The 106,624-nt window shown below is 40.8% G+C and overlaps 2 protein-coding genes and 1 pseudogene across 6 annotated transcripts; 2 read left to right on the top strand and 1 right to left on the bottom strand.

The window, feature by feature from the left end:
• Positions 1-527: 527 nt before the first annotated feature.
• Positions 528-61,440, top strand: LOC123745638 (cytoplasmic aconitate hydratase). 2 transcript variants are annotated; one of them, XM_045726388.2, is made up of 21 exons: positions 528-643; positions 2,803-2,898; positions 3,417-3,481; positions 3,979-4,080; positions 11,940-12,085; positions 20,517-21,404; positions 28,805-28,937; positions 30,560-30,689; positions 31,228-31,358; positions 31,983-32,154; positions 33,867-33,967; positions 35,213-35,329; positions 51,102-51,261; positions 52,021-52,241; positions 52,941-53,097; positions 53,800-54,035; positions 55,165-55,301; positions 56,245-56,392; positions 56,991-57,113; positions 57,228-57,413; positions 60,796-61,440. In XM_045726388.2, the coding sequence occupies exons 1-21, from the start codon at positions 631-633 to the stop codon at positions 60,907-60,909; spliced, it is 3,576 nt and encodes a 1,191-aa protein (XP_045582344.2). In that variant the 5' UTR covers positions 528-630; the 3' UTR covers positions 60,910-61,440. The 2 variants fall into 2 exon arrangements, with proteins under 2 accessions (XP_045582344.2, XP_045582345.2); XM_045726389.2 differs by lacking the exon at positions 20,517-21,404 and having other exon boundaries at positions 534-643.
• Positions 58,130-58,248, bottom strand: LOC123745694 (5S ribosomal RNA; annotated as a pseudogene).
• Positions 61,441-70,382: 8,942 nt separating the features above from the next.
• Positions 70,383-91,492, top strand: RASSF8 (ras association domain-containing protein 8). 4 transcript variants are annotated; one of them, XM_045726391.2, is made up of 10 exons: positions 70,383-70,518; positions 74,477-74,572; positions 76,172-76,282; positions 77,814-79,481; positions 81,135-81,284; positions 83,817-83,933; positions 85,430-85,569; positions 86,858-87,023; positions 87,549-87,687; positions 91,256-91,492. In XM_045726391.2, the coding sequence occupies exons 2-10, from the start codon at positions 74,489-74,491 to the stop codon at positions 91,354-91,356; spliced, it is 2,676 nt and encodes an 891-aa protein (XP_045582347.1). In that variant the 5' UTR covers positions 70,383-70,518; positions 74,477-74,488; the 3' UTR covers positions 91,357-91,492. The 4 variants fall into 4 exon arrangements, with proteins under 4 accessions (XP_045582347.1, XP_045582349.1, XP_045582346.1 ...); XM_045726393.2 differs by having other exon boundaries at positions 85,430-85,578; positions 87,549-87,678; XM_045726390.2 differs by having other exon boundaries at positions 85,430-85,578.
• The last annotated feature ends 15,132 nt before the right edge of the window (positions 91,493-106,624 follow it).

Below are 106,624 nucleotides of genomic sequence, written 5' to 3'. Positions count from 1 at the left end.
ATACCCATCTTGTGGGCGGTAGAGGAAAGGCTTACAGAGGCACATAATGGGCTCAGGGACTGAACCTGAGCCCATTATGTGCCTCTGTAACCCTTTCCACTACCGCCCACAAGATGGGTATGAAGAGAGCTAGACATGCATCACATGGCTGAATGAGGCTGACTGATGGCTAAGTGGATCATGGGTGGCTAAGTGGATCATGGGTGGCTAGGTGGTTTATGGGTGGCTAGATGGATCATGGGTGGCTAGGTGGATCATGGGATCAAGTATTTATGTGTAATTCTGATACCATACTACTTGTGTAAAGGAGGAAATGTATACTATCTCTCAGAATGTTTGGCAATATGTATATTGCTTGTGATGTGTATCTACGTACATATTAACACGATGTACTGAACGAGGATTGAGAATAGCTTGAGCTATCTCATCCCTTTATGCGTATTTTACCTCCATAAACATATTCCAATATCAATTACATGGGTGGCCAGCCACCTGTGAGGGGACGATTTCTCCCTTCCTTACCCAGAGATGTCGCCACCATCACTCTCCCTCTCTCCCACCCCTTTCCCACCCTCTCTCCCACCTCCCCTCCCTCACTCACTCTCACACCAGGCCGCCTAACACGTAGAAATGGCTAGCGAAGGTGAGACCATATTACCCTCATGTTCAGGCCCCTAGAGGCGCCCTAGGGGCTCCACCAGGCAGGAGGTGCTGAAGGAGGCGTCCGGTCCCCTGATAGGAGGTCCTGAGGGCCTCCTGAAGAAGGTGTTAAGGAGGGGAAGGTTTAAGATGAGTGATTTGGACTACGTGATCATGGTTCAGTCAGCTGATTTGCACCTTTGGGCACCCTTGTGTCTCATATATTGGCATATATTGACGTATATACGCGTATATTTCTTGATTACCTGGGTGTACCTGCCTCCTATGGGCCTTCTGCAGTTACCTTTGTTCTTATGTTCTTAGGTTCTTAGCTGGTCAATGGTGACTGGGTCTGGTGTCTGATGTTACTGATATCTTCTCTATATTATAGGGCCAACGGGAGGTTTCTTGATATAATCTTGGCATCTTATAGTTAGCTCAAAGGATCTCGTTATTGTTTCATGTTTTAACGGGGGATAATGTCGTTTATGAGTACAGTATTAATTTTGGTCTGCGAGTAGGGAGGTTTAATGTTGGCCAGTTAGTTAGTTTAATTACATAGGTTACAATCATTCAGTTACTACCTACAGTTAGCAAACTGGGGATATTTGGCTAAAATTTCTGGTAGCAGATCATTTTGAATGAAATATTTACACATCGCTGGAACATTGGTTACAGTTTCTGAAAAGATTTATTGTGCACCATGGCACTTAGCCTGCCCAACTTCTTGGATACGTTAACTACCATGGTTCACTTCATTACAGCATATAAAAAGATGTTATTTATTCGTGCATAGTACCCAATATAACCCTTAAGAGCTTGCAATCTCGAACGAGTGTCCGTATTTCTGATTCACGGTTGACTTTTCCGTGGTACTGTATTTTCTGTTCTCTGGAAGTTTTTGTATACTGAACTGTAATGTTCAGTGTTATGAGTTTGGGGTTGAGTTTTCATTATTTTGTGACCTTTGTGCATATTCCCTTGCATTTATGCGACGTGTATTTCTGTATGTTCCCTGTAGGTGTATTGTTTTGTTATTTTACGAGTACATCCATAGGAGTCCTGATACATCATCACTTTGGAGACATACGATTCTACCACCCACGAAATAATTACAGCTTATAATAGATACAATTATATAATTATCAAAAGAAGGCACCAAGCCAAGGATATTATGTAGCATCTTGATAATGAATCAAGTACAGTCGGTACTAGAGCACAAAATTATCCCAGGAAGGTACATTCATCTAGTCTTTCCTCGAGTGATACACAAAATGTAATAGAAAGTTATGTTCTGGCTTACATAACTCATGCATGGGAAGATACGTGAATTTAGAGACAATTCTATAACCAATGTTCCAGCGATGTGTAAATATTTCATTCAAAATGATCTGCTACCAGAAATTTTAGCCAAATATCCTCAGTTTGCTAACTGTAGGTAGTAACTGAGTGATTGTAACCTATCCACCGCTGCCCACTGGATGGGGGCGGTGTGCAGGACAAACATATAAATTTTGACACTAGCTCTCCACATATGTCAGTTGCTTAATTTAGAACCTGTACTTGTGGTCGATCTCGAACCCAGTGTTGATGTGACGACTTATATTGAATTTTGTAACTAGCTCATCAAGATTGTAACTTGCTTAGCTAAATGAATTGTGGGGTTCAGTCCCTGAGCCCATTATGTGCCTCTGTAGCCCTTTCCACTACCGCCCACAAGATGGGTATGGGGTGCATAAAAATGAACTAAACTAACTAACTAGAAACTGTTAAGTTCTTATGGAGACTAATCCATGATATACCATTAATTTTAGAGGAGAGGTGATTATCATCATCTCTAATTTATGTAGAATTTTATTTTATGATATTTTAAATTAGTGATTGTTTTTATTATATCACTTCATAATTTTAATAATGACTATTAAATTACAGTACAATAGTTTAATTTAAATGGATATAACAATGTATTTAGTGAGTACAATAACTCATTGTATTTTTGTTTTGGAATTTATTTTATCTTTCATTGCCATTATGGTAAACTTTGCATAGTTGGGCAAGACTTTTTCGAGTATCATTACTCCTCAGTGTTGTTCTTATTCGGTACTTTTTCATTTATTTACCTACTCCTATGTTTTATTACATACTCCTATGTTTGTATTTCAGGGCCAAACCCCTTTTCTCACATCCTGTCTGAAATAAAGATTGGAGATGACAGCTTCAAGTACTACAATCTTCTTGGTCTTGAGGATTCTCGCTATGGTAAGGATGTTTGTGAGGCACTTTATTTTAAAGATCTATACAAGATATTACAGTACAGGGGAGCCGGTCGGCCGAGCGGACAGCACGCTGGACTTGTGATCCTGTGGTCCCGGGTTCGATCCCAGGCGCCGGCGAGAAACAATGGGCAGAGTTTCTTTCACCCTATGCCCCTGTTACCTAGCAGTAAAATAGGTACCTGGGTGTTAGTCAGCTGTCATGGGCTGCTTCCTGGGGGTGGAGGCCTGGTCGAGGACCGGGCCGCGGGGACACTAAAAAAAGCCCCGAAATCATCTCAAGATAACTCAAGATAACAGAGGCATCCCAATTATCTGAAACTACAGTACATTAGTACTAATGCAAGTCTGCATTAGCCAAAGGCCTTTTAATTTTTTTTTTTTAATTAAAATTTTGATGATTTTTAGTGCAAATGCAATTTTAACAGAATAAATAAGAAAAATAAAAAAGATATTATGACCTTGTAATTTACTTTTCTGAAATATTATCTTGTTTCCTCTCAGAACGGCTACCTTTCAGCATCAGGGTCTTGTTGGAATCTGCTGTTCGAAACTGTGATAACTTCCAGGTGAGACCGAGCTCAAGTGTTTTGTATTGTGCATTCACTGAAGTTTGTACAGTATTCAGGTTTTACTGGAGATTTGAAAGTAAATTGAGAACGATTTGTGCAAGTGTTAAAAAAGGTAGGAAGCATCATATAAATTTTTATGTACAGTGTTCCAGCTTTGAGTGTACACTACAGCAAAATATGAAAAACTTCTTAGCAATGCACTTCCTAAGGAGATGCCACTATCCTATGATTAAAATTTGCTGCAGGTTGATATCCACATTAGCACACTAGGCAACTTTGCAAACTACCACTTCTGGATCATAATGATGCTAGGAAGACATTAGACGATACTAAATACAGTCCAAAATTTAGATAAAATGCGCTTTACATAAAGTTGAGCCTTTCCAGGTACAGCTTGGTAAAGCAGAGATCACCATCTACATTCTGACTAATTACCAAACAATCTGCTAGATTTCTCCCTCAACATTTTACTAAGATATGTATATATTTTACAGGTGAAAAAAGAGGATGTTGACAATATTTTGGATTGGGAAAATAAACAGAATGATGCCAAAGGAGTTGAGGTACCTTTTCGGCCAGCCCGTGTTATTCTTCAGGTGAGTCATAGGTTAAACACCAATACAAATTTATTTTCATTTATTTAAACTAAGTTATGTAAATTAGTAAAAGATTTTCCAAGTAAAATCATTTTTCAGTCATTATTAAAGTGACAATATCTTACACAAGAGTCGACCATCTGCTGCTCTTTCTAAACTTGCTGAAAACTTTCTAAATTTGCTGCTGCAAATTGTGGTTTTTCTATTGATTATACTTTCTCCTGGCCTAATAACACATCCCCATTCCCCCTCCCCCCCCTCCTTTTTTTTTCACTTGCATGGGATGTGCTTGTAGGTCGAGAGGTTTATCTATACCAGCCTTCCTATTCACTTTTTCGGGTATCTTTTGCAAGCTACTTACACTTGTCTACAACTTCGTTTTATCTGCTTTTAAAGTCGTATGGACTGAGTTGACGTCAACTACTGTATACTTCCTTCAGGTCAGTCCATGTGGCAATCACTGCCTGTTCATTGACAGTGTACATCCTTACACTCCTGTGTTTCCAATTTGTGTATTTTAATCATACATCTCATCTTGAACAGTCTTGACTTCTCCACTTTTGTCTTTATTTCTCAGTGCGATGTCAAGTCTGAACCTTGTAAGCTTGTATGTTTCACTAGGTACGAGCCTAGGGAAACTTCTGAAGTACGCTGGTGCTGCAGACTTCAGAACTGGTTGTACAAAGGCCACCAATAGTATTATGAAGGATTTTAATTTAGGTAGTGTAATACTACTCTTATGTTTGCTAATTGTGTGCACTCTACTGACACTGAGTGTACTCCTGGCAGGAGACAGTTTGATGGCCACTTAGTTTATTTTTTTGCTGAGGCTTCTAGCTGCCTTCCTCTCAGTCAGTGTCTATTGCTTTTCTTGTCAATTGTCTTCCATACTTTCATTGAACTCTGTTAACTTATTAACCACTATTCTAGCCTATTTAGGTCATCTGTAATATTTTGTAGCTCTCGTTTGTTTTTATTCTCATTAACATAGCATGATCTACACATAATTACATAAATGAATCTGCTATTTGAGGTAAGTGGTAGTTGTTGATCAGGAACAAAAGAGGGGACCCATTACAGTTTTTGGATTCTGTATATTTCCTCTCTCCACTCTTGATTGTTCATCTCACACTATACTCTGTTTTCTTTACATCGGGTAATTTCATATCTATTCAAGTACAGTTTCAATTCTGCCAGCAAGTTCATATGCTCAACCATTTGGGGTGGAGGATAGAGTGACAGTCTAGCTTCATGCAGGTCAGCGTTCAATCCCTGTCCGTCCAAGTGGTTGGGCACCATTCCTTTTCCTCCCCGTCCCATCCCAAATCTTTATCCTGAGTCCCTTCCAAGTACAATATAGTCGTAATAGCTTGGCACTTTCCCCCTTACAATTCCCTCCCTCCCTTCCCCTCCCATTCATACTGTATATCATTCTTTTCTGGGGGGAGCCCCGTCGGCTCCCCGGAGCTTTACCGGCTGATATGCTAATGTCAGACTTTGGCATCAGTCATGTGTATGGAGTTCTAGGGCCTACCGGGGACCACGAGCCAGAACCTGGCCCCCTCAGAGAGGCAAGGGGAGCAATGGCCTATAGAAACCCCCGTGTGGTTGGAAGCATTCTATGTCTGCCATCGACCGGGTCAAGCATCCAGAAAGGTAAGCATTCCAAAACAAACCCCTATTCTGGTGAAAATTGCTACCTAAGCCGAACTAGTGAATAGAACTCTTCAACAGAAAACACGGAAACTAGTATGACGTCATACGTCACCGCGCCGCTGTCTGCGCAGCTCCCCCCTCCCCGGGAGGGGGAAGGGGGAGCCCCAGACCTCCCACGCCGGCTATCCACCCATCAGTTCTTCGGCTGATGCTATAGGCAATGGTTATGTGCTCCGGCTCCAGTGGTTGTTTCAGCACTGTACCTAGAGTGTGGTGTCTGTTTTCTAGGTGGTGCGTGAGCCGGGTGTGATTCTTCAGTACTCGGGCTGCATGCGCCTAGGGTTCCCTTCCCTAGGTGCCCTGTAAGTACTGCCCTTGGGGCTTGGGGCCACCTTCCACAAGTTCCTTGGGTCCTGCCCCTGCTTGGCCGTTTACCGCTTGGTTTTCGGCCGCTCTTTGTGTGCTCGGGTGTTCTGTCTCCCTTGTTCGCCTTAGAGTAAGGGGCGGTGTTTGCACTGGTGGGGCGCGGGGTACTGTGCAGCTTGTCTTTACCAATCATAGCGGCCGGCTCTGTTCCGCTTGGGTACGCTGTCCTCTTGCGGGGTTTTCTTTTTCTTTTGTTTATATACCTGGTGGGGGGGTCTGCCTTCGTTCTTGCCCCTTGTGTCCCTTGTGTTCTGAGTATTTCTGGTGGTACCCCCTGCTAGGTCCCCGTGAGTGTACACGTCCCGGGGGTTCAGCTCTTAGAAAGTTGTTTGGTAGCTTGGGTGCCGGTTAGCAGTACCCTGCCTGGGATTACCTGAGCGCGAGTCCTCTTAAAGTAAACGCTCGGGACCCTGGGAAACCCCTGGGGGCGCGCGGGTCCGATGGATGTGACCCCAGAGCCCCCCCCTCGCTTCCAGCGAGTTTGAGGGTTGCTCTCACCTTTTGTCTCTGGGTGACTCTCTGTTTTGCCTCCGTCTGCTACCTGTGGGGTCGGTGACACCTTCGACCCGGTGTCCTGCGAGTTTGGTTGCTCGTTGTGGCTCGGTTACCCAGTTGTGCTAACAAAGCGGGTGCGGGCAGCAGGGGCGTTGCACTTGAGCCTTGGTGGTGGCAACGTTCTCGTGGTTTCCTCCCCGGGAGCCCCGGGGCTGCCCCGTTGTATTTCGTTTTGGGACTTGGGGGTGTTGGTTGCATCCACGCCCCCTTGTCTTTCCCCTGGTTCACCCTTCCTGCCTGCATCCGGTTCCTTACCGTCTGTAGGTTCAGGGCGGGGTGTTTCGTGGTGTTGAGACTCGGGCAGTCTCGGGGAATTCCCCTTCCGGGGTAGTGACGAGGGCATTTGGGCCTGTTCCTCCAGCCGTGTTGTATGAGTCTGCCAGTGGGCTCCCTTCCTTAGTGTTTTCACGGCTGCCCCGGTTTTCTGGTACGGCCGGGGCTTTGGGGGAACGGCTCGGCCCCGGGGCCTGTCGTGTAGGTTCCCGGGGCTGGGGAGGGGCTGCCTTGGGGGGGGCCTTGGCCCCGTTAGACCCCGTGGGGGGTTTTATCCCCCTCTAGGCGGGGCTTGTGGTTACGCGGAGTGGGGTCTTTCCTCCCCACTCGCCGTACGTGCTGTTGGACGTCGGCCCCTCCCCGGGCTCGGTTCCTTGGCCTTTGAGTCGGTTGGTTCCGTCCTGTGGGTGGATGTTTCCTCCCCCGCTTTTTGGGACGGTGTTTTTGTCATGTTTCCCCGTTCGTTGGGGTTCTGCGTGACTTTTGATCTCGGGTGCGCCTGCGCCTTCGTGTGCCTTCGGGACTAGTGTTGGCTTCTGTGTTCTCGAGGGTACGGGAAGGTTTTTCGATACTTCCCGCATTATTGGAACGTCTGTCGGCTCCTAGTACTTGTCGCCCTGTTGGGCTACTTGTCGCCCTGTTGGGCTACTTGTCGCCCTGTTGGGCTACTTGTCGCCCTGTTGGGCTACTTGTCGCCCTGTTGGGCTACTTGTCGCCCTGTTGGGCTACTTGTCGCCCGGTTGGGCTACTTGTCGCCCGGTTGGGCTACTTGTCGCCCGGTTGGGCTACTTGTCGCCCGGTTGGGCTACTTGTCGCCCGTTTGGGCTACTTGTCGCCCGTTTGGGCTACTTGTCGCCCGTTTGGGTTCCCTTTTTTTTTTTGGGCTCTTTGCTTCTTTGGCCGGTTTTATTGTTCCTGCTTCCTCTTTTGGCTCCTTTTCTCGTGCAATAGTCCTGGCTGGCGCCTTCCCGCAGGGAGGGTGTGCGGTTCGGCCAGCGTGTTATGCGCATGCGCCGTGGAGTTTGTTTTGGTCTGGGCGATGGTTCAGTGCTGGGGTTTTGCGCCCTTTTTTGCTACAGTGCTTCGCCTCTCGTTCTTCTCCGTGGCTGCGGTATGTGCCTCTTTGCACCAGGGGTGTCCTGGTTCCCAGTTGTGGGGAGGACACCGCGGTTTTCTGTGTCATGGGTGTGGACCGCCTCCTTCGCCTCTCCCTGTTCTCCTGCGGGTCCGGCTCTGGCGTCTTCACCTGGCGGTGCTCCCAAGTTCTTCTGGGCACGGTTGAGTCGTGTCAAGTTCGAGCCACCATTCGCCAGGTGAGTTTCTGCGGTCTGGCGTCTTTTGGCCGGGCGCTGGATGCGGCGGTGTTCATATACCTGTTTTTATTTAGGTATAATTTTGTACGACTGAGACCGTTCGCACACCAGTGACTGTCCCTTTATCACCCCTTCCTGTCCCCCTCATGTGCATGTCCAACCCATGCTGGAGTCATTCAGGGGACCCTCCTTTTTTAATGTTGTGAGGTGTGGGGGTTGTAGGGTTGGTTGTGTACTCACCTGGTGAGGCTCCTGGCTGTGCTTGCAGGATTTGAGCTCTGGCTCTTGGGTCCCGCCTATCTGGTAGAACTTGCGGGATAGTACCAGTGGAGTGCAGTGGTGCTATTGGCACTTTTGGGGAACACTGTATTACCATCAGTGGTCTGTGCTTGTTACACGACCTACTTGCGAGCATAAGCCTTCTTGCTGGTTCGTCCGTGGACTTCCAGGGCGCACTGGCCTGTTTTCGTATGGCAGTTCCGGCCCGTCCTGGTTGTGGGGGTATGTGGGCCGGTGGACTGCTCCTAGCAGCTGCCTGGTGGGCCATCCTCTGGCCGGTCTGGCCTGACCTTGGGCCGGGCTTGAGGTGTAAAAGAGCTCCCAGTACCTCATCCAGCAGGTATCGAGCGGGGTTTTCTCCGCCGTCGGTCGCCTGGTGCAGGTTTCTGGGCCTGCAGGGTTTTGTCGTGTCTCCGTTGGCCCTGTCTGGGGTCTGCCTGCTCCGTTCTCTGCCTTTGCAGAGGGGAGTTGCTATTTACATGTTGCATGTTGCAGTGGTGCCTGTTGCTGCTGCTGCTGCACGTGAGCATTGGTACCGTGTTTCACGGTGGCGTGTCCTTGTTCCTGTGTCCGGTTGTGGAGTGGCGCTTTGCTGCCGTTTTGTGCCTGGGGATTGCGTGGGGTTTTTGTCCCTGCCTGATTGTCCACCCCTGGTTGTTCTCCTGGTTTTTTTTTTTTTTTGTGCTTCTGCTCTTTCTTCCTGCCTCTTCTGCAGCAGGTATGTTCTGCGTGTGTTCTTAGGCGTTGGTCAGCCTGTGTCCTGTGATGTGCTTCTTTGTCTCGGTCTGTTGCAGTTGTTCGTGCCCCTTGGTTCGGGTCCTGTTCTGGCGGCGACCCTTCCGCCTTCTTTGGTTTTCCTAGCTTGCCCTGCCGGTTGTTGTTGTTTTACTTTTTTTGGGGGGGTTCTTGCGATGTCTCGCGTCGGACCCGTCGTTTCTGAACTCCTGGCGGGCTTGCATGCTTCGGAGTTTTTCTGTTCGGCAGACGTTCCATCTCCTTGTGCCGCCTGGGTTTCGGTGGTCGCGCCCGAGATCTTCTCGCGGCTCCGCCTTTTTCCTGGGCTCGGGGGGGGCCTTGTCGGGGCTGCTTATGTTCTGCCTCGTGGTCTCGCCTCCGGTTGGTGGTCAGGTGGCTTCGTGGTAGGTGTCCCACCTGCGTGTTTTCTTGGCGGCAGTATGGGGTATTTTGGCGGTCCTTCCTTTTCCTGTCCCTTCTTCGGTGGGTCCTTCTTGTTGGCTTGGTTTACTCTCTGCTTGGTTTTCTAGTAGGGGTTGGGGGCCGTCGTCTTGCCACATACTGTCGCCTCTTTTCGTGCGGCGCAGGCGGAGCCGCTTCAGCTTGCTTTCGGTCTTGGTGTTGCTTCTGCACCGTTAGTCAGCTGTCTTGTGCGTCATTTCACCTCCGGCCTGTTCGTGCGCCGCTTGCACCATCCTGGTCTCTGGTCAGCGTGCTCTGTCTTCTCCTCGGTTGGTAGTGCCCCTTCGGTTCCGGTGTGTTTTTTCGTCGGCTCTTTCCTTTGGGCCTTTGCCTCTGGGGGTCGGTTCGCTGTGTTTTCTTGCTCCTTCAGTTTTAGCGTTTTGGTTGTTTGATGGCAGCAGTCTCCATCTTTTCTGGCGCGGGGTGGGGCTGCTGCATTCTGGAGGGGTCCAGGGTTTGTTGGTGCTTTGTTGGTCGGGCCGGGGGTGTGTCGTTTTTGTGTTCAGTGGCGGCCCTCTGCTGTTGTTTGCTTGCCATGGCGTTTGGGTCCGGAGCGCGTTTTGCGTTGATCCGGTTCTGTTCTTCCCGGTTCGCGGGTGATGGTGTCCCGGGTGGTCAGCCGTGTTCTTGCGGCTAAGCTGCCTGTGTTCTTCCCTCATGCCTGTGGCGTTCGTGGCTTCGCTGCTCTCGCTGCCGTCTGGGCGACGTGGCCTTGCAGTCTTCGGGCATGGATTTTTGGTGTTCGTGCAGGGGCCTTGCTGCTCGTGGTTCTCGTGTTGTTCCCGGGATTTTCGGGGCTGTGGCGCCTTGGGTTGGCGTTTGCTGCCGGATGTCTTGCCTCCTTGGGGGGTGCGTGGTGTCCGCCTCCCGGTTTTGTCCCTTTGACCTTCCTCTGTGGGTAGTTAGCTCCGGGGAGCCGACGGGGCTCCCCCCAGAAAACCAGCGTTGAATGTAATGAAACGCCATTTTCTGGGTGAGACCCTGAGGCTCCCCGGCAACCCTCCCTCCCTCCGGTCGGCGTTTTTCGCGTGTTTTGACATCCAGCCTCAGAACTGATGGGTGGATAGCCGGCGTGGGAGGTCTGGGGCTCCCCCTTCCCCCTCCCGGGGAGGGGGGAGCTGCGCAGACAGCGGCGCGGTGACGTATGACGTCATACTAGTTTCCGTGTTTTCTGTTGAAGAGTTCTATTCACTAGTTCGGCTTAGGTAGCAATTTTCACCAGAATAGGGGTTTGTTTTGGAATGCTTACCTTTCTGGATGCTTGACCCGGTCGATGGCAGACATAGAATGCTTCCAACCACACGGGGGTTTCTATAGGCCATTGCTCCCCTTGCCTCTCTGAGGGGGCCAGGTTCTGGCTCGTGGTCCCCGGTAGGCCCTAGAACTCCATACACATGACTGATGCCAAAGTCTGACATTAGCATATCAGCCGGTAAAGCTCCGGGGAGCCTCCGGGTCTCACCCAGAAAATGGCGTTTCATTACATTCAACGCTGGTTTTATGTAGCAGAATGTCAAAAGCCTTCTGACAACCGTGGAACGTTCAGTCCACTTATCCCTTTCTTTCTTGTTTGACTTGACTCAGTCTTTCATAGAATTCATTTAGGTTTGATAGACATGATTTATATTTTTGTTAATTTTTATTAATTAAACCCATTATTTCTCGGAAATAATTTTTTTCTCCAGACATTCGACTATTCTATATCCGATTGTTTTCTCTAGTACCTTGCAGGGAAAGGCTGCCAGGGATATTAGCCAGTAATAACACTTCTAGCCTGCTTCATTTCTTGAAAACTGACATAATATTTTCCATTTTTATATTTTTGAAACTCCTCTTCTTAAAATGTTCGTGTTAGTGGCCTATTTATATTTCAGTTAAGCCATCTCTTATTTACAGATAAGTTTATAAATGAATGCATATTAAGGTCGTGTGATGGAATTGAACCTACATCCCTGATCTCCTCGGCCACACAGTACCAGTAGTGCTTGCATCTGGGAAGGTCAGGGACGCTGGTCTGATTCCATCATATGGCCTCAATATTTATTCATCGATTCATTGCATTCTTATGATTTGATTGTGCAGGCTTATATTGTTTAATATGTATTGACTGTATTTGAATATATTCTTTTGCCATTTTTTATGCTATTGCTGACATTTCAGGATTTTACTGGAGTACCTGCAGTCGTGGATTTTGCAGCAATGCGGGATGCTGTTAAAGAATTGGGTGGAGACCCGAAGCACATTAACCCTATTTGCCCAGCTGACTTGGTTATTGATCATTCCGTCCAAGTTGAGTTCTCCAAAACGTTAGTATTGGTCAATTTCCTCTCGAGTATTATAGTGGATAGATAGTTGGCACTGAGCACTGCGATGTATTGACAGTTGTATATTACAATACTAAGCGCATTTCAAGCACAATAAAATAACTTCACTGTTTTTATTAAAGTTATTTTATGCTTCTATCTATCATATTTTCATGCTTTTATCTATCCATTTTCCTGTTAATATTCTGTAGGTTGATCATCTTTTCTGAGCTATCCCACTTGCTCATAAAGCAAGCTCCTACTGACCTCTGGTTAGGAGCTGACCAAGTCAGAGCTGGTCAATGTTCTTCACTCAAGAACTTTTCCAGCTGTTCCTGGGGGATCTTACTGACATTTGAAAGACACTGGAGAATATGTACTCTATTCAGTTTTCAATGTAGGCATAAATGGACATAACTTCAAATTAAAATCCTTTCCAGTTGTAATCTGGAATCTAAAAGATCTTCAAGTTGTACGCTAGCTAGCTTTGTAGGCTGTTGTACCAAACAGCCTACGAAGCTATTACTCTCTTCTGACACCTGGTGGTACCACCAACACCACAATAAAGTGCTAGCATCAACCTCCTCACATTCTGTCCTAAGTGGCCTCAGCTACACGTTATGTCCAGGGGAGACCAAAACTGAGAAAGTAGCTTGTATTATCCATGGGACGGGTGGGCTTATCCTACACTAGTGAACATGTCGCGTGTGTATGTAGACAGGCCCTTGTGTGTGTCTGAGCTCTTAACCAACCAGTGACCAGAGTTATTTTCTTTATGCTCAAGGTTTCATGCTTTTCAGCACTGGTGATTCGCCTCTGAGTTTACCCCACTCTCTTTGTAGTTCCTAAATACTTTTAATTAAGAATTATTACAAATTAATTGACCATCTGATTCCTTCATTTCTCAGTGTTACACTAGCACTGATTTTATCCTCTATTTTTTTTCCAATAAATTCACCATTTCTTAGCTTTGTGTCTGGTAATACATTGTGCTGAGAAGAGTGGAGCAATTTAGTAGTGTTTCACTATAGAAGAGTGGGGTGTTGATGTGCTCTGACTGTGGTAGTATATGCTAACTGGAGATGAGTGGGATCCTGCGTTATGTAACAACCAAGTTCACTGTTCAGAAAAGGGATTTTCGTATGCACTCAAAGCTCTATATTTTTTCACCTGAATGCCTCGCACCCTTTTAAATAAATGTAGACATATTCTGGCCCGTCCTCTCTACCATTATTGCTCTTTATACTATGACATATAAGTGCACTCTTCTCAATTCCAACTTTATTTCATTCCTTCATTTGACTCTCACATATTCTCTCTCCATTTCAATATTTTTTTAACATATTTTCCCATCTAACAGTTCTAACATAACTATATTTTCTTCTACCTCTCCACAATCTAGCTACTCTATGCAGCTGCATGCGGGGTTTGATTACAGTTGGGCCTCTATATATTTCACCTCCCTCGCATTTCTCATGAATCAACATAATCCAAAAAAATTCCTCTTTGCAAACCATCTATGTTTCCTTCCCAATACCTGGAAAGACAGTTGGGGAAATTGCTAATAGTTTATGGAAAATTGTGCATACAAAGTAACTTGTAATTTAATGAAATGCATGCATGTCATGACTAACAAATGGACTGTCTACAGTAATTGATTGTGCATGGTATGCTAAGATAAACATTTTATAGTAATATTAAAAAGCAACTAACTGAAGCTTCCTTCATTAAATTTAGCAGGTATTTGAAGGAATAATTTTTTACCGGATTGTGTATCAATTGGTCATTTATTCACATAAAATATATATTGGCATGGTTTTAACAAAATTATTGTAATTTTTTATGATTTCTATTTTGAAGTTTATTTGGCAATTCAAGAACATATAGGGCTGTACCCTACTCCCTAAATCAGGATGGTCGCTAAATGTGAAGTTATTAAATGTTGGTAATATTTCAAGTAATTTTCAGGGCCCCCCAAATACTTGATTAAAATGATGTAGCTCCCTCCCACACACATTCACTTATCGTTCCATCCCACTCATCAACATTCATCACTTCCCTCCCACCCACCAACACTAGTCTCTTAACATTTGTCCCCTAACTTGGGCACACTCATTTGCCCTCACACCCACACAGGCACCTGTCTCCTCCCACACACAACTGCAGAGAAAAACTGGTACACTCCCGCAGTCATTCCAGGGAAATGCTGGTACACTCCCACATGCATTCCAGGGAAACACTGGTACACTCCCACAGTCATTCCAGGGAAACACTGGTACACTCCCGCAGTCATTCCAGGGAAACACTGGTACACTCCCGCAGTCATTCCAGGGAAATGCTGGTACACTCCCACATTCATTCCAGGGAAACACTGGTACACTCCCACATTCATTCCAGGGGAAATGCTGGTACACTCCCACAATCATTCCAGGGGAACACTGGTACACTCCCACAATCACTCCAGAGGGAACACTGGTACATTCCCAGTCACTCTATAAAAACATTGCAGAAAGCATTGGCCCAGAAAGGGTGAAGTTGTGCCAGAATAAACCCAATAGCGGCTGCTTGTTTACCTAGAGGCAAGCTCGGTAAATTCAATATTGATCATAATTTGCCGTTACTTCATGTTACTCGGTAAAGGAGGATTCAAATATCGGTCTCGAAATTCTATGATCTAGGTGAATCATGTTGTATTGGTCCTCTTGGCGAGTCAAGGTGTATGATTTGGATGGTTCAGGGAGTTATCCTAGTTAGTCATAGAAAAAGGGTCAGTTGGTAATTGGGAGACATGTTGCATCCTGACTTTAGTTGTGACTTCTTTGGTCTTCATTTCCCATATCTGTATCCTGTCTATGGATATAATGGTTTACTACTATAACTACTATATAGTGGATGGACAATTATAAGACTGTGTCATTTTGAAATACAGTAGGTTCATCTGTTACCAAGTTCCAGGCAAAGAGGTGTATGTAAGAGGTTATCTTGACATTCTATCTCGAGATGATTTCGGGGCTTTTAGTGTCCCTGCGGCCCGGTCTTCGACCAGGCCTCCACCCCCAGGAAGCAGCCCGTGACAGCTGACTAACACCCAGGTACCTAATTTACTGCTAGATAACAGGGGCATAGTGTGAAAGAAACTCTGCCCATTGTTTCTCGCCGGCGCCCGGGATCGAACCCAGGACCACAGGATCACAAGACCCGCGTGCTGTCCTCTCGGCCGACCGGCTCCCTTGTGTATGTTGTGTGTGTAATTCTACACTGCTCTACTGGTGATTTAAATTGCATGCAAATTGTAGTTAAAATAAGTGTTGAATTTAAATTGAATTAAAGTATCTTGTGAATTTTTAAATTATTTTAATAGTTTAACCATAACATCTGTTGCTTCTGAAGACGAGTGTCTTAAGCTTGTATTCTTAAGTGCTGATTAATATTACTTAATGGAGTTAAATATTACTAAATACAAATTTGGCCAATCTAATCCTTTATTATATATACTGTACTTTCTTAACAAATTTCGTAAAGAGTTTCTAACTTTAAACACTTTCAATGACTTGATTACAAATTTTGTTCAAAACGATGATGATCATTTGTATTTTTAATGGAGCTAATTTTCAAGGGAATCAATTCACTTCATGTTAACAGTATCACATGAATGATTGTTCTCTTTAATTGCAAAAAAAACATTGTGTGCGCCCCACACTGCAGCTCACAGGAGCCACTCACACGAGCCACTCACACGAACCACTCACACGAGCCACTCACTGCAGCTCCTGTAAGAGGCTGCTGATAATTGGTCATTTGTGACCATATTATTGATGTTTACACAAAATTCAGAAAGATTTGGTTAGGTTTATTTTTTTATTCATACTTTATTTAGTGACTGACAATGAATATAATAATTTAAAGGCACTGATAATGCCTTATAAGTACTGTGCTGTGCTGTTGAGCTAGGGAAGTACAGTATTGTCAGCATTAAGGAAAATTTATTATATTTACAGTTTCTACGTTCATTGGCTGTTTCAGAGCTACATTACTTCGTTGCTCTCTAGGGCAAAATCTTTCTAGAGTCCACTGGAGAGGGTCATGAACAGTCAGGTTGGTGAACATTCTTAACTAGCACCAGAGAACCTTTCTGGTGTTCCTGTCACCTTAGGGTAATGGTGCTAGGGAGTCATTGGCAAACTCTAGAAGTGGGCAAACAAATGGTTGCTGGAATTAAATCCTAACAAGTGTAAGATAATGAAAATTAGAAAGGGAGAGGAAATTAGGTGGCATCTACACCATGAAGGGAAGGCAACTACAGGAATCAGAAAGGGAGAATGATTTGGGAGAGAATATAATTCCAACACTAATACTGGAGGCACACAAACAGGATAACTTCGGCAGCATGTAGGATCAGGACACCTTCAATGAAATCTATGTAACATTTGTTAGACCAATGCTGGAATATGCAGCACTTGCATGGAGTGAAGCATAAACCTAAAATTTAAAAAGAACAGAGGTTTGCAGCAAGAATAGTACCAGAGTTAAGAGGGGTTAAGTCATGAGGATAGGCTAATGGAACTGAATCTCTGAATCCTAGAAGTTAGAAGAAACAGAGGAGATATGATCACAACACACAAGGTACTGAGGGGAATACACAAAGTGGGCATGAATAGCCTCTACAAAATGAGACAATTTTTTAAATAATAATGGTTGCCCCATTTCCTCCCTTGTGGCCTGGCTTCTGCTGTGTGCAGTTTTTCTCTGCGTCAACATGTGGGACCAGGAGACCTGTTGTGGGTGGTCGTTGGGAAATGGCTAGGTAGTCTGACTGAAGATGTCGAGAGCACTTCATTGACAGTCACTCACGATGCCAAGGAAGGCTTGAAGGGGCATAGAATATTTATGAATGAACTAATTAACAGGCATACCAGGCTGTATAATGTGTTCTACAGTGCATTCCTTACGATATACCACGCAGGGCGACGGGTATGGGCAAGTCTCCTTAGACCCATAGCCTTTGTTCACCTAGCAGTGATTATGAACCTGGGTGATAGTTGACTGTTGTAGGTTGCATCCTGGGGGAATGGTCAAATGCTGCATATATCTGAGGTATACTCGAATATCCAACAAACGCCACAAGGCACAGCACGAGGAAAATAGCCAGAAGGTTACACATGGAAATATGCCACAAGGCCATTGCAACAAGTGGGCCGGAAGCTCCCAGTCTTAAAAAACGGGGCACACCGTAAGTCAAAGAGTGGGTTCACCCCCAAACAAGTTAATTAACTATGATAATAATCCTGCAGAACATTTGAAAGGTTCCCTGTGCTGGCATAAAGTGCCAGTCTTCCTGACTGTAAATGACCGTGTCCAGTGACCTCTGAAGGCTCTTGCCTTAGTAAGCAATTGTAGGTTCTGCTTAGGAACAAACTTTTCATACTCGCTCAGTCACATATTAAATCACATTTCATATTCTAAATTATTTTTTGTAATTCTATTTTTGTTGTACTGTAGCCTTACTTTTTTAGTTTAGAAAGAATTTTAAACTGCCATTGTGTACAGTGTGCTAGTATATGGTGTTTGCTTAAAGACATTAGTGTGTCTTATTATGAATGTTTAAAACATTCAAACATTTAAACATGTACTTTAAATGTTTAAAACATTTTGGTATGCACAACACACACTATGCTGAAGTACTTCAGTTTTCCCCGCTACATTTTTGCCTTCCTTATTATTCCTGGATCCGTTTTGTCATTCAGGTACAGTGGTACCTTCGTTTTCAAATTTAATCCGTTCCCATAGATTGGCTCAAAAATCAAAAAATCAAAAATCTAATTTTCCCATAAGAAATAATGTAAATTGAATTAATCCGTTCCACACCTCCAAAAATATTAACATAAAAATACATTTTATACATACTACTACTCTGTACTTATATTTTGTACTACAGTATGTACAAGTAAATCTTACCTTTATTAAGGACTCCTGTTGGCGTATGGAAGACAGTGAGGAAGGGGGAGGGGAGGAGAGTTAGTGTTTGGAAGGGGAGTCCCCTTCCATTATAATAGCAGTGATGACATTTCTGGGGTACTCTCTCTTACATTTCGCAGGCATACCACTAGGACCTGGTTGTGGCTCACTGCTTGCTTGTCTTAGTAAGAATCTGTCTATAGATACTTGTTTTTTTCCAACGTTTTAACACTTGTTTAACTCAGCACATTGTTTCACTATGAATGATCTTTTGTTTTTCCTCTATTGTCATCCTCTCAACTATTCTCTTAGATGAACTTTACCACTAACTTTCTTGGAACCCTGGTGTGATATATAATAAGAACTTTTATGTTCAGAAACCACAAAAGCACAAACAATGAAATTTGTCACAGAGAATTCAAGCGCATATTGTTCACTGGAGTGAACGATATGGAAAAAAATGCAGAATAGAACCAGTGAAGAGCAGAGGTGCCATAGGCACAATCAGAGAACACTGTATAAACATCAGAGGTCCACAGTTGTTCAACACCCTCCCAGCAAGCATAAGAAATATTGCCGGAACAACCGTGGACATCAAGACTAAACTAGATTTATTCCTCAAAGGAGTGCCGGACCAACCGGGCTGTGGTGGGTATGTGGGCCTGCGGGCCGCTCCAAGCAACAGCCTAGTGGACCAAACACTCACAAGTCAAGCCTGGCCTCGGGCCGGGCTTGGGGAGTAGAAGAACTCCCAGAACCCCATTAACCAGGTATCAACCAGGCGATCATTACTAGGCGGGGGACAGTGGTAGACTGAAGTGCGCCATGTGCTCGGTCACCCCATATGTGCATCAACAAACTTGAGCACTGAGGCAAACCTTGAATACCGAGTCAAATTTTTAGAAGAAACAGAGCTCGAGAACCGAAAAATTCGAAAGAGGGGCATTCGAAAACCAAAGTTCCATTGTACATCTTTTATTAATCATCTTGTCTTGATTTATTTGATCCATGTTTGCATGTGCAGTTTTTAAGATTTCTTTTGTTATATACTGTAATTCATTAAATGACTGCTTCAATATCACGTGTTTGCGTCTACAGTATATTTTAGTCTGAATTCTGCTCTTAACCATCTTTCCCACTCGTATTATGCACCTTTGAACATGTTACATTCTCTTCCCAATTCGCTTAAATAGTTCTGAAGGTGTTCTTCCATTTCACACTTTAATAAGTAGGATTTATAACACAGGATTTATACTATCCACCTGTTCATTTATACCATATATATATATATCTATATATATATATATCTATACCATATACCTGTTCATTTCATATCACTTTAATCAGTGAAGTTGGTACATGGGTTTAACCCATGTACCATGTGATTATATATGGGGTCAGAAAAAAAGTAAAACGATTGGAAATAATGTAGCAAAAAAATGGGGAAATACTCAATGAACTTGAGTCCTTGGTAAAAGGTAATAGGTCCAGCCCTAATTTGTCCGTTCGAACGAGGTGGAATTGTAGTGTGAATGATGTAATGAAAAATTAATATTCTTCTTCAGTATCTTCTGTATAACCATCTCTCACTACTGTACGCTGTTCTTGGTTGTTCCCTAGCTGATTCCTCCTTCATGAAAATGGGAAGTAGGAAAATGATTATGTATGTAAACAAATTTCATGGAAAATCTTAACCAAAAAGAAGTGTTTTGGTGTGGGTAAGCCATGGAGCCTATTGTCAAACTTTGAATGGCTGGTTTTAACTTTGAGTGATGTTATATTCAGTGGATTTTGCTCTTACCTTAAATACTGTAGTATTTACAAAAATATATATACAGTATACTGTATATATACAGTATATATATTATAAGTAATTCTTGGTCTTAGAACACCCTATTTTTCCCATAAGATCCTCTGTTAAATACTATTCAAACTGTTTTAAAGAGAGGTGTCTTGAAATGGTTTCCTGTGTAAATCCTTGATTCACCTATACAGTACAGTACTGTATATTAATGTAAAAGTTGTAACATTCTAACATTGCTCAGTTTAATACAATTATATCTCATAGAATATGGAAGCCTAGATGTGAGTTTTTTATTAACTTACACCGAGATGTTCTGTACTATGTAATACTTAGTATTGACGTTATGAATTTTGTTTAGCTTTGAATAAGTGTAAATGTAAAGTTGTGAATAGTATTCTGCTTGGTCAACGTTCATTGGTTGCTTCAATAAATATATAGCTAATTTAAGATTTAAAATATTTGCCTCTGAATGTTAATGTGGTTCTCTGTATTTCTATAGATTACAGACCTTGGAAAAACTTTTAGCTAAACTTATAACAGAGTTCATGCATACCATTGTATTTTACAGTGATATTCATATTACTGTATTTTGTTGAGGAAGTGTATGATGATGTAGTGGTAAGGATGCATTTGTGCGGCCGAGGCAGCATCTTGACAGTGTCTCTCCCCCAGCAGACGTGGAGGGGACGACCCTGGAGGAGGGGGCACTTTAACTGGTCAGTCCTGTGGTCGTTGTGTGAACTATGGCCACCCGGGCTGTGTTCCAGCAGCATTTTCAAGGAGAGGGACCCATGGTCGTTCATATTCCAGATTGCACCATTCACGTGGGCGAGGCTCACAAGTGCCAAGGTCACGCCCATCTTCCCCAGTGGTGCAATCCCGACCCTCTAGTCCCGCTATATATCCTTCTCTAACTTCAAATTTTCCACAACAATCTGTACAGCAAGTGTACCTTATGCCAACCACTGCGTCTGTGTCAGGAACTGTGATGGTAGGTGTGCAGCAGCCATGGCAATATCAGCCTGCTGTCTCCACGACAACTCACCAACTCCCCACTTTGATGACTCATATGGCTTTAGGTGAACCAATATCAAATACGCTAAGCTATCAGCAACATGCTATTCCATGTACAAGTGTAGTTCCTGGTTATAACCCTCCTGTATACCCTTCCCCACATCCAGCCCAAATGAATAGAACACAGTGGCCAGTAAGCTATTACACGGGCTCTCCGTATATACATCAGGGCAACAGACCCAGTAGCCGGCCTACCACTCCTGACCAGTGCCAACTTTCAAACGCGGAGAGTCGTCCAAGCGTTGATATCGAAGACATTTCACTTAGACCTCGTGGATTAGGCACTTTAAGACAACGGCCTTTCACTATGAGGAAGAAAGACGACGACGATTTTGCTGCTAGCATGTCCGATACTTCTAGTTGCAAGAGCGACGCTTCGGTGACCCCGTCGTTAAGATTATCAATGTCATCGTTACCTTCGCCTCTTGATGTTCCCGGGATACCCATACAGGATGAAGTGTGTCCCTTCCACGAGCGACAGTCTGAATGGTTAGCATATTTTTTTCTGATATTAAATTTAAAAGTTAAGATCTGAATAATTAGCACCTTCTTCGCTGATCTTTAATATTATATGCTAAATAGTTCTGACAGTATTATTACTAACATTTTGAAGACTGAAGATGAGTAGGAGTACAGTGTTCGGTAATATATATTGATGTTCTGTTTGAAACATTATATATATATATAAATTATGAATTTGCTTTGTGTTCACTGGCTAAACATTCTTATACAGTATTATAAATGTTTTAAACATTTATAATAATGTTTTTGTTTGCTTATTGTATATTTTTGTCACTAACAAAATTCATGTGTGTGTGTGTAAACCTGTGTGTATAATACCCGTATTATTGAAGTGTCTCTCGTATGTGATTGCATTTAAGCTTGCAGTTCAAGTGTATGCACTAATTGACTGTTGTTTGCATTGTTTTGTTTTGTCTTGTATACAAGAATTTGTTAAGCATGCTGGCTGCCTTGCTATAAATAGTAGTGCTTAAATCCATGTCAACGAATTTAACAAAAAATACAGTATGGAAATTAGTTTTATTCTATTGTGTGGTAAAATCACATTTGTATATGGACTATAAAGGAGAAATTTTTGGAAAATTGAAATACAAATACAGTGCCCAAAACCAGCGTAGGTAAGGTTGATTTTTCTGGCTTATCTTGAGGTTATCTTGAGATGATTTCGGGGCTTTAGTGTCCCCGCGGCCCGGTCCTCAATCAGGCTTCCACCCCCAGGAAGCAGCTGTGACAGCTGACTAACACCCAGGTACCTATTTTACTGCTAGGTAACAGGGGCATAGGGTGAAAGAAACTCTGCCCATTGTTTCTAGCCGGCGCCCGGGATCGAACCCGGGACCACAGGATCACAAGTCTAGCGTGCTGTCCACTTGGCCAACCGGCTTTGAGCCCTTTTTGTGCTAGTCTGCATGATAGTCTTAAATTCATTTAAGATAAATATTCTTTATTTGCAGATTTGTGAATTTAGCCATTATAATCGATCTAAGTAGGTATTGCACAATGGCAAGAAGAATTATTATAGTCGTCGTTAGTAAATAGGACGTCTTGGAGGACCCCCTCCCCACTTGAACCTTATATGCATCAGTCTACCCCATGTATACGTGTATATACAACATAAATTTGTTTAGCATTAATAAAACCTTGATTTCTTAACTTTTTGACAAACTTAGCTGATATTTTGTTTGTATTGGGTGTCCTTGGTGACAAGACTTTGTTGTAGAGAACCGCCAAGTTAGCAGTAAACTTTACCAAAGTTAGCATATTTCCTGTAAGTAATTAGCACCCAATAAGATCTAACACAGTTGTTTATCAGTCAGTCAGGGCTTGCTGATAATATAGGAAGAAGGTAGGGTATGGCCATGCATGGAGGATTAAATATTTCTCACTATATTTTATAGTAGTATTAATTTGGCAAGTGGTAATACAGATTTTCTTGGTTCTGTTAGAAGGTGAAGTGTTTGATGGCTTCCTATTCTATGCACTTTCGTCTGTTCTTTTCTTCTTTGCTGGTGAGTTTAGCATCTGTATAAAGTTCACGAGGGGGCTGCTAATTAATTGTCTTGTGCCATTGTTGTTGTTTAGCAGTGGCATGTATGTTTACATTCATGAAACCTTAGATGTTAATTTCTGGAAGGGTTTCATTCAATTTTTTCTTTTTTTGTCACAATTACTACAAAATATTTTGTACACCTGTTGTAATAATCTTCTTGTTGGTACTGTAGCTAGAAGTGTGTGTTAATTGCTGTGGATGTATTGTACACAACTCTTATATTTGCTTTATTGTTGGTGTTAATAGTGTTCCCTGTCATGTTGGTAGAACTGTCGGAGTTTACAGCATGTTTTGTTGCCGTTATTATTGATTACGTTTGTTGCTCACTTTCTGCATCCCTTAACAAATGTTAATTGTTTCAAGTTGTCATTGCTCTGTTCCCTTATTTTACTTTTAATTCAGTCTGCTTCCTTTTGTATGATTGATATATATTAACCGCAAAGTACTAAAAGACCTTAATTAAATGAGAGATGAGAAATATAAACCACTTTAATTGGACACTTTTCAGCCACACTAAACCGGTAAAAAAGTCGTGAAGAGACCAGCCGGTAACATAATACTTGGGATTCACCCAAATTGAGACTGGCACTAAGAAGATAAAATAAGACTGGTACTAAGAAGATAAAATATGAAGTGCCCTTAATTAAGGACTGGTGACCACTGTGTAAGTGTTTGAATATATAGTTGGGTTCAGGGAAATGCCCAGACATTTCTGGGTCTGGCCTGGGCGACGACCGGGCCGTGGGGACGCTAAGCCCCGGAAGCACCTCAAGGTAACCTCAAGGTAAGGTAAAGGAATGGGTCGCGAAACACACAAAACAAGGTGGCAATGGCCTATCTGCAGAAAATAGGGTTAAAATGAAATTTATTGGCTAGAATTATATAAAAGGGCTTATTATATATACTGAACAAGACAAAAGTCTGTGAGAAGAACAGTTTAACTGGCACCACAATGGTAAGTCATTGGTTCTGAATAAATATAATGAACATGATGACATGTTCAAAACTCAAATTAGGAAATATAATCCTCATCATCCTTGACAATGCTGACAATGAGTCACAGTAACATGGCTGAAGAAATAACCAAACCACACCTTAGAAAATGAAGATATGATGACTTTTGGTCCAACCTAGACCCTCGTGTTGCACACGACTTGATAATGGGATAATAAATACAGTTGTTCTAATACCCGGATAGAAATCACCAACTGGGAGGAAACACCTTAAGGAATAAGTTGAAGGAAACATGCTTGGCTATCTAATTACTGTAGCTTGTTTGGTGCCAGAAACACTGACATGTGGTCAATGCCAACTGAAATCTGTTTGGTAGTTGATGGAATCATCTACTCTAAAATTTATAAAACAAAAAAGAACTTGAAGTATTCTCCAGGAATCACTAAGTTATAAAAATAGCATCCTGAGTTGTAATGGTCTGTAGGAGTAAATAGAATAGCAGACTTTGACAATAACAATCGTCAGAAAGCCCAGAAATTCCCAGATTCCCAGAATTCCCAGAATTTGTCAGAAATTTCTCTGGGCATCAGTAGTAGTCAGGGAATGTTGAAAATTTCAGTATGCAGCAGGATGCGGCTTCTGAAAACTTTCCTTTTTAAGACTATTCATAGCCTAGTTGATAGTGCTACAGCCTCATACGTGTGGAATCCGCGGTTCGAGACCCCATACAGTCAGGTGAATGGAACATTTATTTCCACAGAAGTGTGAATGACACTTTAACACAAGGAAGTTGTGGAAGCCTTCACCATTCACAACATTAATTGTAAATACAACACAAACTATCAACATCAAGGTATAGAAATGCACTACGTACTAAAAGCTTGGCAGACCTGGGTCTCACTCCCTTGTAGTTACTGATAGGTAAGCAGTAGACCCGGTCAGAGACTGAGCTATGGGGATATCGATCCCGGAATTACTGTATACAGTATGCTTATACAGTATAGAGAAATGTGCTGACCTGTTGACACCTCTCAATTGCCTTTGTGCGATCGAAACGTTCCTAATTTATAGTTTATTTTAAAATAAATAATCTTTGATTCCTGTTATGGGAGTTGTTAGAATAATATGCTGAAAAGGTACAGTAGCATAATAATTTAAATTAGATATGAGAAATACTGTATACACATTATTAATTGAAAAATATTTGTTGAGCATTAATCTGACAAGTATGACAGTCGATTTGGAAAATCTAACGTGAGGAAGTGACTACATGTACATGGTGCCCCTCGGTTTGTGCAGAGGCTGTGTTCCCACGAAAGCTGCACAATTTGGCTTGAAGGTATTATTTATGTGAAAAATAGGGATACATTCCAGGGACCACACAAAGAACTTTTTTCTACAATTTTTTTGACAGATTTTTGCATCAAAGTAGGCAGTTAGTTATCAATAGAAGTAACGTAGGAGGGCAATACATTAGGTGGTATTGTTAATTAGGTGTTAGTAGTATGCCTGAGAATCATTTAACGAGAAAGGTGAATGTAGACAGCAGCATCTCTGAAGGGGAAGGGATTTATTTACTTTGTGTCTGCTGAATCGCGCTATTAGCTCTTGGACCCTGCGTTTCTATTTTTCCTCTATTTTATCTACTACATATATTTATCTAAAACACACACGTACACACAAACACACACATTCCCAGGAAGCAGCCCATAGCAGGTGTCTAACTCCCAGGTACCTATTAATTGCTAGATGAACAGGGCATCAGAGTGAAAGACACTGCCCATTTATTTCTGCCTCTGCCAGGAATCGAACCCGGGCCCTTAGGACTACGACCCCCAAGCGCTGTTCACTCAGTCACGAGGCTGTTCTACCGGGAGGGGGGGGTGGAACTGTGTGAAGGATAGTGGGGGGGGGAGGGGGAGGAGGTTAGAGAGCTTGAAATGTTTTCATAGTGATAGAGCTTCCTGGAGGCACTGCTGTGACCACCTCCCATGATGGGGAATTCCTGTAAGGGAGTACTGTAATGTGTTTGGGGCAGCCTTGCTTCCAAGAATGATATAATTACCAATAGTTATTATAAGTGGAAGTACAAAAGGTGAACTGTTACAAAAACAAAATCCATGTTTTGTACTATTAATTTTGTAGAGGGCCCTAAGTCTAAATTTGGCTTAAGATTGTATATGTTAAGCCTAGGAAAGTTTAAGTTTATGGTTGCCATTTTAATTTCTTGTGCCACTTAAAATTTACGTAGTACAGAACTTGAATTTGTTGCAATATGTACAAGTAGTCCATATTTTGTACATTTCATCCATAGTAGCTCTATGTTCTATCACTTAGAACTATCTAAACTATTTTAATCTAGAACTGTATAGTTCTATCTACAGGGTCCCAGTAGTACAGTCAGGTTCATTCTCGGCTCACAATCGAGAACTCCGGAGGAACAGAAATGGTTGGGTACATTTCCTATCACTTAATGCACCTGTTCACCTAGCAAGTAGGTACACAGGAGTTAGTCAGTTTGTTGTCAAGTGGCATCCGGGGTCGGTAATTCGACCCTGGGAGGGGAGGGGACCTCGATATATGCCTGTCCCCATACACAATGAATTATGGTATTCAGTTAATAGTTTTTGAAGATAGGTTGGTCAGGGGCTGTAGATAAAAATGCTGTTGCTCCAGGGCAGGTGACCACATTATTTCTCTCTTTCCTTAGTTAACTTTTTGTCTTTTAGAGTTATTGTAACAAAATCCCCACAATAACGTGGCTAAAGTAATTTGACCAGACCATACACTAGAAGGTGAAGGGACGACGACGTTTCGGTCCGTCCTGGACCATTCTCAAGACAATCGACTTGAGAATGGTCCAGGACGGACCGAAACGTCGTCGTCCCTTCACCTTCTAGTGTGTGGTCTGGTCAAACATCCCCACTTTTTGATTCTCTTGCTCTCAGATTCATTGCAGTCAAATCACATCATTTAATTTTTCTATTGTCTCCATTTTTTTTTTCAAAGTTAAATATGGTACAGTATATATATTTCTTCCCATGGTTAACATTTTTACCTTTTGGATTCTTTCATTTTCTCATAACACTTTGCCCATATTTAAAATTTCAGTGTATATGTGGATTTATATTATGTTTGCCTTATGTTGTGTAGCAGATAAGATCGGCTGTAGAATCTTGCAAGTGATTCTCGTTGGTATGATGACTTGTTGCTTATGACATCGTTGGTTTATTATGTACAATTAAAATTATAAGTCCTTTCACCTGACTTCAGTGCACCGAGTTGCTCTTTTTCTGGATGGCCAATCCTTTATGAACCCCTGTTACGACCCTGGGTTCTCCAGTGGAAACCAGAGGTCAAAATTGAGCTATTAAACTTCCTAAGTAGTACAGTTGGCGCATTGCGAATGGAAATTGTTTGTATCTTCCCTGCCAGACGTAAGACTATTATTGTTTCTCAAAGAGCATTTAAAGACAGAGCTGGGGGTTGATTATTAAATAATATCATAGGCACCAACTTTGCTTACTAATACTTTCTAATCATTCATAAAGTAACAATACGTTGCATAGGGGAAGATCTTTAATGTGCTTAGCTGCACGATCAATTAGGCTCCTCCCGGCACCACGATGAGGGAGGCAGCAGGTGGTCGCGAGGAGCTCGCTCTTCTCTTGGCTGGTGGCGTGAGGTTAAGACCTACTCTGTGGCTGTATCCCTACTCTCCTTCCTTCTCCTCTTACTTATTTCCCTTACCTGAAGTTCCTGTACCCTTAAGTTAAGTATTATATGGTGTAAGTGTGCCTACTCTGGTAGTAACGATTGGGGAGACCTGGGGATAGTATTTTGCCAGTGTTTGGGTACCCCTAAGTGTTGTGTTTGTATTAGGGTCCCACGTGGTTTCACTACCCTAAGCTGCATCCAGCTTCAGTGCTTATCCAGTAGTACTTTACCCTAGCTTGTTATTAGTGTAAACCTTGTATCCTGCCTACGTGGACCAAGGCTTTTAACGTAAGATAGTGTGGTAAAGTTATTATTATTATTGTTATTGGTGTGAGTGTATATGGGGGGTTGTTAACGGGTTAATAAATAAGTACATGAATTACAGAGTATCTCTTCTTCCAAGGTGGGAGCGCAGTGATCAACCCTTAGACTAACATTTATGGTCTTGTAGCAAGTTATTACTACTGTGGATAGTTTATTTTGGGGGCCGGGCCTTTTAGCTCTCCCATATTTGATACTCCTGTCTTCTAACTACCTATACCCCTTAATAGTACCAGTACCCCATAGAGTCCCACTCATATCATTTGTAACAACCCCTAAGGTTAGGTTTAGGTTAAGGCCAGGTTAGGGAATATTTGTTAGTTTAAATTGAGAGTTGTGTTTTATAGGAGATTAACGTACTGTATTGACTGGAAGACCAGCTCCAGCAATTTATAACACATTATATTGGATGTTAGATTGCGTGTCTAGATCAAGGATGGGCCACAGTTTCTGTTAACGTGTCTTGACGTAGCATTTTGTATCGACCTTACCAAGATGCTGTTCATATCTCAACAATTATTCCATTGTGATAGTTATCATTAATACTAGAATCAGCAGTATTGCTAATCATACACAGCTGATGCTGTATGCTCCCAAAATGGTGTAAACAAAGAGCATGTGACATGAGTGCAAGTGGTCAATATACCGCTTTGTTATGATTGGAAAAGGACTGTGCATGACTGAGTGGAAGACCAGCCAATGTTGCATGACAGGTTCCATGGTGATCCTAGGCAAATTTGAATTGAATTTTCACAAAATTGATATAGGTAGAATTAACAGTCCTGAATATTTACATACTTTTGGTATAATGATTTATCTTCTTCAGGTCGAGTGCATTACAAAAAAACCAAGAGATAGAATTTGAGCGAAACTATGAACGCTTTGTATTCCTCAAGTGGGGATCACAGGCTCTGAAGAATTTGCTGATTGTTCCTCCTGGCTCTGGCATAGTGCATCAGGTGAGGCCACTTGGTTATCTTGAGATGATTTCGGGGCTTTTTAGTGTCCCCGCGGCCCGGTCCTCGACCAGGTCTCCACCCCCAGGAAGCAGCCCGTGACAGCTGACTAACACCCATGTACCTATTTTACTGCTAGGTAACAGGGGCATAGGGTGAAAGAAACTGCCCATTGTTTCTCGCCGGCGCCTGGGATCGAACCCAGGACCACAGGAACACAAGTCCAGCGTGCTGTCCACTCGGCCAACCGGCTCCCTGGTTGGTTTTAATTTTAGAATTATTTTCTCTTGTATCTAAATTTTTTTGCTATGCTAATTTTAATTGTTAATTTTGCTGAACAAAAAAACAATAGTAAACTTTGCCTTTTCTTAGGCCCAGTGGATTACATTTTTAAATTTCATTGTGTGTACTTGTGTTTTATTTTTCATTTTATTTGTGCATATTAGACAAGCATCATTGTTGTATGTGTGTGTACTGTATTATACATACATGTATTAACACCATATTGAGAGTGATCTAGCGCAGGAGCTCGTGAATAGCTGACTTTCCTGGATACAATGCGAGTCCAGTCTATCGACTGGACTTATCAAACAGATAAGTGGGTCATTACTAATCATAAATAATCCTCGTTATTCATAGCGATTTTCTAATCACAATTAAGCAAGTGTGAGTGGTGGGATATATTGGTAACTTTCCATGATAATTTGTGGGTCATGTAAGAGATGAATTATTTCTGGATCAGTGTGTGATAAGTGATAAGAGCAGAGGAGGGAGGTGCGGAGTAATGTGTTGAGGATGTTGTTGTTGATGGCGGTAGACGGAGTGTGCTTGTGGCCGGGGGAGAGGGTGTGTGCTAGTGGCCGGGGGAGAGGAAAGGAGCATCTTGAGAGCAAGCGCTGTGTGTGCTTCAAGGGGAAGAGGAGGTGACTAATGTGTCGGGTTACTAATATCCAGACACAGGAAACCTGCCTGTTACAGGTAATCAATTTAGTCTACATGATGATATTTTGTTTCAGTATTTATATGAATATTATGCAGATATTTTAATTGCAATTAACAGTAAAGTGTTACAATTATTTAATGATCATAGGTTATTTACATTTGTAAGGATGTGGAAGAAGCCTGTCTTTTGAAGGTTCTCAGACTTGCTTTTAATCTTTACAATAATTAAATGGTAGAGAAAAATTATAAAATACCATTAGTAATATGCAGGACACTAAAGTATGATGTCTTTTTTTTATATATAACAACATTAGGGGATTATCTCAATTTTCATGACGAGAAATTCAAGGAAGGGAGTTTCAAGTAATAATAGGCATGCAGGCGATGAGTCACAATAACGGGGCTAAAGTATGTTGACCAGAACACACACTAGAATGTGAAAGGACGACGACGTTTTGGTCCGTCCTGGACCATTCTCAAGTCGATTGAGACAATCACAATCGACTTGAGAATGGTCCAGGACGGACCGAAACATCGTCTTCCTTTCACATTCTAGTGTGTGGTCTGGTCAACAAAAATGGGCATATTGATGTTGGTAACTGATTTCTACAAGCAGTGTTGTGGTATTATTGGTCATACTTCATATTATCACTAGTCACATTCTGAAACCCTTTACCCCTCAGGTTAATCTGGAATATCTGGCACGTGTTGTGTTTGACCAGGATAAACTACTCTTCCCCGATTCCCTGGTGGGCACCGACTCTCATACTACAATGATCAATGGCCTGGGGGTTGTTGGCTGGGGAGTTGGAGGTAAGCTGGTGGGATAAGTAGAGCCCTATATAGCCTTGACAGCTTGGCACCTGCTTTTGATAATTACTTACCTTGCGTTCGCTTTGGGGCTCAGTGTTCCCACGGCCCGGTTCCTGACCAGGCCTTCTTGGTGGGAAAAAGTAATCTTAATTTATTAAAACTTATAGTCTTGGCTGGCTACCAAGCACACACATATGTTCATATGCTTGTATGTTTAATTGAAGGTACAGTGGTCTTGCAGAAAAGAACCCAGTGGCTTGTCAAAAGTCCCTCATCCTTCCAGAGTATTTTTGCAGCTGAATTTTAAACTTTAGTATTGATATACAGTATGAATGTTTTTTATATACTATACTATACAAGATAGTGTATAGTACAATGCTATCAGATGAAAGCACTAATCTCAGAAATCTATATAAGCACTGTTACAGAATATTCAAGAGTTTCTAGATATCATTGAAGTAGGGGTGTATATGGGAGTTGGAATGTGGCAAAAATGTCTTAATGGAGGCAAGTCATGTAGGCATTATGCTTTTTTCAGGTATTGAAGCCGAGGCAGTTATGCTTGGGCAAGCAGTGTCCATGGTGCTACCCAAGGTTGTGGGTTACTGTATCACCGGCACACTCTCTCCGCTTGCTACCTCAACAGATGTGGTTCTTACCATTACCAAGGTGGGGGTTTACCCGTTTTCTGAAATTCTTGTGATATAACCTATTTTATATATTCTAAACTTAGGGTGTTTTCAAGTTTTAAGTGTGTAAAGAATAAGATACAGTAAAAACTTGTATTGAATTTAATGCACACTTTTTCTTGTCCCAGACTGTTTAATAATATATTATAGTAATTATATATATACAGGCAATTCTGAACATTCTTTGTCATTAGTCTTTGTAGATTTTAAGTCAAACAAAAATTTATTTGCAAAAGTAAGCTATTCTTTTTGGGGGGTAGCAAATCATTACATCCTGTTAAAACTTTACATATATGGGTAGCTATATTTAATTTGTTGCTGTTTAAATCTAAAAATTTTAATTTATTGTAATCTTATCTGTAGGCCGTGGTACTTTCTCCATTTGAATCTACCCGTTCCAAGTGAAATAATAGAGCTCTCGGCTATTGGACAGTGTCCTTAACCACTAGCATGATTTTAACTACAGTATTGTTGCAAATATACATAACAACTTAATCTAAGAATTACCACTTGTGGCAAAACATTTTTCTGCTCTGTATTCTTTATCAGTTTTGCTAGTGAGCATAACATTGTTCAGCCAGTGATGATGCACTTTTTATGTTAGCACTTGCGCCAAGTTGGCGTGGTTGGGAAGTTCGTCGAGTTCTATGGTCCAGGAGTGGAGCAGTTGTCCCTGGCAGACCGTGCCACAATTTCCAACATGTGTCCAGAATACGGTGCCACTGTTGGTTTCTTCCCAGTTGATGACACTACTATCCACTACCTTAGACAGAGTAGTAAGTATAAGATATGAATATATGCAGATACAAAATGTCTTCAATAAATGCAAATGGTAAAGTGCTCTAAGTGATCTGTGAGTTTAAATAGCTTTATACTTTATTGATAACAGGAATTTGTGAAATTGAAGTAAAAGTAAGGTTAATCGAAGAAGAAAGTTGCTAATACTGTATGGTGAAAACTCTGGTTGGGAAAAATGAGATAGTTAATTCAGTCAGAAGTAGGTGATAGTGTGGTATGAATGTTGAAAATAAAGGTAGAGCTGTAGAAATAGATAATTTAAACATGTATGGTGATAGAATAGACCAAGAATTTAAATTGTTGGAGAAGTAGGGTTAAGAAACAACAAACTTTGATAATGTTTGATGAATGGCTGATGATGGACTAGTGAGGAATACTCACATGGATCTGAGGGTAGAAGAAAGTGAATGTGTTTGGATGTTATGTACCTGACAAATAACGACGGGCGCTGTACTGTAAACCTGATTCCTTGGAGAGGTGTGATGCTATTTGGAGGACAGTTGATGGTTTTCTACTCATGATACATTTTTTAAATTGTTTAACCTTTCCCTACACTATTACTGTATTACTACACTATCTGACTTGTTGCCGCCCCACCAAATGAAAGTAGCAAAGATAGGTGAATTTATGCACCATATATGGGTCTGGAGCCAGATTCACGAAGCAGTTATGCAAGCACTTACTAACTTGTCCATCTTTTCTCAATCTTTGGTGGCTTTGTTTACAATTATTAAACAGTTAATGAGCTCCGAAGCACCAGGAGGCTTTTTGTAACAACAACAAAAGTTGATTGGGAAGTTTTCATCCTTGAAAACTGTTTAATAAATGTAACCAAAGCCGTCAAAGATTGAGGAAAGATGTACAGGTTCGTAAGTACTTGCGTAACCGCTTTGTGAATCCGGTTCCTGGTCTACTAATATTTATATTTAATTTTATTTCCTCACAAACACCATTTATTCCCAAATAAGATTTTCAGAAACAATATTCATGAAAAATTTAGATCCTTACCATATGTTTGTGAAACCCTTCAGACTTTAATGCAGGGTACTCTTGTGTTCTATAAAGAATGCTCTGCTCTGCTGTGTGTCAACAGAGTACATTGCTTACTTCTCAGTGACTACGGGAAGGAGAGTAAGGTCTACCCTCACTACCTAGCCATTCATATCTTGCATGCTAATTACCCTTCTCAAAAAAAAAAAAATGAAAATGTTAACATTTTCATATAACACTGTAGATTGAGTTGTTTTAAGAACATAAGAATAAAGGTAACTGCAGAAAGCTTATTGGCCCATACGAGGCAGCTCCTAATTATAACCACCCAATCCCACTCATATACATGTCCAACTCATGCTTGAAACAATCAAGGGACCCTTCAACAGCATCTTCCTTCAATGCATTCCATGTACTGACCACTTATACAGGGAATAAGAACCTCTTTTTGTTCTGTATATCTCTTAGATGCAATTGCATGTCCAACTTCGACCGATGTCCCCCCCCCCCCTTGTCCTACTCCTTTTTAATTTAAATAGGCTTCCTTTATCCACTTTTTTATTAATGCAGGATTTCATATGGAGTTACATTTACTGCATAAATTATAAACCCAATTAATAAAATTTCACTCAAATACAACTTCTACTCTGTACATTCATATGCAGCATTACCTAACAGCTACCATCATTTATCCCAATAGATCGTGAAGAAAGCAAGATTGCACAGATTGAAACTTATCTTAAGGCTGTGAAAATGTACAGGAACTTTATGGACACTTCTCAGGATCCAGTTTTCAGTGAGGTAAGAAATAAACAGTTTTGTAACGCTGTAACCGAGTGCTGCCATCTCCCTAATCACTGAAATACTTTGCTCCTAGGTTACCTTGAGGTGCTTCCGGGGCTTAGCGTCCCCGCGGCCCGGTCATCGACCAGGCCTCCTGATTGCCGGACTGATCAACCAGGCTGTTGGACGCGGCTGACGTATGAGTCACAGCCTGGTTGATCAGGTATCCTTTGGGTTATAGGTTATCAGAAAGGCTGTACAAATTTCAATAATTTCATGTTATTATTTTTCAAATTCTCATAATTCAAATTTTGTGGTTTAATTTTGTAAATATAATCCCAGCTTTAATTATAAGATTGTGAAGTATCCTGTATGGTATTTTATGCCTGCATGTTTGTTCGCTTGAGCCACAGCTTTAATGATTTATAAAATCACTTTCAAAACTTTTAAATCAAAATTGTAATAGTGCAATGAAAATCAGCATGAAACATTAAGTATCTGCTGCAAGTACCTTAGTGCAAAGATGGGCTAATAGGCATTGCCAAGTAATAAGAGGCATAGATCATGTTAATGTTGTGATACAAACTATTTGCAAAAAAAAATATAGTTATGACGTTCCGTGTTGTTATTTACATTTTAAATGTAGTTTATTTTACTATTTAAATGACATCCTGAATGTTATCTAGGAATTATAGCACTATCTGGACAGAATAGTCAGTCTTGGCGCTATCTTTGATAATTATTTAAATGAATGTTCTTTTTTTTACGAGTACAGAGGCATTTTTGTGTGGTGGTGTTGGCAATGCCATGGTGGGTGGTATTTATTGAGAAAGCATAAGTAGCGAGGGCATGGAATTTAGTGGACTTGTTAAAATGGTTCATACATCAAGGCAAGGCTACATAAGAAAAGATCTGGTTATGAAGATGTGCTTTTGAGAAAGTCAGTGCAGTGGTGCTTACCTTTACACATTGCTATGAGAAGTTTTTAGCCACTTTAAGTATAATCTGTAATGTGTTTTGTATTGAAGAATAGGAAAGGGAAAAAAGTGATCCCTAGTGTGAGTGTATTAGAGGCCCCTTGAAACAAATACTCTAGTATTTTTAATATTTCTCTACAGTACAGTATTGCAATATTTCCTCCAGGTTGATGCATCAATCATACAAGGGTGGCAGATGGATTACTGAAAACTATTATTTTAGTATTAACTAAAATATTAACTAAAATATTAACAGGATTTAATTTTGGGTGATTTTGTTTTACAGATGGCATGCTTAGATTTGGCAGATGTAGTTCCTTCTCTCTCTGGCCCTAAACGACCTCATGACAGGGTGTCCGTTAGTACTATGAAGGATGACTTCCGCCAGTGTCTTGGAAATAAGGTAAAGTGCACTTTTTTCGTCTTTAAGATCTTGAGCAGCTTCAGAGTGTAAATTTTCCAGTGAGGGCATTGGTGCCAGATTAATCATTAACAGAACCATAGGGCTTCAGTGTGTATATAATCTTTGTGTATGTAAATAATCTGGGAGTGGGGTGGGGAAGGGGGGGCCGTGTGGATTTTTTTTTAAAGTTTGCTGGGGGTAAAAGAATGTGGGTTGGACGTCTCTTGAGAGCCAAAGTACAGTAAAACTATTGAAACAAGTGTTCACCTGTGAACAGGGTAAGTGTTCACCATTTTGGTTAACAGGATAAAGGAGGTTCCTTGTGACAATGCACTTCAACTCTAATAAATAGTCCCGCGAAGAACTAGTCCAATAAGTAATGGTATCGACACATACGAATAGAAGAAAAAACTACAGAATCGTTTCGAATTACAGAACTCTCATCCACCCATCCTTTTATATATACAATATATCTAACGTAAACTTGAAACAGCAAGGGTATGTCGAAATGATTGTGGAACAAATTACCAGGTATGAAACCAGTATTTACCCAGGTCTGTCCTAAATCTAAATTTATATCCAGTTTCTCGTTCTATTATGGTCTCTTTCACCCTAAGCAGTTTCAATCTCTTCATATGAAAGGTTTCTAATTTGCAGATACACTGCATCCAACAAAGACTGAACTGCATATCTAACCGAGGCGTAATGGCTGAAGAATCTGATTGTTCTTTTGGTATATTCTATTAGATTTTAAATATTTAAGATTAGAAAACAATATGCACAACTCCAAGATCACTTTCACAAATCAGACTCTTCAGTGTCAACACCACCCAGCCAATATTATTCAATTATTCAGGCTAATAATTAATATAATAAAATTTGCCATCTAGTAAAAATCCAGTTCTTTTGACATGCTAACAGTTTTCTATCGTGGAAGAATAAAAAAATTTAACACAACTTAGTTTTATTGAGACAGTACATGTGGGGGAATTTGTTCATGCAATTAAAAGTGCCTGGAGGAGAACACATAAATTACATACACCTACCTAATGTTATCACTTTTTTTACATTTTTAAAAAAATATGCCTAGGCTGTATCCAGTATAACCCTGTGTCCACAGATAGATTCATTAGCTATAAAGTATTTATGATCACTTATCCAAGATATCTTTACAGCTACTGCATGCTTCAACATGCAACTTTATCTTCATACTTTGTCCCTCTCCTTGTATAAATAAATGTTTTTTTTAATAAAATGCATTATTTAAAACCGTCTCATGTACCTTGACAAAAGTTTAAACAATCTAGCAATTCCTTAGATGTACAAACAAAGATTTTACTAAAAATGTCCCCCTCCCTTTCTCCCAAAATTAGCCTTTATCTTTATATACATAAAGAACTTTTCAGGTCCTTGACAGTAAGAGTAATGTTTAACAGCAAGTTTTAAGTAGAGTTCCAGCTTACATTTGAGGCATTTTACATTACATTTTCAGCTGTGTACACAGAATTATGCAAAAATAACTTAATATTTATTAAAATAAAATAATTATGCAAAAGCAGTCAAGGTATTTTCCTCAATCAAAGGTTTGGCTTTTATAATAGAATTTATTTTGGTAGGTTGTTTACACCAGCACAAGACATTGACATCTTGCATAAATTTTCTGTACAAGAGAAGAGGGAAACTGCTGATGGCCTATTGCCCCCATATGAAACATATAATAGTAACTAGTATAACATCTTGGCTAATTATGTTAGCAGAACAATGTATTAAGCATTACAAGTTGTGAGTTTACAACTACTGTATTGTATTATACTTCATAATTGTTCAGGCATTTATAAGTGACAGAATAAGAAATGTAGACAAGAGGTACACGGCATTTAGTCATGAAGCGAGAACAGGAAGTTTCATTCTAGTCAGAGGCTTTGTGCTAGAATATTTAAGGTATATTTGTTGGTTAACTTTAAACTCAGCCCGTCCTCCAAGCAAAGATCTGAAAAAAAAAAAAATAAATGCTTCACCCCACGTACTACAAATAATTGCCAACAGAACTTAACACCTAACCTATATGCAAATATATGAGAAAATTCCTGTTTTGAATGAACAGCATGTAAACATTTATGAATGCGTCTGTGGGGACGACCGCTGGATGTAATGGAGTAGTCGAGGACGGGTTGCTTTAGCTCTGGGCAGGACAAGCGAGGTGTAGCAATTCTAGATTCAATTGGCCTTCATGTCCAAGTGCTCTTCTCTAGAGTGGTACCATCCTCTGGTGCCTTGCTGGGGAGCAGTTGTATCTAGACTACAAGATGAAAAGAAGGAATCATTAAAAAACCATTTAATGTTGCTAGATTCCTACAAGTTATGCTAGGATTGTGCCACTTTACGGATGAAGGTTACTAAAAAGTTCAGGAATATTAGTGTTAAAATTTTGTAAACACTATAAATGTAAAAAAAATTTTTGTAAAAAAAAATGAATGTAAATAAAAATGTATAAATGTAAAAAAAATTTTTGTAAACACTATAAACACTTTCAGCTATAGGACACCAAATTTACCCACCGACTCATTCAAAGAGAGACCTTGAAAGATGCAGACACCTGGAGGGGAGGAAGGGGGGTTAAGATTCTATTTAGTTATAAACAATATTACCAATTAAATAAACACTTCAAAATTACGTAGTTTTAAATTTATAAACATTTTACCACTAGTTTACAATCTAAATTTTGTAAAATTAACCATGACTGGTAGCCAGACCCAATGTGTGATGGTAGAAAATTTTGGTAAAGCACTTTTAAAGTCTATGGAGACTTTAAAAAATGCATGAAGCATCTTTAAAATAAAAGTAAAACAAATATTTAAAATCTGCAGCTCAAAATTCCCATAGCCAAGAGTTAAAAAAAATAAGGTGCCATACATGTTAAAACTTCACTAGCACGTAAACTGCAATTCAAAATTAGAATTAAAAATATAGAGGACATACGAGGAACTTTGTACTTTTGGCGAAAGAGAGAGTACACAGTACCGGGATGAGTGCTACCCGGTGATGAGCTCTGCTACAGCATTACCTGGGCGACACGCATCCTAGCAGGTGTGCTATAACATACTTGCATAGCCATCGAACGGGTTATTCATGCCCGTGCCAACGTCTTGGGTTAGCTTAATCTTCATCAAACATCTCTTATCAGTGGTGTATGGATAATTACGTTGCCTCGTGTGCCATTGGGAGTTATGTAGAGTGTGTGGGAAGAACTGCCGGTTGAGTGTTGGATCTAGTCACGAAATACACGTAAACTGGGTCCCCACTCACCGGTAGTTCGGCCACAATAGCGTTATGCACTTCGTCAATTTGCTTTACATCTTGTTGCCAAAACAGTCAATTTGGCCGCCGTCCTATAGAGTATACAGCGAGTATTAACATTTATCATTTACGTAACATTATCACTAAATGGACAACCTATGTTGGCAAGAACGTATAGAAATACGTTATTGGGTTATGGAACTTATAATAACTAATATTACTACAGTACTTAAAATTAACAAGACTAAATATTCAATTAGAGGGCGTGTAGTTTAGCGTGAAGTGCAGGTAGATATGAGGTCGACATAGGTTTAGGTAACTAACAATGTGATGGGGACAATAAACCTACCACACTGACAGTTCCTAAACTCTTGCAGACCTCTACAAACTGCTAGATAACAAAGTCCAACCCGTTAAGATTGACCAGACCACACACTAGAAGGTCTAGAGACGACGACGTTTCGGTCCGTCCTGGACCATTCTCAAGTCGATTGTGTGACCATTCAACCCGTTAATATTGCAACAGGTCAAAATGCCAACATATTCCAGATTGAAGAAGCATAGACACAGATGTATCTTTCCCGGTGACACTTAGATCATTGCCAAGCGGGAGAGATACACCCGCATCCACACGCCCAAGGTCAAGCAGAGGCAAGTATTACATCAGCACATTCACAAAGTTCCTGGCGTTGGCCTGCACGTCAGCAGAAGCCACTTTCGTCATCCAAACACGCGGCTGGTGAGGACGGCGACGAGTCTCCCCCGGTGACGTGTGTATGAGTACTCGTCGTCCGAACGAGAATCACCACCGTCCTCCCCAAAGATGGTAGTCAACCGCGCCAGTTAGTAATGCAAAATGCATTTGGAATGGTTTCTTGCACATTTTAACGCGCTAAACCGTGCCGTGTGGCAGCCTATACTATGCAGTCACGCAGCTATCATCTAGCAACTTAAACTGTGATATGATTAAAAACGGTACACATGCACAGCGCAAGTTACCAGTAGAGTGCCGACATTACGCGCCTAGTTACATTATCCCATCCTAACTAAAACACTATCCCATCCCAATAAGGTGACAGTAGATTAACTTAAAAATAAAATTCCATGGCGTTGACTGCTGACAGTGAAGGATTCAGTCGTGATACATTGCCCTGCTGATCAAGCTTTATGATGGCACCAAGATGGCTCAAAAAGCTAGACCACCAAAGAAAGGTCACACGACAAATGCAGCGGCGTACCAGGGAAGTCACGTGGAGGTGTGGGTGGAGTTGTAGATATAGGGATGTGTCAGTGGACGAGTGTCTTATCTAGTCACGGGGGAGAGACATACACGTGCACTAGATACACCCCGCCCACTGCTCCTACACCCAAGAATTGTTGTCAGTCCATGGCTGACACACGAAATTGGTGGCCCGTCCACTACTGTTACCCAAGAATTGCTGTCCGTCCACTGCTGCTACAGCGAAGGACAGGAGGTTTAAGCGAGGGTGTTGATGGTAGGGGGACACCTCAGATGATACCTACCCGGTGACGGTCCGGGTGCACGTCGGCCAGGTAAGAACCACCCAAGGTGCCGCTCTAGCACTTCCGCCGGACCCTCACACGTGTAAGACTCCCTCAACACCACACTGACCCACTACCAAGTTGCCTTTACCATATAACCACTTACACCCCTATGTTTAACCACCGGCCCGTACTACATGGACACTTCGTCCTGAGTAGCTAAGTCTTTAACAACAACAACTATAACAATATAGCAAGCCTCTGGGAAGACTTAAATGCGAAGAAGCTACTTTTATAAATGCGAAGTACAAGCGAACAATTTTATGCACGAATAATTTAGCGCGAGAACTTAAGTTACTGGAGCAACACTTCAACTACACAACTACACACTTTAATTACACAGAACGCGTTGTTTAAACACAACTGACCAAGTCAATAGTTTGAAATCAAATGACTTAAAATACGCAGCGTACACACTTTTAAGCACTGGAGCCACTCTACCTTTTGACGTGATCTACCTGTCCATAGTTGATGATGCTGCTGTCTTACTCCCGGTGATAAGACGTGAGGAGATAAGATGTTACGTGTCCTGCTGTCAACTGGCTAGTGCGGTACCTCTGCCCTCTCCTTGGCCTGTTACTGTCGCCCTCCAGGTCACCTCGGGTCTCTCTCTCTCTTCCCCGTTGGACGAGACGAGACACGTGACCTTGGCCCGCAACCCCATTGGTCATCTCTGATCACGTGGTACAGTTGCAGCCTCGCTATTGGTCATTTCCGTTTTCCCGTCGTCAGATTTAGCGTTGTGCGCCAAATTAATCGTCTTCGTTGTGGCCATATACTTACCTGCCAGTAATGAGCGCCGGATTTATTTGAAAAAAAAGTATAATTGGTAAAATACAGACGCGCGCGCTTCGAATTTGTTACTACAGAATTTACAGTCTCCACTTATCTGGTGATAAGTCCAACACTAAACCAATTTATAGAATTATATAAATATTAGATTTCATAAGTTAAATATTATTTGATATAATATATATATATATAGGTTTGCTGTAACATCAGAGGGCTTGATTTTAGAACTTAATCTAAACTTTAAAATCTTAATCACCACTTGCGGTTACTTAATAAGTTCCAATAAATTTATTGAGATAATCAAATACATCACAAGAGGATACAGTAGCTTAGGCTGTATCTACCCTCATTTATTTCAAACTGCGATTACTTATTAATTAAGGACTACGACTTAATTTTTTTTTTGGGTGGGGGAAGGGGGGCAGCCCGTCACTGGTTGAGTCAGGTTTGGAGCAGTTAGCTGTGGCCAATTACCTCTTGTTCAAGTTTGTTGAGGTAATGACATCTCAAAAGGATGGAGTAGCTTAGGTTATTTCTACCCTTTATCTAGTTAAGGTTCCCTAAGTTATCTCTGGACAAGTTTAGATTTAAACTATACACCAACTTGGAAGTAGTTTTATAATCACTGTGTCAGGGGACAGGCAGCCAGAGTATATGTATATATATATAATATATATATGGTCCGGGTAGTACAGTCGGGTTCGTTTTCTGCATATAACCTAGAATTCCGGGTTCGAATCCCGTGCGGGAATGGAATGGTTGGGCATATTTTCTTTTACCTAATGTTTTTGTTCACCTAGCAGTAAGTATGTACCCAGGAGCTAGTCAGCGTGTTGTGGAGCTGCATCCTAGGGGGGGGGGGGAGTAATTCGACCTTGAAGGGGGGGGGGAACTCGATATAAGACTAACTTGTATGAATACACTCTGGCTTCCTGTCCCCTGATAAAATGAATTATTCTAAATGTAGGGTGGGGCTGAGTGTGGGTGTAGGGTGGGGCTGAGTGTGGGTGTAGGGTGGGGCTGAGTGTGGGTGTAGGGTGGGGCTGAGTGTGGGTGTAGGGTGGGGGTGAGTGTGGGTGTAGGGTGGGGCTGAGTGTGGGTGTAGGGTGGGGGTGAGTATGGGTGTAGGGTGGGGCTGTGTGGGTGTAGGGTGGGGGTGAGTGTGGGTGTAGGGTGGGGTTGAGTGTGGGTGTAGGGTGGGGCTGAGTGTGGGTGTAGGGTGGGGCTGAGTGTGGGTGTAGGGTGGGGGTGAGTATGGGTGTAGGGTGGGGCTGTGTGGGTGTAGGGTGGGGGTGAGTGTGGGTGTAGGGTGGGGGTGAGTGTGGGTGTAGGGTGGTGCTGAGTGTGGGTGTAGGGTGGGGCTGAGTGTGGGTGTAGGGTGGGGCTGAGTGTGGGTGTAGGGTGGAGCTGAGTGTGGGTGTAGGGTGGTGCTGAGTGTGGGTGTAGGGTGGGGCTGAGTGTGGGTGTAGGGTGGGGGTGAGTGTGGGTGTAGGGTGGGGCTGAGTGTGGGTGTAGGGTGGGGCTGAGTGTGGGTGTAGGGTGGGGCTGAGTGTGGGTGTAGGGTGGGGCTGAGTGTGGGTGTAGGGTGGGGCTGAGTGTGGGAGTAGGGTGGGGCTGAGTGAGGGTGTAGGGTGGGGCTGAGTGTGGGTGTAGGGTGGGGCTGAGTGTGGGTGTAGGGTGGGGCTGAGTGTGGGTGTAGGGTGGGGCTGAGTGTGGGTGTAGGGTGGGGCTGAGTGTGGGTGTAGGGTGGGGCTGAGTGTGGGTGTAGGGTGGGGCTGAGTGTGGGTGTAGGGTGGGGCTGAGTGTGGGTGTAGGGTGGGGCTGAGTGTGGGTGTAGGGTGGGGCTGAGTGTGGGTGTAGGGTGGGGCTGAGTGTGGGTGTAGGGTGGGGCTGAGTGTGGGTGTAGGGTGGGGCTGAGTGTGGGTGTAGGGTGGGGCTGAGTGTGGGTGTAGGGTGGGGTTGAGTGTGGGTGTAGGGTGGGGCTGAGTGTGGGTGTAGGGTGGTGCCGAGTGTGGGTGTAGGGTGGGGCCGAGTGTGGGTGTAGGGTGGGGCCGAGTGTGGGTGTAGGGTGGGGCCGAGTGTGGGTGTAGGGTGGGGGTGAGTGTGGGTGTAGGGTGGGGCTGAGTGTGGGTGTAGGGTGGGCCTGGTGGGGTACAGTGGGGCGTCGTAGCCTAGGAGGCAGGAGTCAAATGGGTGACCTGACTGGCAAATCTTTACCTCACCTCGTTTCCCTTTGCCAGCGTCGCCTCCCTTGTCACCACCTCTACCCCCAACCCCCCATTACCGCCCCTAGAGACTTTCCCCCCCCCCCCCCCTTCAAACCCACCCTTAGCCTCCCCCTATCACCCATCCCTTATTCCCGGGCCGCCTCCACCTCCTCCTCCAGTCCCTATTCTCTCTTGGGGGTCTCCCCCCCCCCCTCCCTATTCCTGAATCATCAATACCATCAATGAACACTGTGCGACACCTATGTATGCAAAGGCACAATGAAGAACTCCATATAGATGACGTAGGTACCTTTGGACGTCACATAATTGATGTCATTAGATCCTCCGCCTCTCATTAATCTAATCACCCAAGCTACATTTATCTCTGAAATTCTATCCCCCAATACTCTGTAAGTTTAATTCTATCCTCATTATCTCGAGCATTGCATTTCTTGGACATCTCAAGATTATTCTTATGGCTTTATGTTGTAACATCTCCAAATTGTTAAGTCTGTTATGTCTACTAAAACAAAGATTAAATATGAACAAATCCACCAGGGCCGTGACGAGGATTCGAACCTGCGTCTGAGAGCATCCCAGACACTGCCTTAATGGACTGAGCTACGACATGGTAAAAAAGAGTTAAAAAGAGCTCAGTCGATTAAGGCAGTGTCTGGGATGGTCCCGGACGCAGGTTCGAATCCTCGTCACGGCCCTTGTGGATTTGTTCCTCTGATGCATCACGTTAGTGTGATCTCTGTGTGTAAAGATTAATATTTGTGTACTATATGGATTTGTGAGCCCTTTGATGGACCTTAAATAGACGAGGGTAGAAACAGCATACGCTACTCTAACCTTTTGAGATGTATTTAATTACCTCAATAAACTTACTTGAACCATTGATATAATATAATTATGCTATGTAGTGTGTATGCCCCAAGTAAATTTGTGAGCCCCTCGAGGGACTTGTAACAGCCTAAGATACTCCATCCTTTCGGTAAGTATTTTATTGAGTCAATAAACGTGTTGTATTGTGTCATCACAGAAAGACAGGAATACAGCATTAGGCCTACTGGCAGTTAATGCTGACGTGGGCTTTAATACATCTGGCTTTCCTATTTCTGAGTTTAGTTCATTTATTACCATTCCAACATGTGCTTCTAACGTCTCTAGCATTGCTCGCATGTAGCACGGGCTCACCATAGCCCGTGCTACATGGACACTTCGTCCTGAGTAGCTAAATCTTTAACAACAACAACAACATGCTCACAGGATGGATATATGGGCGGGCTGGCCTCGTAGCTCATAGCCCTCGGCTCCCATACTTGCTCACAGGATGGATATATTGGCGGGCTGGCCTCGTAGCTCATAGCCCTCGGCTCCCATACTTGCTCACAGGATGGATATATGGGCGGGCTGGCCTCGTAGCTCATAGCCCTCGGCTCCCATACTTGCTCACAGGATGGATATATTGGCGGGCTGGCCTCGTAGCTCATACCCCTCGGCTCCCATACTTGCTCACAGGATGGATATATTGGCGGGCTGGCCTCGTAGCTCATACCCCTCAGCTCCCATACTTGCTCACAGGATGGATATATGGGCGGGCTGGCCTCGTAGCTCATAGCCCTCGGCTCCCATACTTGCTCACAGGATGGATATATTGGCGGGCTGGCCTCGTAGCTCATACCCCTCAGCTCCCATACTTGCTCACAGGATGGATATATGGGCGGGCTGGCCTCGTAGCTCATAGCCCTCGGCTCCCATACTTGCTCACAGGATGGATATATTGGCGGGCTGGCCTCGTAGCTCATACCCCTCAGCTCCCATACTTGCTCACAGGATGGATATATGGGCGGGCTGGCCTCGTAGCTCATACCCCTCAGCTCCCATTGGAGAAAAATACTTATATCTCCTAAGAATTTTCTCCCTCATTCCATTATCACACATCTAAGTAATTTGACGTGGGGGATTTCTTTATTTTTATAGTTATCGTGCAATTTACACTCAAGTACATATAGTCTGGTGGCATACCTTTGAACCTCCAATTTGTACTTGATTAGATAGGGACTTCAAGCTGAAGCTGCATACTCCAGGATTGGTCTGACATATGTGGAATATAAGATTCTGAAGGATTCCTTACACAGGAGGTAACGGTAGCATTTGTCTCCTAGGTGTTATTATAAGTGGTTAAATCTACCGTCGAAATTGACGGGTAATTCTTATTGGAGGCAGGCGGTCGCTCCCTGAGTAGATAGCATCGTTAAACGGACCCACGGCACGCTTACTTCGCTTGCATTTGGTTTCACATTATTGTAATAGTTTGATATGTTTATATTATCAATTGTCATGAAAAGATACTCGGTAAGAAATGTAGAAATGGACCTATGCGGTTATAAACGGATGGAACCGCCTACCCGTCGAAACTGTAAATGCCAAAACCTCAGAATTTTTAAAAATCCAGCACAATAAAATCATCAGGACAAATGGGTGGAGTGGGGCTTTGACAAGCCGCCGGCTTCCTGTCCTCGTCGAGGCCACTAGTGTTGGTGGCCCCTAAGGTAAATTCAGGTAAAGTTACTTTAAACGCGTTCAGCGAAGAATGACAAAGTTAATCCCACAAATTAGAAATCTCTCACATGAATTATGAAGAGAAATTTTATGAATTATGAAAAGAAATTCAAATACAACACCAAATACAATACCAAATACAATACCAAATACAATACCAAATACAACACCAAATACAATACCAAATACAACACCAAACAGCGAATATAAATTGGATAAGATTATATTAAGAAAAGACCAGGATAAATACTGGTTGGGGGGGAAGAGGCTTGTTGGTTTGTGGAAGAGATTAGCGGGTAATTACGTAGTGCAACTTGGAACTGAAATGTCCATGTAGCACAGGCTATGGCGAGCCCGAAATTTGGGTAGCTTTGGATATATTAGACGAACCAGTTGGGAAATTCGACCCCACCTCTTCGCTAGGCTACTTTCATTAACCTAGTATTATATTGCTTATTTTATGATCCCAATTTCACAAGTTTACAACGTGTGTAACCTATTCGATTCTAGTATAGGTTGTATTCTAGTATAGGTAATATCTTGGTTAAAAGTAATGTGTAATTTATAAGGAATTTTTTTAACGTAAATGGTAACAGACAAGATTTCTGCCATATTTTGCCTTTATGCCTTTGAGCAGGGGTGGTGATAGTGTGTGGGTGGTGGTGGTGGTAGTGGTGGTGTGTGGTGGTGGTGGTGGTGGTGGTGGTGGTGCGGGTGTGTGAGGGTGGTGGTGGTGTGTGGTGGTGGTGCGGGTGTGTGAGGGTGGTGATGGTGGGTGGTGGTGGTGGTGCGGGTGGTGTGTGGTGGTGGTGCGGGTGTGTGAGGGTGGTGATGGTGTGTGGTGGTGGTGCGGGTGTGTGAGGGTGGTGGTGGTGGTGGTGCGGGTGTGTGAGGGTGGTGATGGTGTGTGGTGGTGGTGCGGGTGTGTGAGGGTGGTGATGGTGTGTGGTGGTGGTGAGGGTGGTGATGGTGGTGGTGGTGCGGGTGTGTGAGGGTGGTGGTGGTGGTGCGGGTGTGTGAGGGTGGTGGTGGTGCGGGTGTGTGAGGGTGGTGGTGGTGGTGGTGGTGCGGGTGTGTGAGGGTGGTGGTGGTGGTGGTGGTGCGGGTGTGTGAGGGTGGTGGTGGTGGTGGTGCGGGTGTGTGAGGGTGGTGGTGCGGGTGTGTGAGGGTGGTGGTGGTGGTGGTGCGGGTGTGTGAGGGTGGTGGTGGTGGTGGTGCGGGTGTGTGAGGGTGGTGGTGGTGGTGGTGCGGGTGTGTGAGGGTGGTGGTGGTGGTGCGGGTGTGTGAGGGTGGTGATGGTGGGTGGTGGTGGTGGTGCGGGTGTGTGGTGGTGGTGGTGGTGCGGGTGTGTGGTGGTGGTGGTGGTGCGGGTGTGTGAGGGTGGTGGTGGTGGTGGTGGTGCGGGTGTGTGAGGGTGGTGGTGGTGGTGCGGGTGTACTCACCTAGTTGTACTCACCTAGTTGTGTTTGCGGGGGTTGAGCTCTGGCTCTTTGGTCCCGCCTCTCAACCGTCAATCAACAGGTGTACAGATTCCTGAGCCTATCGGGCTCTGTCATATCTACACTTGAAACTGTGTATGGAGTGAGCCTCCACCACATCACCCCCTAATGCATTCCATTTGTCAACCACTCTGACACTAAAAAAGTTCTTTCTAATATCTCTGTGGCTCATTTGGGCACTCAGTTTCCACCTGTGTCCCCTTGTGCGTGTTCCCCTTGTGTTAAATAGACTGTCTTTATCTACCCTATCAATCCCCTTCAGAATCTTGAATGTGGTGATCATGTCCCCCCTAACTCTTCTGTCTTCCAGCGAAGTGAGGTTTAATTCCCGTAGTCTCTCCTCGTAGCTCATACCTCTCAGCTCGGGTACTAGTCTGGTGGCAAACCTTTGAACCTTTTCCAGTTTAGTCTTATCCTTGACTAGATATGGACTCCATGCTGGGGCTGCATACTCCAGGATTGGCCTGACATATGTGGTATACAAAGTTCTGAATGATTCTTTACACAAGTTTCTGAATGCCGTTCGTATGTTGGCCAGCCTGGCATATGCCGCTGATGTTATCCGCTTGATATGTGCTGCAGGAGACAGGTCTGGCGTGATATCAACCCCCAAGTCTTTTTCCTTCTCTGACTCCTGAAGAATTTCCTCTCCCAGATGATACCTTGTATCTGGCCTCCTGCTCCCTACACCTATCTTCATTACATTACATTTGGTTGGGTTAAACTCTAACAACCATTTGTTCGACCATTCCTTCAGCTTGTCTAGGTCTTCTTGAAGCCTCAAACAGTCAAAGCCCCACGGTGTGTGAGGGTGGTGATGGTGGGTGGTGGTGGTGGTGGGTGGTGGTGGTGGTGATGGTGTGTGAGGGTGGTGGTGGTGGTGATGGTGTGTGAGGGTGGTGGTGGTGGTGCGGGTGTGTGGTGGTGGAGGTGCGGGTGTGTGAGGGTGGTGGTGGTGTGGGTGTGTGAGGGTGGTGGTGCGGGTGTGAGGGTGGTGATGGTGTGTGATGGTGGTGGTGGTGATGGTGTGTGAGGGTGGTGGTGATGGTGCGGGTGTGTGAGGGTGGTGGTGATGGTGCGGGTGTGTGAGGGTGATGAAGCGGGTGTATGAGGGTGGTGATGAAGCGGGTGTATGAGGGTGATGAAGAGGGTGTATGAGGGTGATGATGAGGCGGGTGTATGAGGGTGGTGATAGGGCGGGCATAAGGATGAATGTTATATGTTTGTAAGGTCGGGCGGCTGATGGCTACCGGTGACCCCACAGTCAACCTGGCGCCTATAGGTCGCCCTGGCAATTGTCAAGACCCAGGTGGAAGAGATTTGATCTCACTCCAGATTAGTCTGGTCAGTTGCAGTATCTCGCCCTGACCTCCTGGGTCATTACCCCGAGGCGTGACGGCTGGGAGTGAGGTCAGGGGGGGGGGTCTACCGACCTTGGGGGTCAGGTCAGGTCACATATCCACACGTACCCTAGGAAACTCTTAAGAATCTACAAGCACACATACTAACGGATATTCTTCTGAAATTCAATATTTAGCTAGTAATTTAGCTTCTAAATCTTATATTATTTAGCTTATTATTCTTACTTCTTATATTTAGCTTCTTAGATCTCGATCTAAGAAGTTGTAAGGTCTTCTTAGATCGAGAGGTAGTGAGTTAAAAGTTAGGCACGAATGCTCAGAGGCAGGATCCAGGAGCTGAAGCTTCACCTTGGTTAATACACTCTGATTATCGAGCTGTGTACTGTGAAGAACTGTGTAGGTTCTTCAGAGCACAGTGCTGTAGACTATTATCCTAATGCAGTACATTAGGTTAAGGAGAGCACTGTACAACCGTTTATAATGTATGGTACATTATACACCTATTGTATATGGAACTTTATATAGCTATTGTATATAGTACATTATACAGCTATGGTGTATAGTACATTATTATAGTGTATGATACATAGAACTATAGTGTATGGTACATTATACAGCTATGGTGTATAGTACATTATACAGCTGTGGTGTATAGTACATTATACAGCTATGGTGTATAGTACATTATACAGCTATGGTGTATAGTACATTATTATAGTGTATGAATAGAATACACTAGAATATACATAGAATTATAGTGTATGGTACATTATACAGCTATGGTGTATAGTACATTATTATAGTGTATGGTACATTATACAGCTATAGTGTATTGTACATTATGCAGCTATACTGTTTGATACATTATACAGCAAAAATGTATGGTACATTATAGAGCTATACTGTTTGATACATTATAGCTATAGTGTATGATACATTATACAGCTATAGTGTATGGTACATTATAGCTGTGTGATACATTATACAGCTATAGTGTATGGTACATTATAGCTGTGTGATACATTATACAGCTATAGTGTATGATACATTATACAGCTACAGTGTATGGTACATTATAGCTGTGTGATACATTATACAGCTACAGTGTATAGTACATTATAGCTATAGTGTATGATACATTATACAGCCATTGTATATAGTACAATATACAGCTATGGTGTATTGTACATTTACACAATAGTTCTATAATGTATCATACACTATAGTTGTTCTATAAAGTATAATACATTATAGATCTATAGTGCATGATACATTAAAGAACTATAGTGTATTGTACATTATAGCTATAGTGTATGATACAGTATACAGCTGTAGTGTATAGTACATTATACGGCTATAGTGTATGGTACATTATATGGCTATAGTATTTGATACATTATTGAACTATAGTGTATAGTACATTATACAGCTATAGCTATAGAGTATGATACATTATACAGCTATAGCTATAGTGTATGGTACATTATACAGCTATTGTGTATGGTACATTATACAGCTACAGTGTATGGTACATTATAGCTACAATGTATGGTACATCATACAACTATAGTGTATGATACATTATATAGCTATGATGTACTATAGTGTATGGTACATTAAACAGCTATTGTGTATCGTACATTATACAGCTACAGTGTATGGTACATTATACAGCTACAGTGTATGGTACATTATACAGCTACAGTGTATGGTACATTATAGCTATAGTGTATGACACTAGCTGACACAGTGTATGACACTATGACACTAGCTGACACAGTGTATGGTACATTATAGCTATAGTGTATGACACATTATACAGCTATAGGGTATGATTCATTATACAGTTATAGTGTATGGTACATCATACAACTATAGTGTATGATTCATTATACAGCTATAGTGTATGGTACATTATACAGCTATAGTGTATGATACAATATTGAACTGTAGTGTATTGTGCATTATACAGCTATAACATATCGTAAATTATATAAGTATAGTGAATGATACATAATACAACTATAGTGAATGGTACATTATGCAACTATAGTGTATGGTACATTATACAAGCATATTGTATGGTACATTATACAATTACAGTATATGTGTAAATCACGAAAAATAAACACGTGATTAAAAATGTGACAGTGTCAGACCACAGAGGAAAATTGAAACTGGAATTTCCTTAAGTACTTTCGTATATTAATACATCTTCAGAAGGAGTCACAATTACGTGGTCGTGGTGTGACACAATTACAGTACATTGTATTTGTATTTACAGTACAATTGTATGGTACATTATACAATTACAGTATAGTGTATGGTACATTATACAATTATCATTCTTAGTTTAGTGTGCATTTAACTACTGCACTTTGTTTAGTAAACAATACGTTGAAACGAAATTGGGTAAGTAGTCCTGTAGTGATCTTTAAAGTATGTAGCAATTGACTAATATATCATTGTGTCTATTTTCCCCAAGGTTGGGTTCAAGGGGTTTGGCCTGCCAGCTGACAAACATGACAAGACTGTTCCGTTTGTGTACGAGGGTCAAGAATACACCCTGAGACACGGGTCAGTGGTGATTGCCGCCATCACGTCCTGTACGAACACCAGCAACCCCTCCGTAATGCTAGGTGCTGGTAAGTACACCAGTTGCGGCCTGCATAGAATAGATCCATGGAACAACTGCATGACATTACTGAAGGAATTTTATATTTGCAGTTTCTATGCATTTTCAGTTTCATTTGCAGTTTCTATGCATAGTACATTTGAAAATGTACTATGCATGCCTTACTATGCCTTATTCAAAGGTAAAACAGAAAAAGTACCTAATTTCATCCTCATAATTTCCTACCTTATGCTTCAAACTCACACTGTATTTTGTGCTACCCACTCCCCCAATATTGGTACTCAGATGAACATCTTCGCCAGTGTAATCATTCTGTTAATTTACTGTATTGTATATTGTAGTTATATGTTGATATAAAATTTTGCTACAATGTACCTATTCGTCTTACCTGATATGTTAGATTAAGGACCTGCCCAAAACGATGTGCATGTTAGTAGCTTTGAAAGAATGTAAAAATACCAATACAGTATTATTTAATCTCAAAAACCCATTGTACATTCTTGTTAATAAATAAAATAATAAATTTACTCTTGAGAGTTACAAGCATTCAGCCATAGTGATATACTTTTAGTATCTTGTGAATACTGTACCTAATATCCAGTCAGTATTTACAGTAAAATGTCCTGGAGGGCAAGGTATACCCTGTAATTCTTTTTTTTGTTATTTTAAATATATCTCTGACGAAGAAGGTTTGTCTGGGTAAAGGTATTGCAAATGTTATTTTATGAGTTGAGGTGACAGTAATCTCCTCCAACTTTACTTTCAATAGGTCTGTTAGCCAAAAATGCCGTTGAAGCTGGGTTGAGAGTTGCCCCGTACATCAAGACATCGTTATCGCCCGGGTCAGGAGTGGTGACACACTACTTGCAACATTCAGGCGTCACACCTTACCTGGCACAACTAGGGTTTGATATTGTTGGGTACGGCTGTATGACATGCATTGGAAACTCAGGTCCTCTTCCAGAAGCAATTGTGGAAGCTATTGAAAAGGTGAGTGCTGGTGTAAAACTAAAGAATGTTATTACTGTACTGTACATTAATATGATAACATATCCATATTAAAATTGGATAAATGATATCAATTTTATTATTAAACATTCAAAGAATTTAATCATAATCCAAACAAAAATAGAATAATTTTGTTCTGTTAAGTTTGGCAAAATTTACAAATGATTGAAATATGGTAGCAATATTATTAGATAATCAAGTAGAAAACATTACCATATGTGAACTCCCACTCACACAAATCAATTCATGCCTGACCCCATTCACAGCAAAAGAACTTAAATGCAATTATGGAATGGCATCCTCCATTTGCCTCTAATTTCCATTTGAATGGGGGTCCACTGTACCATAAAGTTGCTTAGTAATACGGGATATGAAACGATAGATGTTATTCGTGTTATGTGGAAAGAGTAAATGTCATATCTTTAATTTTACATTCTCATTCTCTTAACATCATCAGAAACAACAAAAATTAAGCAGACTGTGGATAATAATTACCTAAGTGTAGTTACAGGATAAGAGCTACTCTCGTGGTGTCCCGTCTTCCCAGTACTCTTTGTCATATAACGTTTTGAAACTTTTGACGGTTATATGTTCATATCTTTTGGTTACAGTCTGATGGTCTTTGTTTGCCTGTTACACCACATAAAATTTAACAACAACTCATTTATATTTGTCTTGCAGAATGATCTTGTTTGTTGTGGAGTCCTCTCAGGAAATCGTAATTTTGAAGGTCGAATTCACCCCAACACCCGGGCCAATTATCTGGCATCTCCACTCCTGGTCATTGCATATGCCCTCGCTGGAAGAGTCGATATTGACTTTGAAAAGGAACCTCTTGGTAAGTTTGTTGACATATTTAACATCTGCATATATTGTTTGGGGAAGGGAAAGGAATTATCTTGGGAAAAGTGCCACACCATTACGACTATAGAACTTGGAAGAGGGAAGGATAAGAATTTGGGATGGGACCGTTCGGGAAAAGAATGGTGCCCAACCACTCGTGGACGGTCGGGGATTGACCGTCGACCTGCATGAAGCGAGACCGTCGCTCTACCGTCCAGCCTAAGTTGTTTTTTGGGGACTGTGCTCTTACTTTCGGTCTCCTTTGTATATTTTAGAATTTAATACAATTAATACTGTATAGTGCAGTATATGGATAGATATTTTACAAATCTAGGTTAATACTACTCCCAGAGAGTTTAAAAATCAGCTTACATATGTAAAGCTTCTTGCCACTTTAAATTTGATGAGACTAATCATTGTTATCATTGTCATCATCATCATTGTGGTTATTGAGAAACTTACTACAATGCTGTAGTACCTAAATAATACATTTTGAATTATATGGCCATTTTAGCATTAATGCACAGTACTGTAATGTAATCTAAAATTTAAAAGTGAAAAATATTGCTTTGATAGTTTAATACAGCCTCCCAAATCCCTTCCCCCTGTATTTGAATTAGATGTTGAAAATCATCTCAATTCTGTAAATTACTGTACATATATTATTTGCTTAGCTATGACATATTTCTTTCAACAGGTCACAGTGAAAATGGCAAGGCAGTGTACCTGCAGGACATTTGGCCTCAACGTACCGAAATCCATTCAGTTGAGCAAGAACACGTGATACCAGCCATGTTCAAGGAAGTTTATTCCAGAATTACAACAGGAAATGATCGCTGGAATAAATTGGAGGCTCCTGAGGGAATGCTCTACCCATGGGACTCAAAGTCTACATACATCAAGAGGCCCCCATTCTTTGACGGCATGACGAAGGTTAGAATATTTATCCAACAATTAATGTAAATGGGAAAATAGAAATGTATATTTTAAGGTGACATTTTGCAATCGACTTGAGAATGGTCCAGGACGGACCGAAACATCATTGTCCCTTCACTTTCTAGTCTGGTCAACATTTTGCAATTCAAACCATTTCAGTTTAATTAGTAGCAATATGTTTAGACATAAATAGAATGATTAAGAAAGTGACATTTGGAGATCAGGTGACTCGTTTTAGCATCGTCGGACCGATTAGTGCAAAAATGCATTATCAGACCACTGTAAAGTACTGTAAAGTAGTAATAAAAGTCATTTGTTTCCAAGAAGTGAGTTGCTGAGCATGGGTGTTTAGCTTCTAGCCATCAGACAAGAAGTGGAAAAAAATGTATAGCCAAATAATATGTCAGAGCATTGACACATCCAAATATAAAGATGTAATATTAGATCCTAAGCTCATCAGTGGTTTTTGAGAAATGAACCTACGACCATTGGAATGCTTGGTGTCTGTCTCAGAACCCCCAAATGTTAGTATCTGTACATCAAATGGGTTCCAAGATCCAGGATGCTGTGTGTTATTTTAGGAGAATTACCTAATAGTATGGAATCAAAGGGAAGTCTAGTATAGACCATACTATACATGTTTATATTGGCAAAATTTCCATAAAAATAGATTATAGAGACTGGCACTAGGGTGTCCAGACACTTAAGTGTGCGACAAAACTGCATACTCCACCATTTTTAATACCTTTATAGGTGTGTAGTGTCCATTCCAGTGTGATCTTAAAAAATAGTCTCTTGTGAATCATGCCGTAAGTTTTGAAGTAAACTAATAGAATTATTTAACCCACTGTTAAGAAGAATTCATATGCATAATTCTGCCTGATATTGAAATGAGTTTTAAAAGTCTTTATATTAGAGTAGCTGGTCATAAGAATCACAGACACGGACCAACAAAGGGAACAGACTCGGGTTCAGCTTTTGGATCTACTTTGGAGCATAAATTGTCATTGGTGCATCCTCCAATCAGGAGCCATAAATTCTCTTTGACTACATACTATTGAGTGATGTCTTCTGACAAGATTTTGTCTCTCTAAAATGCAACAACATCTATTCTTTTTCTCCACAGGAATTATCACCCATTAAAAGCATTAAGGATGCACATGTTCTCCTTAATCTTGGAGATTCTGTAACCACAGACCATATATCACCAGCTGGCTCTATTGCTCGTAATTCTGCTGCAGCACGTTACCTGGCGTCTCGTGGGTAGGTGACAACCTGAAATTGGTTTCCTATTAAAGTCTTTCCATGAAATTTGTTTCATATGTAAATCTAACGGGAAAAATTTCTCCGTTTGCTGTATGGATTCACCTAGTTGTGCTTGCAGGGGTTGAGCTTCAGCTCTTTGGTCCCACGTCTCAATTGTCGATCAACTGATGTACAGTATTGGTATAATAAGATTATTATTATTAAATTATAAATACCCAAGATGGGTCTTGAATTATTTAATATCAACGATGTCAGAAAAGATATAGGGTGGTAGTTGTACAAGATGGCTGTGAAATGGAGCAGAGAAGTAACAACTGACAGGAATAACTAGTGACTATGCCTCCCACTACCAGATGGCAGCACCACATTCACCTGTGGGTTACCTGACATGAGCCACACCATTTGCTTCGTGACCCTAAGAATAACACGCGCATACAGTGGCTAGGTACTGTAAATTACGGCTAGAAATATTCCACCACACAGCAAGCTTGTTTGCATTATTTTTCATATTATTAATTTCTGTCTTTTGAACGTTGGTTTGTTTTGTTTTGTCTAAGTTTTTGGATGGGTTTTTGTTAGTTTTGGTTTGATGAGTGATGCCCAGAGATTTCCCTCAAGTTTGTAAACAAGTCAGAGTCGTGACCTAGCCTGACCTATCGTGGCTCACGATAGGTCAGGCTGGATCTGAGAATCCTGGCACAATAATGTAGCTGAGCAGCACCAGCTTGTAGGCACTGTGGAGCTGCTGAGGCTCGAACAAAAAAGGGTGCTTCATTATATTCAATACTTCATTATATATATGTCTTCTTAATTACATTGGTTTAATTTATTGTCTCTTTATTTTCCTGATATAAACTGAAAATGATTTGTATATAGTACAGTAGTATTTTCATTTGTTTTATTTTTTAATATATCATTCTGTATTCACCTTCCTTTGCAGTTTGACACCCCGGGAATTTAACTCGTATGGTTCACGGAGAGGCAATGATGCTGTGATGGCTCGTGGCACATTCGCAAACATCAGACTTGTGAATAAGTTTGTCGGAAAGTCTGGACCATACACTATTCACATGTCATCTGGAGAAGAGGTACAAATGTATATTAATAATAATCAGTAATGTTTTATGGGGTCAGCTATGTTTATGTTTGGAATCTTGGCACTTTCATTTATTTTTACCACTATGGTACAGTAGTAAAGCGAATCTATGTTGCGAACCTTTGAGGTTTCAGTCTTTGATTTTTAATGCTTGCAATGCAAGCAAAACGTCTCCAAACCATTTTTTGCTGTTTTTCCTTTCCAAAACAAATATCCACTTGTCAGTATTCCTAGTTACCCATTGCTGTCCCCTAAGTAACTGGCTGCTTACTGCTATTCCCTGAGTAACTCTGGCTATTCACTGATGTTTAACGAGTAATCCTGGCTACTCGCTGATGTTCCCTGAGCGACTCTGGTGTCTCTGATATTCAGTTCCAGCCTAGTGTACTCAAGTATTTTTGTCATACTCTGTAATTCAAGTCATGCCAGTGACATTATTTTTTGTATACATGAAATAGAATCCTTGAGCAGATAAAATGATTATTTTTAAAGCTGGTTCTTAATACAGTAGTCTAGTCTTTAGAGCTGATTGCTCATGCATTTTGCTCTGAATGGTTATTGTGAAAGCTGTCACTATAAAACTCTTGCAGCTTGAAGTGTTTGATGCTGCGGAACGTTACCGGGAGGAAAATCGTCCCGTCATAATCCTGGCAGGGAAAGAATATGGCTCTGGATCATCCAGAGATTGGGCTGCTAAAGGGCCATTCCTATTGGTAAGTTAATTTTCAGGTCAAGCTTTTGTTGCAAAACAGTTATCAGTTTTTTTGTGTGTGTAATCTTTAAACAAAGTTTAATTTAGGATTTATTTATTCTCAAAATTCTTACAGGGTGTTCGTGCGGTAATAGCAGAGTCCTATGAGCGCATCCACCGCAGCAACCTTGTTGGAATGGGCATTATCCCTATGCAGTTCTTGGAGGGTCAGACTGCTGAGTCTCTAGGAATCACTGGGAAAGAAACTTTCAATATTGATCTTCCAGAAGAATTGAAGACAGGGATGATAATTCCTGTACAGGCAAGTATTGAACAATAGTGGTGGGGACTAAGGGGTGATTTTTTACACATGTCTCTCTTTTTATTTATTGATCCTACAAGGCAAACCAACCAGTGCAAGACTTACACCATCCTCTTGGGAAATCCTCTTGGGAATTAATTTATTTTGATAAATTAAGTATCGTTGACCAAATCACACATTAGAAAGTGAAAGGACGACGACGTTTCGGTCCATCCTGGACCATTCTCAAGTCGATTGCAAAACAATGCCATAATCGGCTTGAGAATGGTCCAGGACAGACCGGAAATTCAGCCATAATAGCGTAGCTGAAACATATTTCAGCCACGTTATTGTGACTCCTCGTCTGCTTAAGTATCGTGTTCTGATCCTCATGACATGAATGATAGGTTTGATAATAGTAAGGGACTGGCACCAGCCAATGTTTTTTCTTCCTCTTTAACCACAGATGGAGTCTAGTGTTCTCCACTTAAATACTTAGTGTGTGCACTAATAACATTCAAGCATTTAAACTTTTGTGCATTGTTTTGATTCTTTTAAGAATCAATAGGCTGGCCTCACTAGGCCTTCTGTTTCTGTTGGTCTCATGCATACCTGGAGAAGGTTACTGGAGTTGTTCTACTCCTGAACTCAAGAAGGTTACTGGAGTTGTTCTACTCCTGAACTCAAGAAGGTTACTGGAGTTGTTCTACTCCTGAACTCAACCAAGAAAAGCTTAATGCCAAAAGAATTTGGTGTTCCTAAGCAGTCACCCATCCAAGTATTAACCAAACCCAGTGTTGCTTAATTTCGCTGATTGGACGAGAAGCGGTGTTCTCAACATGGTATGGCCATTGTCTTTGTTTTCTCGGCTGCTTTGGATGTCACTACATTTTACTTTGAGCCTTGACCTCTCTCTAGTCCTCCCTTTTTAAAACTGCAGAGTTTTCTTCAACATCTGTTCTCCCCATGTGCTGTTGGAGTATGCATGATCTCGTGATTGGGTGTCGATCAGTTTGTTATTTTTATTAGGCATCGGATCTTTCCTCTCCTTGAGGACCTTTCCTTGAGGACCTTGTGCTCAAGTTCTTGTTCTGACTGGATTTGTTATGGGTAATTGGATAGGCAGGCTTCATGTTCATCTTTTTTTCGGTCATAGAGATGCTATTGTGTGTCTCCATCCTAACTTCCACTTTCTTGGCTACTTGGGTTTGATGGTAGAGCTACGGTCTCACTTCATGCAGGTCAGCGTTCAGTCCCCAACTGTCCAAGTGATTACGCACCATTCCTTCCCCCTGTCCCATCCCAAATCCTTATCCTGACCCCTTCCCAGTGCTATATAGGCATGATGGCTTGGCACTGTCCCTGATAATTTCCTTCCCTTCCCGTGGCTAAAAATTAAACTTTTTCTTTTTGGAGGGCCCCTATCTTATTTAAGGCCTGTTTTGCTTACTTTCATATTCATCATGCCTTATGTCTGGTAGTAACCTTATGCCATTATCTTCTGGATTGTTGAATGCGAGTTTCTCCTTAACACTTTCGCTCACCCCGCGCGCCACCCCTCGACAGGGCGATATGGGCCCCAGCGTGTCACGGAAGCGCGCGTTAATTCCGAAAAGTGTATACTCTCTTCAACTTTGTCACCTCAATTCTCCTTCTACGAGAATAAATTTGGTATCATTGTGTTCGCAATAAAATTCTCTACAGCACTAAATGCATATAAACTCCAAAAGCCCGGCTAATTACCCGCAGCAAACAGAGAAAGTGCGAACGAGTTACCCGGGAGCGCGCAAACGGGATAAAATGTTTTCACTATTTTCACTCTGGTCACCTCAATTTTTGTCCTAGGTCTTTCATTTTGGTCTCAATGGGTTCGTAATAAAATTCTCTAGAGGAACATTAGCATATAAAAAAAAACACCTGGTCACGCTCCAACCGCCGACGAGTTGAAGACGGGCCACGCGTTAGCCGTGAGTGAGCGCTCAGAGGCCTTCCTACTACACTCCCAATTCCCACCCTTTTCAAGCCTTTCTTTCGCAATTTTCTTCCTGGAAGGGCCTTGTTCATGATTACTATCCATCGTGGAGTAAGCGTAGATAGTTTCTAAAGCCGCAGTAAGAAATATAGCCACGGAAAATAGCCGAAATGTTCACACGTTTGAGATGCGAGGGGAGACGACATTGGTCACAACAGTGGAGCAAAGACAATGGGCCCACGGCGTGTGCCAAGCCGCCTGAGGGCCACGAGGCTCAACAAAAGAAATGGGAAGACATCGGCGCACATTTTAAAACCAGTCCCCAAAAAATCGGATACAAACCTGATTTTTGGCGAATTTTTAAAGTGGATGACGCAATGCTGCGTCATCCCCGGCATTACCGCCAGTAAACGGATGACGCAATGCTGCGTCATCCCCGAGCGAAAGTGTTAATCTATACACCATGGTGCCCTGTATTAAGGCCTGTATCTCCCATCTGATGTGCAGAGTGGTCAAATAGTCAACTATAGGTGTATTCTTGTACACATGACCTGCAAATATTCAAGACACTAAATTCTTGAGAATGTGTTGTTCTCAGCCATATGCTTTTCTGACATCAGCATTTTTATGACTAGATACAGTACTTGCCTGAGGTTCACCACCTTCATCAATACTGTGTTGCATTGAATTGGCTGTCTTCAAGATGATCATCTTTCCTTCTGGTAGGGTTCTGGGTTTCCTGTTGCGGGGTTTCCTGGGTTGATGGCTTGCTCCTGAAGGTTAATCAAGTACTGTACCATACGTTAGAGTCATACCCATTTTGTTATTAGATTTATTTATATTTACTTACACTCTAAACTTAGATAACAATGGAGTGAGGTATCCCAGAAATAAGGCATTGAGTGCTATGTATATGAATAGTTCATTTCTAAGCAGGACACTCTATTGATACCATTTCTTCTCTTGTATCTTTGCTTTCCCTGTGTGCAGAGATTTTTTTTTGCATCAGAAAGCACGTGATTGGCCAACTGGCAACTAACAAGAGTACTATTTGGCAGTTTCTTTGATGGAAAATAGATTTTGGAAGGTCTTTTGAATATTTATAAATTAACCTTTTAGAAGTAATTCTTTGGAATGATCCTTTCTCTGTCTTCATTGTATCTGTAAGTCCTAGCAGAGACACTTGGAAAGATTCCTGCTGCATCATTGCAGAATGTCGACTTGCCTTGACTGTGCGTAATACTATTCAAGTGTCCAGATATGATCTTGGCATAGGGAGAAGTCAAGTATCCTGTTCAGAAATTAGTTTTTCATATATTGGTAGCTCAAAAGTTTTATTTTTAAGCATTTGTTTAGAAATTTTGGTATATTCTTAAAAATTTTATAATTTTACAATCACATTCTGCTAATTATTCATTCATTTGTTTACAGGTCAACAATGGTAATTCATTTGAAGCTATCTTACGATTTGACACTGAAGTGGAGCTGACTTACTTCCGTCATGGTGGCATCCTCAACTATATGATTCGTAAAATGATTCAGTGAACAGAATAACATTACAGTACTAGCTTGAATTTAAAAACAATTGAAATGGTGATATACCAGTAGAGTTAAAATGATTGAATTTGTTGTTTTTGCAGAGTTAGTTATCTGTACATATATTCTATTGAAATAGATGACAATATTTTTATCACATTATTATTGCACTTTGCAAATTATACGATGACATTACCAGAGTAAGAATAGATGGATTTGTTCCAATTAGCAGTGATACCATTGAACGGGTCTCTTCTCTTACTAGTTTGTCATAGTATACTAGTATTGTTATTAGGGTTATACCCTAACTTTGTGCTTTGTTTTAATATATTTTGTCTTGTTGGCAGGTCAGTACATATTTTTTTTTTTTATGATGAGTATGGGATTGTGATTAATTATATGTATGAATTGGCAAGATTTCTCTATTTGTGGAAACTTGCAAAAAATAATAACTAAATACTGTATCTGCATAATGTGATAGATATTATATTTAAGTGTATAGCTACCATGAACTCATAGAATACATTACATATACAGAAAGCCTTCTTATGCTTCTTTTCCTTCTTTTATGGGGACATGACAGCTGAGTGGAGAGTGCTAGGGATTTGTAGTGTTAAAGTTCCGGGTTCGATCCCCGGTGGAAGTGGAAACAAATGGGCAGAGTTTCTTTCACCTTGATGCCCCGATTCACCTAGCAGTATAAAAGGTACCTGGGAGTTAGATAGCTGCTATGGGCTGCTTCCTGGGGGTGTGTAACAAAAAGGAGGCCCTGTTCGAGGACCGGGCAGCGGGGACGCTAAGCCCCAAAATCATCTCGAGATATCATCGAGAAGATGCTAAATGGGCCGATATATTTATAGCAATTATTGATATTTCATTGATAAACAGGACATCTCTCTCACAGTTGTCTCTCATGTGAAATTGACAGTGATACTTTATTATTTCCTATTATGTCTTAGCCCTCTTCAGAGCTGGGCAGTTACTGCAGACCCTATCACATCACTTACCAAACACACCTGCATCTTCCAAGTGTCCTGGACCGCATGATGATATTACATCTTAGACTCGAGTCAAAATCTTACATTCTTAAATTACAAATAATTTAAGAAAACATCATGTGACAATTTTGCAGGAATTTTTTAGTTTTATGATAAATAACATTTCACTTATTTTGATATGTACAGTATTTTAATAGATTCGTGTGGTAAAACTACATGTAATTATCTTCTAAAGGGACTATACTATAATTATCAGCCCATTCTCCTAAATTGATAGTATATATAGCAACTATTTGGTCAAATGTACAACAAATTTACTGTTGGAACCCCTGAAAAGATCATGTTCTGTATTATTGAATTAGCCCAAATAGCATTGACAAAAATGGAAATATAGTATAACAAAAGAACCTAACCTGAGCTGAGTTGTCCAAGCCATCTAGGCCTAATACATCCTATCTTGGGCCACATGATGTGGGAGCTGAGCGGACAGCACGCTGGACTTGTGATCCTGTGGTCCCAGGTTCGATCCCAGGCGCCGGCGAGAAAAAATGGGCAGTTTCTTTCACCCTATGCCCATTACCTAGCAGTAAAATAGGTATCTGGGTGTTTGTCAGCTGTCACGGGCTGCTTCCTGGGTGTGGAGGCCTGGTCGAGGACCGGGCCGCGGGGACACTAAAGCCCCGAAATCATCTCAAGATAGGCCTAATACATCCTATCTTGGGCCACATGTAGTGTATGTACAGTGTATGTGTTATTATACTAGGCCTAGGAATGTTATGAAGTTTTTTGTACCCGCTATAAAGTTAATAATGTAAAACTACATTTTTTGGGGGTCCAACAGTTCATTTTTGTATGTTTGGTCAAATAGTTGCTGTAAGTACTGTACTATCAGTACATTTTAGGAGGATATTGACTATTATATTTTACTTACTATTGACTTTACTAACAGTAAAGGAATTTTCTTTTTCTCTTTTTTTTCTGTCTCCAAATGAGTGCTTGCTGCCAATAAGATCCTTTGTTATTCATGGTGGTCTTCGGTTAACTGGACTAGAGCCAGTAAATTGATGTTTGGAACTGGATTTTTACTATTCTGGTTAAAAAGCAAGTCTGTATAGTGGGTATTCAGATAGTCTGGGTATACCTGGTATACATTTTTTAGATTATCTATGAATTCTGGCACCTACAGCACAGCCATAATGTGTGTGAAATGTCACAATAGGCAAAGAGAATTATCATCAGTTGTGAGAATTGGGAATTGTTAACCTGATATGGATAATTTTTCAGTTCATTAAGTATATTACTTAAGACTGTTAGTTACCACTTTGTGCTCTCAAATATTGGCCTAGGTCGCAAGCTGTAGCAAAGCCAACCTTGATACCTGGTTCAAGTAAGTTTATTGAGAAAAGGAAGTACATCTCAAAAGGATAGAGTAGCTCAGGCTATTTCTACCCTCGTCTATATAAGGTCCCTCAAAGGGCTCACAAACCCATACAGAACACAATTATTAATCATATTTGATACCTGCTTCTAAGCTCTAGCATGGCCAACCCTGATGTTTGGTTGCCTACAGGTCCTCATCTCTGTGCCACTTTTTGCCCTCATCTTTCAAACCCCTATTAATTGCCTTGAGACACAGATAAAAGTCAAGTCGAATCAGACTTGATTTGACCACTCACTTATCCCACCAGCTGCACCATATGCTTATAGGCGGGATTTGCTGCAAAGGCCGCGCTGCAGCAGAATGTTTATAGGCGTTCTACCGTGTGGTGGGTAGCATATAGCAGTTAGGTTATGCTGACTGCCATCAGTACATAGTTTTAAAGCTAACACTAAGCTACTAAATATCCCATTTTCTTTTGTTTTGAATAAATGCCATATTTTAAGCTCAACTTATTCATCAATAAGGTTACTGCGGTACAGTACCCAAAACTAGAATTAACAGCTTGTTAAAAAAACATTGTTCTAAGAGTTTTGTTGTAAAATTTTAATAGTGGTGCTCGGGGATTGATGACAACTGGACGCTGATAATTACTGGAGAGGTTGACAAGTATTGCAAGAAAAAAGATTCTGTGTGGCAAGATTGCATAATACTACACTGTTTATAGTACAAAATTTTGTTTTATTATTTTAAATATATAACATACTTGTTATCTTAGATTTGATTGTAGATTTTCTAGATGAACAATGAGACTTTGTTAAAACTGTCTGAAATGGTGCACAAGTTAAGCGGTAGTTGCTACAACTGTGTGTTCTTGTTTGACTATAAATAAGTACAGGTGCTTCTAAGTTCGTGAAACTGAAGAAGTCTTGTATAGTATTTCATGTTACAAAATGTATTACAGGTTTCTTATAACAATGTGAGGTAATTTTGAGAGTATAACTCTTTAATGATATTGGTAAGTGTGACTTCTTTCATTCCAGTACTAATTGTTTAACTAGTACACTCCCTCTGAAATTAACTGCTTATAGTGGGAAATCTTGAGTTATACAAACATGGCAATTGATAAAAAATAACAAAGATTGTCTTTGTAGTGCATGGATAAATCAATCAATTTCTGTTTTTTATTTTTGTTTAATTATGAAGTGCAAATAAAAAATAATAACAGTATGAAAAACTGTGACTATCAACACCTGTAAAGGTTGAAAATGTAATGATTTTCGACCTGTAACGGTCAAAAATATCATCATACAAGCTTGTACTCTCCGTTTTTGCTAAAATACAGATGTTATAGAGTAAATTATTATTGTAAAATCTTTTGATGGAAGTAGTTTACTGTGGTGGATGTGAAAATACCTCATCTACCACAACCAGGTCCAAATCCTAAGAAGTAAATACTTGACAGTACTAGATGGGAAACTACCTCTTAAACTATTAGCCAGGTTCATATCAAAACTGTTATGTTGTTGAGCCCTGCAGATGTGTAGTGGGCATGTACAACATAAAGGATTATTCCATAAAGGATTATTCCATAAAGGATTATTCCATAAAGGATTATTCTGCATTATCTCCATACAATTGCTCAATGTTTTTTTCTTGATTTAAAAGTAAGTAACTATTTTGCCACATTAAAATGATAAATTTAGTTTTCAAGATGTTATAGAAAACTGTTGAACCCCGCAAGGTCATGTATTTCCAGAAAACATTGTAGGCATTGTAACATTTGTACCATTGTACACCTTTAAGATTCGGTCTGTATTTTTGAAACAAGTTTTCTTCCGTTTTCTTATAAGAGACAAGTAATGAAAATCAGTTGAAATTAATTATGTATAGTTGAGTGATGTAGAATTGCAGCACAACTTCCAGTGTATACCAAAGTGAACGCACTTTGGTAGTGCAATGACTCATTTCCAAACTCCTTATTTTTGCCTTCTTGGGATAAATTATTCAGGTAATGCTTGCATAATTGCATAGCTTGTTACAATCAGTACAATTGTATATTTTTTCTCAGTTATTACTGTGTGCTTTGGCAAAATAGAATAACAAATGCAAAGTTTAATTTAAAAGAAAAAAGTTATGTAACTCTGGTGTGTAAAGTTATTTGAGAGAAACAAATCTCAATTGCCGACTAATGTGACATCTAAAGGCTGCATGGAGGACCAACTGTCTTGTAATTAACCAGAGAGAAGTAATTTTCCGAGATGTGGTAAGCATGGAAGTCGGCTTTCAGCAATCTTAATCATTCATCATTGCCTTGTTAGTAAAAATGCACAGTATTCTCATAATCTTGCATATGAATACTCTATATTTGATTGCAAATTTGCAGCTCCTGAGATCCTCTTCAAATTAGAAAGGTTATCTTTTCTCTGACTTTCGTTGGTTGAAAGGATCAACGTCTCCCCACAGCCTGGTCTTTGACCAGGCCTCCTGGTTGGTGGTCTGGTCAACCAAGCTGTCGGACATAGCTGTTCGCAGCCTGATGTATGAATCACAGCCGTGTTGATTATCATACATATACTTATCTCGTGTAAATTTATTATTCATATTGTAACGCAAACAACAGGTGCAGAGAAGAGTGCTAGGTAGAGACCCCACACTGGGTAAAGATGATATAGAAGAGTACAAGCATTTTTCTACAAAGCTCTTCCACTGAAACTTTGTACAGAAAATCTCTACCAAATATGGTGTCTTTAACAAAGCATTTCATATTACAAATACATGATCAGTGATTTCATTACTACATACATACATACATACATACATACATACATACATACATACATACATATATATACATATATATATATATATATATATATATATATATATATATATATATATGCGAACAAGCCTGAATGGTCCCCAGGACTATATGCGAATGAAAACTCACACCCCAGAAGTGACTCGAACCCATACTCCCAGAAGCAACGCAACTGGTAACTACAGGGCGCCTTAATCCGCTTGACCATCACGGCCGTCAAAAGGAAGTGATAGCCGAGGCTATTTGAGCCACTTCCCCGACGGCAACTCGGATGGTAATCTTGGGCATAGCATTTCACCAAATCACCTCATTCTTTGGGGCACACGTGAGGAACACAAATGCGAACAAGCCTGAATGGTCCCCAGGACTATATGCGGGAGTATGGGTTCGAGTTACTTCTGGGGTGTGAGTTTTCATTCGCATATAGTCCTGGGGACCATTCAGGCTTGTTCGCATTTGTGTTCCTCACGTGTGCCCCAAAGAATGAGGTGATTTGGTGAAATGCTATGCCCAAGATTACCATCCGAGTTGCCGTCGGGGAAGTGGCTCAAATAGCCTCGGCTATCACTTCCTTTTGACGGCCGTGATGGTCAAGCGGATTAAGGCGCCCTGTAGTTACCAGTTGCGTTGCTTCTGGGAGTATGGGTTCGAGTCACTTCTGGGGTGTGAGTTTTCATTCGCATATAGTCCTGGGGACCATTCAGGCTTGTTCGCATTTGTGTTCCTCACGTGTGCCCCAAAGAATGAGGTGATTTGGTGAAATGCTATGCCCAAGATTACCATCCGAGTTGCCGTCGGGGAAGTGGCTCAAATAGCCTCGGCTATCACTTCCTTTTGACGGCCGTGATGGTCAAGCGGATTAAGGCGCCCTGTAGTTACCAGTTGCGTTGCTTCTGGGAGTATGGGTTCGAGTCACTTCTGGGGTGTGAGTTTTCATTCATATATATATATATATATATATATATATATATATATATATATATATATATATATATTGAAAGAATAGATAAATTCCTTGCACATTCATACATACTTGGTTAGAATTAATGTTAGAAAATATTCATAAATTATACTGTACTGCACAGTTGAATTTTTAATTTTTTTTATACTCATAATGTTATTTGGATCAGCCATTCCATTCATTTATGTGAACATGCAGGTGACAAATGTATGTGAAGGGAAAATTGCACTATAAATGTGGAATAAGGCAAATGTGTGTTATATATGTGTGGCAAATAAGACAAAAGTGTGCAGACGATGAGTCACAATAACGTGGCTGAAGTATGTTGACCAGACCACACACTAGAAGGTGAAGGAACGACGACGTTTCGATCCGTCCTGGACCATTCTCAAGTTGATTGTCGACTTGAGAATGGTCCAGGACGGACCAAAACGTCATCGTCCCTTCACCTTCTAGTGTATTGTCTGGTCCACAAGACAAAAGTGTGTTATAAATGTCTGAAAGGGCAGTGTTTATTGTAAATGTTTAGAAAGGCAAGTGTACATTATAAATGTGGAGGAGGATAAGATGTGTTGTAAATGTTTAGAAAGGCAAGTGTACACTATAAATGGTAGGTTAGTTGCTGGCTCTAACAGTGCTCACCTAATTTGTTCATTCTCTGGAGTTTATTACTGTGGCTAATTTGTAACTCAGATATTATAGTTTGCATATATTATATTATTAATGTTTTGTAAAAGCAGCCAAATCCTTGAAAAGTGACAATGTTTATTGAACAGTAGTCTTCTTTAGGAAAGGTATCAATGCATTTTTTTCATTTGCTTTAATGTACAGTATACCAATAAAGTTTGGAAGCAGAGTGCTTTGTGAATTCTTGCATTTGCCTTTATTAAGCAATGTTAGAAATATCTCAGGGAGGGAAGGGAATTATCAGGGGGAAAGCGCCAAGTCATTATGACTATATAGCATTTGGAAGGGGTCAGGATAACGATTTGGGATGGGACGGGAGAAAGGAATGGTGCCCAACCACTTGTGGACGATAGGGGATTGAACACCAACCTACATGACGTGAGACCATCGCTCTACCACCCAGCCCAAGTGGCTGGTCAATATCTTAGAATACCAACAAAGTACTTGCAGACATGTGGTAATTATGTTTAAGAGTGACAGACTTGATAGACAGACTGTCATAACATGACAGACTTGTGGTAATTAGACGGACCACCCAATAATCTAATTATTATCTTTATTCATAAGAATGTGTGTGTACAAAGAACACATGTGCACAAAGAACACGTGTACAAAGAACACATGTGGACAAAGAACACGTGTGTACAAAGAACACGTGCACAAAGAACACATGTGGACAAAGAACACGTGTACAAAGAACACATGTGGACAAAGAACACGTGTGTACAAAGAACACGTGCACAAAGAACACATGTGGACAAAGAACACGTGTGTACAAAGAACACATGTGCACAAAGAACACGTGTGTACAAAGAACACATGTGCACAAAGAACACGTGTGGACAAAGAACACAATGTGCACAAAGAACACGTGTGCACAAAGAACACATGTGCACAAAGAACACGTGTGCACAAAGAATGGTGTGGCATATTGGTTCCACGAAGCCTGTTAAGTTTTAAGCCAATGGCAGACTTTCCTCAGGATGTGACCCACAACAGTTCTCTTACTCCCGGAGTGCCTATTTATTGCTAGGTGAACAGAGACACCAGGTGTAAGGAAACGTACCCAAATGTCTGGCACTGCTCTAAAGAGATTCTCACACACATGCCGTTTCAAGGTTGATTAGAAACGAGCTATTAAATATACAGTGATGACTTACTGTCAGCATACACTCAGCCAATCAAGCAGGTTAAGCAAGACTCAGCGAGGCACTTAAACTATACTTGGAGTCTGCGACCAACTGAAAGCACTCAAATTGTTCTCCTTAGAACAGAGAGAGAGAGACAGACAGACAGACAGACAGAAAGAGACAGAGACAGAGAGAGGCAGAGAGAGAGATATCTCTCACAATATACTAATGAGTTAGCCAAAGAATCTGCCTTCAAAGAAGGAGTTGGATCCTGCCTAATAGGCTTCCTGTCCTCGACAACGGAAAATGTAATACCTATATTTATTATCAATTATTATTATTTATATATTATTGATATAGTATTACTGATATATTCGAGGACAAAAGCTATTTTGGCCAGCAAAGCTAGAAAATAACTGTCTAGCAAGTGTCTATTCAAATTCAAATTCAAATTTTTATTCAGGAAAAGTACATAAATATACGATGTTGGATTTATAGATAGAGCTAGTACATACAATACCTAAATAGCCACAAGGATGGGGGTGTTATAGGAGAGAAGGTTGATGTGGGGATGGGGGTGATGGAGTCCTTCAGGGAACCCCAAGACTAAACAGTGTTACACTATGACGTCAACAGCACGTGGTGCTGTATCTGAAAGTGGCACTCAAGCCACCTATCCGGTGCGCTATATTTAGAACCTTCGCTCTCAAAGGATTAGAGACCTTTTATAAAATTACGTTCTCGCAGCCATTGCCAAATAGGAACACCCCTTCCGGTGACAAGCATGGGGGAGGAGCCGCCCCACTTTCCCATCGATATATACCTCGAGGCTGACATGAAAGCTTGTAAAATCATGCGAGTAGTGTGCTTAAAGAGTTGGTTTAGTCAGGATGCCTTGCTTCAATTCACATCCCAAATCCCACATCTATTCTCCATGCTAATATATGGTGTGAATAGACTCAAGACAGGAAACTCTTTAAGTAGACACACTTCGCCTGAAGCATTACTTTGTCTGCTGGAGCTCACGTCGACCCCAGCAGGTCAAGCATCACCTGCAGCAGTACTACACAACACTTAAACTTGCAGACTTGTGTTTTTTATCCACTAAGTTCCCCCATGATATACTTGCACTGTGAGGAGACTGGAGACATCCATAAATTGGTACAAGTGGACCACTTGCTGAGTCAATATATATCAATATTTCACGGATGACGCATATATACTCCAGATATCATAGGAGCATAAGAGTATAATCAAATTGATAGGTTAGTAAGGTCACATAATATTAATGTCAACTATAGCTAGCTACACATTTGAGTTAATGGTAGACATGACCGTTAATAACGACGCTATTTATGCGCCCACAAATATCACCAAAACTTGGCTATTAACAAACGTGCCATCATTCCATTTAGCTATCAATTATCAGTGGTTGCTATAAACAAATCCACAAATGTTAGATCGTGGTTGAATATAAGGAATTTGTTAATTGAGAAGTGAGGGGTCTGGGGCGGCGCCTGGCGACCCTCGCCTGTCTCAGCCCCTCAAGTCAACAAATATGGCGGCGTATATGGCAAGGGCCAGTTAGTTGATGTTGTTATGAGCTGCCCAATGAGTCCATAGCCCACTAACTCTACTTTAAGGTGAGTGACAGCTGCACAGGCCGAGTATAGACTGGATTTAGCAGGTATTTTGACCAGTTAATTGGGTGGTTGAGGGTGATTAAAGGTGGAGGAGGAGGGCAGAGCTGGCACACGCCCCCAGCGTCACCGTAACTATATATTAACACCTCGTCTCCTGACTCGCAGACAGCACCGCTCCTGTGCCAGGTAAGTCCACTACGGGCTCGCCATAGCCCGTGCTACTTGCCCCGCTCCTGTGCCAGGTAAGTCCACTACGGGCTCACCATAGCCCGTGCTACTTGCCCCGCTCCTGTGCCAGGTAAATCCACTACGGGCTCGCCATAGCCCGTGCTACTTGCCCCGCTCCTGTGCCAGGTAAGTCCACTACGGGCTCGCCATAGCCCGTGCTACTTGCCCCGCTTCTGTGCCAGGTAAGTCCACTACGGGCTCACCATAGCCCGTGCTACTTGCCCCGCTCCTGTGCCAGGTAAGTCCACTACGGGCTCACCATAGCCCGTGCTACTTGCCCCGCTCCTGTGCCAGGTAAGTCCACTACGGGCTCACCATAGCCCGTGCTACTGGCCCCGCTCCTGTGCCAGGTAAGTCCACTACGGGCTCACCATAGCCCGTGCTACTTGCCCCGCTCCTGTGCCAGGTAAGTCCACTACGGGCTCACCATAGCCCGTGCTACTGGCCTCGCTCCTGTGCCAGGTAAGTCCACTACGGGCTCACCATAGCCCGTGCTACTTGCCCCGCTCCTGTGCCAGGTAAGTCCACTACGGGCTCACCATAGCCCGTGCTACTTGCCCCGCTCCTGTGCCAGGTAAGTCCACTACGGGCTCACCATAGCCCGTGCTACTCGCCCCGCTCCTGTGCCAGATAAGTTACGGGCTCACCATAGCCCGTGCTACTGGGAACTTGTTCCCAGTAGTTGAATCTATAACAACAACAACAGCCCGACTCACAAGTCAAGCCTTTGCCCTTGACAAGGCAACGACAAGCTCTGTCGTAGTGTAATCCTCTCAATATTTCAGACATCAGTTGTCAGTTATCAGTTACGGCCAAATAATGCTTTAAAGTGCGGAGCGTCAGTTGTAATGCGATGGCAAGGGGTTGGAGGCCATTTGTTGCTGCATTAGTATTTCATATTTAATAGCCAGGACAGAATGCCTCTAGGTAGTCACCAATGTAAGGCTCCTTGTGGAGTATACAAGATGGTATACAAGAAGGCAATTGCCAATTGTTTACAATTCCTTAAAGTATTTGTACTGTGCTTTGTTCAAGGGTACAGTCAAATCTTCCACTATCATTTCAGCAAGGTTCGTTTTCTAATTGTAAAAACCTCACTTGTCATTAGGTTAGACATGAGTTAGGTTAGTTTTTGATTTATTAGGTCATGAAATGCATTGGTGAACCATTTTGGGTATGAAGTGACCTGTATCTCTTGTTAAGTGTGAGGTTGTCGTTGTTTTAATAACTAGCTACTTGCCATTATAAGATGGTTAGTTTTTTTATCTGTAGCTGAAGGTGTCATTTGAGATGAGAGTAGTGTAGTAACGGTGACAAGTGCTGTACGGTAGCAGTTGTGCCGTGGCCAGGGTTGACGAGTTGTGCCGTGGCCAGGGTTGACGAGTTGTGCCGTGGCCAGGGCTGACGAGTTGTGCCGTGGCCAGGGCTGACGAGTTGTGCCGTGGCCAGGGCTGACGAGTTGTGCCGTGGCCAGGGCTGACGAGTTGTGCCGTGGCCAGGGCTGACGAGTTGTGCCTTGGCCAGGGCTGACGAGTTGTGCCGTGGCCAGGGCTGACGAGTTGTGCCGTGGCCAGGGCTGACGAGTTGTGCCGTGGCCAGGGCTGACGAGTTGTGCCGTGGCCAGGGCTGACGAGTTGTGCCTTGGCCAGGGCTGACGAGTTGTGCCGTGGCCAGGGCTGACGAGTTGTGCCGTGGCCAGGGCTGACGAGTTGTGCCTTGGCCAGGGCTGACGAGTTGTGCCTTGGCCAGGGCTGACGAGTTGTGCCTTGGCCAGGGCTGACGAGTTGTGCCGTGGCCAGGGCTGACGAGTTGTGCCGTGGCCAGGGCTGACGAGTTGTGCCGTGGCCAGGGCTGACGAGTTGTGCCGTGGCCAGGGCTGACGAGTTGTGCCGTGGCCAGGGCTGACGAGTTGTGCCGTGGCCAGGGCTGACGAGTTGTGCCGTGGCCAGGGCTGACGAGTTGTGCCGTGGCCAGGGCTGACGAGTTGTGCCGTGGCCAGGGCTGACGAGTTGTGCCGTGGCCAGGGCTGACGAGTTGTGCCGTGGCCAGGGTTGACGAGTTGTGCCGTGGCCAGGGCTGACGAGTTGTGCCGTGGCCAGGGCTGACGAGTTGTGCCGTGGCCAGGGCTGACGAGTTGTGCCGTGGCCAGGGCTGACGAGTTGTGCCGTGGCCAGGGCTGACGAGTTGTGCCGTGGCCAGGGCTGACGAGTTGTGCCGTGGCCAGGGCTGACGAGTTGTGCCGTGGCCAGGGCTGACGAGTTGTGCCGTGGCCAGGGCTGACGAGTTGTGCTGTGGCCAGGGCTGACGAGTATTTGGTGTTACTACAAAGCACTGTCGTTGCAGTGAGAAGAATAGAGTTCTCTTCTCATGATGTCCAGAATCTGATATCTTTATGGCCATCAACAAGCTTTTAAGGACACGAGACCAGATCAATGAGGAGTCACGAGTCGTGCACTGATCCCCGAATCGATTATCAGCCAGTCGGTAGCCTGTGGGCCTTGTGTTCCTCCTGGGGAAGTAGTTGCAATGTCTTAGAGAGGGCTGCTACAGTATTACTTCAGTAAGCTACTTTTGTATGAGAATGACAGCTCTTTGTTGTGAGTATACCTTGTGGGCATTGTTTAAAGCAGCTGCTTTATTGATTAACAATGTTTGAATGTGCCTTAATTATGAATAATTCTTTCAACTTCTGAAAATGAACTAGTGGGCATTAGAAGGCAAAACCATTTAGTTTAATGAAAGGGAGCAGTAGAACAACAGAAGTACACTTACATCACATCAGGCTTGGATGCCCATGTGCATGGGAAATAGGCTTACAGGTTCCGGAAGATGAGAGGAAATGTTAGCATTTCCTCTCATTTTGGTAAAAGCTTGGTAAATAGTCATTCACTTGAGCACCAGTTTTCCAGATGGTATAGTTGTTTGCCACAAGTTTCGATATTTTGGTAATTTATACAAATTCTGGTTTAGTGCTAGTTACTGTCCACCTACTAGTAAATAAGTTCTAGGGGGTGTTAGGCAACCATTTTTTTTTTATTATTATTTTCTACCACAGATGTGGCCACACATTTACAATGCTAAGCAGCATATATACATTTTCTTCTGTCTTCCATGGATAGGGTTAGAGATCTGTTAAACATTTAGTTCAGGGGTTTATTGAACACTCAACCACAGAAGGTGATTCTGTGCTTTTAAAATGCTAATTGTGGGGTTGCATTCTTGAGAAGGTCAATAGTTTAACGTTAAGGGGACCACGATACAAGCTTGAAATACATACACAGGCTTTCTGTTCTCAACAAAATGAATTATTGTATTACAATACTGTATAAAATTTGTATGAATCAATTTTTATTTCTTGAATAACTAATCACACAATCAAATCATCAGGTATGTTTTACACAACCTTTACACTTTCCACAAAATGAGATGGAACGCGGAGTTTTCCAACCCCGCCTGTCTCCTGCTCTTAGACAAGTCAGAAAACTTCCTAAGAGGGGAAATTTCCCAGATGATTGGGAGTCTGAAACTCCCAATCGTACTTCAAAATATTTCGGGAATTACCAGGTTACCCATCTATGTCTATCTAGAGTTTAAATTTAATGAAAAAAAAGACATTTAAGTACTTCTATAGAAATTTTGCTAAAGGACTTTTGAAACATTTCTGTGAATTGTCGTCATTTTTTAGTACATTAATTACGAATGTACTGTAGCAGTGTTTGTATTATAACAGGAAGATGGCTTCATGGTGGCCAGGATGGAGCTGAAAGTGTGGGTAGAGGGTATTCAGCGCATCGTGTGTGGGGTCACAGACACCACCACTTGTCAAGTAAGTCCTTTTAATACTTAAGCATACACACTCTGGGACATAAAGAATACATACACTGACAAGTATACAGTACAGTACCTGAATTTACCTGATTCTCAGTGTATCTGAATTTACTTTTACCTGAATTACCTTGAGTCTCGGTGTATATTTGGTATATTCAGTTCACTTCACTCCAGGACTATGGGCTCACCATAGCCTGTGCTTCTAGGAACTTTTTGTTCCAAGTAGCTGAATCTTAAACAACAAACAGAATAATAAGAAACGTGTGAGGCTGATGATCTATCAATAAGAAGCGAGTCAAAGTAGCGGAAGGAAGATCCACTGTGATGTGGTACGAACAAGCCACTGGGTACTCCTCTTTCAAGCCTGGCAAAAATACAGTATCCAGACAAAAATATCCATTGCAGTAGCCATACACAGACTCAGACTTGGTTACAAGTGCTGCTGGGAGGTAATAAACCCACTAGTTAAAGAATGTCATCTATTGCATTCCTTACTGGAATATGAAGCAACTGAAGCACTACGCATCAAACTCAACATTAATCCAATGAGAGCAGCTGCATTAGATGCAAAACCCACACCGACTACAATGATTAGAAAAGCAGTTGAAGAATGGGACACACTAATGAACAATGTGCATCTATATCCGCCACCAAGATAATGTTATTAAAACAAAACTAAAACCAGTGCAATAAAACAGAAACGAAAAAGAAATGGGGTGGGGGAAAAAAAAAAAAGGAAACCCCACCTCTATTTAAAACTTTGACCCAAATATCACAGTAACAAGGTTATTGCAAATATCCGAACTCAATTATGGGCTCGCTATAACCCGTACTACAACATGACCATTTTGTTCTGAATAGCTGGATCTAAAACAACAACTCCAGAACTCAAACCCAAAACTCCCTGTCGTAGCACAGTCGATTAAGGCAGCGTCTGGGATGCTCCCGGACGCAGGTTCGAATCCTCGTCACGGCCCTTGTGGATTTGTTCTCTGGAACTCAAATATGTATATGTACAGTACTTGCTGGTTGGTCAGTACATGTAATGTATTGTGGTAGCTCTAATAACCCTCCTGCAGTTGATCAGCCTTAAGCACAAGACTTAACACTGTCTTGAGGGTTTCTAAACATGGTCAGTATTCAGAGTGCAGAACTTATGTTGTTTAATAATAATAATAAAAAAAATACAAATCTGATTAAAAAGATGAAGACTTTTGTGGTTCAAAAACATGTACAATGGACTTTTAATCAAATGGTCAGTTTTATACTGAGCCCAATCTGCTGCAAAGGAGATTCCATAGCATTTGAAGATTGCAATTTTTGTTATTTTATACATAATTTTTTTTCTTGTAGTGCTATTGACAGAATATACATTTCAACTTTTTAATATCAAAATCACTTAAAAGTAAATGGTTTTATATTTTGTTAAATTTTGTTAAAAATTTTTGCACCAAAATCCAATCCTGTGATTACTGTACAAGGGCTTATAAATCTAAAATAAATATAAAACCCATAGATTTATATACAATACAGTGTGTGCAAAATTCTCATATATGTATTAAAAAATAACATCTCTTATATATTTAAATTTGTTCAGGATGTGGTTTATGCGCTGGCTCATGCCACCGGGAAGACTGGCCGCTTCACTCTTATTGAGCGGTGGCGTAACAATGAACGCCTTTTAGCACCCAATGAGTACCCACTAAAGGTAAGACTTAAAATTTGATATATTCATTAAAGTTATAGATTCTAGCATTGATTTTCTAAGCTATCATATTTAGTTGTTGCCTAGAGTAAGCTGTGTTCTTGGACAGGATTGTGTACAGTTAATATGGAAAGCACCTTTCTGAGCACAATCATTTTGTTGTTCCCAAGACCTTACTCTTGTCCCTCTTCAATTGTGTGCAGAGTTAGTGGATTAGAATGTGGCAGCTCCTTGTCCTAATGTCTAAGTTGCCTGCAAAAGATCATTGTTTTTTGACCGCAAGGTGTGCATTAAGATTAGAGGTTTCTGTCTGTACTGTGAAAGAGGTCTTTGCTGGGTAGTTATTGTGTTTGAGGGTCTTGGATCCTCTTTTTTTGGGGGTCCCCACAGTGCCTTTTTTGTGGTCTGTTACCACAGAATGGTTGGACTGTCGTACAGTCCAACCATTCTGAAGCGCACAGAAGAGTGCTGGGAAGACGGGACACCACGAGCGTAGCTCTCATCCTGTAACTACACTTAGGTAATTACACACATAGGATTTCTCAGGCATGTGTGGCTCTGCTGTCACACACTTCTGCTCCTCAGCAGGCATGCAGGCATGTTATAAGTATTTGCCACAGACTAGTGGTAGGCAGGGTTCCTTCTGTTAGCCCATTCATGGTATGGTGACAGTGTGGTGGGGACATATCTCGAGTCTTTCTGGATGCTTAAATACACAAATGTCCAGGCATAGTGTTTAGTTTCTCAGGGTCTTTGGTGGAGCTGCCATCTCTGCAGTGTATTGAAGCTCTACTTAGCTATCTATTCTGTAATGCCATTAATGACTTGCTGGATTAAGACATTGTGGTGACCCCATTTTTGGTCTGGATATTCCATCAGCTCCCTGTACCCAAGTGAATACGTCAGACCTTGCTTTATTCTTAACCTGTTGGATTTCAACAGGTACATTTCTTGCCTAACATTCTGGTCAGAATGTTAGGCAGGGACACAGTAGTCCCAACCCTGGGACTACTGTGTCCCAGGGTTGGAGACATTGGTAGTTGACTTCCACATATTTGTTTGTAAATGGGACATGTGGTTTTGTGACATCACATAGAAAGGGTCTTTACACCCACTAAGTATCCACTACCCAACCCACATTTCCAACATACTATGACCACCCATATGTCCACACCTCAAACCAAACCCATATACACCCAATCACATCTGCTCACCAACGGCCCTATTCACCACCCATACTTATTCTCTTGCCTCATAAGGCCTCATTTTAAAATATACACACGAAGGGAAAGGATACATTTGGTCATGTGAATGTTCATAATGTGGTTTGTACTAAGAGATGCCTAGCATAGAGACCGGGATACCATTCCTTGAACTGCAATTAAACTACATCTTATCTTCCTTCTACACATTACCATCATTTTCTTGTGATATTATTTTTTTGGTAGAAACTCTACTGTAATTCTTTGGTCTTTCAAGAATAATAAGGTACAGTATCTCATAGTAATATACATGTTATTTGTGTTTTCCTCAGATTCTAATGAAATGGGGAGAATATTCCAATGATGTTCAGTTCATCCTTCAGCGATCAGCCCTTGATCCAAAGACTCCCAATGGCCCAACTGGCCTTCGACCAGGTATTCCTCAGAGAGTGGAAACCTCAAGTAGGCCATCACTCCCTCAGGGCCCACAGGCTGTGCACGACCGACCAAGACAATCTCCTCATGTACACAAAGATTTAAAGAAATCGCTGACTTTCAGTGGCGGTCATGCTGAACTTCGGCGACAAGAGGCGGTTTCCTCGTCCCAGCCGGCCGCAGCACCGCCTATATTACAGACTGCACCTTCTCAGCCAGGACCCCGGCATACAGACCTTGTTTATCCCACACCACCTGTGTCACACTGGGAGGGTCAGGGGTGGATAGGTGAAGGAAGTAGGACAGATCAACAGTCTGGAGGAGTTGCTTGGAGACCTCCTGCTCCTCCACCCTATGAGGTTGTTCGGGGAAACCCCCCTCCCCCTCCGTCATCTAGAGTTGGAGTAGATAATGTTCGGGCCACCACTAGTCACTGGAACACATCACGGCCTGGTCCCCATTCGCCTCCAGCATCATCTCATCAATCAAATTCAGCTGCCATCCATCACTCACCTAGCAGAGCACCCCCAACCAATGAGCCACCATACTCAACTGCTAGAAGGGAACAGAGAGCTGAGTCTCAATCTTTAGCGAAGACAGAGCCTGTTTACAGTGATGGTAGACGAGCCCCATTCCCAAGCTATACACATCAGGGTAATATTGGCCTCTCTGCAGGTCCCCAATATGCTTGCCGTGGTCCACCTCCTAGTCAGACATCCCCCATATATAATGGTCCACCCCCTCCAAAGCCACCGCATATTATTGGACCAAGGGAGCTCCCTCCTTATCGTCACCCACCACCTCCATCTTCATCTCCAAATAAAATCACCCCAACTCATGGATCACCGAGGAAAATTGTGATTGTTTCTCAGCCTCAACCAGCCTCTATAACACAGATGTCACCTACTAAACAGCCTCCACTACTAACAACAACACAAGTGCCACATTCTACAAGTAAAGTGCCTAATCCCCATCAAGTCACCGCGTCGCCACATTCTTCACCCGTACGTCACCCTTCACCAACACGCCGCCCATCTCCCACACGCCATCCGTCGCCAACACGCCATTATGCAGTCAATTCTCAAAATATTAATTCTGCCAATCAACACAGCAATGTTAAGAGTGGGAGATCTAGTAGTCCTGTTAAGAATACCCCAGTAAGACATTCTAATTTTGAAGATACACCAGGCAGCACCAACCATGATAGATGTATACCTAAAGGATCAGAGGAGGAGCCAAATTGCAGGCAGGGAGAAACCAGTTCAAGGAAAGAGGATGTTCCAAAAAGTGATATTACCAGAGAGATATCGCAGTCAGACATATTGAATAACAGTATTTCAAAAGTTAACTCGGACACACAACTAAAAATCAATCAACGTAGGGGAAGTATGGACAGGCTAGCTTTGGAAGGAGGGAGCGTGCCTGGCCGGCGTGGTACAAGCGAAGAAACCCTGCCTGGTGAGGTGGCCCATCCAAACAGCAGCGAGCGACTTAACACCTCTCTTGATTCTACATTTTCTAATCATTGTGTAAAATCGCCACATTCACGCCGAAGTCCCGCAAAGGTAAGTTGATCTTAGTTTTACATTGTACTAACTTAAAAAATAATATTTCCCCCCAAATATGCAATTTATTTGATGAAAATAAATGAATCAATAAATATACTGTATATATCTCTATCTCCTAATGTGGCATTGGGGTCAACCCTGACTGGCCTATTACACTCCCATATGCCACATGCTTCATGTGTGTGAGGCTTCCTTCAAGAATCTGGCTTCCAAACTCAACTTTCACACATGGAGCATGTGGGGAAAATTAGACTGCGATAGGCCAGTCGGGGTGGGACCCCCAGTGCCACACTTTAACAAATATTGGCATCTAACACAGCCCTCCTGCCTTCCCTCTGATAGTCATGAAGGCAAGTCTGAAATATGGGTTACGTTACCCATAAACATGCAGTGCTGCATTTCGTAGACATTAAGAGTTTGATTTTTTACTTCAGTACTTGCATAATTAACCAAGTAATTAACATAACATTAGATTAGGTGTACTACTGGAGATAGCATCTGAAATTTTATGATGGGTTGTGGCATGAATACTAAAGACTGTAATTTATGTTAGGTTGAGTCTCACTTTTTATATAATTTACAGTGATGCTAGTTAACCATGCCACTGTAATTTATGTGAGGTTGATTCCCACTTTTTATATAATTTACAGTGATGCTAGTTAACCATGCCACTGTAATTTATGTGAGGTTGATTCCCACTTTTTATATAATTTACAGTGATGCTAGTTAACCATGCCACTGTAATTTATGTGAGGTTGATTCACACTTGTATATAATTTACAGTGATGCTAGTTAACCATGCCACTGTAATTTATGTGAGGTTGATTCACACTTGTATATAATTTACAGTGATGCTAGTTAACCATGCCACTGTAATTTATGTTAGGTTGATTCACACTTGTATATAATTTACAGTGACGCTAGTTAACCATGCCACTGTAATTTATGTTAGGTTGATTCCCACTTTTATATAATTTATAGTGATGCTAGTTAACCTACCACTGTAATTTATGTTAGGTTGATTCCCACTTTTATATAATTTATAGTGATGCTAGTTAACCTACCACTGTAATTTATGTGAGGTTGATTCCCACTTTTATATAATTTACAGTGATGCTAGTTAACCATGCCACTGTAATTTATGTTAGGTTGATTCCCACTTTTATATAATTTACAGTGACGCTAGTTAACCATGCCACTGTAATTTATGTTAGGTTGATTCTCACTTTTTATATAATTTACAGTGACGCTAGTTAACCATGCCACTGTAATTTATGTTAGGTTGATTCCCATTTTTATATAATTTACAGTGACGCTAGTTAACCATGCCACTGTAATTTATGTTAGGTTGATTCTCACTTTTTATATAATTTACAGTGACGCTAGTTAACCATGCCACTGTAATTTATGTTAGGTTGATTCTCACTTTTTATATAATTTACAGTGACGCTAGTTAACCATGCCACTGTAATTTATGTTAGGTTGATTCCCATTTTTATATAATTTACAGTGACGCTAGTTAACCATGCCACTGTAATTTATGTTAGGTTGAAGGTTGATTCCCACTTTTATATAATTTACGGTGAAGCTAGTTAACCATGCCACGTCATGAACATTAATTATAAAAGGCAAATTGTTTGATTCGTTCAGGAATCTGGCAAGTCTTGTAATGATGGTGGAAGGCTGAACCAGAGCAGCAAGGTGGAGCAGGTGGTGATTGATGGCAAGTATCGAGATCTGGTCAAGCTCGTTAACCTGCAGCGGGACAAGTTAAACAACCAACAAGTGGAGATAACTAAGGTTAGAATGTTAACATATAAATGAAATTACTCAATGATGGTCTGTTTTCATTACAGTCTCCTCAATTCCCTTTTACTGCACCCCTTTAGCTAGCCTTTTATAAGGTTTGGTATTTTGTACTTGAGTGTGTTTCATCTTCTTGGCTTGATTTGTTGTAGCATGTGAAGGAATCGACGTTCAATCCCCAACCGTCCAAGTGGTTGGGCACCATTCCTTCCCTGCTCCATACCATCCCAAATCCTTATCCTGACCCCTTCCCAGTGCTATAGTCGTAATGGCTTGGTGCTTTCCCTCTGATAGTTTCCTTCTCTTCGGTGTGTTGAATGGGTAAGTCTGCTGCAGCCCCTGATCTGCACGGGTTGAGTGAATGGGAATTCTGAGACTTGATGATATATTTTTAAAACACAAAATCTGAGAGGTTATGCATGAATTGTCTGGGCATTCAGCAGTGAATAAATTTTGGTTCAGCAAAACATGAGCCGTTAAGGGCACCTGAAAGGTTCCTAGTTACAAGTTGGTGAACCAGAGATTGGTTCTCAGTCAGTCCTCTTGACCAGGGCTTTAATACAAAATGAAATCTCTCGCACGGGGCAAGAGTGCTGGTACTGTGCCACAGGTGCTGTGCTCTGGGATTAGGCATTTGCTGAATACTCTGTGTATAGGCAAGCTACAGAAATCGCTCGTTAAAATTGATCAAACGGAAGCCAGCCCTCTCCGAGTTATATGGAGGTCAGAGTTAACTAATTTTCATTTTATGCTGCTCCATATGTTTACAATTAATTAGTTTGGCCCTAAAATTGCCCTGTGTCTTTTACACTAATGATTTAAGGTGAAACACATGAATTTGTACATTAAATAATAATCACATGAAGTTATTCATGTATTCAAAAGGATACACTCAGTGCCATATCATTATTGATATTGAGGGAAGAAGGATGTGTTGTGGGATGGTACCTTCCTTTGCCATACCATCGTTGGTCTCGCTTTTAATATCCATATGAACACAGAAGTAGTCTGGCACTTAAATTATAGTAGATCATCAGTAGTCACTTGTCATCCACCAGTAGTAAATCAGTCATTCGTAGTAAATCAAATTCAGTTACCATCAGTTGTCAGTAAGTAAAGCAGGCAGGCAAGCCAGAATTCAGTCAGTTTACAGTCTGTCAAATACTGTAGTCAATTCAGTGTTTCAGAAGCCACATACAGGTCCGATCACTTTATCTTTGGGTCTAGGTCTGTCCAAGACGGGCCATAGCTTGGAGGATGCTAGTTGGACACGTCTCAAACAGGACAGCATGAATGTGCCTTGGGGGGGGGGTTTCATTATGTTGTTCCTACTGGATCTTTTCACAACAGAAGCTTATGCCTAACATTACTGCTTCCTATTGTACTGATCTAGCAGTCTTTTCAACTTGGCTTTTGCCTAGATCTGGCAAGTGCTTTCTCGAGTTTGTAAATAAATATAAATTAAATATAAAAAAGGAGAATAGACTTTACAGTACAGTATTTTGTAGATAAAGTTTTTGGTAATTTCTGACATTACCAGTAATTTTTGTGCTCTCATCAACCACTTAAATTAGTACATTATAGTCTTTTCATCCATCCTGCCCATTTGCAATTGGAGACCTCCAAAGTCTTTTGATAGTACTGTACTGTAATATTTATTTCATGCATCGATAATTTTCTTCATTGGTGATAATGCTGCCATCTGGTGGTGGTGGTCAGAGGCAGCAGCCAGGTGGGCATCTCTGGGTTTTATTTCTGTGATGCCAGGTAAGACTCGGAAAGGCTTTTGAATGTTTGAGTGAGCATTTTGCAGTCACTCTGGGCTTGAATGAGCTCTCCTTCTGGGACCAGATTCACGAAGCAGTTACGCAAGTACTTACGAACGTGTACATCTTTCCTCAATCTTTGACAGATTAGGTTACATTTATTAAACAGTTTATAAGCATGAAAACTTGCCAATTAACTGTTGTTATTGTTATAAACAGCCTCCTGGTGCTTCAGAACTCATTAACAGTTTAATAATTGTAAACAAAGCCGCCAAAGATTGAGAAAAGATGTACAGGTTCGTAAGTGCTTGCGTAACTGCTTCGTGAATCTGTCCCCTGGATCTTCCTTGCACAGTATGACCTGACAAGGACATACTGTGCAAGGAAGACTTCTATTGCAACTGCGCAGAATATTTCCCTCTACCTCGCCATCCCGTGCCCTGACTTGCGATCCTGTCTGTGGGGGGTCTTGCTCAGAAAATAGTTTTTCATAATCATTCATAGCTAATTTTTTTATTAGAATTAGCTTGATTAGAATATTAGTTATTGTAAACAAATTATTGTAGTTTTAACCATATTTATTATACACAGCTGAACTGTAATTATACTTGGCTTTCATATGTACTGTTTATTGTTGTTGTATATTCTTGTATTTGTCCCATTTCATGAGTTGTTTATATTAATGTTTATATGAGAGAAATATTTGTCTTTCAAAAATATTGATATGATAAAGAATTTGTAGATTTGAATATTTTTTTAGTATGAAGCAGAAATCGCGTATTTCGAGGGACGATCACGCGAAGATGAATCTCGCCTAGCCTACGTCACAGCAGAGATAGAGAGGCAAGAGAAGCTAGCACAACAAATTGACCAAGAGGTAGGTTATAATATAATATATAATTTAACATCATGTCCTAAAGAGGAGGCAAGAGGAACGTTGCACACCCAGTTGTTACACTCTGCATGCAACTTCATTTTCATCTGGCTCTTACTGATGCAGTGTAAGAAGACTAGTCAGACACCATGGTCCGGTCGGCCAAGTGGACAGCACGCTGGACTTGTGATCCTGTGGTCCCGGGTTCGATCTCGGGCGCCGGCGAGAAACAATGGGCAGAGTTTCTTTCACCCTATGCCCCTGTTACCTAGCAGTAAAATAGGTACCTGGGTGTTAGTCAGCTGTCACGGGCTGCTTCCTGGGGGTGGAGGCCTGGTCGAGGACCGGGCCGCGGGGACACTAAAGCCCCGAAAGCATCTCAAGATAACCAGCAACTCGACCTGTCCTCACACTAAAGGCATCACATTTTTTATGCTGGGAATGCAGATACTGTACACAAATTTAATGCCTTTAAGACAAAAGCATTCAAAGTTAAAATTTTCAGAGACATTAAAATTGGGGTAAATAAGTTTAGTTGATGGAGGTTTTGTATGCATTGGTATAGTAAAAGTATATGCACATTGTATGCTTGTCACAGTTGTGCAGTGGTAAGTATGAATTATATCTAAATTTCAATTCCAGCAAGTTTGCATTAGTGTTACCATAGAGTAATCATTATATCTAAACAGGTCTATACTAGTTAAGTACTATGATAATGAGGCTATGCAGTCATCTGTAAGACAAATAATTAGCATTTAGCACTATTAGGGGCATGATGATAATAATGACTAGTGCAATTATCAAGGCATCTATTCCTCTTGACACATGGGTCAAGCAAAGGTAGCTCTTCAATGTGGATGTTGACCAAACCACACACTAGAAAGTGAAGGGACGACGACGTTTCAGTCCGTCTTGGACCATTCTCAAGTCGATAACTCCACACAATCGACTTGAGAATGGTCCAAGACGGACAGAGACGTCGTCGTCCCTTCATTTTCTAGTGTGTGATTTGGTCAACATATTTCAGCCAGGTTATTGTGACTCCTCGCCTGCACACAGATGTCGATGTTTTTGTTTATGTGGATACATGATATGGGATCTTAAAAACAAGGATTCCAACAAATGGCTGGAAGAGCTAAAGGAACATCCCAAGTGTTTTTCCCAGCATTCAAGGATTATATTCCTGGCTTGATGATTGCATCTTCCTTAAAAATTATAATTTGCTACGTAATGCTAGTTTTGATGAAGCAAAAGAATTATTTACCTAGTTGACAAGATAAATTATTTTATTGCACCACATGATATGTTCAAGAATTATAAACATAATTTAGTTTTACATGACCCTCTTGAAAACTCATATACTAAAAAAAAAAAAAAAAGAGTAAATCTTTTCCCAATAGAGTTACAGTAATGTGTAGTCATTTGGTGTTATTTCTTATGTGAGATAAATGCACTCTTTTTTCCCTGTTTGTTTATTGACATGTAATAATACATGACAGGTAAATCATCTGCAACAACTGGAACAGGAAGCAGAGGGAGCGCGGCAAGCCGAGGATAAGGTTAAAGCCGAAATCAGTGCACTACAGGCACAGTTGGCTCATTGTGAAAACCAGTTGGCAGCTCACAGTGAGACCGTCAGGTCAGCTCAGTAAGATATGTTGCTTTTTGCACATTAGCAGTAATATTCCCTAATTTGCTTAATGTGGTGTTCTCTAACCAGAGTTGCATTTGTGTGCGAATTGTGTCAAAACACCATACTTGAAATATTTTTTAATGTTTTTGTTTTATGCTCATTTGCTTTATTTATTATTACCCATTTTGTTTAATAAAGTTACTGTACTGCACATGTTACTCAGTTGTCTGACTTTCAATAATCTGCCACTGGATAGACTAACAAAAATTAGTTTGGACGTGTTGTGCGCGCGCACAGCATTTTACCCACTCCTGTCTCTGTTTTTCAAGTCAAATTTTAAAATGGTGCAAAAATATACAAAATATTTTAAAGATTTATTACGCAAAAAATTCTTTACTAGCAAGTCATGTTAATTGTTAGAAATAAATTATTCGTCTATCCAATACAAGCATCGGTACAGTTTTATATTTGTATATAACTTGTGGATGTATTCAGTCTGTGTCCATCAGATTGAAAAGTTTTTCTTTGTTCATTAAGGTGCAATCCTGCACATATTTATAATTGTTATACTTGCTTGATTTGATTAGTCTCGCGGCCCAGTTTCGTGACTCGACCTTGCACAAAAATATTTCTCTAATCAAAACATGATTAGACCCCCCATCCCTCTCCTTATATTTCTTATTTGTTTGTAGTGATGATAAAATTATCCACTAAAAGCCTCGCAAGAGTGGTTGTTCCGGCTCTCGTGTATAGTTGCAAGATGGTGGGCTACAGTTGCAAAACATTATGAGTTAGAGCAATAGAATTACATAACCAGACTTGTGTGGTATTAGGAGACTAGAGCAAAGAACGAAAATGTTATATCTGGGAATTGCACGATTTGAATGGAGAAAGCATCGAGGTGGATCAAGCCTAATTATATAAAAATCACAATTTGAATTTGACAGTGTATCGTATTTCAAAATTTGACTAGGAAAACGATTGAGACGTTTACATCAGAGCTGTCAGTGTGCACATGTGCTCAGTTGGCTATATTTCTCATCAGTTTACCAATTGTAGTCTGTGTCATCTCTAGAAATAAATCCAACTTCGATTCATCCAGTTAATCCCAAGAACGCGACTGGCCATTTGTCTCTTATTTATTTCTGATTTACTGTATCAAAATTCTTGTCATGAAATATTTATTGAAGGCTTTAGTTTACCTTTTTAATAACTTGCACGCTTTATTTCACTCAAATTTTGTGGATTGGTGAGTGGTTATGAATTAATCTTAAAAAATGGTAATTTGTTGCAGGGAGCTGGAGAAAAGCATGACTGAAGAGAAGCAACGCAGTCATGATGAAGCAAAGGCTCAGCAAGAGGCTATAGTGCGTGAGATTGAGAAGCTGCAGGCAGCTATAGCACAAGCTAATGTACAGGCTGAACATGCACAGCTTACATCACAGCAGCTTCTTCAAGAGGTTGGTGCGACATAGCCTTCCCGGTTTGGTGCCTTCTGTTGATAATTACTTATTTCTTCAAGAGGTTAATATGTAGATGCATTATTTTGAACTATCTACAAATTAAAAAAGATAAAAAGAATAAAATAGTATCAATTATTTTGCATGACAATCTGGATTTCAGTCTCCCTTTGGAATCAAGAATATTTATTTGTATTTTTTTTTTTAATCTGATTTTCAGTGGGTGAATTTTGGTATTTTTATGAGAAATTGGTTGTAGGAAAGTCTGGATGTGGGATGGTGCACAATACTGACTATTTTAGTCAATTGTGTGTGTATAAATTGTGTTAAAACAAACTCCACATTGTGTTATCCAAGAGGTGAGCGCGGGACATATGAACATCCGAGTTGAACATTCGAGTCCTCTCGCATAGTCACACTTGTCTATCATTGGTTGACTTCATGACCCACTATCTGTGCCTCTTACTGCTTGCAAAGCCAGGTTTTTGTATTTTTAATAATTGATTATACTTTTTTATTTTGCAGATGGCAGAATCTGAAAAAACGATTTCCGAGAAGAAAAAGGAAGTGGAAAAGCTGGTAATGGAGATGAAAGATGCAAACTTAGAGTCACTGTCAATAACTCCATCAGAGGAGATTCGCACCCTTTTGGAGGGTAAGACAGGTATGGTGCCATACTGGCAACATCACCATACTTTTATTACTTATTTTTTAACTCATCACCTAATGCATATAGTATGATGATAGAGAATTTTCTTACCCAATTAAAAAAATATTAGTTGGTCCCCCTCCTCTGTAGATTCACAGAGCTTAAATGCTGGTACTGCTTAGCCTTAAAGTGTCTTCAGGGCTCCGGACACTTATGAAGGCCTGCCGGGAACCTCGACTAGAATCTGGTTCACTTGGCAAGAGGTGGGAAGAATGGGTATCATTAATATACTGTACTCAGAACCAAGGAAAACGGACAAAGGCCAGTCAAAATGAAACAAATCACTGCTTGAAAGAAAGGGAGGAATGAGGGGAAACAATGCATGCGATAGCGCTGGGTGAACATCATCTAGCTCCATCTCGCCCGGCCACCATTAGATGGCAACCTCTGCCTTCTGGGATACAATTGCTCATATGGGTACCATTGCTTTGTTTGTTTAAATTATACAATTATGTTTATACTAGCCATTTCCTTTTCCCCCCTGGCTCTTTTTTTTTATTATTTGTTTATATTGCCTATTTTGGGTGTCCTTGATCTCCCGGTCTGTTCGCCAGTCATCAGCACTTGTCATGGTTTCCTGGTGTCCTTCATGGTTCTCGGGGGTTGTCTCCGGCTTCTGTTGGGGTCTGGCTCTTTCACACGTTTCAAGAAAGTGTTTGTGTTTGGTCCACCTTTCTCAGTTTCAGTAGTGACAACTGGATGCCAGTCTTGAGTTGGATTGTTCCACACTGTTGGTGAGTTTGCTTCCTGGAGTTCAACTTTGGGGTTCCCTTCTGGATTGGCATTTAGGGTATTTGTCTTCCCTTTTTTCACATCCCCTTGATGCTCTTTGGTGTCCAATCTGGCCCGATTGTTATCCTCCTGTTGGCTGGGGTTTGTCCTTGGATGCTTTTCTGTAGGCCTGTGGTCCATTTGTTTCTTTCATATATTTTGCAGGAAGATAGGAAGGGGGGAAGGGCTGTGGTTTGAAGGAGTTCATGTCAAGAGTTTCCTGAGTTTTGTTTTTCTTCTTGGGGTACTTTCTGTTGAGTATGCAGCATTTCTACTGGGGCCTTCGTCCTCCACTTCCAATGGGTTTTGTTTCTTTGGCAGTAGCTTGTCTTCTGCCACTGATTTGTTCCTGGTTGATCGAGGGATGCTGTGTCCTCTGGTAGTGGCCATTGTGGATTTTATTTATCTAACCCTCTGTTTAGATTCCTTTCTTTCCACTTTGGTCTGCATTTTGCAGGGTTCTTAAATTTTTTTCTTAGCTTTTACCATGCTTGGAGATGGCCTCTTCTTTTCAAATGTTCTAGTCTTCTGCGCCTTACTTGCATGGGTCATCCCGTTTCCTTTGTTCCTTCAGTAAGACTCCTACATCTCTCTGAGGCACTGTTGTGGTGAAGCTCCCAAGAGCTGTTGAATGTGCTAACCCAGAAATTATGTATTTAGTGTAATGAAATGCCCCTTTTTGGTAGGCTGTTAAGCAGTTCCCCGGTTTCTGCCTTATCATTCCTTTCTTATCTGTGGGGTTTTGGTGTTCAATGCTGGTAAGTAGTGGCTTGGAACCCCAGGGGGCAGATTCACTAATCAGTTACTCAAGTACTTACGAACGTGTACGTCTTTCCACAATCTTTGACGGTTTTGGTTACATTTATTAAACAGTTTACAAGCATGAAAACTTCCCAATCAACTTTTGTTGTTGTTATAAACAGCCTCCTGGTGCTTCCAAGCTCATTAACTGTTTAATAATAGTAAACAAAGCCGCCAAAGATTGAGAAAAGATGTACAGGTTCGTAAGTGCTTGCGTAACTGCTTTGTGAATCTCGCCCCAGGTGACTTGAGTGACCAGGCAATTGGCACTAAGGATTTGGAGCAATTTATTTACCCCGTTGCCAAATATCAGTTACATTGTTTTTCTCCCTTTATTTATTTCAAGCAGTTTTTTTTTCCCCGGGTCTTTCTGGATAGTTTCTTCTTAATTTGTTGGTTGATCTCATATTCCCAGTGTCCCCTCTTTTAATTGAGCAAACCTTGTTCTGGTCCTGATTCTTGAAAGCCTATACAAGTCTTGGTGGCTTGATTCAACCTGAAGGCTTAGCGGTACCTATATAAAATTTATTTAAATGGAAAAAAGGTGTAGGGCAAGCAGACATCAGTGGAAGGTGGAGATGCAATGGTCAAAGAAGTGTATGGAAGCTCGTTCCCTGTATGAGTGGTTGGTAAGTAGAATGCACTGAAATAAAGGTGTTGTTGGAAGCCGGTTCCATCCACAACTTTAAAGAAATTATGGTGAAAATGTTAATGTTGAGAGGGGTAATAAGCATGCCAGGTATAAATGGCTAGGTGGTAGACCATAATGTGCAAGTTCTCACACTCTCTCATGGTCCACAGATAGGTATGCACTGATAGGTAAGTACTGTACCAGTGTGTAAGCTCCATCTTGGTTATCTTGAGATGATTTCGGGGCTTAGTGTCCTCGCGGCCCTGTCCTCGACCAGGCCTCCGCCCCCAGGCAGCCTGTGACAGCTGACTAACTCCCAGGTACCTATTTACTGCTAGGTAACAGGGGCATCAGGTTGAAAGAAACTCTGCCCATTGTTTCTCGCCAGCACCCGGGATCAAACCCGAGACTACAGGATCACGCGTCCCGTGTTCTGTCTGCTCAGCCACTGGCTCCGCAGTGGTTCCATAGAGATGCTTATGGGCCAGCTAAACAGGGGCATTTGATTACATAAAAGTGCATACTGCACATAATAAATCATGAACTGAAACTTTCCCATTTCCTTCTTTCATGGAGTAGGGAAGCATCTACTCAGACACTCGGTCCACGAGCGATTTGGCCTCGATTTGTATCATTGCTGCCTAATTAATCCTCCCCAGCCATCTTTAACTGTACATCTCGGTTCAACCAGCAGTGATTGGGTACCTGGTTGTTAAACGGTTGGAGGGTCATACTCTACTAGTTTCCCTTGGAATAAGGCTTACCATGAGCTATGGGAAGGGAAAGCCCTCGGCCTGCTTACAGGACTCGGCAGTCATTTGTTCCTGTGTAAAAAAATTAATTAAATAAAAGGCGAGTAATATTGTGAAAGACGATTATATTAGGTATTAAAACATGGAAATAATATGCGACTCCGTTATGTCGTTTTTAAATTGCTGTACTTAGCATCGTGGCTAAACAAATGCCACCACTCTAGAAATCATCCAAGGTAGCACCTATACCACTTTCATGCTATGGAATTTAGTTACAAAATATCACAAATGAATAAGTGATATTTGTATTTATTATAATCAACTTTAATTACATTTTTCACTGTTCTGATTGCATTCCTCCCTATGCTAGTGGGAAACATTAATGATGGTGATATTTTAGATTTTAGAACATATTGGATACTGTAGGAAAGCGGTTATTTTAGCTTGAATTTCAGTTTACCAAATATATTCCTTGTTCCCCCATTTACCCAGCCAAGCAGTAGGTGCCACATTGTAAAGAGGGTTTTGTATACAACCGTTGTAATTCTGTCATTATTCTTTACCTTAGGGGCATCAAAACCTGGTAGCAGTCGTCGCATGATAGGGTCTCCAAGACAACTAGAAAATGCTGTTCCAACATCAAAGAATCCACACGGTGTTTGGGTGTAAAACCTGCGCTGTATACAGCATCTCTTGGTAATCATATTACACAAGCACTACACACATTCTCAAGTCATTTTTCAACTCTTGATATTTCATTTTTTTTTTCTAGGCTCTAGGTGTGTATACATTAGAGATGGTGTGTTTGTCACTCGGTTATTACTGTATCTTTAACGATGGTCAATTCGTGCTTAGGGAACGTAAAACTCTGAAGACGTGTGATCTATGCAGACGAGGAGTCGCAATAACGTGGCTGAAGTATGTTGACCAGACCACACACTAGAAGGTGAAGGGACGACGACGTTTCGGTCCGTCCTGGACCATTCTCACAATCAACTTGAGAATGGTCCAGGACGGACCGAAACGTCGTCGTCCCTTCACCGTCTAGTGTGTGGTCTGGTCAACACGTGTGATGTATGTTTTGGTGCTCATGACATTTTCCAACTTGGAAGAAAATGAAGCTAACAGTTTTGTCAAATGTTATTGTCACTAGGGCTTTTGGCCGTGGTATAAACAAGTATCGTCTCTCTTCAGCATCAGTAAGGAGGATACACAGGTCTGGAGTTGGGGTATACCGAAGACGATGGCATTTTATCTTCCTGTCATTAAATATGATGTGTTGGCAAAGTTTTATGTTACATATATAAGTATCAAATGAATTACCGTATAGGAAAATTGGTGCTGTGCAAAATAGCAAGGTTCAGTTCTTACAACAGCTGGTTTTGTGGTGCATTCATTATTTGGTTAACAGAAGCATATCATTCACAGCATTCTTGGGACATGAGTACAACCTTAAATGTATGAAATTTGTTGCATTAGGTTGGTAATTTATTGTGTGAATTTGGGAGACTGTGCTTTTTCGTACTAAAATGTAATTTAATGGATTTTAGATTAACTTTCATTTATAATGGTTTATTGAGTTTTGGTTTTGTTTGGCATTGATTGCACCTGGATTCTTTCTCCTGTCATTTCATGAACATTTCCTTTATATTCTGAATAATAATAATAATTGATGGTTTTGACATTTGTTCATGAGAAATTGACTGTATACTATCAACGGTATTTCAGCGGTGTAATGAATTCAGGTTTGAAGAAACTCAAGTATTGATTTTTTTCCCCCTTTTTAAGGTGCACTATTTTCAAAGTCATTATATGAAGTGAATTGCACTGCAAGGCTGACACTTTTCTGGCTCTAGTCATTATCTCATCATGGTGTTTCATTATAAGTGATATAATGCTCCTTCTCTAGGGGCTCTGCAGATTTGGAATACATTATTCAGAATTTTAACTTCTGGAAAGGTGTGTGTTGGCTTAATAATATTAAAAATAAAGCCTGCCAATCACACACAGAGATCATAATAACGTGATGCATCAAATGAACAAATCCACAAGGGCCGTGACGAGGATTCGAACCTGCGTCCGGGAGCATCCCAGACACTGCCTTTTAACCCTATCGTAGCTCAGTCGATTAAGGCAGTGTCTGGGATGCTCCCGGACGCAGGTTCGAATCCTCGTCACGGCCCTTGTGGATTTGTTCTTAAAGCCTGCCAATGTTCATAAAAAATCTGGAATTTCCACATTTATAGTTTATTCATTATGGATTACCAAAGTACACTCATTTGAGCACATTTATCAATGCTTTTGATCACCAATTGGTAGATAAAAATAATTTAATTCCACTTCCACAAAAGCCCTAATTATCTGCATGACCCCTTGACCCCCTGATCAACGCACTGGTATCATGACCCGAGAACAAAATAAATTAAGAATTAAGCGCTTTTGTCCTCATATGTTGAGAATGAGGAGCTTATGTGTATGCTTTTATTTCTGCATTTTTGACATTGGTATTGTTATATGGAGATAAGAACTCAGATTTTGGTAACTATGATCATTTACAGTAATTTTGTACAATGAAATTTACAAATTTGTAGAACTGTACTATACATTCATGTTGTATCATAGTATCTGACGTATTCATTCACGCTCTTGTGTTTTTATGTTAAAAAGAGGTAATTAATTTGTGAAGTTTGATGATTATTAGTATTGTGGCCTTGTATGTGACACAACCACCTGTGGGGAGGTTAAATGGCACTATGTTTATATTTACAATGTCAAATGTAAATATCGAGCTGTTGAGGGAAAAATAACTAGCAAAAAAAAGATACTCTATAGAGCGTCTCGGTCATTCTTGTCTCTAGAACTGTAGGAAAAGCTCAGTACTGTCATTGGGTGTCATTATAAATGACACCCAATTAGGGTGAGGGTGTCATTATAAATTGAACGCAGTTTTGTTTGACCCCCCAGCATGGCATCGGTGCAAGGAGTCTATAGGATCGATAGCTTTTGACATTATGAATATAATCTGATACTAGGATTTTATTTCTTGTATATATTTTGAGTCTTAGGAACTGTAGATCTCACTAAATGTATGATAAACCTTTCCATGTTCTTTAAATTAAATCTTATTTTCAATGCTTTTGGTTCAAATTTAAATGTTTTTTATTCATAAATGTTTGTAAATTGACGATACAGAATTTTGAGACAAATGAAATATACTAAACATTGGGGGGAGGGGGGAGGGGAAGTATTTGGCTAAACAGCACTTAAAACGATTTATTTTCAGTACTGTTTAGTTAATTTATTGCCATGTCTTGCCTCTCCACTCCGAGCATAAATTGATTGTGATCTACGGTATAGATAATGTTTCCAAATGTAGCACAGTGCATTTTTGGCTAATATTTTGGATAGCTATTTTTCTACTAGGGGCTGTTAGACTGTGAACCTACCCGAGGGTTTGCAGTCGTAAATGATGTTGTTTTCGCAATTTTTTCTCTTCCAGAACAAGTGTGGCTATTCCATTTGTAAATATTGTGTAGTTGGCACACCAAACAAGCCTGTTGAAAGAGAAGGCCTTAATACTTTTAGGTTTTTTTATTGGATAAGATACATATATTAATTTTAATGTAAATAAACAAATGTAAAAATTAAAATAATTCCTGAATATTTTTCACTTCATAAATTCGGACCTATTTGTCATTCTTATGCTTTTTGCCGAGCTAGTAGCATTTAACCCCAGTGATATGTGTATGAATGTATGTATATATATATAAATATCTGTATGTATGTATGTATGTATGTATAAGTACAATGTGCATATATATGTGTGTATTTGTAGCCGGGCAGCAGGTGTTCCTTGTGAGCGAGTGCGCATGTACGTACATACATAAATACATATACACGCAGTATATGTATGTATGTGTGTTTGTGTGTTGCTTAACAATCCTTCAATCACCCCCATTTTCATACTAGTATTTATTAACTTTCTTAGCTGTCACAACCAAAGCCATGCCGTTTCTCGATATTTATTTGTCGTGCATTGCATGGTGTGACACTCTCGCCCATCTACGTTCTACAGTACAGTATATATTATATGCATGTAGTAGTGTATGTGGGAGAGTTTATTGTGCTAACCTCACTCATTTTCTTGCACTGACAGCATTGTAAACATAAGCAGCGATATTGATATTCTCCAATACACGATGTACAGTACAGTTTTTCCAAACAAGCGGGTGGCTAACACACGCTTCGTACCAGTTTCTTGCTGCCACTTTGTTCTTCCTACTCCACTTACTCTGGTGTCCTAATTTAATATGTTCTTTAAATGCAGGATTATTTGCAAGTTGTGAAATGGAAAAAATCATTGGAGGGGATTCATCATGTAATGTGTTAAGAACCAATTGCTAGAAGAAATTGCTTGATTACTGCCAGTAGTGTGTGTGGGGGTTGAAGTATAAACATGACAAAATGATCGTTAATGCGAGAGGAAAAATAAGGCTTCCCTCATTTTTTTCCCCATAAATTAACAACATTAAGTGTGTAGTGAAGATAAACATTGGTAATTCTTATCATTGGTTTTTCATATCACAAATGTGATCTAACAATAACATTTTATCTGCAAATGAAGTACAGTATCTGCAGATAAAAATATTTAATCGGTACAGTATTGTACGTATATACCTAATTTTTATTTTTTAAACTAATTATGTATTGTGCTTTTGAAGGTTATTCTTTGACAATTTTCATAGACAGTGGTACCTTCATTTAAGATTGTAATCCATTTCCAGAGACGCGTTGTCAACCTAAACAAATTTTCTCATGAGGAATAATGTAAATTGAATTAATCCGGTCCACATCCCCAAAAATATTAACTTAAAAATACATTTTATACCGAATAACACTCATTTTGTACCAGCTACAATGCTGTACTGTATGTATATCTTACCTTGAATGAGGACTCTTGTTAGCTTTTGGAAGTCGGTGAGGAGGAGGAGAGGTGTTAGTGTTTGGAAGGGAAGTCCCCCGTCCATTATAACATCAGGCAGTGATGTTGACCAGACCACACACTAGAAGTTGAAGGGCCGACGACGTTTCGGTCCGTCCTGGACCATTCTCAAGTCACAATCGACTTGAGAATGGTCCAGGACGGACCGAAACGTCGTCATCCCTTCAACTTCTAGTGTGTGGTCTGGTCAACATACTTCAGCCACGTTATTGTGACTCATCGCCTGCATCAGGCAGTGATGACTTTTCTGGGGTACTCCCTCTCTCTTCTATGTTTTGCCTGCATACCACTAGCACCTGCTTAAACGGTAAACACCAATGCCATACTCCTCTGCCAGCAACTTGCCTACCCAGCCATGATTTAGTTTCTCTAATAATTTTAATTTCTTATCCATGGTAATGAAGTTCCTCTTGCTCATACAATACTTGATGCACTCTTGCCTCTTTTGCTGAAGGATATGGTTTCAACTTGCTAGCTGTGAAAAATCCAAAGAAAAATTGGCAAAAATACTTGAGTAAAAAGAAACCAGACCTCACCAACACACAATAAAATAGTATGGTGAACTCGCACCAGTTCTGTAAAAACCTCGGGATGGGGGGCGGGAAGGATCCACTCTCTTTAGTACAATTTATAGTGCTCTACTGTACACCAAAATATTTTTAAAATCAAAATATATTGAAACCATATTTACTATTAAAAGCCAAAACAGGAAACAAAAGTATAATATTTACAAATGGCTATACCATACATGGCAATTTGTATTTCACCATTGCCACTCCAAAAATTAGAATCTGAACTCTGAAGAATCCAAATTGCAGCAGGGCAAGCTGCCGACAAAATGTGAAACTTTGTTGAGTGGGGTCTAATGTGTGGAGTTGCCAGTTTTGGAGAGAGCACTGTATACTAGGTATATACCAAAAAAGTAATAATGTAATCTATATAAATGCAAGCAACTACAGAGTAATAGACAATTTTCTGGTGCTTTAGTGTTCTCTAATGCACCAATTGAGGCTTGCTATATAACATTAAACAACTGCAGTCAGGAGAGAGCCAAAAGGTCCCAGGTTCAATTCCTGTAGTAAGATGCTATTTCACCTGATGCTTATGCAGGCGATGAGTCACAATAACGTGGCTAAAATATGTTGACCAGACCACACACTAGAAGGTGAAGGGACGACGACGTTTCGGTCCGTCCTGGACCATTCTCACAATCGACTTGAGGATGGTCCAGGACGGACCGAAATGTCGTCGTCCCTTCACCTTCTAGTGTGTGGTCTGGTCAACCTGATGCTTCTACTCGCATAACAGTAAATCAATAACCAGGAGATGGGCAACTGTTGTGAGTTATATTCTTGGATAGGTCGGTAATTGACCTGGGAAAAGGGCGGGGGCCTTGATAGGCTTAACAGGCTTCCTGTCCCCAACTATAGGAAACTATAACTCAAGCTCGTAGAATCTGGAGCTGATGTTTAAAATAGTTATTGAATTTGATTAACTTTGCCTATTTTTTGTTTTTATGGGGAACTTTAATGTCTTCCTCAGCATTCTGCTACTCTTTTTAGCATTGTTCCAATCAGTTGGGTAATCATGATCTTTTGTGCACACACACGTTAGATACTTGACATTTTTAGACACTGATTATTTATCTGAAACTTTACCAGTTTTAACATGATGCTTGCAGGGGGATTTTATAAATGCAACCCGACACACAAACTGGTGAGCTGTATATTAACACATTTAACTGTACACGACTAGAATTTTTTATTCACATTAATTTTGAAACTTTTTTAAAGTTTGAGAGATCTTGGCTGTGTTAGTTTGGGTATTGGAGAATGGCTGTAATCTATCTATATCTGTCTATAAACTGGGGATTGTAAATAAGTAGCACTATAAGAAACAGATACAAATTCTGTACAGTAATTGTTTTAGCCTTCTGTTGTGGTTGGCATAATAATATACATAACATTTTGAATCTATCCTAAAATGGTATGGTATTGATTCTTCCTGCTGAATTTCAAGTGAACTTGATTGATGGGTCCAAGTTATTAATTCAAGTTAAGAAATCATTGTTGACTGCAGAAATATGCCATAAACATGAAAGAAGTTGCAGGCGCACAATTAAATCTCACCAGAGTGATAAGTTTACCCAAGTTGACCTGAGGGGCAATATCTCTAGTGACCTCGATAGGGACAGGAAGCTGGTGGCTTGTCAAGGGTACAAGCAAGCTGCATTGTTCCCAAGGATTTTTTCCCAATTGAATTTTGAGTGAATCTATGACTGAAACGTTCAGGAACACAGGTTCAATTCCATCATGTGGCCTCTTTATTTATTCAACTTAACATATCTTTACAATTTAGCATTCTTAGGCAAAATATCATTAATAGTTTTAGCTTGAGAAGTAATTGTGTACTAATTGCTCAATACCAGTGATGATAATTATTGTGGTAATGTTATTGTCTTTCTAAATTTGAGTTCTGCATAACAATTCTGTGATTTAAAAGGTGTTAACTTTTAAAACATTTTCACGAACAGTACAATAATGGTAGTGAATTATAACATTATGGAAAAACTTGCTACCATGTTGAAGTGCTTGAATGAAGGTGAGTGAATGACCCAATTTATGTTTTAAGTGTATTAAAAACTAATTTTTGGATGTAGCCAACATCTTTTCTCAAGGTTCTGTATACAATGTTCGGATGTAGGTTACATCCGAACATTGTATACAGTACCTTGAGAGGATGTAGAAATTTTTGATTACATTCAAAAATTTGGTTTTTAATACACTTAAACATTAACTGGGTCTTTCAGTCACCTTTATTAAATTATGTTCCGGCATTTCTTCAAGAGAATTCAGTAAATCATAAACAAGTACGTTGGCAAAAAAGGGGAGACATGACAAAACTAATTTTACAGTAATATTCAACATTTTTATTACGTTAACAAAATGAAGTGCTGAATAATTTTCCAAATTCTTTATTTGGCCATAGGCCTCATTTCATTATTTAATTCATGCACTAAATCCATACTATTCTTTGAAGAGGACATATTGACAATAAATGGGTTTAGAACATTCAGCAGGCACTAAATAACTTATGGGTTTATCTTGAGATGATTTCGAGGCTTAGCGTCCCTGTGGCCCGGTCCTCGACCAGGCCTCTTTATTACACCCCCTCAGGAAGCAGCCCGTAGCAGCTGTCTAACTCCCAGGTACCTATTTACTGCTAGGTGAACAGAAGCACCAGGGTGAAAGAAACTCTGCCCATTTGTTTCCGCCTCCACTGGGGATCGAACCCGTAACCTTAGGACTATGAATTCGAAGCGCTGTCCACTCGGCTGTCAGGCCCCCTGAACTGACCTTGCTGAACTAATTGTTAACAACTAACAACTAATTGTTAGTCCCGCAGCATTGTTAAATTTGTATTGATAAAGCTAAACAAATGTGACAGTGTTGAAGATTTGGTGTTAAGGTACAATATGTGTATTATACATTCATTTAAATACAGTATTTCATTATACAGTACAGTACTGTATATTAATAGATATACATAGTGATCTCTAATATCTGTTCCTCTAATTAGTGAAAACCAAAATACAGAATTTCTTTAATACGTTTTGTTAAAAATTTGGAAGATGAAATGGAATTTAACAAATCAAACATAAGGAAAATCCAGACCGATTCGTCATTAATACTCGACGACTATATTATTTTCCCTCCAATTGTTTTTACAATTATGCCAATGGTAGTAAATAATACAAATTTTTAGGAGTTATTTGCTGCCCATTGCCCTGCCCTGAAAATGTTACAGTATAGTATGTAGAATTTGTAATTCTTTAAACTGGGGTCAGGCCAATCCTATCAAAGAGTGTGGGCATGTCCCAACCCTGTAATTACCCAAGTGTGCATCTCTCACTACACAAGTCGAGCCTGGCCTAAGGCCAGGTTCGGGGAGTAGAACTCTCAGAACCCTCTTCAGGTATGCTCCAGGTAGTGTGGTTGAGCTCTAGTTACATAAGAAATTTTCATCCAATTTTTATTTGTATTCTCCTTGATTTGTAATAAGAAATGGTGTCTTGACAAGAGTAGTGTGGCTGGAGCAGAAAGGCACAAGAGGAGATAAGACACCTTTGAGAGAAACGGTAAATTGATGTACTGTACAAGTGTGAGCATGGCTAGGGAGGGGGGTGCGAGGACAGTACTACTGGCTCTTTCATTCAAATAATAATAATAATAATATTGAAAGTCAAGGTTACAGTGTTCATTTCCCAAAGTGTATTCTGGTGGCAGAAATTTTAGAAAATCTTCAGTGGCTCAAATTTTAATGAGTTGAATCCTGCAGTTTATACTGTACTCTACACATTCGGTAATATGCTCCTCTCTGTAAATTTTGCTCTTTATCATTTATTCTATTTTGTTTATGTATGTTCTCTTTCAACTCCATAGTATCCACCTGCCTCTATAACTCCACAGTATCCACCTGCCTCCATAACTCCATAATATCCCTCATTGCTCAAACAAATTTGATGCTATTTTAATTTCTATACCTTGGTAATGATTCGTCAGAATCCTTTCAGGCCGACATGTATTTGTTTCTTGTACCATAGTACACTACTCGCTCACTCAATAATACGTAAGCAGAACTGATTGCTGGTTTTATTTGCTGCTGTATTTAACTCCTGCGTGAAATTGATGTTGCTCGACTTGAAACGCAAACCATTAGGTGTCAGTCCTTAGGTGTGTGTGTGTGTGTGTACTTGCTGCTAGTGCAGTGTCTGTGCCCACTGCTATAACAGTGTCTGTGCCCACTATTACAATGTCTGTGCCCACTGTTAGTACAGCACCTGTGCCCACTGTTAGTATTAGAGATTATCTCTGCACATGTATTTAAAACATATCAGTGTTCAATGTGCTTTATATAGGTTTTAATGATTATACTGTGTACAGCAATGTTAGTGCTGTATTATGACATACCCGTGAAGTGTTGATTATTGTTGAAGACGGTGGTTTTCACTAAGTGACGGTGAAATATTTACCATGGGAGGCTTTATGGCCAGAAACAAAAGCCACTTTTGTGTTCTCTGTTACCATCAATGATCTATTTTTACCTGTACAGTAGTGCCATTATGACAGTATTGGGAAATATTTTCAGGTGCAACTGAGACTCCTGAAAAAAATATGGGAAATATTTTCAGGTGCAACTGAGACTCCTGAAGACAATATTTCCTCTGATCTTTATACTGTATTTGTATTTCTGCTCTGATGAAATGTTAACACATTTGCATAATAGTGGGAGTAATAATCCTTTAGCTGTATCTTGGCTGTGAGATAACATACTATTGTCAGTGCCTGCTACAGTCTGCTTTATTTTTTTATAAATGGAGAAAACTTGAGAATTCATATCCCTGTTGGAACATAAATTATGAATTCAAAGTTAATGGGACTGAAGGGTTGAGAAATTAATGTAATAGTGTTTTATCTGTGTATAATTTGTAGCACAAGGTACTTTTTATTTTAAGTTGAGTGTATGTGTGTCCGACGTCAGTGTTGAACTACAACTTGATAAGCAGTGTTATGTGAGTAAAAAGCCAAATAATATTAACTCCTTTAAGTAGTCAATATATAACCTTAAACAGTTATATTTTGTGAGTTGTATTATTTCCGGTGGTATGCATAATTGGAACGTGCGTAGTAAGGACTGTTTTAAGATGTACAGTGTGTAATAATTTCCTATTATTTTTGGGAACTGTTATCGATGTGCAAATTAGAATTCTTCTTATAGAATCATGTAGCCCTCCAAGCCATTTGTGTGTAAATTTTGTCTATATATATTTCAAATCCTTATGGTGTCATGTGCTAGAGAAACTATTTTCAATTAACAAAGCCACCTTCCCTGATGTTATACTTAATCACCATTAATTTATTACATTTGCTGTTGGTAGCCACTGGTGTCAAGAACTGGCAACTATTACAGGTAAGGACATAAATGCCATCAAATTAAATTAAATTCTCATTGATTTCATCTGAAAAAAAAATATATATATATATATGCCTTAGCTGACATGACCAACTGCTTTATTGGTAAACAAAAATGGTAATTGGTAAATTCACTTATTGATCAAACTTAACTAGTATTACTAAGGCATTTACTTTTATTTTAACTGTACAATTTTTATGGTGCTTGAAAAAATTTGAATATGCTGAGCCTCTTTCATAAGTGTTTTAGTACTGACTTTCCTTATGATACTTTCCTTATGATACTTTCCTTATAATGTATCATTCCTGGCTTAGGAATGATACCATATTTAATAATTCAGACGTCTGAAGGTAAGTGCACCTCTTTGTAGGTACTACTTCATTTCTCATACTAAGAGCTGATCAGACTACAATAAAGGCACTACGGGCTCACCACAGCCCGTGTTACCTGGGACTTTTTGTTTCAGGTAGCGAATCTTTAACAACAACAACAGACTACAATAAATTGTTGCATTATTCTTGAGTATACCAAGTACTTGAGCAAAAACTTGCATTTAATGTACTGTATGTGTTTTACAAAAGTAAGCAGTTACTGTATTATTAAATTGTAACTTCTGGTGTGTCAGTAACATAATGTGCTGAATTTGTTAATAACTGTAGCTCATTAGGGCAGTGTTTATTTTTCTGTATAGTAATTAGTAGTACTGTACTGTATATTTCTTGTGGGTAGAATATTTGGTCATGATATACCTCACAAGAAGAGATTAAGTTTTTGTAGAACATCAATGGGCCCAAAAAAAATAAAATCTAATGATTTGGGAAAGCCTGGAAAAAATGGAAATACACAAAACGTCTTGATTCAGGCTATCAATGGAAAATGTAAATGTTATAGTACAGTACGTACTAGGATTTTTGTGAACGTACAAAAATGATAAGGAACAGCTGGAGGGCTCCTGTGGTGGCTCACAGGGAGGATCGTCTCCATTTGCAGTCCTTCGTTATACTTTTTAAACTGTGACTATGGATACCCCACATTTATCAACTGTGCTCTCGATCCTTTGTCATGAACAAATCCACAAGGGCCGTGACGAGGATTTACCCTGTCGTAGCTCAGTCGATTAAGGCAGTGTCTGGGATGCTCCTGGATGCAGGTTCGAATCCTCGTCACGGCCCTTGTGGATTTGTTCATTTGATGCATCACGTTAGTGTGATCTCTGTGTGTCATTTGTCATGATGTTTTGTATCATACTGGCTTGTGCTCGAGCTCGAGTAATTGGACCTTTCACTTTTCCCTGAAGCTTTTATGTGGAAACTGGTGTTCCATTGTTACAAGACTGCTACAATTGGTATTGCCTACAGTACTGTTCTTTGTTCAGATCCTCCAAAGTCCTTATTCATGTTGATACCACTTTAACCAATGCCTTTATTGGAAACCCTACATGCTTTCCTTTGCAGACTCTTACTGCAAGGTTTGCATGCTTGCAGAATTCTTTCTGTGCACATTCATAATACAGTAACCCCCCCTCCCCCCATGGAAAATCCAGATTGTCAAATTATGTAAAACCTTAACCTATACAGTAAAGAATTATTCCTCCCACCTTCCCCCACTCTCCTAAAATGCCTTTTCCTTGAACACGTTGCCACCACACAAAACTACTCTACAGTATCTACAAACTGGTTGGAATTTGTTGACGGTATTGCCATTACAATGTTTTTCCCCAAACAACGCCTTCTAATGTGGGGTTTGGTCATCTTATGTCCCTTGATAGAATCCTGGGTGAATCAGATACCTTTGATATCGCTCGCCTTATGCACTTGTGTTCTCGTATTGGCATCCTTGGTAATACAGTATTTAGCGCCTTTTGAATATCCTGCAACTTTGATGGTGCTACATAGTTTTCCCCAGCTGGGGACCTTTTGAAAATTACTTTGTGCTTCACAACTCATAACCTGCTTAAATCCTAATTAAACTGCCATGATAGAGGAAAGCTATACATGGTTTTTTGTTTTTTTTAAGTGAACGTGATAAATCCGGGCCCTGGGTGGTACAACAAACTTTTTTCCCCTCATGACTGACAAATATCTTGTTTTGTTCACTTCTGGATTAAAGTACATTCTTTCATCATGCTTCCTGCCAAACACCTACAGTCATTTCTTTAAAGTACAGCAAGTTATGTACAGAAATTTAGTTCACACAGGAACAGGTCTGTTACAGTATTGTGAAAATAATTTTTTTTTAGGCCTCTGAAACCTAATCTAGTTTTCTTGATACATGTACTGTAGTTTGAAGCCATGTAATTTTTTATATTTGTAAATGTAACACACTTGCAGATTGAATGAGACAATCCAGTGTTTACCTCAGATTCAGGAGTGACCTGTACAGTACAGGAATATTTTTCAAAAATGGGAACTAGCTAGCAGCTCTCACAGTGTGTGAGATAAATCAAATTTTATTAACTTGAAAAATTCAGTGTTGAGGCAGATTTTAAAAGCATCTGTGGCAAAACTTATGGGCCAAGATATTCCTAGTTGCTTTATGAATACTGTATTTACTTTTTACATGAAGTTTTAGTGCATATTTGCATTTATTAATTTTATTTATCTGGTACAGTATTATAAGTTCTATTGATACAAGTGTGCTGCCTTTTTACCTCCCCCGTTCTGTTAATACCAAGTGTACTGCCATCACCTGCACATTTGTACACTTTATATATATACACAGTATATATATACAGTATATGGTATTGTTATTTGGTTAACACTAGTGTACTACCTGTCCCTAGTACCAGGTAACTGGCTAAAGGATGTGTGTGTGTAATTCAGCATTGCTGGAGCTGTAGAACCTACTTATATGGGCATTGAATTAATGAAAGTGGACAAGATTAGCACGTTTGTGCAATGTAATTATAGTACTGTACAGCCTTATTGTTTACAGGGCTTACATGTACTCTAAAGCCTAAACAATTGAAAGATAGCACAAGTACAGTTACTTGCATTAAGATCTTACTGCCTCTCCTGAAAGTGGAGAAAGGTGGTAATTGATCATGGTGGTGATTAGTGCTGCAAAGATGAATTAAATGGTGCTTCAGTTTGTCAGCTTCAGATGTTCTAATGATCTTTAGCTTATGTAAATTCTCCGAAACATTTCATGCACTTGCAAATACTGTACAGTATTTTTTAATTTGTGATTGGCTTTGTTTTGGAGGGATAAAATGTGTATTAATGAATCAAATAAAACACAAACTGCAGTGTTGTATTCAGTGTTGGTCTTTGCTCAAAGAAACTTGCAACCTGCTAGTTTTTTTTTTTGACATGACTGTTGGAGCGGCTATAAATGATGAGGCATTTCTCCCAAGATGAAGGAACATCATTGCTCTATGGTGGAAGTTCTCTTGGTAGGTTATCACCGGCATGTTAACATTGGTTTTAAGTGGCACTATGGCATATAAACCAAATGTACAGTTGTACAGCAAATGTAATGTTAAGTATCCCATGTTATCAATACTCATGTTTACCTTGTACAGAAATACAGTATTGTGTTCACATTACAGCCAAAATATGCTTTTAGTAAAGTGTTTATCAGTTACAGTGCCTTTTCCTTTTAATAACCACATTTTTAGTGCACGTCAATATCTGACCTGTTGTTCACACAAGTAATTAATAAGGGGAAGTGCTAAGCCATTGTGACTAGAGCACTCTGTGCAACTCAAAGTAATTAAGGGCACCAACTTGTTTACTACAGAATAATGGTTTTAGATTTATATTTAACCTATAAAACTTTAGCATCATTACTGTGAATTGCATTAAAAAATACTTCATTATCAGTTTATAAAGGTTTGCTGTGTATTTAGATGAAAATTAAAAAAGTTTTCCTAATAAAATGGAAAAATTATTTTAATGAAAGAAGTGTGAATAATGAAATTGATCAAAATTTACAGAATGGTTAAAGGCAGTACTGTAAGTAATTATCAAACAAGGAAACAGTTAATAAAAAGCTAAAAATGATGCTTTGAGATAGATTTTTGCCAGGAAAATTCAAGTCACAAATATAACAGTTTTAACATCTGCAGCTTTCAACTTCTTTGGACAATAAAATTATCAAAGCCAATGTGAACAAACCTTGCATAGAGTAAGGTTTGTATGATGAGAGGATGACAATCTAAGTGTCCTATTTTAAGTTTCAAGGAAAAAGGGGGGGGGGGCAGAGCATACTTAGGAGGAAAAGGCATTTCAGATTTAATTTTGATGGCATGAAGTTGCCATTTCCTGGCATCAGTAATAGAACAAAGAGCCATCATAAATCCATAATCCACCTAATATATTTTTTGTAGTTTCTAAAACGCTTATTTCAAATAGGTTTATACTTTTGTTAACAAAGTAATTATCAAAAGAAGGCACCAAACCGGGAAGGCTATGTAGCACCATCAAAGTGCGAAATAATTAGAGGGCGCTAAATATCACCAAGAACGTCAATACGAGAACAAACGCATAAGGCAAATGATATCAAAAGTATCCGAGAACGAGAAAGCAAGAGACGGAGAGCAGAGAAAATAGCATAGTTCTGCTGTGACCGATCCGGGATATTCCGTGAACATAATGTTCCGAACCTTAATGGAATCTGACCCATATATCAATCAGGTCAACCCATGTGTTGCGTTTCCAAAAGGGTCGTCCATGTTAGAATCGGTGAACGTCCTAGTAATATTGTTGAAAACATCTTAATAACTTATTAAACCAAAGGTCTTTTTATGTCAGAAGAACGGCAGAAACTAGATCTATATATGAAAACTCTTTCAGGACAAAATTTAAAGTAAAACTAAAGATATTTGTAGTTGTATAAAAGTTGCATTTTTCATCGGTCGTAGAGCCGGAAATCCGCAATATTCATCTCAGAACAATGCTTATTTCACGCAGAATCGTTAATAAACGTAAGATTTTTATACGTCTCAAGAAAGATAGAAAC

This window comes from Procambarus clarkii, chromosome 71, assembly GCF_040958095.1.
Source record: "Procambarus clarkii isolate CNS0578487 chromosome 71, FALCON_Pclarkii_2.0, whole genome shotgun sequence".
NCBI classification, from domain to species: domain Eukaryota; kingdom Metazoa; phylum Arthropoda; class Malacostraca; order Decapoda; family Cambaridae; genus Procambarus; species Procambarus clarkii.
Note: the sequence above shows the minus strand (reverse complement) of the source record. Positions and strands in the feature narration are given on the sequence as shown.

Bases quoted from the DNA above. Each gene is read 5' to 3' on its own strand.
- LOC123745638 (XM_045726388.2), top strand. The intron at 2,899-3,416 runs GTAAGGATGTTT...GTTTCCTCTCAG, and splicing joins TCTTGAGGATTCTCGCTATG to AACGGCTACCTTTCAGCATC. The intron at 31,359-31,982 runs GTGGGGGTTTAC...TTTTTATGTTAG, and splicing joins TGGTTCTTACCATTACCAAG to CACTTGCGCCAAGTTGGCGT.
- RASSF8 (XM_045726390.2), top strand. From the start codon at position 74,489: ATGGTGGCCAGGATGGAGCTGAAAGTGTGGGTAGAGGGTATTCAGCGC. The intron at 85,579-86,857 runs GTAAGATATGTT...AATTTGTTGCAG, and splicing joins GAGACCGTCAGGTCAGCTCA to GGAGCTGGAGAAAAGCATGA. The intron at 87,024-87,548 runs GTTGGTGCGACA...TTTATTTTGCAG, and splicing joins CACAGCAGCTTCTTCAAGAG to ATGGCAGAATCTGAAAAAAC.